The sequence below is a fragment of the Polypterus senegalus genome, chromosome 14, assembly GCF_016835505.1.
Source record: "Polypterus senegalus isolate Bchr_013 chromosome 14, ASM1683550v1, whole genome shotgun sequence".
Taxonomy (NCBI): Eukaryota; Metazoa; Chordata; class Cladistia; order Polypteriformes; family Polypteridae; genus Polypterus; species Polypterus senegalus.
The window spans coordinates 41,081,227-41,225,405 of record NC_053167.1 but is presented as its reverse complement, the minus strand read 5'-3'; positions in this window follow the sequence as shown (position 1 = coordinate 41,225,405).

The window sequence follows — 144,179 nt, the reverse complement described above, 5'->3', positions numbered from 1 at the left end:
TATAGTACCAAAAAGTGATCAAACTACAAAAGAGTTTTAGGAAGAAAAAATAAATTACGGCACTTGTATTTAACTAAATATCTCTAACATTCAATCAATTGACTGCTATTGCAACATTAGTATTTTTTGTATAATCTTGTTCATATACATTGTGAGTGCCATACTGGATGGACTGTCAGTGGTTCCTTGCCGCTAAAGGAGGCCTTAACACTAGAATTACCAGAGCCTACGCAAAAAACTCGTAAACCCAGCCCATCTTAAATTCCTTCACACCTCTCCGTCAGCGTTTTTTGTCTTGTAAATGTGTCGATAAGCCAAAGCAGCAAGCAGCCTGCTATACCGTCCCCCCCACCGCCACAGAACGGGCAAGAAGTTCTCCAGGTTTCTGCCTTGATTATCCGGGAGTGAGCTACCTAGAGTTGTAAGGGGAAATAATTTCATGTGTGTTCTTTGTCTACAACAATCTATGTAAACACATTGTTTAAACAGAAACCTGTTTCATGTTTAAGTAATAAATGACAAAATGTAGACATGAACTGTATAATGTATTAAGGCTGATGGCCAAATATCAAATAAACACTTTCATAAAAGGTGCAAGTGCAATTTGACAGCTTCTGTGGTGGAGCGGTAAGACCTGCTGACTTATAATCCAGAGGTTGTCAGTTTGAAACCAGCTCTCCCGCAAATGTACCGTCTTGAGTAGTGAGCTGCTCTTATTGTTAATATTATACAATAAAAACATCTGATTTGTGTCTGTAACAGCCGGTGTAAATTTATAGTACTTGAAACGTTTGTGTTTTTTTTTTACGTTTATTCTCTTAGTTACGGTCACGCTCTCCCTCGCCCACTCCTCCTGATCTGACTCTAACTAACAGCGCTAGTATAAATTCACATTCGATCTGACTCTGTTCATTTTCAAATAATATTGCATTAGTGCGACAATGTTTTCTGATTGGTACTATTCAGGTCATACAATGAGTTCTTCAAAATGTCACATATATTTGTCTGTTTCTTTTTTTCCCGATGCTGCGTTGACATCATGCACCAGAAGGCGTGAGCTTATTCAGTGCAAGCAGGAGCACGCTGATGGCCAGTTGCTTGTGCTACAACAAGCTTGACCAGGCAGTGATCAATGCACATGTATTGTACAATACATATACGGGGGCCACTGAGAAAAGAAGAGTGTTCAGGGCTCACCTTGCAGAGGAACTTCGTCGTCACTTCTTAAAAGAAAAGGTGATGGATAAAGCAAAACAGGATGCAACATTGAAAAGCTTCTGTTCCAAGACTGCCGCTTCCCCCAGCCCCTTCAATGTAATAGGAACCACAGCACAGAGATAAGTGTGTACATTGCAACAGGTACACATATCGTAAATGTAGGAAGGATGGTCTTGGGTGTGAGAGAACTATTAACATTTGAATCTGATGATTGCTTATAGCGTGGAGCTGATCTCTCTGTACTATTCTTTCCTCTGCATGCCCTGGGGTACAAAAAAAACACAACGATACAACAAAATGTTTAGATTGGGCAAGATCAGAAAAAAAAAAAACGCGGTCACTGATTAAAACCACAAGAAGGCATGCAAATGAATATGAATCATATGAATAATGTTGCATCTGTGCCACAATGCTTTCCGAAATGTACTATACATTTCTACTATACATAAATTCAAGCGACAATGAGATACGAAGAAGGCAGATTCACCAGCGTTTGTATGTCAGCTTTTATCCCTCCAGATCAGAGAATTTCCAGTTCCATTGTCTCAAAACACCACTCACATCTACAGTAATTCCCAGTTTCAGATAAAAACCAACCTCTTCAGATCTGGGGCAGGGTGTGGATGTTATATCGTGATTGTGATTGAGAGAACAAAGGTGAAAAATAAAAACGGTAACTTTTACAAATACTATAAATTTACACCGGCTGTTACAGACACAAATCAAATGTATGTTTTTATTGTATAATAATAACAATAGGAGTAGCTCACTACTCAAAACTGTAAATTTACAGTTCATGTCTACATTTTGTTATTTATTACTAAAACATAAAAAACGTTTCTGTTTTAATGATGTGTTTACATAGATTGTTGTAGACACAGAACACACATGAAATTATTTACTCTATATAATTCAAGGTAGCTCACTCCCAGATAATCAAGGCCGGAACTGGGAGAACTTCTTGCTTGTTCTCCAGCGGTAGCAGGGATGGTATAGCTGGTTGGTTGCTGCTTGTGCTTATCAACACATTTACAAGACAAAAGATGCTGATGGAGAGGTGTGAAGGAATTTAAGATGGGCTGGGTTTACGAGTTTTTTGCGTAGGCTCTGGTAATTCTAGTTGAAGAACATTGATGGACTGGCACCCCACCCATGAAGGAGGGTAGTTTCTTGCTAGGAAGGAAGGCCTTAATGGAGGGTCATGGTTGGATTGGAAGCCCATACAGATTGGTTGTTAGTACCTTTCCCAGATGGGAGGTCATGTTGGAATGAAAGAGGGTGTCTGCTTCCCAAGGCCATGAATTGTCCTGCTGCACACGAGAGCAACATCCCACTGGTCGAACTCCCATATGTACACCTAGAGGAAACATTAAGATTTGTAGTCCTAATGGGCAGACTTGTTGGGGTACATGGGTGCCACAAAGGGGAGCACTGTACCTTCTTTGGAGGGCTTCAGCCCTGACATGCAATGCTGTGTGGCATCAGAGAACAATGAGGAGAAGAAGAAAGGTTACTATTGATAAATATTTAGACATCTTTCTGTCAGCCAGGTAAGTTTTGTCTCCTGAAATGTTTATAGCTCAACATCGACAATAGAATAAATTAATATCTAAGGTTATGTCTTTTCTGCTGTACTTGTGTCTGCTTTCTTTACTTAGCCCACCTCTCACCCTTTATTGGCAGTAGCATATTTGTGAATTCTGCATAAAGAAACTGTGTGTCCTGTGCTCACAGGTGCTGTGAAACCTTATCAGCTTGGAGGAAATCCTCTAAGGAGATGGAAATTGGTCTTTAAAACTACATGTTATGCCCACTCCAAGAAAAATCTGATCAAGGCAGTGCTAAACATTTTGAAAAAGTCAAGTCATACTTGACCACCTCACAACAAGGTAATGTTGAAAACAGCCAGGTTTGTTAAGCTGCATTATTACAATATTGTACAACTTATCATGAATTCTGTCAGTTTTGTGCTTTTTCTTTACTCGAGATGACCAGGAAGTGCATACACTAGACAATCAGGCAGTGGGTCATACAAAAGAAAAGGGGTGAATCAAGGTACATCTATATGCCCTTATAAAGGGGGAAAAGTACTGTATGGTTCAGGATGCTGAGAGTTTCAAAGGGCTGTGAAAGACCCCTGGAATTGCAATATTATCTTTGCAGTAAGATCTTTGCTACCGCATCTGGTTTCAGTTTCTCAGTCTCAGTTTAATTTTCATGAGGACCCTGTTGACCTCTAACCCCATGCACAGGCACATTCAGTGATCCATGTCTGTATACTAGAGTATTAAATCCCTAGTCACTGTTCATTGATTTGAACTAGAAGACTAAAATAAAAATAACATCAATGGTTTCAAGAGCCAGAATATCAAATTGTGTTTTGACTCAACTTGGTAGGCAGTGGTGACAGCACAGAAAAACTGATGAAAGGCATTTTGGGCCTTTTAGATTTGCTTTCAAAGCAATATGATTTAGTATGAATACAGTGGCAGCACTTCTGCAGCAGAATGTTTTCCATGATAGTAAAAGTAGAGTAGAATACCTACACTACAGTGAAGAATTTGTGTTAAGTAATTATCAATACCATATAATTTATTTCACATAGCTTAATAATGGGGGCGGCACGGTGGTGCAGTGGTAGTGCTGCTGCCTCGCAGTTAGGAGACCTGGGTTTGCTTCCCAGGTCCTCCCTGCATGGAGTTTGCACGTTCTCCGTGGGTTTCCTCCAGGTGCTCCGGTTTCTTCCCACAGTCCAAAGACATGCAGGTTAGGTGCATTGGCGATTTTAAATTGTCCCTACTGTGTGCTTGGTGTGTGTGTGCCCTGCAGTGGGCTGGAGCCCTGCCCTGGGTTTGTTCCTGACTTGTGCCCTGTGTTGGCTGGGATTGGCTCCAGCAGTCCCCCGTGACCCTGTAATTAGGATAGAGCAGATTGGGTAATGGATGGATGGATATTTTGATATGTTGTTCTGTAACAAAATTATGATTATTATGGCCATATTTTTTAGTAACAAAAGGTTTTTGGAATTCCATGTACAGTAGCTGGGGAATATTTTGGTGCAGACATGATTGTATTAAACTTTTCTTTTACGGCCCAAGATTTATAGCCTTGAAAATCAGCTTTCCTTGGGTTCACCGTCCTGTTCCCATTCATGTTTTACCTCATGTTCTTGTAGAGTGAGCGTGTGGGTTCTGGGGGCTGGTGTCATGTTGGGCCTCCTTACCTTAAACCTGGAAAAGAAATGGTTCAGTTACCCTGCCAGTGAGGTATTGGAGCCGACAGCCCTGGGGCTGCTGCCCTTGTAGTTTGTAATGTGTTGAATTCCTTTGCACAGCCGCCATGGTTGTCCTCTGTGAGGTGGTCTTTTACTTTCCTCTTATAGGCCTCTTTGGCTTCTTTGATACCTTTACTCAGATCAGCTTTGGCTGTACTGTATAACACCCTTCCACCTGACCTGAAGACGGTGTTGTGTTTTTTGAAGAGTGTCTATACTTATTTTGTCATTTTGGATTTCTGATTTGGAAACTCCCAAATCCTCTTTGTGACAGTGACATTATCAAGCATAATTCTTGATGTAGAATAGAACTGTTTCTGCATATTCCCCAGAGTCTTGTTGTTCAAACACATGCCAATCTGTTTGAGCAAAACAGTCCTATAGCTGAATGAGAGTGCTGTCAGGCCAAGTATAGGTTAAATCCCTTTATAATGAATACCGAAGTAACAAAATTTTCAGAATAACGAAACTTTTTGTGGGCCCAGACAAACATTCATAGAACATCAAGTTAAATGAATCTTGTTTTAACAAAATTTAAATCTCAGTATAACAACTGTTTCTTGGACCAAAAATGGCCAGATAATAATGTGATGCAGAAATACTCAATGCCACTCCTAAAATTTCTGTGCCGTGTCTCGAGAACACTGCAGCAGGCTGTCTCAAAGAAAGAGACAGTCTGTTGTGAAATTTCCTGTTTCGGGCAGTCTTGGCAAAGGCTGATGAGAGTGTAGGTGCAAAATCTTACACATAACTGCATTCAGAGTCAGTATTCCACCAAGTACCATTGTGGGTAGTTGTGTTTATTGTGGATATGATACTGTTTAAGTTTCATAGCACTTGTCAAAGTTTTCTTTGAGATAAATGAAACAAGTGAGAAACAGTGTCAGTTAACATTGAAAGAAAAATTTACAATCCTGCAAAAAAAAAATGATGTCGCAAAAGCATTTTGGAATTGCACCTTCATCTTCATCTAACATCTCATTTTCATTCTGTATTTTCATACAAATATTTTTATTAAAAAAAGTTATATCTAATGTCTAATTTTCATTCTGTGTTCATACCTGTATTTCTATTTAAATAAAAATACATCTAATGTCTTATTTTCATTTTGTATTCATGCCTCTATTTCTTTTTTTTTTTAATTACATCTAACATCTCGTTTTCACTCTGTATTTTCATACTTGTATTTCTATAAAAAGAAGTTACAATTAATGTCTTGTTTTCATTCTGTATTTTCATAATTGAACTTTTATTTTAAAAAAGTTACATTTAACATCTCATTTTCAAATAAAATATGTTTTGCAGTTTAAGAAATGCTGTTTTTTATGCAAGTATTGTCAAGCTTGGGTCACAGAGTTACACAACAGACAGGAAGACGAGTCCAGATTTTCAAGTAAAATACAAGTACTTTATTGCTGTATAGAAAAGGCAGGTACAGTCTCAAGACTTCATTCAGAATAAGAGCTGTTACGAGCCACAGCCCAGGCGATCGTCCTGCTTTACCTCCCAGCTTTAGATTAGAAGAACACTAGTGGCTCAGAATTACCGCTGTGGCAGACCTGGAGAAGACACATCAGGGGAGTGTGAGGAAGAGCAGATAAAAGCCCGATGTTAAATGTTAAACATTGTGCGATAGTAACGTAGTGCGTAGTAACCCTGATCTTGCAGAGGACAACCATTTGCTTAGCCCTTGATTTAGTGTTTACCAGATGCAGCAGAGCAGCTATGGAGCTGTCCTTACACTGCTGTGATTAGACATGGCGAATCACCAGTGACCCCAGTCATAATACTATACGTATTTTCCCCATTTTCGTTATTACGAAATTTTCGTTAAATGAAATATTTTTATGGTCCTGTTTATTATAACGGGATTCCACCTGTATTTATGGTCTTCGTAAGACAGATGAGACAGACACACCATACTGTATAACACAGAAAAGGCTAGCTATTGACTGGTTATTCAGAGTTCTAATTTATCTTGGCACAAATAAGAAGTTTTATAATACTAAGCCTTCAAGGATGATGTTCAATGCTGGTTGCAGCGGAGTGTTGTTTCCCCAGGTTCAAGTTGAGGACTGCTCTTGCATTGGAGAGCACTCTTAGTGTTTGCTACAAAGTCCTTTGTCCATGGTGTGGTGTGATGCTGGTTTCTTTTTGTCAAGAGGAGTGAGGTGCCAGCTGAACTCTGATTTACACCTTTGTTATCAGATAAAGTACTTTACAGACCAAAGTCTTGGTAGTGCTGCAGCTCAGCCATTCACTCTAGAATGCAGGTGTGGGTGCAAATGGCTTTCTGCATCCCTGTTAAATCTGCTGTCTTAACAGGTATTGTGTGCACTGAAAACCTAACCAAATTGAGCAATGAAAAATTTATCCTACAGCACCAAAACAGGACACACCTGAAACAGACAGTGCAAGCTGTAAATAATGACAACAGTATCAGGCTGATAAACCACAAATACAGAAGTAGAGCTGTAAGAGCCATGTGCTAAATTTGTCAATACTATAGGCCCAGGCTGCAGTGGTTCTCTTAAACAGAAGGCAGCAGAGCCTAACAAAATGGGGGGCAGATGTCAAGGAAAAAGTAAATGAAAAGAAAGGGTTTGAAAATGACAGGTACTTGAGATACAGATGAAGGGGTAGACATAAGTCTTCTCAAATTTTATGTGAGTTCCACACTGACCCAGAAAAAGACAAAATTAAAATAGGTGGAAGAAATTGTGGAGACAGCTTTGGCAGAAATCAGTTAGAGTTGAAGAGACAGGACAATCAGCAAAAAGACTGAGTACTGGATGGTTAGGTTTTTAGTATAAAACAACCATAACAGAACTTCAGAACTGAGTTCTGGCTATGAGATCTGGCTAGAAGAAAGGGATAATCAAGTAGTGTATACTCACAGTTTCTCTGCGTCTGTCCCTGATGTGATCCATAGCCAAAGAGCACTAGTTTGAAAAAGAATGCATGGCCACTAAAATGTATGCTCTAATCTGGGACAGACCACTGAGTCACTGGATTATCCTGCCAATAGCACAAGAAGCAGGCTGGAAAACAAGTACAGAGCAGTAGAGAATTTATTGGATTAGAAATGGTGTAAATGGTAGCTTTACTTTAGAAGTACATCTTCAGTTTCTACAAGTTTCCTGTGATTAAATGTTTATTCATTTCCAAGTTTATTTATTTAATAAGTAATGGATTAAAAGCTTTATTATTAATTTTAAAGGTGTATTACTTTTGATTTCTAGTGAAAAGAATAGTGTATTTTTTGTAATACTTGATAATAACTTCCCTTCTTAGTCTTCTAGAGCTGTACAGAATGTTTCTGAATAGAAACTAATGCAATTTCAAGGAAAGCAATTAAGTACTGTTAAATACTCTAACTAATGACTTTAACAGATGCCTTTGAACCAAAATGTGTGGATAACACAAAAATACAATGAAAATGTACACTATAAGAACCTCTAACCAGATGTATAAAGACATACAGTAGTAATTTACTGCCTCAGATTATATACCTTGCAGAGTATATTTGGAATGCCTTTGGTTTTCATACATTTTATCATAATGATTTATGCAATAAAATATACAGCAATTAAAAGATAAATACTTAATAGCAAAAACAATGCTATGCTGTTTTAGTGTCAGCAGCCATCTATCTTTGTAAGCTTCACACCCAAATTTAACATGCAAAATTGGTAATCTGTTAAATGACTTTCTGCATTACAAAACCAGAACCAATGGTGAAAAATGTGAAAAAGGCACAATTATTTCAAGAAAATGTTTATTAAAGAATTTATTGATTTACTTCTCTAATGTGACAAGCTGAATTAACATTTAGACATATATCCGTGTTAAATGGAACACCAAGGGCAACCCTCAACCTCCATAGTTCATTGTAATCAATATCAAATGCTAATTCTAGTCAATACTTCAACTATTTTTTTTAGACTAACTTGTTAATTTTGTGTTTCTGCATTCCATTTTCAATTACAAAATCATACGCAATAAAGAAATTAAGTATTTTTTTTTTTGTATTGATGTACTGAAACACTAGAAAGTCATAACTAAATAACCTGATTGATGATTGATGTGCCAGGGAAAATATTTGTTACCCAACTCTTTCTTTCTACTGCATGTGAAAATAATACACTTTAATAATGTACAAGTACCATAAAAAAGTAATAAAATACAGATGCCTCCAAGCGTCAAGGTGTGGCATTGTAATTTTAAAATGCCCATGTAATGAATGATTCCTGCATGCCTGTAGTAAGATCTTATACATTTGGAGATAATTGTGCAAAGTTTTCTTTCAAGGAATTGAAAAATGGTGATAACATACAATACAGTTGAGAAATCTTGCCACTCTTAATAAAGCCTTGGCATAAGTTATATACTGTAAGGTATATGTTTGAGCATGAATTGGATATGCATTCAAATACACTGTAGAGGCTTTTATTGTCATATCTGTTAATTTCTTTTCCTCTCTATAGTACATCTAGAATGATAAATGCTTACCCGCAATAAAAAGAGATTCTTTCAATTTCCTATCAGCATCATTCACTGCAGAGCATTTCATTTTAGTAAAGCTAATATTACAATTAGATTTTCTAATCCTATTTACTATACATGAAACTGCTTGATTCACATGAAGAAAAGACTTGTTCCTCCATATTATTGTAATTTGAGCCAAAAAGAATCTCCCCAAATGTTGTGAAACACTGCCTACATTAAGGGTAAAACACGTTTTAAAAGAGATTACTACGAACTAAGCATCCATCCATCCATTATCCAACCCCCTATAACCTAACTACAGGGTCACGGGGGTCTGCTGGAGCCAGTCCCAGCCAACACAGGAAACCAGCCCACACACACTCGGGACAATTTAGAATTGCCAGTGCACCTAACCTGCATGTCTTTGGACTGTGGAAGGAAACCAGAGGAAACCCATGCAGTCATGGGGAGAACATGCAAACTCCACGAAGGGAGGACCCAGGAAGTGAACCCAGATCTCCTAACTCCAAGGCAGCAGCACTACCTACTTCGCCATCGTGCCACCTGAACTAAGCATTGACTAAGGAAAATAAAGAGAAAAAACAGTTAAAGCCCAATCAGTTAATTTTGTTGAAAAAGCAGGGGATGCTTCTCTAATGGACAAAGCAAAAAGGCATTTAAAAGAATTAAAGCCAGAGGCTCTTAAATTCAATTGCTATGACAACAAATTGGAAATAAGGTCCCCTGAATGAAACTGAATTCAAACTCTAAGTAGTAAATGATGGTATTATACCCAATTCAAAAGCAGTAATTTGGTCTATTAGTGCAAATTTAGAGATTTGTGCCTTTTGGTAGTTTTTAGGCACGGGTCTTAAGATGCTTACATAGTGTTAAGTTTGTTGTGCTAATAGCTTTTCTTTCTATTTTAAAATAAACATTGCATGGGAAAAACAAATACTTGTAATATCAAGAACATCACATGCGGGTGCAGAAACAGAATATTCCTCCATGCAGCAAAGTTCAGCTTTTACAGCATTTTATTAAGAGTTGTTAGTATAAGACATTTGGTGGTGGGTGTAACAGAGCAAGATGCAGAAGACAGGATGATATGGAAGAAGATGATCTGCTGTGGCAACCCCTAACAGGAGCAGCCGAAAGAAAAAGAAGAAGTATAAGACATTTATTGAACTATTTTTTTAAAGTACAGTATTCTGATATGTAGCTTTTCTTCTAATGTTCTAATTTGCTTCAAACATAACACTAGAGTTAGTAATAACATTTATGATCTATCCTGTGTTATATGCCAAAAGTATTTTTTCAGTATCCATTGTCAGAAATGCATGCATGGGAGGCAGTCTAAGGACTTAATGGAGGGTAAGAAGCAGAGTCAGGGGTTGATGAACTGCACTAATACCTTTTCTCCATCTTCCACAGACCGTCAGAAGAGAAGCCCAGCTAGAGCTCCACACACTTCTGTTTCCAGACCATGCCCTCCTGCAGATATTACTTCCACCTAGATCCCACCTCTTCCTGCCTAGCCTCTATAAGAACCGGTCTCTTCATTCTACAGTTAGTCACGGTCTTGATTCAGTCCTTTATAATTACTCACTTCTAGCCTTGCCTTGTGATAATATACGGGGTGGACCCCAAACCTTTTTTTATTTGTTCTTGTGTGTTTTACACAATATACATTGTTGAAGGAAAGGGAATTCTTTCATATTTTCAACTTTCAAAGCTAGCACTAGGCTAATGATATTTAATAGAAAATACCTATATTGTAAAAAAAAAAAAAAAAAAGTCCAAAGTAGAAAGTAGACAAGATAGTAGATACTTGAAAGTAGACAAGAGTACAAGGAGATAAGGCGCAAGGTGAAGAGAGAGGTGGCGAAGGCTAAAGAAAAGGCATACGATGAGTTGTATGAGAGGTTGGACACTACGGAGGGAGAAAAGGACTAGGAAAGATGTGCAGCAGGTTAGGGTAATAAAGGATAAAGATGGGAACGTACTCACAAGCAAGGAGAGTGTATTGAGAAGATGGAAAGAGTACTTTGAGAGGCTGATGAATGAAGAGAACGAGAGAGAGAAGAGGTTGGATGATGTGGGGATAATAAATCAGGAAATGCAATGAATTCGCAAGGAGGAAGTAAGGACAGCTATAAAGAGGATGAAGAATGGAAAAGCCATTGGTCCAGATGACATACCTGAGGAAGAATGGAGATGTTTAGGAGAGATGGCAGTGGAGTTTTTAACCAGATTGTTTAATAGAATCTTGAAAAGGAGAGGATGCCTGAGGAGTGGAGAAGAAGTGTACTAGTGCCGATATTTAAGAATAAGGGGGGTGTGCAGGACTGCAGTAACTACAGGGGAATAAAATTGATGAGCCACAGCATGAAGTTATGGGAAAAAGTAGTGGAAGCTATGTTAAGAAGTGAGGTGATGATTAGCTAGCAGCAGTATGGTTTCATGCCAAGAAAGAGCACCACAGATGCAATATTTGCTCTGAGGGTGTTGATGGAGTACAGAGAAGGCCAGAAGGAGTTGCATTGTGTCTTTGTGGACCTGGAGAAAGAATATGACAGGGTGCCTCGAGAGAAATGTGGTATTGTGTGAGGAATTCGGGATTGGCAGAGAAGTATGTAAGAGTTGTACAGGATATATATGAGGGAAGTGTGACCATGGTGAGGTCTGCGGTAGGAGTGATGCATTCAAGGTGGAGGTGGGATTACATCAGGGATCGGCTCTGAGCCCTTTGTTATTTGCAATGGTGATGGACAGGTTGACAAGCGAAATTAGACAGGAGTCCCCATGGACTATGATGTTTGCTGATGACATTATGATCTGTAGCGATAGTAGGGAGCAGGTTGAGTACACCCTGGAGATGTTGAGATATGCTCTAGAGAGGAGAGGAATGAAGGTCAGACAGAATACATATGTGTAAATGAGAGGGAAGTTTAGTGGAATGGTGAGGATGCAAGGAGTAGAGTTGGTGAAGGTGGATGACTTTAAATACTTGGGATCAACAGTACAGAGTAATGGGAATTGTGGAAGAAAGGTGAAAAAGAGAGTGCAGGAAGGGTGGAATTGGTAGAGAAGTGTTTCAGGACTGATTTGTGACAGACGGAGTGAAAGGGAAGGTCTACAGGACGGTAATGAGACCAGCTATGTTATATTGGTTGGAGATGGTGGCACCGACCACAAAGCAGGAGACAAAGCTGGAGGTGACAGAGTTAAAGATGCTAAGATTTGCATTGGGTGTAATAAGGATGGATAGGATTAGAAACGAGTACATCAGATGGTCAGCTCAAGTTGTACGGTTGGGAGACAAAGTCAGAGAGGAGAGATTGCGTTGGTTTGGACATGTGCAGAGAAGAGATACTGAGTATATTGGGAGAAGGATGCTAAGGATAGAGCTGCCAGGCGAGAGAAAAAGAGGAAGGCCTAAGAGAAGGTTTATGTATGTGGTGTGACAGAGCAACATGCAGAGGACAGAAAGATATGGAAGAAGATGATCTGCTGTGGCAACCCCTAAAGGGAGCAGCCAAAAGAAGAAGAAGTAAAAAAAAAAAATGCAAGTTCTGTTTAGCTTCAAGGTGAAAATACACTTCACAATTATTTAGCATTAAATATAACAGAAAAGATTACCTAAAATATTTTAAACATGATTTCTATTGTGCTACGAGGAAGAAAATAAAGTAAAAAAAATAAAGAACATACCATATTTTTATAACATGCTGTAACATTTTCAAACCCAGTTCATTCACTTTAGGACAGCTGGATGCTAGAGGTTGTCCCAGCAGCTTCATGTACAAGGTAGGAACTTAACCTGCCAGGGAACATAAAGACTGCAAATTAATGCAATCTTCTACAATCATAAAAATTTATGGGTAAGAGTAAAGCAACAATAAAATACTATTATCTAGGAGATGGCATAGTTCAGGCATCACTTTATAGACTATAGACACCTGCTGATATGTCAATGTCTGTGCTCATCTGTGTTATAGTTAGTTATTATCTCATGTAGATATTGAGAAATATAGAAAATAGTATAATATAAAAGAAAACCAATGCTATGATTTTGAAAATATGATTTACTGTTTTCTCTCTTATCACTTGATAGTACTGGTTTGTATTGGTATAAATAACATAACATAATATTCTAATAAAATAAATAAATTTTTCGGATGGATATTTTCATAATATTAGTTTTGGCCCAGACATTTAATTCTTCTGTCTTTGTTCCTTCTTAATTGTACGACATTTTTGTAATTAGTTGACTTTTGTCTTTCATATTTATATGTCCAATATGATGCAGAAATAAATCGTGGAGCTTTCTTCATACTGTGTCATTTTTGGTATGATTAACTTCCTGTCCTCTCAGTATCTTTCTTAAACACTTTTATTCATATTTTAAACTTCTGCCTTTCCTCAGGATTTATTTATTGATCCAGCCGTTTTCATACATTTTTGGAAGAATTCATCAAGCAAAAATAGCATGAAGGTATGCCTCTTTTTAGCCCTGAATTTGAGCTACTCACCAACATATTTATATTACTGAAATGAATTTGTTAGGTGAATTCAGGAGTACTTTAATGGTCACCATTCAATTTAGAACACAAGTATTTTCACAATTTAAAAATATTAAAGAACTTTTTTTATACATACACACTATAAATTTCACATACAATTGCTACTTTCCACTTCTTTTCTTAGAAAGATGAACAAAACCAAGAGTCAAATGGTGTACAATGAGACCTTGCCAGAACAGAATAAATGATTCATGGGAAGGTAATACTTTCAATCCTCCACAATGAAACAATGTAAATAATTCTATAAGCTACAAAACAGCTTTACAGAAAAATACTGCAGTACAGTTCTAATTTATTTATGTGTGTTGAATATTAATGCAAATATATTTAGTAGTGCTGTAGCTGTGTCCTTTCCCAAAATCAATTATCTACTGAGTTAGCAAGGTAGGAACCAGCATGAGTCAAATCCATAACAAAAGAAATTTCTCAGTCCAATAAAGTGGGTTTTAAAAAGGTTTAGTGAATATTTTAAACAAAACACTTTTCACACAAAAATAGAGAAAAAAGTTATTACACACGCAAGATAAAAGGCAAAAAAGGAAAAAAAAATGTTTCTTCTACAAACTTAGCTTTTTCTTGTTAAACTTCTGTTACCTTTCTATATTTAAGGGTTGTACTTGGTTTTCAGTGTCTTGTTGTATGCTGGTCATTTGTAGAAAAAATTCTTAGAGGTATGCTGGGTTGAGTCTTGAGCAACAGCAAGTGAATGGGTGTCATTACCTCCAAGTCCGGATCATCTGATATTTTTGTAAGGGGTCTGTTGTTGATGATGTATTCTGTTAGGTACTAAGTTTAGGAGTTTTGTTATACTTCTAATTATGTCTTTTCCACGCATCACTTTGATGAGAAGTTGATGATGGATTAAAAATCCATTTGCTTTCTTTCTTCATCATGGCGTTGCAAATTTTTTCATGGTCAAGGTTTTTAACTGCTTCATGTAAATCTCTTTATGTACAAAAATTTGTTCCATTATCTGAGCGCATAATTTTGACTTGTCCTCTGCAAATAAATCGACATATGGCATTGATGCAAGAATCAGTGTCCAAGCTGTGTGTGACCTCAATGTGCACAGCTCTAATTAATGAAAGTTACTCCATACCTCTTGACCAAGCTTCATCCTCTTTTTACTTGAAAAGGTTTGAAATAATTGATGATGTTCTGGCAAATCTGACATTTTTTGCTCACCAGTTTTTGCATTATAACTTCTATAAGTTGGGCACTTTGAAATGATTTTTTTAAAAGCTGAATTAGCTTAAGGGATCCAGAAAATTTGATGTAACCGTGCTAGCATATAGTTATATCCACAATGTCAATTTTCTTTATGGATGCGTTGCAAAATAAGAGAAACAACATGTGAATTCTTGTGAAAGTCTCTGTGGGATGTTTAGCTTCTTTTGGCATAGCAGCTTTGCTGAGTCTGCCTCTGACCTTTAGAATTCCACTTTGCAGCACTGGACTGGGTCCAGTTTATAGATCTGATTACTTTTCTTTACATGATGATTTCTCTCTATTATAAAAAAAATCCTGGAAAGCAAAAGCAAGGCGACGATACCTAATCTTCTTGGAAGTTCTCGGAAGAAATTTAAAAGACCCGCAAGACAAAAGAGACTTGCCACGGAGCGTCTTGCAGGGACCGTAAACATGAGACTTGGTGCCAAGAGATTGTCCCAGGGACGTCTCACGGAGACATGGAACATGAGCTTCTTGCAAGGCACACCCTACTTACAAAAGATATCATATAAGAGCACACCCTTCAAAAAACACTCAGTCGTGTAAAAGCACGTAGCACACACACATCCTGTGCTCTCAGCACATATAAAGTGTATAAGGACAATATGGAGAATAGAGACCCAAAGGTGTTGGATAGAAAAAAGGTAGATAAGAGATTATGAAAGCAATGGAGTTTGAAAGGATCAAACAAACGATGGTGCGATACACATGCAGAGAAAGGTACAGAATATGAAAGCAGTAAAATTCGAAAGTATTGTAGCGTCCCAGCCACGTTGAGGCCATTTTGGTTTTAAGTGACTGTTCAGTCCGATTGAGGGAGGGTGGAGTACAGCATGGAAGACTGATAGCGGGGTATTGATTGATGCGGTAAGGGGGTGCGAGACCCGGGGAAGGAGGGGTTGGAGAGGGCACTAGAAAGTTGTGTTTGGGGTTACGAAGTCAGCGATTGTTCAAGTAAAACTTTTGTGACACTTTATCACGTCAGTCGCTACAGTATCAAAGAAGAGATAGAAAAGATTGCATTACCGCAAACAAAAGGTAATTAATCATCAGAACCAGGTGTAATTGAAAAAGTAGCAGGACAAATTGAGGTCAGAAATAAAAGGCAAAGAGTAGACAACAAAGTCTTTTCACATTCACATCATTCAATGCACAAAACGTGGATTTACACAATAATGGACCATACGCTATGAGAATCTTTGGTCCTGCAACAGTTAAAGCAACGACAAATTGAATTTCAAAAAATACACAATTCGGTCAGGTGTATATTGATGATCACAGAGAAGCGATGCAAATTTTAACAGGCAAAAAGAAAGGTAATGTATATATTCCGGGAATAACATTACACAACAAAGGAGATCGTGATATGCCATTCGTATTAAAATGTTTACAGTTTACCATGAGAATAGCTTTTTCTATGACAATCAATAAATCACAGGGACAAACATTAGAAAAAGTTGGATTATTTATTAGAGAAACAGAAACAATTGTCACTCACGGGCAGTTATACGTTGCGTTGTCACAATGTGTCTCCAAAAAATATTGTTTTTAATGAAGCTTTAAAGTAAAAATGCAAATAATGAAATTGAAACAATTCCAAAGAAAAAAAAAATAAAATTGTATATCCAATTAACCGAACACAGGGTTTGGCGAGTGAAGCAAGCAGGGGGTGAAGCCCCCTAGTTTCTGTAAAGCTTAAATCTCTTCTGAATAAGATTGCAATTGAGGCGCGTAAGCTGTGTTTCATCTTTAGGAAGTCTTCAAAAGAAATTGCCTTTAGCTTCATTGTTGATTTATATTCTTTCATATGTTCTGTAATTAGTGTTTTTGTCTTTCTGGGTCTTTTTCAGGTTAATTGATCATAAATTGGAATGCCTTTCTCTCATCTTTCAAGTGTAATAGCATTTCTTTGAATCTAAGCAACGCGCCACTGCTTTCTTCAAACGTAGCCACTCTGAGTAGCTGTCTATAAGTTCTTTTACGGTTTCAGTTTTCTCTTCCACACTTGCTGAGTTTCTTACACAGCCTTTTATTTCTGGATTATCTTTAATGAGCAAATCATCTTTGTTGGGTCTGTTTGGCCATTCATTCTGTGGCTTTAGCAGGAAACTTGGGCTTTGAGTCCATGTCTTACTGTTAATGAAGCTTCCTATGGTCAAACCTCTTGATGCTTGGTCTGCTGGATTTAATGCAGATGTGATGTTGTTCCATTGCGAGGGCTGAGAGTGTTCCCTTATCTGTTGGCAACAAAGGTTTTGTAGCAAGCACTTTCATTTGTAATTTACCTTAATACAGTGGGTGCCAAAAGGCTGATTCTTGCAAGAGAATGTGTCTTTCTGCTTTTCCAAGAAAGATGTTGTAACCTGTCAATGTAGAAAGTCAATTATATTGGCAAGTCGTGCACCTCTGTTTTCCTTTTCCTCAGTATCGCAAGTTATATTTTCCCACTGTCCTCTCAGTCGGTAGGGAAGCTTCGACAGTATAGTATGAATGTTTGCACTGTTGTCAAGTTAATATCTGTTCTTCATGTTGAATATAACATTTATGCAACTAGAAAAGAAGGCTGCATAATCTCTCAGACCCTCTCCATTGTCCAACTTTACTTGTGGCCACTTTTCTGCTATTTTAAGATATGCATTGGCTATCTGTAGATGGCCTCGATAATGGCTCTCAAGCTGTGTCTTGGCCTTTTTGTAACCTTCCTCCAGTGGCAGGTATGTGCAGCCTTTAACAATTTCATGTGGTTAACCTTAGGTAAACTGCACTAAGAAGTCTAATATATCTTGGGGGTTCTCCATCACTTCTCCCTCAGCATGGTCAAATGCTCTAATAAAGCTTGCATAGACCATTGGGTCACCTTCAACCACTGGAACCTTTCTGTAGGATACAGATGCTTTATTTTGCTGTTCATAGTGTGAACTCTGATCTTGGCGAAATTCATTTTAGTGTCAAAGTTCATATTTAGTTTCATTAGTGTACAAAGAAATACAGCTACTTGCACCATTTGGCTCTTCATTCTTCTCATCTGGTTTTTTAGGACCATTATAAGGATTTGAATTACATGGAGATATTGGTTTTTCAGGAGGCTTATAAGGATTTGAGCTGCTTCAAATATGACCCTTTAAGAGTTCTGAATTTTCGACTGGATTCTGCAATTGCTGCCTCTGCAGCCAGCTGATCTCTATTAGCTTTTAAATGTGCTTCTTCCAAATCTAAAGCTTGCTGCCTTTCTAAAACTTCATCACAAGTTCCCTGAGTGTACTAATAGAGATGACTACTAAGCTTACTCAACTTTTTGTTTTTACAGAAACTTGAGAAATACTATTGGCAAGAATGACATCATCAGAAAATCTGTACTCTTTGAATTAATTTAAAGGTTTTTTTTCGACTGAAGGCGTCTTGGGGGAGACTTTTGTTTTGACACGTTTTCCAAACCCAGTCAATTGTATCTCCAAGAAATTTAAAGTCTTATTTAAAGTATTTAAAGTCTTCAGCTTAGGACTGAGACTTTTATGTTGTTTTGCATTGCTTTGCAAAGAATTTAACTCATCATTTAACTCCTCATTTTCTGTTTTGTCTGTATACAATTTGGCTTTGATTATTTTAACTATGCTTTCACAAGTGGATTTATCCTTCTTGAGGTTTTCTATGTACTTCATCAAGTTGGATAACTGTTCATATTTTTCCAAAATAGCTCCTTACAGCATTGTTACTTTGTATATATTTTCATCAGTTTCCAAATGGGGATTAATACACTGTTCCAAAAAGTCTGCCATTAATATACATTGTAGAAGACCAGACCCCAGGCACAGACAGACAGGCACCGTATGTCCAAAACACACACGTTTATTTACACTAATATCCTGCACACAACACAGTGCTCCAAAACAGTACTCATTTCTTCTCTTCTCTCCTCTACTGCTTTCTTCCCAAAGCTTTGTCTTCCTCCTCCCGACTCTGGCTTCCGAATGGAGTGAGATGGCCTCCTTTATAGAGCACCAGGAAGTGCTCCAGGTGTCCCTTGATTAACATCCGGCAGCACTTCTGGGTGTGACAGAAGTGCTGCACTGGAACCCCGCTCCTCTTCTGGCAGCACTTCCGGGTGTGGCTGAAGTGTTGCATGTCCAGACTCTGGAGCTGTCCAGGTGCCCCTTGGCCATGGCCACGGACCTCTAATGGGTTGAGCCTCCAAGCCCCAATTCCATGGCCCCCATGTAAACCCAGGGTGCTGCCCTCTTGTGTCCCAGGGGAGGTACTCCTGACAGTATGCCCATTCCCCCAGCCTTCTCCTGGAAAAGGCGTCCCGTCCAGGCAGGATCCCCGGCAGTCCATCACAACGTCCAGAAAATAACCTGGGTTTGTGCTGGAGTTGTGAGCTTCTTGCTGTCATCATAGAGATGTCCTCTCTCTGTTGTGTCACAGTTGTCAGTATATATAACAGCATTTCAAAAATGCACCAGGAACACTCCTTTTACGGTATTTAAATTCTTTTCTTTTACCTTATACAGTCACAAAAGAGTGCTTTCATCCCTTATGCAACCCGCTATATCCTATTTCAGGCTTTTAAAAAGTTCAGCTCTGATTAGCAAATGTGCCAAAGCATGCAGAAATTAAGGTACCTGATGAGTCTTTCAAGTTGTCCCTGTTTACCTCCGTCGAGGCTTAAACAGGCGTTTTCAAAACTTAAACTTAGCTGTGTGTTTTCCAATTTCCCAAAATCGAACAGCTACTGAGTTGGCAAGGTAGGATCCAGCATGAGTCAAACACGTAAAAAAAGAAATTTCTCAGTCCAATAAAGTTTGTTTTAAAAAGGTTTAGTGAAAATTCAAAGCAAAACATCACAAAAAATGAGAAAAAAGTTATTACACACACAGGATAAAAGGCAAACAAGGAAAAAAAAATTCTTCTACAAACTTAGCTTGTTATTATTAAACTTCAGTTACTTTATATGTCTAAAGTGTGTGCTATTTCTCTATGGTAAACTTACATATGCTTTACTTTTTACGTACATACATGTTCTATACATACGGCACATTCAATATGGTCAGCACGATACATTCAATATGATTTGAAAACTATTTCCATGCCTTACCAAGTATGAGATAGATCACAAACTGAGACTAATCTGTAGGCAGAGCTTGTGTGGGATATAATAGAATCTCCCATAGACTATGCATTAATATATAGAAAAACATTTTAACATAACTAAGAAAATACGTCTATCAGTTTAACATAACCTTACTAAATAACAAATGGCTCTTACAAGTGTTTTTAAGTAGAACTGCAAAATCTTGAATGGCCTTTTAATAGTTCTTTGAAATTCTTAATAGTAAATGTGAATATGGACAAATTCATATATGTAAGTAAATTATAGGTTATTTAAAACTTTATATGTAAGAAGAAGGATTTTGAAATAAGCCCTAAAATTATTGGGATGCACGACTTCAGGACAGGGGCTAAGTGATTGTTCTAATAATTCTTGAAGCAACATTCTGAATGAACTAAAGGCTGCTAAGTGAACAATTTGAAGAGCCTATGAAAAACACATTGTAGTAGTCAATACTATTGGAAATAAATGTATAAATTAACTTCTTAGTATCTTCTGTAGTTAGAGATGGATTTGGTAACAGTTATTGCTGTTGTTGTGTATGCAGCGACTCTAATCTAATCTGTTTTTTTATAATTGCTATAATAAGCTTTGATGACACTGCAGGCTCGTTTTTAGTTATCAAGCTTTAGTACAATTATGTTTTATAAAAAATATGAAATAATTTTGTGGATATGCAACTATTGTTCTTCCTGGGTGCCATTAACAATGGCTTCGTGGGCAACAGGCACACATACCTTAGGATACCAATCCCTGTTCTAGAATTTCTTTAGTAGCAGTTTGTGATTAACAGAATCATGTGCAGCTGACAGGTCTACAAAACCCAGACCTGTTATTAGATAGATAGATAGATAGATAGATAGATAGATAGATAGATAGATAGATAGATAGATAGATAGATAGATAGATAGATATTATTTTCTGTTCAAATTCTGTCTTCAATATATTGCATTAAATTTAGAATTTGTGACATACAGTTTTTCCAGATCTGAAGCCAGCTTGTGGTTAAATAACGGAGGGTTCTACCGCGTACGTTAACCGATTGATTCTTTACAGTATTTTATACTTGTGGCAGAGCAATGAAATTGGCCAGTAATTCTTTGGAGCTGAAAGCACTTTGCCAGGTTTCATACAGCTATAAACAAGGGATTTTCACTATATCTTTGGGATTTAACAAGAGCACATAGTTATTCTATAGCTTGAGAAATCACCAAAAATGTTTTATTTGTTTGATGCATATGCAAAATACAGTAAAAGTATACAAAAATTGCAATCAATCATTCAGAATTGTTCAGTGATTTATTAAAAGTAGGTAGTGAAAGAGAGGCAATGAATATGTGAGCAAAAGAATGATGGGAATGGAAGTACAGGAGAAGAGAAAATGAAATGGAGGTGGATGGATAAAATAAAAGGAGATCTGAAGTAAAAGGGCTTGTTTGGCATGGAGGTGCAGAACTGAGCTGTTCAGAGAAGGTTAATCAAGCACATCAAGCCCACATAGATGTGGAAGAAGATGAAGAGGAAGAAAAATGTAGTGAAATGGATAAGTGGAGCACCAACTGCATAACCTTTTACAAAAGAAATGGTTTTACTGTAAAACACACAAAATCCCTAGTTGAACTTTCAGCACCTGTCACTGTTAAGTGGCAGGTCCTCTGTCAATTTGTGTTGTTTATGCAGGAGACCAGAAGCAGTAGACCCTATGTAATTGCTGTGGAGGAAAGGGAAATGAAGTGAAAATCCTCAGTCATTTACAGAGCCAATGGCATCTGTAAATGAGGGTGGAAAATCAAATTTTTTCAGCTAAATTTACAGCATGGCAGTTAGCACTAGTGCAGTCACCCCATTGTAAAGAAGCTGCATTGATTACAGAATTCACAGGTTGTAATGTTCACATTGAGTGCAGTAATGACACAGTAAAGAGAGAAACAGACGGTGTCTTTTACAGAGTTTAACACAAAACAAAAATATGAATTTGATATTTGAATTTCCAGAGGAACATAAAAAAATAATGGAAACAATGGAAAAATGACAGGTGGGCACTATTCAGTCAGCAACATCATTTTAAACATGGTATTCAATGGAATTAGCAGCTTATGAAAAGCACTTTAAAAATAAAGGTGATGAGAAGATAGAGGACTGTAAATAAAATACAAAGACCAGCTTTAGGAATGAGACATAGTTCTGTATTGAAACTCAGAACTCCAAAAAGTGAAAAATTAGAGCAAACATGTGTCAGTGAAATTGTTTTTGGAAAAAATTAATTTCACATTTAAAAATAATTCTCAGAATTGAACATGATGCGTAAGCACTGCATATTTTATGTATTTAATTTAATTTCAAGAAAGTAACATACAATCAAGAGGGTAGAATATGCAGAACATATACAGAATAGGCAGAACATATACAACAAATTACTTCAAAATCAATCTTGAGAAAGAAAAATGTTCAGAATATTAAAAATGAAAAATGTAGTAAAAGAAAGAAACAAAAATCTTTTTGCTGTATATGACAGCTTATTTTGATTTGTTTTTCAAGTAAATCTTTCATTGTTTTACAACATTTTGGGCAAATCCTCTAAACAAAAATGTTCTAATTTCAAATGACATAGAATGTTAGTTAACCACTTAGTTATAAGAGATGGGTTGGGAATCTTCCAGTTAAGCAAGATACATCTATGTGCTAGTAGTGCAATATAAGCCATTACAGTAAATCTGTCCTTATCCACTTTAAGCCTATCTGGAAGTACAGCAAATATAGCTGTTAATGGGTTAGGTGTGGTTGTGATACCAAAGCAATCTGATAATATTTAAAGTTTATTGTCCAAAATGATATATTTTGTTTTATTCCCCAAAGCATATCACCTATTGAGTCTGAAGCTAAATGGCAATATTACGAAGCTGGATCTTGCCCTGGGTACATTTTAGACATTTCCAAATGAGATAAGTGTGATTAATAAAATATTTGAAGTTGAATTTTTAAGGGCTTGGAACATGTACAGGTAGAGTGACTTACATGTATGTCTGACTTCCACTCCTTTTCTGTAATGTTAACTGAAAGGCCCTTCCCACACTGTACCATAAGATTGTCGAGGGGTAGATTCTTTGAAATATTTTTATATATTGTTGAAATGGTGTATGAGTCTTCAAGACTGACCATTATTGCCTCTGGAATAAAAATAGGTGGAAAATTGGACAGATTTCTTTTAATAAAATTTCAAATTTGCAAATAATCAAAAAATTGTGTTCCTGGGAAGTTGAATCTGAAGCATAAATTGTTCATAAGATGCAAATGTGTTATTTATTTACAGTTCTCCTAATGTCTTAATTATGAGTATTTTCCAAACATTAAATACCGAGTAGCTTTAGAGAGAATCTTAAGACCATTATTCAGAAGTGAAATTGATCTGTTTGATGCACATTGTAGTAAGTCCTTATTTTTCTTCGGCAAAATGGTAAATAATGCTTGGTAAAAGTTTGAGGTAAACTTTTCTTTACCCTCACTTCTTTGAATGTTGTTAATAATAAAGGAGCAATCTTGTAGCTTAGTTTAAAATTTGTTTTATAAAATTGTACTGGGTAACCATCAGGGACTGCTGCTTTCCCACTGTGGAGTGAGTTTGTAGCATCCAGCAATTGTGAGAGTGTCAGGAATTTGTCAAGTTCTTTTGCATTTATTGAGCTTGTGGTATTTGTATTTTATCAAAAAACTCCTTAGGTCAGCTGCTTTAAATTGAGTGGAGTATAGGAATTTTTAGTAATCTTTAAATGTACAGTGTTATGGCCCTTGATCCTATCTCCAGTTGCACTGGTAATTTATGTTACTGCACAGTGAATATCTTGCTTATGGAGTTGTTGAGCTAAAATCTTATTTGTCTTCCCTATGTGCTCATAATAATGATTTTATGATTTAAATATAAGTTGTTCAGTTTCTTTTGTTGTCAAGAGATTAAATTCTGATTGTAGGACCTGTCTTTTTCCTGTAAAGTGCACATTTGGAGGCATGGTATATTGTGGTAGAAATCAGCATCTTAATTAAAGAAAGAAAATTATCCTCTAGCAAGACAAATCTGGTAAAAACCTTTGAGTCAGTAATAGGCAGGAGAAAAGCTTGTTATTGCTCTTCATCTAATGCTTTAATAGGAAGTATTCTTCTACAGCAAGATCAGAATGGTCAGATATTAAGGGTGCAGGTCTATTTTATGAGAACAGAATTTATGTAACAGTGTCAATCAATGCATGCATTTACTCTGGTTGGTTCATTGGTTTACAACTAAATAACTTGTATAAAATAAAAGTCATATTATATTCTGATTCTTCTTATACCTTTTGGATTGAGCCAACACCCATGAAATTTCTGTGTATATAACAACTGTCCAATCTGGTTGTTCACAAGATATCTGCTGACTTCATAGTCATCAGTGCATTTTATGTATTACATCTTTGTCTCTGTCTTTGTTCACTTGACCTTTGTGTGGTTTCCTGATATGCCTGAACAGGTTTCTGATATTTATCAACTCTTAATGCTATTTCTTTAAGATAAATGCTATGTTACCTTAAAATTTTCATAAATCATTATTTATGATCTACTTTGAAGAGCTCCTTAATTAATTCTTTTTGGTGTCCAGTTTATTTTTATGATAGAGATATGAAATAATCTGTCCTCTTAAAATGCCTTCAGGTTTTCCCAAAGCATTCCTACGGAAACCTCTGATGATGCATTATTCTCTAAAAAATAAGTTATTTGGAGTTGAACTTTGTAACTTTCACATCATCATGACAGATGGATAAGATGCAAGTCACGCGATTAATATGTACGGCACAGCAAATCGAGCTCCAAGATAAGAGAAGTGTGGTCAGAGATAACTATAGTTTTGTAATTATAAGGTTTGATAGTATGAAATAAATTATTATCAATGAAGAAGTAATCAGTTCTTGAGTAGCTGGTCAGAAGATCCTGGCTGATCCATTCCTTAGTCTGTCTCCTCAAGCTCAGCCTGTGGTAGAGCATATTGTGAACTTAAACTTGAACGTGAACCTGAGACTTCATTCTGTTTAAGGTCTTTTTTTTCTTTTCTTTCTTTTCCCATCTGCCCCTACTCATGTTCTAATATAATGTACAGCAATTCCTCTGGGGTTTAATGATGTACAGGATTTAGATACAAAAAGGAAAATAAACACTGCAGAATACAGAGCACTGTCTTAGACATTCATCTCCCACAGTGGATGAGACCACTGAATATTCTGAGTGAGGAGAAGAACCAACAATTTATGAGACTACTGAACAAAGGTAGCTAGCTATCTGCTGCCCATTGGAGACGGTCATGTGAACAGACAGACAGGTCCTACCCAAGTAATGCTATGTACTAATGTACCTGACTACAATATTAAGTGAGATCAAAAGCAGGGAATGCTCATCAGATGCCGTGCACATGGAAATTATATTAATGGGAAAAAAACATGAGAATGCAATTACTTCCTGATCTATAAAGGTTTACCCTTTATTGTGGCAATTCTGAATACTAAAACCTGTTCAACCCAGTGCAATTACTGATTTTCTTCCTTTGGTAAATATTAAACTGAAATATAAAATCAATAAGATGAAATATCAATAAAAATATTTAGGTACAGGTAATTTAAAAGAGATTTCAAAAGCTTAAACTGCCAGATTGGTTACAGCAGGTCCATTGTGCATTCTATATGATTTATAATTCACTCCTTTATTGATCATAAATCATCTAGCAGATATTTTAGAAACTTTTAAACTTTTTGTGAATATTTATAGAAACATCTTATCAAAACTCATATTACAGATAGTTATTTTAATTAGCAGGATTTTGGTCACATTATAATAAAATCACTCTAAAATTTGCTTTGGAATGAAATGCAGTTTCTTTGTGCATTATTCAGAGCTAGTTCCTGTCTTATGTCCAGCCCTGGTGATAATTTTATTAAAACAATTTAACTAATAGCAACTTTACATTTATTTTTGCACAAAACAGTCTGAATTCAAATGCAATGGTCTCAATGTATTCAATATGCACTTCAAGTGCTGGCAGAAGTGTTGAAAGCGCCAGACATGTTTTTGACAAAGTTGATTACAGTATGTCCTCTAGTGGTGGAAAATTACTAATAGCTTTGGATTTCAGCAATAAATAGTATTTCCATATTATGCCACAGGTGCAGGAGTGGATGAAGACAAGGCAAGTACCATTTTCCTGAAACAGTTTCCTACCCAATAGGTCATTATCCTGTGAAAAAGCTCATGACAGAATGGCTTCTTGGATTCACTTTTTTTCCACCAAATCTCATTCTTTCATCAATGCCAATAACCAGAAACCAGGATTTATCATACCATGGAATACTTCTGTTATCCTTTAATATCCATCCATCCATTATCCAACTCGCTATATCCTGACACAGGGTCACGGGGGTCTGTTGGAGCCAATCCCAGCCAACACAGGGCACAAGGCAGGAAACAAACCCCGGGCAGGGCACCAGCCCACCGCAGCCTTTAATATCCAGCATTAATATACAGTATCTTTCCATTGTAACCATAAATATTTTTTTGCTCACAGACATGGACCTACCTTAGTTAGGTTGTCCTCTACTTTAACATATGTGTGACAGAATAATTCAAATTTGTACGTTATGATAATTCTGTCATGGCAACAATGCAGTACCCAACTGTTAGTTCATTTACTGTGGCCTCTACACAGGTTGTGTTAGTCTTTTTCTTTCCAATCTGTTTTTGATCACACATTTACAACTGGTTGGGAGTTATTCTTTTAAGGCTTTTCATTGCTGTTTAAATTTTCAGAGGGGAAAACAAAGTATAGTGGGTAAGTAAAACATTAAATGTGGACATATATATTGTTTAAGCAATTGATTTGACCTTCAGTTTAATAGGAGTAAAAAGCTGCAAACCTTTGAAGAGAAATTTCAGAAACAATATTATTTGTTTATGTTACCTTGAGGACCATCATATTTCTTATAAATTTCTTTGCCCTTGGTTTAGTTACAAGGGAGAGGTTCCTTTGTATCCTTTGGATGAATGGTAGAAGAACAAATAATTTTAAACAACATCTATTGTTTGGTAATCTAACTGTCACTTTGATAGCAAAAAATTGTATTATGTACAATAGAAAATCAAAGCTAGTAGGTCATTCAGATTAACTTGCAAAACTATATGCATCTGAAATATTACAAATCTACAGTTTAGTGCTTACATATTGTCAGTTTTGGGATTTTTAATTTCTTTTTAAAATTTTAATTACAGAAAGAACCCACAATTGTGAAATATTAGGCAATGTACAAGTATTACGTTTACAGATTAGGGATTCTTTATGTACTTCACAAAGGACTTTCAACTTGTTGAAAACAAGCAAATATAACAGTTTTAAATGACTCCAGACAACTAGAAAAAAGGCGAAATATATTAATTAAAGTACCCAGCAAATATTTATGTGCTTTCAATTTATCTATGCTTAGTATATTCCATTTAAATAAGGTTCCACACTTAATATATTTGAAAAAAAATACTATGTATAATACTATCCTAACAAGGGCTTATTAGTTTTATACTAGTTTTACTAATATTTGGTTTATCATAACAATATAATCTTGATTATATCTACTATATATACCTATATATACAGTACTGTATATCTATGTATATATATATATATATATATATATATATATATATATATATATATATATATATACACACACACTTGCTGTGTAAGCCCGTGCTGTAAAGAGCCTGGGGTCCTAGAAATTGGATTTCCTATTGAAATCATCAGGAAAAAAATGGAAATGTAGAGATGTCTGGTAATTGAAAGGAACTACTCTGGGCAATTTGCCTCACTTGTGTATTAGCGGGGGGAGGAAAAGTAAAAGGGATACCATTTTGTCAATGTTAGTGGCTAAGCGACTTTGCCTTTCTTCTGAGGTTTCGTTTGGCTGCCTTGCTGGCCTCACTTGTGTTATTAGCGGCTAAGCAAGTTTTCTGCTTCCTCTGAGGTGGAGCACTTACCTTGTCTCCACCTCTCACTTCTGGGCTGGACAAACACACACAATTCCACACGTAAACATTTATATATAAGATATATATAGATTTAGATTAACCTATTATTGTTATATTGACCCATAAGGCCATTCATATTGCTTTTTAATAACTATACCATTTGTTTTTTATTAGTTATATTGTGTCACAAAACACTATAGTTACTGTTGTAAAACAAAGAGGTGAATAAATGGAAGAAAGCTGTTCAAAGAAGACAAAATAACAGAAACAAAGCAATTATTGCTAAAAAACACTAACTGATGAAATGTTGAAAACACACAGAAAAAATGCTTCTGAAAAAGATATAGAAAAATAGAAATGCAATAAGCATAGAAGAAATGTTGAAAGGAATTGGCTTTTTTAAGCCAATTTGTAAGTTCTTCTATTCTAACTAATATTATAGCTAAGCAGAGCAAATCCATACATACTATAGACTTTAACAGAGTAACCTAGTTACTAGTTAGTCTAAATTTCCTTTCATTGAACAGCTTTATAGACATGCATTTACATTTATATACATGCTAGCAAAATACCCACGCTTCACAGCGGCGAAGTACTGCTTTTAAATTTTTATTAAGAAGAAAAGTAAACCTTTTTAAACTGAGGGAAAATAGACCAATAATTATTTGTTAAGGATATCTTTGTATACCACGTTGTCAGTTCGGCACTCCGGTTGTAATATGACCAAGCTGTGCAAGCTTACTCTTGAGCATGCAACGTATATTTGGCCATGTGAAAAGCAATCTTGCCTCAAATCAATGGCAACCTTTTGTAGGGTCTGTCCCAGAGACTTATTAATTGTCATTGCAAAGCAGAGCCTTACTGGAAATTGGAGGCATTTGAATTGAAATGGGAGATCAGAGGGTATAACATGAATGCGAGGAATAAAAACCCTCTCCCCTGAGCAACTGCCAGTAAAAATAGTTGCCTCAATTAGGTTCTTTTGCAGACACGTGACCTGAAGTCTCGTGCTGTTACAAAGTTTCGGTGGCTGTAAGTTTTTCAGTAAAATTATTGGTGCCCCAACCTTCAAAATTAGATTATGCTCAGGAGTGCCTGGAGGATTCATAGTGTGGAGAAACTCTAGCGACAGCGTGTCTATTAAATTGTGGATTTTTCTGTGAGTATTTGGCGGCAGCGTCAAAAAGTTGTTTCCACAAGACCGCGTTAGCTGCGGAGCTCAGCTCGGAGCAAAATGAAGTGAATGAAATGAGGTGAATGGGAGGGGAGATGATGACATGACTCCCCAACCCGCCTTAACTCTCAATCCCTCCAGAAACACACAAACACAGTCTCTAGGATCTCAACTCTCCTTTATATAAATCAGTAAAGGAGAGAGGACTAAACACTAAGGAAAAAGAATGACAAGACCGCGTCAGCCGCGGAGCGAAATGAAGTGAATGAAATGAGGTGAATTGGAGGGGAGATGATGACGTGACTCCCCCACCGGCCTTAACTCCATCCCTCCACAAACACAGTCTCGGATCCCAACTCTCCTTTATATTAATCAAAGGTTCAGATAAAGGACTGGAGAACGTGTGGGGATTGTGTGTGTCCGGTTGTCTAATTTATATGTGTATATAGTTGTAATATAGGTTAAGTACATGTGAATATATTTGCGCCGTTTATAAATAAGATATTCTTTCCGTTTCTTTACCACATTGACTATTTCCACCGTGTTCTTTCTTTCTATAGTAGTTGCACTTATGAATATGCTTGTATGCGTCACTCGCTTCATATTCTTTTGCTGCCGTCTCAATTGTGTAATGCGTTTTTTGTTCAGCTCTCTTTGGAGCTGCTGCCTGTTGTCTGCGTACTGCATTCACAGTCAGTTCACGTGAGCCACTCGGAGTACATGCATCGAAAGTTCTCAGCTGTGCTTGTGCTATCTCGTGCGATCTTGCGATGTCCACGGCTTTATTTAATGTTACCTCAGCCCCGGCACTTAAAAGTTTCTCTCGCACTTTAGTCTATCTCGTTTGTATAAGCACAGTCCTTCACCTGTGAATATTTAGCGGCAGCGTGTCAATTGGATTGCTGCTGATGGACGGCAGACACTCAATTACAGAGGAGGCGTGATGATGCGGGACACAACTCCGCCTCACACGGCGACCGAGCTGCAGTCTATGGCCGTATATATGTACATAAGTAGGTTCCAGTTATGACCGTTACGTGTAGAATTTTTGGAAATGAAACCTGCTTAATTTATGTAAGTAAGCTGTAAGGAATGAGCCTGCCCAATTTCAGCCTTCTACCTACACGGGAAGTTGGCGAATTAGTGATAAGTGAGTCAGTCAGTCAGTGAGGGCTTTGCCTTTTATTAGTATAGATATATATATTTGTTTGATCTACTTTATTTTTGTTCTTTATTAGCTTGCATTTCAGTAATTAACAATACCTTATGAGTTACTCATTTTGTTTTATTTATCTTATCTTTAAATTCGCTACTCCAAACATTTCCAGTCATCATTCCGTCTCAGGGAGTAATAATTTATATACACTTATAATCTTCACATTGAAGTGGAACACATGGACTAACCAGTCTGCCCTATAAAGCAGTGGTTCTGAGACTCAGACTTTGAGACCCTATAGCGCTGTTCCAACCACTTTCACAGTCAATGAGTCATTTTACCTCTAATTTATCAAATTTAATCAGCTGGTGTTTTTCTTCTATCTTGGTCTGCATTCAGAAAAGCACAGCAGTGTGATTTGTTTACATTTAAAAGAAATTTAGAAGTATCTGGATTTTTTCTATCATTTTAGCTTTCTATTAATGTTTATTAATTTGCATTTTGTTCTGAGTATTTTGCTCTATTAATTGAATTCTTATATTGACAATTAAAAAGGTGTAGTTCAGACACCTAGACAAACGACACTGACTATTGAAAGCTTACATCTTCTTCAGCACTGGACTCACAAACAGGCTTATTAGAAAATAATTGATTAAATACCCAATAACACCTGGAGAAGCAGGATGAAAAGTCATGATTAAATTATAATTAGTTAAAAAAAAAACACTAAATTATCCCCATGTAACATATAGTAAAAAAATAATTGGTAAAGTCTAATAAATATTTACCAAACTTAGTTTTGTAACATTTACACCAAACTGGCAACTTGGCGATAATAGTTTGCTTAATTAGGTTAAGAGTTCAAGTAAAACGAGTTATTGGTTGAAATAAAAACCTGCAGCCACATGAAGTCCCCTAGATTCACTTTGAGAACTACCCCCCATATAGGAATGTTAGAAATTGATATTCATTTTCTGCATTAAATTAGCCTCTGGTGTACATTTAAGGAGGATTTTAGGTCAGTAAAAACTGAAATAAAGATGACCCATGAGCTATTTATATATTGTTATGTTATGTACAAGTACTAGATAACTGTCAAGAATATAGTTTTGCATAAACTGGGCAGATTGACAGTGACTGCTGTGGGTGGAGATCTAAATAAGACCCTTAAACAAGCAATCATAAAACAGGGAACATTGAAAAATGCAGGGACCACTTCATAGGGAATTTACAGAGGTGACTGCTTCAGTGATTCGGGCAATTAATTATTGCTATCAGTTTTCTTGCACTAATGAATACTGGTAGCTTCCTATGTGGCTGATCATTAAACGAAGAAGACTCCTTAATTAGCCATTAAACCCTTTTATGACCTGCAATTTATTCCTGGCTGTGTTTTCTTGTTTCCTTGTGAATCCAAAAATATGCAGCCTTCGAATGTATACACCTCATTATATACTGAATGTTTTGTGAGTCAGGAGCTGTCCTGACTGTTACTGCAAACTACAGGATGATGTCTGTCACACATTTTGCTGAGATTAGAATTGTGCTTGAGTGGTAATAAGAATATTAAGCAATGGTCCTGAATGAAAGTATTTAAAAAATGAGAAAGTTTACTTATATCTCTCATTAATTAATATAGACATGCATTAGTTTAAGTTATGAGGGAAATATACAATTTAATTTAAATATTATACTTTATTTTTTAGACCTTTTTAAGTAGTGTATAAACGTCTGGCAATTGGACCTCATCAACATTTTCATGAATTATATGAATTAGATGAAAATTTCTTATGTTAATTTTAATAGTACTGTTTTTGACAAATAATTTAAATGTATATGTTTAATAATTGATTATTTTAGTGTGAATTTCAATCTGTGATATAAGACAATTTTTGTGCTGCAGTCTGAGAACAATAGGAAGACGGCAGTGCTGTACCCATCCTAAGGCTCTTTACAAGTACAGATACTGCAATTAGTTACTTTAATTACATTGATTTGTAACGGGAGGTTAAGTGACTTGCTTAGAATCACTCAATGATTCAAAGAAAGAAATCGAACAAGCACGCTTGTCTGTTTTTTCTGCTAATAGTGTAAACCTCCTGCAAAATAAATACAATTAACAATATTCTGTGCTCACAGAAACATATTTCTTTAAAATTCTTCATTATGAAAGTGGAAGGTTGGGGTTGGGTTTGATTCAAAAAGTTATAATCACAGATAAATAGAACTTTACTTTTCCCTAAGGATGTTTGGCATTTTACAGAAGTTCTTTAGATAGATAGATAGATAGATAGATAGATAGATAGATAGATAGATATACCAACACACACTATGATCTGAATACACACCAACATGACAGTCCCACTCTCAGTGAGGCATTATGCAGGTGTATTGCAATTGATATAAAGAAACCCTAATAGTGTTTCTTTAAACATTTCTGCTGAATGATTCATTGGCTGAAAATCCTCAGTGTTAGTGTGTCAGAGAGAGGATGTGCAGCATTATTCATAATAACACTCAGTTGTGTTTAAATTCTGTCCTTTGCTACTACCACCAGAGGGCCCAAAGTGCATCCTATAACTGAGTGTGTCCTTTTAATGAGCTTGTTAATTCAGTGGGCCTCTCTTGAAGTGATGTTACCAGCCCAGCACATCACAGAATTGAAAATCACACTGGCCATCACATAGTTGTCAAAAATGTGAAGGGTGCAAATTCCCATATTATAGTCTCCTAAGAAAAAAGAGCATGCTCTGCCCTTCCTTATATAGTTCATCTGTGTTACAAGTTCAGCCCAACTTGTCATTGATACGGACCCCCAAGTGCTTGTCTGAGTGCACCATCTCTACATAGAGGCTGTTTGGTTTTGGTGATGTTAGGTTTCAGGCAGTTCTCTTCGCATCAAGAAACTAGATCTTCACATGATTTCTATAATCTGTCTCATCCTCCTTATAAATACACCCCATATTTATGGAATCATCAGAAACTTTTTTCAAGTGATATGACCTGTTATTATATTTGTGTATGTAAAATATATATTTATATATATTTTTTACGTTAATTTGACTTATTTATACAAATGAGTGTTTGGTAGATATTAATGACTCATGTTATCGTAAACAGTTTGGCCACAAGTTAGACTGATATGCAAGCTTCTAGATGCATATGTTTTTCAAAAACACTTACTATTCAAAATAAATAAAAAAAAGAACAACTTAATCTTGTTCAGGATTATGGGGAAACATAGCTTACCCTAACTACATTGTCACAAGGCAGGAAGCTTATCCTGGGCAAAGCATTAATCTATACTAATAAAAGGCAAAGCCCTCACTGACTGACTCACTGACTCACTCATCACTAATTCTCCAACTTCCCGTGCAGGTAGGAAGCTGAAATTTTGCAGGCTCATTCCTTACAGCTTACTTACAAAAGTTAAGCAGGTTTCACTTCGAAATTCTACGTGTAACGGTCATAACGGTCGACAACGTTCACCATGTTGAACTTTCTTATTCATGGCCCCATCTTCACGAAATTTGGTAGGTGGCTTCCCTGCGATAACCGAAACCGATATACGTACTTATTCCGGTGGTATGATGCCACTGCCGGCCGCCATATTGAACTTTCCAACATCACTAATTCTCCAACTTCCCGTGTAGGTAGAAGGCTGAAATTTTGCAGGCTCATTCCTTACAGCTTACTTACAAAAGTTAAGCAGGTTTCACTTCGAAATTCTACGTGTAACGGTCATAACGGTGGACAACATCCGCCATGTTGAACTTTCTTATTTATAGCCCCATCTTCACGAAATTTGGTAGGCGGCTTCCCTGCGTCAACCGAAACCAATGTACGTACTTATTTCGGTGGTATGATGCCACTGTCGGCCGCCATATTAAACTTTCCAACGGTCTTTGTTACTTATGGGCCCATCTTCAAGAAATTTGGTACACGGGTTCCCAACGCTAACTGAATCCTACTTACGTACATATATACGTCCATAGCCTGCAGCTCGGTCACAGTGTGAGGCGGTGTTGGGTCCCCCATCCCAACACCTCCCATGTTGTTGGCTGCCTACCTATATAAGGCCGTCTGTTGCTCTGGTCTCTACATTCTCTTCCTTGCTTCGCCACGGGATTCACGTCTCCCTGCTGATAACTACAGCCTTTTTATTTAATCCACGGCTTCTCCACTGTTTTATTGTTTGTTTATTACGATTATAGTTATTGTGTAGGTATTTTGGACTTACTTTACATTGTTCAGGTACCCATTTCCTTTATTGTTCCAACCATACCCCCATTAACATGTCTATCGAGGTGATCACCATCGATCAAAGAACTGTCACTTACTGAGTGGTTTCCATGCACGGCCATATCAAGCTCACTCTTGATATCCGGAGGAACATTGTGTCTTATGTATTGAATGACTGGGACAGGTTCAAGGTGTGGACTGATGACGGTACAGGAGATAATTATACTACACAGGAGCACTATAAGAGTGAAATGCTTAAGCCCTTCACCTATGGTTCTGCATGTAAGTTGATGGCTGCCGCTGAATTGTTCGGTTGTCGCTTTCAAGTGTACTGAAATGGCCAAATATTTTACACCTTTGGACAACCGCCAATGCCTCTTAAACATCTTAGATTCACAGGTGACGATTTTAGTAGTGGACACTTTGATGTTTATGAATGTTTAAACTCTTAACAGCTGGATGTGAAGTTATCGATGAAACCGGTTGTATACTTACAACGCTTGACAGATGCCGAATGTCTGTTCAACACAAGTCCTACAAATACTGTCGTAATTGAAACAAACCATGAAACTCAAAACGATTATGACAGCAGCAATCCAAGCTGTGAGATTTGAAACAAGATTACTTTTAATATGGCCAACTGTACGTTGCATGCTTAAGAGTAAGCTCAGCGCACAGCTTGGTCATATTACAACCGGAGGCCGAACTGACAATGTGGTATACAAAGAGATCCTTAACAAATAATTATTGGTATATTTTCCCTCAGTTTAAAAAGGTTTAATTTTCTTCTTAATAAAAATTGTAAGGCAGTACTTCACTGCTGCGAAGCGCGGGTATTTTGCTAGTCCAACATAAACAATCAATCCATGTTTCTTTTTGTCTGTGAAAGAGTCACAGATTAACCTTTTATGAAGTAGGATTAGAAATGCTTTGCTCATCTCAGATCCACTTTACTTTGCTGAGAAAGGGAGAAACCTACCGTCACCATGTAGGACGTGGGAGCTAACATTTGCACAGAAATTGGAACTTGCAGGGTAAAGTGCATTTAGGATTGAATCCAAGAAACGCTTCTTTACACAAAGAGTTGTGAGAATCTGTAACAAACTATCAAGTCACATAGGGAAGCAGAAACTAAATTGTCTCTTTTCTTTTCTTATGTTGTAAGACAGGTGACAAACTTCTGTATCCTAACAGAGGCTTCGTCCTTACAGAGTCCTCCACTAAAAGCTTTGACATGTGAATACAATGCTGAGGCATTTCTCAATTTGTTCATTTTTTTTAATCATAGGCAACTGGTTTACCTTTTTGCTTTAGATGACAATAATAGCCATGATAGCATGAACCACTTTGGATAGAGATGTTCGATAGTCATAGTATTGTAGATGGATTCCACAATGTTCTACACAGAGACTTAGTTGATCAGTGAGCTTACGCAGGGTACACATCCAACCAGATGGTTGCACTGCTTTAATGCCACATGTTGTTGGAATTTCTATTACGACTACGACCTTCTCTAGGTCTAGTTTAAGGCCACTGGTTGAGAGGACATGGCCATGAAAGTATATTACTTGAACTAAAACTTTTTAAGACAGTCTCAGATTCACCTCAGATTAGACAGAACAAGTTAGCATTATAATCACAGCTTGCGTCTTTATCTGAATTCCATCATCCTTCAATGAAAGTATCCCGTGCTCTTGCCCTTACACTGATGATGCCTGCCTTTAGCATTAAATTGTAGGAATTAAATTTTAGTTTTTGCCAAAGTAAATAATTTGGCCTTATTGATCTTGTAGAAAACATATTTCAAAGGTAGTTATAATGCTTGAAACCTTTCAGAAGTCTAGTTGAAATGTTTGGGAACAACACAAATTCACAACTTTTCACGTGTCTTGACAATAAGAAAATTGAATACCCATTCTGAATTCTCAGTCAGAGGTCCAATATGATCACCTGCTTCCTACTTATCAGGCTGCCCTTTCAACTCAGTTTTGAAGACCATTAGGACATTGTTGGTTGGAGACTGAATGACATATCCAGGGGTCAAAGTGAACAATCACTGGGACTGACTCCACTGGCCTGTTAATCACATTATATTTTCTGATGAGTCAATCTCTGTTTAATGGCACTGGTACCTCAATGAGATTCTCCACATAAAGAGTGAAAAGAATAAGCCAGTGTGTTCCCATGTGAATCTGGATAAAAAAAGATTTCTGGTCAGCTTTCAAAGTTTCAGATTCTAAAGTGTGCTTGTGGTAAAGTGGGGTCCGCAGCTGAGAAAGGTGGCTGTTTTAATAAATAAATAACTCTAATTTGGGTGGAGGCATAGTTGCATGGTGAGAGCAGTTCCTGGCTGCGATGCAGGAGCGGATGGCCAGGCACTTAGTACACAGGTACAGAATCGCCTGTGACCCAAATTGGTGTTGGGAGCTGCTGATTGCCACAGCTGTGCCACGCTTCCCATTTTAAAAGGAAAGCACAAGTGTTTGGAGGAACAAAAAGGAGGAACGAGAAGAACAGGGACTGGCCAGTGACCAAAGGAGGTCTCACAAATGAGATTAAAAGGAAGAAAGAGAGACAGAGGTAAAGATGGAAAGTGAGAACATCCAAAATCAATGGAGTGACGCAGGTGGTTGGGAGTGAGCCTCAGGGTCATGGGAGCCAGAGGCTGTGATGGGGTGCTCCTACTGAGCACATTCTTGGGAGTAGAAGTGGGCTGATTGATGGCATCTCCCCGCAAGGGCCAAAGATGAGCAACAGGAAAGGCATGTGCTTCAGCATACGCTGAAGGAAGGATGACAGGGAATGGAGCCCCGATATGAAGGTGGGTGTCTTCTCCTTCTGCAAGGTCCTGACAGGTTAACAGGAGGAGACACCAGGCTTAAAGGGAAGTATTGGGGCTCACTGTTTTTATGGACTGTCTCTGGCTTTAACCTCCTTGTTTTTAATGGATTATTTATCAAACTGTTTTTAAACCTCTACCAGCACCTTTTATTTTTGGATTATTTATTTGTTGAACATTTTTGAGCAACTGCACTTTGGGACACTGTTCATTTGATTGTTTTAAATAAAATCACAGATTATTTTGCATCTATCCCTTGCCCTCTTCTGCATTGTGGTGTGCTGGGGAGGCAGCATAAAGAAGAGGAATGCCTCACGCCTGGAAAAACTGGTGAGGAAGGCAGGCACTGTTGTAGACATGGAGCTGGACAGTTTGACATCCGTGGCAGAGCAACAGGCGCTGAGCAGGCTCCTGCCAATAATGGAGAATCCACTGCATCCACTGAACAGGATCATCTCCAGACAGAGGAGCAGCTTCAGCAAAAGACTGCTGTCACTGTCCTGCTCCACTGACAGACTGAGGAGATCGTCCCTCCCCCACACTATGCGACTCTTCAATTCCACCCGGGGGGTAAACGTTAATATTATACAAAATTATTGTCTGTCTGTTAAACCTTCATTGTTATCACTCTTTAATTTAATATTGTTCTTTATCAGTATGCTGCTGCTGGAGTATGTGAATTTCCCCTTGGGATTAATACAGTATCTATCTATCTATCTATCTATCTATCTATCTATCTATCTATCTATCTATCTATCTATCTATCTATCTATCTATCTATCTATCTATCTATCTATCTATCTATCTATCTATCAATGCATTGTGTGTTTTGTCATCATCTGCCAATCTTATCCCAATCATGACTATCAATGGTGTCAGGTTCAAGGGGCTCCCGAAGTGAGCATGGAGCTGACCCACACCATCACATTTGGTGGCAGTGGTGGGATGAGCTGCCATGCATCTAGTTTTAAAAAAGTAGTCAACAAGGAAATTAGCTGCCCTTAATACAGTTTCAGTTTAGTGCTGACTGGGAGTAAATTGTCTGTAGTCACAAGCTCATTTTATCTTTAACTTTAATGTTACATGTGGTATCAGTGTCTAATTGGCCATGCTGCATCTTAATGTTCAGAGATAAGTAAACAAAACAAAGTGAGCCAATGAATTTATTAATAATTTCAAACTGTTATGATATTTGCCCATGTTGGGGGCTGTCATATCAGTGTTATGAAGCTTTCTTTCATGCTGGTTTCTTTTGTTTTTCAGATAAACATAAGCAATGTTTCCCAGCTGTCCAATGCTCACTTCACTTTCTGCAGCTGGAGCCACAGTACCAGCATGCTGCAACACTATTGTCTATTGGTTGCACAGTGCAAGCTGGCATTTTATATTGTTTTAGAGTTATAAAATGCTTCTGAGTTTAAAATGCCTCATTTAATACATTTCAAGGTAATATAAGTGTACATACTAATCTGGAGAGTGGCAACATGCTGTATGATTATTAAAACAGTCAAGTAGGAATTTCATTGCACTCTGTACATGTGAGAATAATATCACTGTACACCTATAATGACACTATTAAACTATTTACCTGTGTGCCCTTTAGAATCCTACGTGTCTCATTTCGAACCACACTTTAGCTGCCTCCCACAAATAAAAGTTCATTTAAGAACTGAGTCTTGACCAAGGCACATGTTCATTATTAAGGATGAGTAAAAGTCACAGCATATTAGAATCAGCATTTGTGAATTTGAACTTCATTTAAAATAATAGAACAAAATTTCTGAGCAGCAATAGAGGCTGTTAAGTTTTCAAACATTCCAAACTGGCTTAATAATAATAATAATAATAATACAGGTAGTCCCCAGGTTACAGACATCCGACCTACGACATACGAACGGGGCCGCAGCTGCGACACATGTGCCTCAGTAACTGCCGCTCCATCATCTTCGGCCTGTGGACGCTGCAAGCGGTGGCTGGACGGAGGCTGGAGGGGGGCGATTTCGCTGACTGTGCAGTGTAGTGACCCTCGGCAGCTCCCGGCGGCAAGCGGTTTCACTGCCCGCCCACCACACACGGCTGCCCAGTTCGTTCTCGATGGGCAGATGGTAATGCTGCAAGCTTTGACCCGGTTGTGGCTGAATGGAGGCCATTGAGGGTGAACGAGGCAGCGGGGGGTAGCATTGTAGTGTGCATCGGATGGCTGCCTATTGAATGGGGCGATTCATTACTAGGCAGCATACTGTAGTGGAGGTGACTATTGAGGTGGGCTGGTGATGAGCTGCCTGTTGATGCCCCAATTCATTCTCAATAGCAAGCCTGCTTGTACTGTTATGCACATAGCAGGAAGTTGTCTCTTGTCAGTACATCAGATGTGCTGACGACTGGTGCCTTCCTGCTGTGATAGCTTGTACAGTACTGTGCAGAAGAGCTCATCTTAACCTTTTGTCTTCCCCCTTCAAGAATGTCTGAAGCACAAACCTGATGCAAATGCTGGTGATACAGTAAAGAAGAGAAAAAACATACCATTGAAAATAAAGTAGAAATAATAAAAAGGTCAGAGAGGGTTGAAACTCCATCGATCATTGGCAGAGCACTTGGTTACAGTCGGTCAACAATAACATTTGTTAAAATAATGTACCTGTTCCGACCTACAAACAAATTCAACTTAAGTACAAACCTACAGTCCCTATCTCGTATTTAACCCGGGGACTGCCTTAATATGGTAATAATAATATAATAATGTGATGGGCAATTTAGCCAGGACATTAGGATAAACCCTACTCTTTACAAAGAATGCCCAGGAATCTTTTATGACCACAGAGAGTCGGGACCTCAATTTTATGTCTCATCTGAAGGACAGCACCATTTTTTTTACAGCTCAGAATCCCTTGTCACTGTACTAGGACACTGCGATCCACAATCAGACCACAGGGTAAGTGCCCCATGCTAGCCTTGCCAACACCTCTTCCAGCAACAACCCAAGCTTATTACTGGTTGATCTCCCATCCAAGTACTGGCTGGGCCAGAACAGGCTTAGTTTCATATGGATTACCTATTCTGAAGTGCTTGTGGTATAGCATGCACTTATTTAAGGCCATTTATATATATAAAATAAATTGCTGTATTTTATTACACTGTGCAGAAATTTTGTTTAACTCAGGTTATTTAAAGGTGCTATAAAAATAAATTGTCATTGATGATATGTGACATTGTATGACTTTTACAGCAATTTTCATACTCAAAGCAAATCAGAAGCATCCAGTAGTTTGCTCCCATGAATTGTTGCCTACTGTGACATACCCAATGGCTCACTCCAACTAGCCTGGAACTCACTCTAATCTTTACTTGTAGGGCTGAGCTTTGTGTGCATGAGAGCTGACAACCAATGAATGCTCACGTGGAAGTACAGTATAGAGCATTTAATGTAGTAACAAGGAATAAGGAACACAAGAATTTGAGACCTCACAAACAGATTAGAAGCTTGTCTGCCTGATGTCTCATGTTTTACATACCATAAAAGAATGGAAAAAGAAAAGGGCATTCATACAAGGACAACCTGGGATGCGAACTCAAAATCTCAATATGGTAAGATAGCTGGACTACAATTGTGCCATCTGTTTGACGTGTCAACTGCTAACACACAACTCAATATCTAATGTTCTAAGTGGAGCAGATGTATATCATGTATTTTTCTTTTATGTATTCATGTCAGATTGCTTGTATTGACATGAGAGTATTATTTTTGTATTCTACTAATGAAACTAAAAAACTATAGATGTATACTATATGATGCATTTTTATGAAGAAAAATGAGTGTTGCATGAAAACGTTCCACAATTTAGCTAATCTTTTTATATATAGGGTGTAGATTATTAAGAATTCAAATTGGCAGTCAGTTTCCGCAGTTGCTTTTGAACTTAAAACATTTATGATATCAATAATTTTTTCTGCACTTCCATTTTCTGAATCCATTCTTTTCCTTTACTTGTTTGCAAGAGATAGCAGCATCTGGCACAGGACACAAACCAGCATTCACACTCATGTATGCCAAACCAGTTTAGAACCACAGATTACTTTAACATGCATGTCTTTCAAGAAAAATATGTTCATGCACGCAAATCTGAAAATATCCTTCAATTTGCTCCAGGCATAAACACTAGTTCCAGTTATGAATAATATATTATGGGAACCTTTTCTGCAATGACTGTTCAATACTTTTCAGCTGATGACTCAATATTGTTAATCATTCAGAGTTGTGTATTAGTTAATATCCAAATAAAATAGTTTAGATGGCCGGCCAGCTCTAGGAAGAGTCCTAGTGGTTTCGAACTTCTTCCACTTATGGATGATGGAGGACACTGTGCTCATTGGGACCTTCAAAGCAGCATAAATGTTTCTGTAACCTTCCCCAGATTTGTGCCTCAAGAAAATCCTGTCTCGGAGGTCTACAGACAATTCCTTTGACTTCATGCTTGGTTTGTGCTCTGACATGAACTGTCAACTGTGGGACCTTATATAGACAGGTGTGTGCTTTTTCAAATCATGTCCAATCAACTGAATTTACCATAGGTGGACTCCAATTAAGCTGCAGAAACATCTCAAAGATGATCAGGGGAAACAGGATGCACCTGAGCTCAATTTTGTACTTATGTACATGTGATTTCACAGTTTCTTTATTTTTAATAAATTTGCAAAAACCTCAAGTACATTTTTTTTACATTGTCATTATGGGGTGTTGTGTGTAGAATTCTGAGGAAAAAAAAACATTGTGTACCTTTTCTTTCCCTGAACATTCATTTGCTTAGAGTATTCCTGTCATGGTGCTGTATTGACTTTCCCTGTGTAGACTGTGCTTTGTTTTTACACTGCGATTAGCTTTTAATTACCAAAAAAATAAAAAAAACAATGCTGATTTCTGAACAGCTATGGTTGCATCTTGGTGTTAGGAGATATATAGAAATATATGGATGACTTTGTACATTGGAAAAATAAGCTTTTCTGTGCTTCAGGGGTTTTAATAAAATAACACAGGATTAAAGACGAATGGAGGTCATTATGGTCTTTGATAGGTGGAGGCTGTTAATAGATGGATCTCACCAGAAAAACAGATGTACAGACTCCTTTGGGTCAGGAGGAACAGGATTAGCACTGCCAGAGCCTGCAAAATGACCTCCAGCTGGCCACTGGTGTGAATGTCTCTGACCAAACAATTAGAATCAAGCATTAGCTGACCAGAATAATCACAATTTGTTGCTGCCTCAGAGGTAAAATTAAACAGCCACCTGAAAGCAGCTAGCCCAATTGTACAACTGTTGGATTTATGACTATTAACAAAATACAGGAGGTAGAGATAAAAACTCAGCAAATGTAACATTCATCCTCAAGAAAACTTCACCAGTTCAATTAGACATGAAAATTACCATTACAAGAGAGAGACTTAAAAGAAGAACAAGCATCAAGTCGATGAAACTTCTGGGCTATTGATCTGGTCAGTTACGTAGTAGAGGGGGTTGTTAATCCGTTTCAGCTGCTTTGGTATTAATGAAATTAACAACAGGTGCACTAGAGGGGCAACAATGAGACAATCCCCAAAACAGGAATGGTTTAACCAGTGGAGGACACTGACATTTTTACCTCATCTTTTCAGACTGTCTTTTGACTAGTTTTGCATTTGGCTATGGTCAGTGTCACTACTGGGTGGCAATATCTGGATCCTACAGAGGCTGCACAGGTAGTCCAACTTCTCCAGGATGGCACATCAATATGTGCCAATGCTTGAAGGTTTGCTGTGTCTCCCATGTCCCAGCACAGTCTCAAGGGCATGAGGAGATTCCAGGAGACATGCAATTACTGTAGTAGAGCTGGACAGGGCCGTAGAAGGTCCTTAACCCATCAGCAGGACCGGTATCTGCTCCTTTGGGTAAGGAGGAACAGGATTAGCACTGCCAGAGCCTGCAAAATGACCTCCAGCTGGCCACTGGTGTGAATGTCTCTGACCAAACAATTAGAAACAGACTTCATGAGGGTGGCCTGAGGGCCCAAAGTCCTCTAGTGGTCCCTGTTCTCACTGCCTAGCACTGTGGAGCTTGATTGGCTTTTGCCATAGAATACCAAAATTGGCAGGTCCACCACTGGCGCCCTGTGCTTTTCACAGTTGAGAGCCGGTTCACATTGAGCACATGTGATAGACATGAAAGGGTCTGGAGAAGCCAGGGAGAACTTTATGCTGCCTGTAACATCGTTCAGCATGACCGGTTTGGTGGTGGGTCAGTGATGGTATGGAGAGGCATATCCATGGAGGGACGCATAGACCTCTACAGGCTAGAAAATGGCACCTTGACTGCTATTAGGTATCGGTATGAAATCCTTGGACCCATTGTCAAACCCTATGCTAGTTCAGTGGGTCCTAGGTTCCTCCAGGTGCCTGGCCTCATGTGGGGAGAGTATATAGGCAGTTCCTGGAGGATGAAGGAACTGATACCATTGACTGGCCCCCACACTTGCCTGACCTAAATCCAATAGAACACTTCTGGGACATTATGTTTCAATCCATCCGATGCCACCAGGTTGCACCTCAGACTATCCAGGAGCTCAGTGATGCCCTGGTCCATGCATGCCTGCATATAAGCACAACGGGGCCATACAAACTACTAAGTACAATTCTGAGTTGTTGCAATGAAATTTTGGCAAAATGGACTAGCCTGCCGCATCATTTTTTCACTTTGATTTTTGGGGTGTCTTTGAATTCATCCCTCTGTAGGTTGATAATTTTGGTTTCCATCAAATGATGAGGCATCCTTTCGTTCCTAACACATTACCCAGTCCGTATCAGTATAGATATCCAGCAGGATTTTTTTTCCCATTGAGATATCATGTGTTTTGAAAGTTTCCAGTTTCCATTTTTTACAAGAATTAAAGGAACACTTTTAATCAGAGTATAGCATAAAGTCAATGAAACTTATGGGATATTAATCTGGTCAGTTAAGTAGCAGAGGGGTTGTTAATCAGTTTCAGCTGCTGTGGTGTTAATGAAATTAACAACAGATGCACTAGAGGGGCAACAATGAGATGACCCCCAAAACAGGAATGGTTTAACAGGTGGAGGCCACTGACATTTTTCTCTCCTCATCTTTTCTGACTGTTTCTTCACTAGTTTTGCATTTGGCTACAGTCAGTGTCACTACTGGTAGCACGAGGTGATACCTGGACCCTACAGAGGTTGCACAGGTAGTCCAACTTCTCCAGGATGGCACATCAATACGTGTCATTGCCAGAAGGTTTGCTGTGTCTCCCTGCACAGTCTCAAGGGCATGGAGGAGATTCTAGGAGACAAGCAGTTACTCTAGGAGAGCTGGAGAGGGCCATAGAAGGTCCATAACCCATCAGCAGGACCAGTATCTGCTCCTTTGGGCAAGGAGGAACAGGATGAGCACTGCCAGAGCCCTACAAAATGACCTCCAGTAGGCCACTGGTGTGAATGTCTCTGACCAAACAATCAGAAACAGACTTCATGAGGGTTGCCTGAGGGCCCAAATGTCTACTGCGCCTGTGCTCACTGCACAGCACCGGGAGCTCAATTGGCATTTGCCATAGAATACCAGAATTGGCAGGTCCACCACTGGCGTCCTGTGCTTTTCACAGATGAGAGCAGGTTCACCCTGAGTATATGTGAAAGACGTGAAAGGGTCAGGAGAAGCCGTGGAGAATATTATGCTGCCTGTAACATCGTTTAGCATGACTGGTTTGGTGGTGGGTCAGTGATGATCTTGGAGGCATATCCATGGAGCGAATCACAGACCTCTACAGGCTAGACAATGGCATCTTGACTGCTATTAGGTATCAGGATGAAATCCTTGGACCCATTGTCAGACCCTACGCTGGTGCAGTAGGTCCTGGTTTCCTCCTAATGCACGACAATGCCCGGCCTCATGTGGCAAGAGTATGCAGGCAGTACCTGGAGGATGAAGGAATTGAAACAATTGAATGGCCTTCACGATCCCCTGACTTAAACCCAATAGAACATCTGTGGGACATTATGTTTCGGTCCATTAGGCGCCGCCAGGTTGCTCCTCAGACTGTACAACAGCTCAGGGATGCCCTCATACAGATCTGGGAGGAAATGCCACAAGACACCATCCGTCGTCTCATTAGGAGCATGCCCCGACGTTGTCAAGCATGCATACAAGCTCGTGGGGCCACACAAGATACTGAAAAGCATTTTGAGTAGCAGAAATTAAGTTTTGAAAAATGGACTAGCCTGCCACATCTTCATTTCACTCTGATTTTAGGGTGTCTACACAATTGAGCCCTCTGTAGGCAGAAAACTTTTATTTCCATTAAAAGACTTGGCATCCTTTTGTTCCTAAGACATTGCCCTGTCGTTATTTGTATAGATATCCAACTTCATATTGAGATCTGATGTATCTAATGTGTTTCTTTAAAGTGTTCCTTTAATTTTTGTGAGCAGTGTATATATATATATATATATATATATATATATATATATATATATATATATATATATATATACTAATAAAAGGCAAAGCCCTCACTGACTGACTCACTCACTCACTCACTCACTCACTGACTCATCACTAATTCTCCAACTTCCTGTGTAGGTAGAAGGCTGAAATTTGGCAGGCTTATTCCTTACAGCTTACTTACAAAAGTTAAGCATGTTTTATTTCAAAATTCTACGCGTAACGGTCGATAACGGTCGACAACGTCCGCCATGTTGAACTTTCTTATTTATGGCCCTATCTTCACGAAATTTGGTAGGCGGCTTCCCTGCGCTAACCAAATCGATGTGCGTACTTATTTCAATGGTATGACGCCACTGTCGGCCGCCATATTGAACTTTCCAACGTCACTAATTTTCCAACTTCCGTGTAAGTAGAAGGCTGACCCCATCTTCACGAAATTTGGTAGGTGGCTTCCCTGCGCTAACCAAAACCGATGTACGTATCTTATTTCAGTGGTATGACGCCACTGTCAGCCGCCATATTGAATTTTCCAAACGTCACTAATTCTCCACCTTCTCGTGTAGGTAGAAGGCTGAAATTTTGCAGGTTCATTCCTTACAGCTCACTTACAAAAATTAAGCAGATTTAATTTCGAAATTCTACGCATAACGGTAATAACGGTCAACAACGTCCGCCATGTTGAACTTTCTTATTCATGGCCCCATCTTCACGAAATTTGGTAGGCGGCTTCCCTGCGCTAACCGAAACCAATGTACATACTTATTTCGGTGGTATGACGCCACTGTCAGCCACCATATTGAACTTTCCAACATCACTAATTCTCCAACACCCCGTGTAGGTAGAAGGCTGAAATTTGGAAGGCTCATTCCTTACGGCTTACTTACAAAAGTTAAGCAGGTTTAATTTTGAAATTCTATGCATAACGGTCAACAACGTCCGCCATGTTGAACTTTCTTATTTATGGCCCCATCCTCACAAAATTTGGTAGGCGGCTTCCCTGCACTAACCGAAACCAATGTACGTACTTATTTCGTGGTATGGACGCCACTGTCAGCCGCCATATTGAACTTTCCAACGTCACTAATTCTCCAAATTCCCGTGTAGTTAGAAGGCTGAACTTTGGTACTTATTTCGGTGGTATGATGCCACTGTCGGCCGCCATATTGAACTTTTCAAAAGTCTTTGTTATTTATGGGCCCATCTTCAAGAAATTTAGTACGCGGGTTCCCAACGCTAACTGAATCCTACTTACGTACATATATATGTCCATAGCCTGCAGCTCAGTCACCGTGTGAGGCGGCGTTGGGTCCCCCATCCCAACGCCTCCCACGCTGTTGGCTGCCTGCCTATATAAGGCCGTCCATCGCTCCAGTCTCTTCATTCCCTTCCTTGCTTCGCCACGGGATTCACGTCTCCCTGCTGATAACTACAGCCTTTTTATTTAATCCACAGCTTCTCCACTGTTTTATTGTTCGTTTATTACGATTATAGTTATTGTCTAGGTATTTTAGACTTACTTTACAGTGTTCAGGTACCAATTTCCTTTATCATTCCAACCGTACCCGCATTAACATGTCTATCGAGGTGATCACCATTGATCAAAGAACTGTCACTTACTGAGTGGTTTCCAAGTCGGAGATGGCACCTATCTTTTTCATTCTCTGTGTTACATATTGCACGGCCATATCAGGCTCACTCTTGATAGCTGGAGAAACATTGTGTCTTATGTATTGAATGACTGGGACAGGTTCAAGGTGTGGACTGATGACGGTACAGGAGATAATTATACTACACAGGAGCACTATAAGAGTGAAATGCTTAAGCCCTTCACCTATGGCTCTGCATGTGAGTTGATGGCTGGCGCTGAATTGTTCGGTTGTCGCTTTCAAGTGTACCAAAATGGCCAAATATTTTACACCTTTGGACAACTGCCAATGCCTCTTAAACACCTTAGATTCACAGGTGACGATTTCAGTAGTGGACACTTTGATGTTTATGAATGTTTAAACTCTCAAAAGCTGGATGTGAAGTTATCGATGAAACCGGTTGTATACTTGCAACGCTTGACAGATGCCGAATGTCTCTTCAACACAAGTCCTACAAATACTGTTGTAATTGAAACAAACCATGAAACTCAAACCGATTATGACAGAAGCAATCCAAGCTGTGAGATCTGAAACAAGATTACTGTTCACATGGCCAACTGTACGTTGCGTGCTCAAGAGTAAGCTCAGCGCACAGCTTGGTCATATTACAACCGGAGGGCCGAACTCACAATGTGGTATACAAAGAGATCCTTAACAAATACTTATTGGTATATTTTCCCTCAGTTTAAAAAGGTTTCATTCTCTTCTTAATAAAAATTTTAAGGCAGTACTTCGCCGTAGGTATTTTGCTATATACTGTATATATATATATATATATATATATATATATATATATATATATATACATATATATATACATATATAACTATACTAATAAAAGGCAAAGCAGGTTTCATTTCAAAATTCTACGCGTAATGGTCATAACTGGAACCTATTTTTTCATCCATATACTATAATAGACGTCTGCTTGATGTCCTTGGGAGGCGGAGTTACGCCTCCCACGTAATTTAGTGCCTGCCCATATAAGGCTGTCCGTCAGCGGCAATCCAATAGAAACAGTGCCGCCAAATATTTACGGGTGAAGGACTGTGCTTATGCAGACAAAGATGAGATTGTCAGGATAGTGTTTGGCACAAACTCAGCGAAACTGCGAAAGAAACTTTTAAGTGCCGGGTCTTAGCTAACATTAAATACAGCCGTGGACATCGCACGAGATGGCACCAGCACAGCTGGGAACCTTCGATGCATGTACACCGAAGCGGCTCACGTGAGCTGACGCAGTGCACAGACAAAAAGCAACAGTTCCAAAGAGTGCTGAACAAAAACCGAATTACACATTTGAGAAGGCAGCAAAAAAATATGAAGCGTGTGACACATACAAGCATATTCATAAGTGTAACTACTGCGGAAACAAAGCAAACGGTGGAAAAAGTCAATCCTGCCCATATAAGGCCGTCTGTCAGCGGCAATCCAATAGAAACACTGCCGCTAAATATTCACGGGTGAAGGACTGTGCTTATGCAGACGAAGATGAGATGGTCAGGGTGGTGTTTGGCACAAACTCAGCGAAACTGCGAGAGAAACTTTTAAGTGCCGGGTCTTAGCTAACATTACATACAGCAGTGGATATCACATGAGATGGCACCAGCACAGCTTGGAACCTTCGATGCATGTACACCAAGCGGCTCACGTGAGCTGACGCAGTGCACAGACACAAAGCAACAGTTCCAAAGAATGCTGAACAAAAACCAAATTACACAATTGAGAAGGCAGCAAAAAAATATGAAGCATCTGACACATACAAGCATATTCATAAGTGCAACTACTGCGGAAACAAAGTACACGGTGGAAAAAGTCAATATCCCGCTAAAGGAAGACAGTGTAAAAAAAAAACCTGTGCATGCAGTGTGTCACGTCTCAAATAAAGAGGAAGACGAGCTGTTTATTGATGCAGTAAGAAACGAATCGATGAATGAAACCTGTTATCTTTACAACGATTAACAAAAACGGAATGTAACTTGAACACAACACATCCTACAAATACGAACCTGATTGAAAGAAATAATGATAATCAAATCCTTGATGACAGAAACACTCATAACACTCACAAAACAATTACTGTATATTGACAATCTTGTTACGTTATTTTTAAAATGTTCCCTTTTCTTTTTCATAACTTCTTTAACACACTACTTCTCCGCTGCGAATGCAGGTATATATATATATATTACCACACGCCGTGGCGCAATGGAAGAGGCTTCGCCTGTAGCACCGACGTTCGATTCCCGAGAGGGGGTGCACTGAGTATGTACGTTTGATGACCCCAAAATTAGGGCGAAACACGTGTCGCGTACTCTTTGCATTATTTCACAGTAAAACTTTCAATATATATATACATACATATATATACACACACATACATATATATCAGCGCTTCCCGATTCATTTTACCCTTGCATCCCCTTGTTTTGAGACATATGAAAAAATATGTGATTAACGCAGAAAGACAAACCACCAATTGAAGCTTTCTGAATAATGGATACTTTATTCGCCATCAATGATTGTTTTGGTAAACCCATACTCAGTGTATTCATTAGATGAACGGTAAAAATGTAAGAGCGAGGGGTGGGTGACTTATTGAGGCACGCAGGCGAAACCACAATAGCACGCGGCCTTGATGTAGTGCACGTCAACTCGATCTGAATTGCGCAATCACATTCGAAAAAATATATCTTTTCAAGTTCTATTTAGTCGACACAAATATCTTTGGTTTGAATGTAAGGCAAATTTACTCTTTACATTTCTATGATGAAGAAAAATTTATGCAATGATGCCTACATTTAACTTACATTCCCTACCAAAGATATTTCTGTCGACTAAATAAAAATTCATTCTATTTAAAATTTAAATAGAACTTGAACAGATACGATAGTTCATGATATCCACGCACACTTGCACGTAAGAGCGGGAGTCATCTGTTTTAACAAGCAGCATATTGCACTGATACGAAATAGCCTGCCCATTTAATTATTTAGGAATGGGTAAATAAATTAAGATTTTGTACAAATAATGTTTTTCATTTTTCTTCCTTGATGGATTCTGGCACCCCCAACAACAGTTGCTCACACCCCAAAGAGTTTATATATATATATGTTTGTGTGTATATATGTATATATGTAGATATGTATGTATATGTATATATATGTTTATATATGTGTGTCTGTGTATGTATTTGTGTATATGTAGATATATACTGTATGTGTATATATATATGTATATATATGTGGATGTATGTGTATTTATGTATATATATATGTATGTATATGTGTGTGTGTATATATATACAGTATATATATGACAGCAACACTCATCACTCACAACAGTAACAAAACAATTACATTGACAATCATGTTACATTATTTTCAAAATGTTTTCTTTTCTTTTTCATTACTTCTTTAACACACTACTTCTCTGCTGCGAAGCACGGGTATTTTGCTAGTATATATATATATAAAGAGGTGGGTAGTTAACTCCATTACATTTACTTGAGTAACTTTTTAAAAAACTTGTGCTTCTAAGACTTATTTTACTGCACCATAATTTTTACTTTTACTTGAGTACATTTGTGAAGAAGAAACGCTATTCTTACTCCGCTACATTGGGCAATACTCGAATCATTATTTTTTTTCCATTAGATATACTATATTTTTGCCTAAGAGAAGCCGCCAATGGATCTACTTTCTTTCTGTTTCACCAATCAGACGTAGCAATAATAATCACAAGACTCCGTTTCACCAATCAGACGTAGCAACAATAATCACATGGCTTTGTTTCACAAATCAGACATAGCCATGCTGACACATGACCACACACAATCTTTGGCGGCATAGTGGCACAAACTACTTACAGACAGCGGACAGGGAAAGAAAGAATAAAAGTGGAACCTCAGTTTGCGAGAATAATTTGTTCCGGAAACATGCTTGCAATCCAAAGCACTCATATATCAAAGCGAATTTCCCCATAAGAAATAATGGAAACTCAGATAATTCATTCCACAACCCAAAACTATTCATATAAAAATGATTAATACAAAATATAAATTAAAAATACATAAAACAAATTAACCTGCACTTTACCTTTGAAAAGAATCATGGCTGGAGTGAGTTTCTAAACTCTTGTGGGATTTCACCCAACGGGACAACACGCAGAAGAGCGTCCCAAAGCAACTGCAGGCACGCAGTGCTGTAGCAGTTCGCCGTAAAAGCAAATCCGAAAAGATCGCGGTCATGCTATAAGCAACTGCCGTTGATGGGTGATATAAGGAACATTATAAATGTGCAGGATACAGTATTACTTGGCCACTAACCTGGGCATGACCCTGCCTGACTGCTGTGTCTGTGTATAGGAGAGTGGCAGATCCTGCTACAATAAATAACTGTGCTGTTCCTGTTTCAAGCTGAATAATGATGGTCTCACTAAAGTATTGAGGCTCAGCTTCGTGTTTTGGGGTGCAAGATGGGGACTCACACATCACAGCACACACACATGGTAAACAGTATACACTCGTATGGATGTTGACTATATGAGTGAGGTACGCTGACTGACGATTGCCCACAATTCTGCAGCGAGAGACAGAAGAACCATCAGCTCAATTGTACTCTGCAGACAAAGTGTATATGGACTACTCGTATTGCAAGACCTCGCTCATTTATCAAGTTAAAATTTATTAAAAATTTTAGCTTATCTTGCAAAACACTCACAAACCAAGTTACTGTACTCACAATCCAAGGTTCCATTTGTGCATGAAAAATGAGAGCCAACTCCTGCTGAAGCTTAACCATCACTTCACTTAGTGAAGAACAAGCATGTTTTAACCAATCATGAACAGACACAGACAGTCAAGGTAAAGTGAGACTTTTTGTACGTGCACAAGCTGCCTTGGTCTAATGTTATTTACTATCACCTGTGCTATTTGGAGGGCAAGTGAATATGCACTATTATACTGTCAGTATACAGTATATCTTGTCACTATAAGTAGTTTGCACTGTTCAAACATACATGTTACCTACTGTAGGTATTGGCTTCAAAAGCTTTGCTGTGAAAAACTGAGATTTGGAACTTTGTGTCATTTGTGCATCTTTATTTTGTAAAGATTTTATTTATTGTTACGCATTTTTTATTTTATTATTTGGAAATAGCAGAATTTGCATGTTATTTTATATTTGTGCCTGTCTTATTACAACATTTATAAAAAATCAATAATTTATTATGATCAAACAGTTACTCGGTACTTGAGTAGTCTTTTCACCAAATACTTTTTTACTCTTACTTGAGTAATTTTTTGGATGACTATTTTTTTATTTCTACTTGAGTAATATTATTTTGAAGTAACACTGTTCTTACTTGAGTATAATTTGTGGCTACTCTACCCACCTCTGTATATATATTGAGATATAATAAAGTTGACAACACGTTGGAAAGTTTTGGGGAATTGCCCCGTATAATGTCTTGAGGGACCTTGGTCAAAATAAAATGAAATAAATCAAACATTTGACAAGAAACAATGCTGACATGATCATTTATATAAGGTAAAATGGCTACAGGAAATGACTTGGCAGAAAGTTAGAGGGTAACAGAAGTGATGTCTTCTGGGAGGGACGAAAGTGGCGTCATAACTGCGGGCCCGGAAGTGATGTCATCAGGACTGGCCGGAAAGTTACGTCATCATCGAAGGACCGGAAGTGATTGTTGCAGAGCCATTTTCAAATATCGCAAATGTTGTTGGTGAGTGTGGATTATTATTTTTCCTCTTTGGTTCTGTAAATGTAGAAAGAGAGATATCAGTACCACAATTCAACTCCTTGTTGGACAATATATTGCTCACCTCTGGGCTTGCTGACTGCCTCCTAAGCACACGTGTGTGACAATATACATTCCCAATTCCAATGAAGTTGGGACGTTGTGTAAGACATAAATTAAAACAGAATACAATGATTTGCAAATCCTTTTCAACCTACAGTATATTCAATTGAATACACTAAAAAGACAAGATATCGAATGTTCAAACTGATAAACTTTATTGTTGTTTTGCAAATCTTTACTCATTTTGAATTTGATGCCTGCAACACGTTCCAAAAAAGCTGGGACAGGGACATGTTTATCACTGTGTTATATCACCTTTCCTTTTAACAACACTCAATAAGCATTTGGGAACTGAGGATACTACTTGTTGAAGCTGTGTAGGTGGAATTCTTTCCCATTCTTGCTTGATGTACAACTTCAGTTGCTCAACAGTCCGGGGTCTCCGTTGTTGTATTTTGCGCTTCATAATGCGCCACACATTTTTAATGGGAGGCAGGTCTGGACTGTAAGCAGGCCAGTCTAGTACCTGCACTCTTTTACTACGAAGCCACGATGTTGTAACACATGAAGAATGTGGCTTAGCATTGTCCTGCTGAAATAACAAGGGACGTCCCTGAAAAGGACGTCGATTGGATGGCAGCATTTGTTGCTCCAAAACCTGTATGTACCTTTCAGCATTAATGGTGCCTTCTCAGATGTGCAAGTTACCCAAGCAATGGGCACTAACACACCCCCATACCATCACAGATGCTGGCTTTTGAACTTTGCGCTTTTAACAATCCGGATGGTCCTTTTCCTCTTTGGCCATGGACATGACGTCCATGATTTCCAAAAATAATTTGAAATGTAGACTCGTCAGACCACAGCACATTTTTCCACTTTGCGTCAGTCCATCACAGATGAGCTCGGGCCCAGAGATGCCAGCTGTGTTATTGGGTGTTGTTGATATATGGCTTTCGCTTTGCATGGTAGAGTTTTAACTTGCACTTGTAGATGTAGCGACAAACTGTGTTAACTGACAATGGTTTTCTGAAGTATTCCTGAGCCCACTTGGTAACATCCTTTATAGAATGATGTCGGTTTTTAATACAGTGCCGCCTGAGGGATCGAAGGTCACAGGCATCCAGTGTTAGTATTCGGCCTTGCCGCTTACATGTAGAGATTTCTCCAGATTCTCTGAATCTTTTGATGATATTATGGACAGTAGAAGGTGAAATTCCTAGATTCCTTGCAATTGTACGTTGAGAAACGTTGTTCTTAAACTACTGGACTATTTGCCCACGCAGTCGTTCACAAAGTGGTGAACCTCGCCCCATCCTTGCTTGTAAACGACTGAGCCTTTTGGGGATGCTCCTTTTATACCTAATCATGACAAACACCTGTTTCCAATTAACCTTTTCACCTGTGGAATGTTCAAAACAGATGTTTTTTGAACATTCCTCAACTTTCCCAGTCTTTTGCTGCCCCTGTCCCAGCTTTTTTGGAACGTGTTGCAGGCATCAAATTAAAAATGAGTGAAGATTTGCAAAACAGCAATAAAGTTTATCAGTTTGAACATTAGATATCTTGTCTTCGTAGCGTATTCAATTGAATATAGGTTGAAAAGGATTTGCAAATCATTGTATTCTGTTTTTATTTACGTTTTACACAACGTCCCAACTTCATTGGAATTGGGGTTGTATATACTGTATAGAGGGGAGGACAAAAGTAGGTTTACAGTTTATTGTTGTTTATTATTTAACTATTAATTATTGTTTAAATGTATTTGTATTACTTGTCTTCTTTTTGTTATTATTAAAGTGTGCTTCAGTGTAGCTAACATAACCTGCATGTCTTTTTCCATACGAACAATTGTAAACCTACTTTTTCCCACCTTTGTATATATGAAAATGTTCCAGAATGTGGCCCATAATACACTTCTCCAGTCATCTTCTGTCCAATGTCTGTGTTATTTTTCCCATTTTAATCCTTTCTTTTTATTTACCAGTTTCTGGTAAGGGTTTGTCTTTGAAACTCTGCCTCTTAGGCCAGCATCCCAAAGTTGTCTTTTCACTGTTGCAGATGACACTGGTATCTGATGTGTATTTAATAAAAAAGCTAACTGAACAGCAGTAAGGTGTTTATCTCTTAAATTACAGACAATTGTACAAATTCTCATATGCAGTTCTGCATCTTCTTTTTTTCTATCCTGGTTACAGCTGGTTTTCCCTCTTCTTTTGACAGAAATAGACACCTTTGTATGAAATCTTCAGCTTCTTGGCAATGCCTCAAACACACACAAAAAAAAGACTGACAAGTTTCTTGAAAAAGTTCTGTCATTTTGGACATTTTTGAACCCAAAATTAAATTTGAGGAATGCCAGTACCTTGTATCCCGAGTGAACAAAAAAGATTTTGTCTTGGTGAAGTCTCCATACCAGGACAGTAACAGGAAGAGATATTCAAGTTGTTTTTCTGCATAGACAGTGGGCAATAACAAAAGAGTAAATAGACAACACCTTTAGAGTTACAATATGATCTATGTTTAAGGGTAATGATTGCAGGCCAAAGGGTCATCGTGTTACCTTTATGGACAAAGCTACATTGACTAAATTATAAACCTGGAATGTAGAGTTCTTTAAGAAATAGGATTGTATGTGGTTCTTTTAGTGTGGTTTGTAAAATGTTAATGGCTAAGTTTACAACTTGGGTAAAAACTTTCAAGCTCACAATTCCTCCACTTCACACTAATCACATTACAAAATGTGTTAAGTCTATTAGTTTCTAAGTATCTAAAATATATATTTCAGACTTTTTTTCCCTAAAATATTACTTAAGAGACAGATTTATTTCAGCTTTTAATCACTTTTCAGTAGGTCAAAAGTTTACTTTGTGACGGATGCCTCCACGCTGGAAGGATCAGGGGTGCCATCCTGTCCAGAATGTTACCTTCACCAGACTGCTAGATGGTTGCCCCCCTGGTTTGCAGCAGTGCTTTGGACTCCTGCAGGGGTTCAAGGGAGTTGGAGTTGGTTACAGCCCCTTGGGATCCGGGGGTGCCACCAGGGGGTGCTGCAACAGCCACTGAGCCCTCTTGGGTGGTTCTTCCACCACACCCAGAAGTGCTGCCAAGAGTAGGTCATTGAGCACGTGGAGCACTTCCGGGGTGTTATAAAAGGAGCCAGCAGTGGTTACTCCGGGACCCAGAGTTGGGAGGAGGAGGGCGAAGCTTGCCAGAGGGAGAGTGGAGGAGAAAGAAAGAGAAAGAGAAGGAAAAAGGATTTGTGTAAGACTGTGTTGTGCTTGTGGGAACGAGGAAGGCGTTGCCCACAAGTGAAGAAAACGAAAATAAAATGCTTGTGTGCTTTGAACCAGTGTCCTACACCTATCTGTGTTGAAGCTGGCCTTTGCAACATACATCAAAAGTTAGTATTTGTTGCCTTTAAATTCCATAACCTAAGGGAACATTTTAGGATAGACTTCAACAATTTTGCCAGAATTTCTTCCCATTCCTTCTGACAGGACTGGTGTAATTGAATGATGTTTTCTACAGGATTCAGGTCAGCCCTCTGTGATGGTCACTCCAGTACTGTCACATTGTTGTCTGCAAGCTGTTGTACTACAACTTTGGAAGTATGCTTGGTATCATTGTCCTGTTGGAAGATACATTTGTGACCAAGCTTTAGCCATCTATTTTATGAAGTGCAAACACCCCACAACATGATGTTGCTTCCCCAGTGTTCCACAGTTGGGATGGTGTTTTTTGAATTAAGTGTCTCACTCTTCATCCTCCATACATGTCACTAATCATTAATCCAAATCCATTAATTTAAACTTTGTTTGTTCTGACCAGATTACATTCTTCCAAAAGGCTACATCTTTGTCTTGGTGAATAACTATATTCTACCTTTTTATGTCAGTTTTGGAGTAATGACTTCTTTCTCTGGTGACACATTTTCAGGCCATGTGGGATGATGACACTTTTTATCAAGATGCCTCCAACTCCATCACCAGTTCCTTATTTGTTATCTTGAGGTTCTCTTGAACCTTTTGAAACAAACTTTGTTCAACCTTTGGAGTCAATTTGTGGCTCTTTTCTGAGTGATATAAAGTCTGTATGGTCCCAATGTTTTTACATTTTCATACAATTAACTGTACAGTTGCCTATGGTACCTTTACGTGAACTTGTTAAGATCCACAGTTTTCCTCCTGAGGTCTTGGCTGAGTTCATTTGATTTCCCGATTGTTTAAACCACAAAAAAGGCACTGACATTACAGAAAGGTCCTTATATACAGCCAAAGGTACCCCAATTAATTGCTAAGTATGACAATTAACAACTCAGCATAAAGCAATGGCATCAATTCCTGGAGTCATTTATGCTGTTTAATGAGATAGTCAGCTTGGTGTAAGTGAACTTTTGATGCACTGACAAAATAACATAGTGGTTAAAAGTCGAAATAAATCTACCTCTTTATCATTATTTTGGAGACAACTCTTATAAAAAATAACCAGATAATCTAATTGACTTAACACTTTACTTTTTTGTTTGCAAACTTTTGGTCTCAACTGTGTATCCCAAATATTCCAATTGTCAGAAACCAAAAAGTGAGGGATTACTGTACAACAGTTTGAGCATTTAATTATGACAATTTGGAAGTACAGATTTTTTAACTGCATTTGCATGCAAACTAATATGCCTGCATCATTATGTGAATTAGACAACATAATCAACCTAGTTAGAAGTAACAAAAATATATCTTAAAAATATGCAGGTTACATTTGTTGGCCTTTCTTTAGAATAACCTGGTTTAAGTGACCATACCAGTGAATGTAAATGTGCCATGTGATGGACTGGTACCTCATCCAGGGTGTGATTGTGTCTCTTCTTGGGATACGCTCATATTGGAATAACCATTTTAGGAAAACAAATAATATAAAAATAATATATAATGTATAAAATAATAGCTACTATAATTAATACACTAAACAAGCAAAAAAAGCTTGAAGAAAGAAACTTTAAAAAAAGTATTTTAAGTTAGTAAAGCTAAAAGGAAGAATTACCAACATATCAAAGAGAACTGAATTTTTTTAATATTAGGCTAGAAGCCATCATTTCTCAGGACAGGGCTTTCCAATTTGGATTGAAGCTTTAATAACATGCTAGAAGACTGCAGAAGTAAGCAAGTCCTATTATGCTATGTAAGCACTTCATTCGCCTTATGTAGCACCAACCAATTTCACCCACTGTATCAATCATTTCTCATATCGTTCAGCCTGGTGTAGGTCACAAGTTACTTTTACAATTATTGATACAAAGTAAATGCTAAGCCTGTCTGACAAAAATGTATAACTATTTAAACATAAACACATAAAAATAAGGATCATGTAGAGTATTTAAAATGTCTCATTTCTTAATAAGGCCTGTCATATACTTTAACCTATATATAACCTACAGACAAAACTGCTGCTAAGCTTTGGCACATAGAAATTATATTTATCTGTTCCAAAGGCAAAATATTTTATGCTTGTAGGGACAGGGCTATGATGAGAGTAATTAGTAGGCATGAGAAAAACGGGGTCCTCAAAGTGAGATGAAAATTGCATGATTAACTAAACCTAAAGCACTAGCCAGAAAGTAATAACTCCACACAGACAGATGAAGATTTTCAGACCTACTGTAGTGTAGTATGTGACCCCTTAGGAGCACTAGTATAAAATATACATTTTTGGCAACTATGTTTATGGCGCATTTAGTATCAAAAATAGACCTGAGAATGGTGAGATGTCTTTGGGAATACACTTGGATATATTTTATTCTTCTCCTAAAGCCATTCTTACTTTTATGTCATGTCATTTGTTGTGCAGTTCCTCTCATGATATCCCTTTCTCACTTAGGTCTCCCTTTATACAGTCCATCTATTTTCTCTTTGGCTGTCCTCATCTCCATCCTGCCACCTCCAGATCCATGATTCTTCTCCACACATTGTTGACCTCTTCTCATTACATGCCTGTACCTCTTTACCCTTTTTACCTGCGTTTTCTCAGAGATGTTCCCAACTCATTCCTGATCTGACTAAACTTTGTTATTCTACGCATTCTCAACGTCATCATTTCTCTAGCACCCAGTTTCCTTTCATGCATCTTTTTTAACTGCCCAGGTTTCTGATCCATCCAACAGTGCTGGTCTGACCATTGTTTTATATACTCTACTCTTTACTTTTGTACTACATTTTCACATAACACACTCCTGATACATTTTTCCAGTTGTTCTAACCTGATTGCATTATTTGGTTTATTTCTGAATCTCTCCATCCTCTGTTATAGTTGATTCTAGGTATTTAATAGATACATATTTTATTTAAGCCATTCTCACTGGATGTTAATCTCCATTTTGTTCTTGTTCCTAAAGCCTTAGTTTTTCTGTCTTTTTCCTACTAATCTTAAGGCATCAATTCTCCACAGCACTTCTCCACTTCTTCTGTTTCCTTTTCGTAGTATTCTTAGAAGTACCATATTGTATGATGTTTCTTGCACCATGGGGCCCGATCTACTATTCCACTATTAATAGCATCGATAACTAGAGCAAAAAGATATGGGCTTAATGATGGTCCTTGATGAAACCCAACCTTACCTGTAAATCCATCTGTTATTTCAAAACTATTTCTCACTTGGGTGTAGGCATCATCATACATACCATAAACTCTCCTTACATACTTCTCCTGTACTTCCATACTCCTCTCTTTCTCATACAGTACATCTCCGCATTCCTTGACAGGGACTCTGTCATATGCGTTCCCTAAATCTATAAATAGAATGTGAAAGTAAATTTGACTTAAATCACAAAAAAGTAATTGTAGTATATTATTTTGTTGAATCAGAAAAAAGAGTTGATTTCTTAAAATATCATAATACATTTTTCCCTATTACCCAGTACACTCTTCGTTTTCTTTAAAAATAATATAATAATAATAATATCATCCATATGCTTTGTTTGGGGCAAATATTTTACATCCAAGGACTCATGCTCTTTTAACAGAAAAAAAATGCTGTCTGCTTTGTGATGGTTTTCAATGTAATTTCTGTTAATTTGTTTCCTAATCCATGAATTTAGTTCAAGGGTGCAGGGAGCTGGTCCATATCCCGGTAGATCTGGGCACAAAATAATAGCCAACCCCACCAGGGGAACCATCTCAGGGTATGCACATGCCTACATGTATGTTCACTCACATCACACCAATTCAGTTTTGCCAATTAACCTAACACAACTTTTTACAATGTACAGTGCATCCGGAAAGTATTCACAGCGCATCACTTTTTCCACATTTTGTTATGTTACAGCCTTATTTCAAAATGGATTAAATTAATTTTTAATCCTCAGAATTCTACACAAAACACCCCATAATGACAACATGAAATAAGTTTACTTGAGGTTTTTGCAAATTTATTAAAAATAAAAAAACTGAGAAATCACATGTACATAAGTATTCACAGCCTTTGCTCAGTACTTTGCCGATGCAACTTTGGCAGCAATTACAGCCTCAAGTCTTTTTGAATATGATGCCACAATCTTGGCACACCTATCCTTGGCCAGTTTCGCCCATTCCTCTTTGCAGCACCTCTCAAGCTCCATCAGGTTGGATGGGAAGTGTCGGTGCACAGCCATTTTAGAGATGTTCAGTTGGATTCAAGTCTGGGCTCTGGCTGGGCCACTCAAGGACATTCACAGAGTTTTCCTGAAGCCACTCCTTTGATATCTTGGCTGTGTGCTTAGGGTCGTTGTCCTGCTGAAAGATGAACCGTCGCCCCAGTCTGAGGTCAAGAGCGCTCTGGTGCAGGTTTTCATCCAGGATGTCTCTGTACATTGCTGCAGTCATCTTTCCTTTTATCCTGATCAGTCTCCCAGTTTCTGCCGCTGAAAAACATCCCCACAGCATGATGCTGCCACCACCATGCTTCACTGTAGGAATGGTATTGGCCTGGTGATGAGCGGTGCCTGGTTTCCTCCAAACGTGACGCCTTGCATTCACACCAAAGAGTTCAATCTTTATCTCACCAGAATTGAGAATTTTGTTTCTCATGGTCTGAGAGTCCTTCGGGTGCCTTTTGGCAAACTCCAGGCGGGCTGCCATGTGCCTTTTACTAAGGAGTAGCTTCCGTCTGGCCACTCTACCATACAGGCCTGATTGGTGGATTGCTGCAGAGATGGTTGTCCTTCTGGAAGGTTCTTCTCTCCCGACAGAGGACCTCTGAAGCTCTGACAAAGTGACCATCAGGTTCTTGGTCACCTCCCTAACTAAGGCCCTTCTCCCCCGATCGCTCAGTTTAGATGGCAGGCCAGCTCTAGGAAGAGTCCTGGTGGTTTCGAACTTCTTCCACTTACATGGAGGCCACTGTGCTCATTGGGACCTTCAAAGCAGCAGAAATTAGCCTTCCCTAGATTTGTGCCTCGAGACAATCCTGTCTCAGAGGTTTACAGACAATTCCTTTGACTTCATGCTTGGTTTGTGCTCTGACATGAACTGTCAACTGTGGGACCTTATATAGACAGGTCTGTGCCTTTCCAAATCATGTCCAATCAACTGAATTTACCAAAGGTGGACTCCAATTAAGCAGCAGAAACATCTCAAGGATGATCAGGGGAAACAGGATGCACCTGAGCTCAATTTTGAGCTTCATGGCAAAGGCCGTGAATACTTATGTACATGTGATTTCTCAATTTTTTAAATTTTTAATAAATTTGCAAAAATCTCAAGTAAACTTTTTTCATGTTGTCATTATGGGGTGTTGTGTGTAGAATTCTGAGGAAAAAAATTAATTCAATCCATTTTGGAATAAGGCTGTAACATAACAAATGTGGAAAAAGTGATGCGCTGTGAATACTTTCCGGATGCACTGTACTTGGTGGAGATGTATTAATTATTTGATGGGAATGCCTGGGAGGGCGGCACAGTGGTGCAGTGGGTAGCGCGGCTGCCTCGCAGTTAGGAGACCCGGGTTCGCTTCCCAGGTCTTCCCTGCATGGAGTTTGCATGTTCTCCCCGTGTCTGCGTGGGTTTTCTCCCATAGTCTAAAGACATGCAGGTTAGGTGCATTGGTGATCCTAAATTGTCCCTAGTGTGTGCTTGGAGTGTGTGTTTGTGTGCCCTGCGGTGGGCTAGCGCCCTGCCCAGGATTTGTTTCCTGCCTTGCACCCTGTGTTGGCTGGGATTGGCTCCAGCAGATCCCCGTGACCCTGTAGTTAGGATATGGTGGGCTGGATAATGGATGGATGGATTGAATGACTGGGAGCATAGCAATTGGCAACACAGGAGACAGATTGATTGGAAAGGGCACCAGTTTGAGACTGATCTTAAAAAAGCTATACACAAAATATTTGGAGGCACTGATTAAGGTACTGACTGTGAACTCAGGTTGCACATGCAAACCTTGCATCAAAGGCACCTAATGTGTGTGTAGTAAACTGAGGCCAGCATGCTGTGAGGAAGGATACATTACTTAGTGTGCTATTACAGAGGCCACCACGTTGACTTATACTTGATTTTTATTTTACATAATATGATGCAACAGCTTCCTAAGCTCAGTCCTGGAGAACCACAGTAGCTCCAAGATTTATTTAAGCCCATTTGATTAATTAGAAGTCAATCCCTCCCAATAACAGAATCTGTTATCTAATTTTATGGCTTGTTAGCATTTTTATTCTCTCTTCTTTCTTGGTATATCATCCAAAGGATTTGCATCCTGGAACATATTAGTAATTTTCATACCTTCACTTTTTTCTCTTCAATTTCTTTTCGAATGTTTTATTGACATTGGCAAACACATAGGCCTACATGTTGAAGTGTCCATCAAAGAGAGAAAAGGTAAATCTAAAGGAAGTTGTTAAAAACAGAACAAATATGTTTATTATAAGAGTCTTCTAGTTAAAATAATTGGACTAGAACCTTTAGCTACTATGGCTGTACACGATTAGATCTGGGAACCTCTGATGTCATGTATTTTATCTACTGTACTTCTTCGTCATGTATCTTTCTGCTGAGAAGATGATCTTCATTAAATTTTGTAAAGTTTGTTGAACAAAAACAATGTTTTTATGTTTACTTGAACTATACCCTATTTCAATATGGATGTTACGTGAAGATTAATGTTGACAAAAAATTTGACAAAAAATGTGTAATGTGTCCAATTTACATTGTCACAAGAATGAGTCAAAGACATCATGAAGGTTTGGGGCATCCACCCGTATATTGTTCCAAGGCTGCAAAATAGGCTTAAATTGGAACAGAGATGCTCACAGATCTGAGTCCAAAACAGAGCTGAAAGTATGGTATCAAAGACGGGGTCTTTATTAGCCAGTGCAGGAAATGACGTCATTGGCTCCGGAACCGGAAGTGATGTCATCAGAGGCGCCAGAACCAGCAGTGACATCATCAATGGCATCAGAAAAACCGAAAGTGATGTCATCAGAGGTGCCGAAAGCAGAAGTGACATCATTAGAGGTGCCGGAAACAGGCATGATTTCCCGAGAATGGTCTGCAAGGAACTGAGAGAGACAGTCAGTGCACCCCGTCGCCCCCTGGTCTGGCATGGAATTATTATTACACAGGCCCTTCAGCTGCCTATTAGAATTTAATGGATCCTTTATATAAAATCTTTTTGAAAGGAAAAGATTTTAGTATGGTTATTTCATGCATATTGAAATTCTATGGTATTACTTTGTAGTTTAGTGGACATCATTCTACAGGGTGGTCCATTTATATGGATACACCTTAATAAAATGGGAATGGTTGGTGATATTAACTTCATGTTTGTGGCACATTAGTATATGTGAGGGGGAAAACTTTTCAAGATGGGTGTTGACCATGGTGGCCATTTGGAAGTCGGCCATTTTGGATCCAACTTTTGTTTTTTCAATAGGAAGAGGGTCATGTGACACATCAAACTTATTGGGAATTTCACAAGAAAAACAATGGTGTGCTTGGTTTTAACGTAACTTTATTCTTTCATGAGTTATTTACAAGTTTCTGACCACTTATAAAATGTGTTCAATGTGCTGCCCATTGTGTTGGATTGTCAATGCTACCCTCTTCTCCCACTCTTCACACACTGATAGCAACACCGCAGGAGAAATGCTAGCACAGGCTTCCAGTATCCGTAGTTTCAGGTGCTGCACATCTCGTATCTTCACAGCATAGACAATTGCCTTTAGATGACCCCAAAGATAAAAGTCTAAGGGGGTCAGATCGGGAGACCTTGGGGGCCATTCAACTGGCCACACGACCAATCCACTTTCCAGGAAACTGTTCATCTAGGAATGCTCGGACCTGACACCCATAATGTGGTGGTGCACCATCTTGCTGGAAAAACTCAGGGAACGTGCCAGTTTCATTGCATAAAGAAGGAAACACATCATCATGTAGCAATTTCACATATCCAGTGGCCTTGAGGTTTCCATTGATGAAGAATGGCCCCACTATCTTTGTACCCCATATACCACACCATACCATCAATTTTTTTGTTCCAACAGTCTTGGAGGGATCTCTCCAATGTGAGTTAGTGTCAGACCAATAGCGGTGGTTTTGTTTGTTAACTTCACCATTCACATAAAAGTTTGCCTCATTACTGAACAAAATCTTCTGCTTAAACTGAGGATCCTGTTCCAATTTTTGTTTTGCCCATTCTGCAAATTCAGTGCGCCGATCTGGGTCATCCTCGTTGAGATGCTGCAGTAGCTGGAGTTTGTAAGGGTGCCATTTGTGAGTAGCTAATATCCGACGAAGGGATGTTCGACTAATGCCACTCTCCAGTGACATGCGGCGAGTGCTATGCTGTGGGCTCTTGCTGATTGAAGCTAGGACAGCCACTGATGTTTCTTCATTAGTGACAGTTTTTATGCGTCCACATTTTGGCAAATCCAACACTGAACCAGTTTCACAAAACTTAGCAAGCAGTTTGCTAACTGTAGCATGGGAGATGGGTGGTCTCATAGGGTGTCTTGCACTGAAATCTGCTGCAATGACCCGGTTACTGCGTTCACCAGACATCAACACAATTTCTATCCGCTCCTCACGTGTTAACCTCTGCGACATGTCAATGGCTGTAAACAAAGAGAAACTTGTAAATAACTCATGAAAGAATAAAGTTACGTTAAAACCAAGCACACCATTGTTTTTCTTGTGAAATTCCCAATAAGTTTGATGTGTCACATGACCCTCTTCCTATTGAAAAAACAAAAGTTGGATCCAAAATGGCCGACTTCCAAATGGCCACCATGGTCAACACCCATCTTGAAAAGTTTCCCCCCTTACATATACTAATGTGCCACAAACAGGAAGTTAATATCACCAACCATTCCCATTTTATTAAGGTGTATCCATATAAATGGCCCACCCTGTATATTTTGGAAGAATACTTTATACAGACTAATTTTGAGTAATATAAATATGTACTTATAAAGGTAGCTCTGAAGAGAAGGAAATCTGTCAAAGAGATATAAACACTTCGACTCACACTTTAACTCATCTGTCAGTTTTCTCAATATTATGTGTCTGCTACAGCATCAAGGTATGTTAAAGCCTATTCAAGCAGAATAAGCTGAATAGCTGACAGGATGACATCTGATCACAGAGTATTCTAAAGCACATGACCACCTTCCTTATAGCCTAACTACCTACCTAACATGCACGTCTTTGGCAGGACATCAGAGTACACAGAGAAATCCAATACAGACATGAGTAGAACCTAAAAACTCTACTTAGAAAGTCAACAGAGTTGAGAATTAAATCCAGGTAATTTAGGCTGTGAATGGATGTAGAGGTGGTCCACTCCTGCAAGTACTTGGGGGTCCAAAATAATGACAGGTAGGACAGATCTTGGAACACAGAGTAACAGTATAAAAAAAGAACAGGCTCTTTCTCCTTGGGGACTGCATATCATTAATGTGGGAAGTGATATCCCACATTGCATCTTCTACAACTCTATGATGGCCAGTGAGATTTTCTACACTGTGGTGTACTGGGCTGGTAGCATCACTTCAAGAGAGGCCCACTGAATCAACAAGCTAATTAAAACAATAAGGACAATTATAGGATGCACTCTTTACTCCCAGGAGGTAGTAGCAAAGGAGCAAATTAAAACAAAAATAAATGTCATTATGAACAATACTACACGTCCTTTCTCTGACATGCTAACAATGAGGACTTTCATCTATCTGTCTATAAATATTGAGTCACCATGACTCCCAACAGAATATTTTTCAGTTATTGCATTTATTTATTTATAATATTTCAGCAAATCTTCATTGATATTGTTAAATGATTATAAGAATAATGTTTGTATTTGGAGCCTGGATAAGTTAATTGCTGTCTCATCCTGGGTCAGTTACTGCCTTGAACCTTAGCTGACCATGATAACATACTGTAGGTTCAAGAAATGGATAAACAGATAGATGAATGGAAGGGTTCAGAATATGGATGGCTGGATAAACTAATAAATAACATACTTTAGTTCCGTATATTTATTTACTTCAGACTCACTTTCTTTACCTTTAAATTAATCTGTTTCCATAAAATGATACAGGTCTAGTTTGTTTTAATCAGTGTTTTGATATTTTGGAAGGCAGTCTTTTTGATTTTTTAAACATTCTCTTTGTCACTTTGGATATAACAACACATTCTAAAAAAGTTAGGATGGAGGCAAATTAGGGCCAGTAATAAGATAAAAAAAAAAATAATGATATTACTTCACACAGGTGAAGTCAACAGGTGATTATAATCATGATTTAGTGCAAAAGCAGTATCGGCAAAAGGCTGAGTCTTTGAGGAGCGAAGATGGGCAGAGACAGGATCTCCAGTTTATCAGCAGATGCGTGAGAAAATTAGTGAAATGTTTAAAAACAATGTTTCTCAAAGTAAGATTGGAAGGGATTTGCATATTTCTCCCTCTACAGTGTATAATACCATTAAATGATTCAAGGAATCTGGAGGAATTTCAGGGCGTAACGAGCAAGGGCACAAGTCTAAGCTGAATACCCATGATCTCCAGTCCATCAGACAGCACTGTATCAAGAACCATCACTCATCAATAGTTGATATAACCAAATGGGCAAGGGATTACTTTGGCAAACCTTTGTTTAGCACTACAATGCGGAGTTATATTCACAAATGCTACTTAAAACTTTAATATGCAAAAAAGAAGCCTTATGTTAATCATGTCCAAAAGTGGCATCAACTTCTTTGGGATGGACAATCACACAGTGGAACATCTTTTTTGGAAGAAATGGACACTGTGTGCTCTGGACCAAAGATGAAAAGAACCCTCCAGGCTATTATCAGCAGCAAGTTCAAAAGCAAGGGTCTGTCATGGTATGGGTAATTTATATTCCTGTGATTGCAGCATTAATGCAGAAAAGTACATTGAGATTTAGGAGCATATGCTCTTTTAGTGCAACATATGCTGCCTTCATCTTTTCCAAGGATGTCCAGGCATTTTTCAACAAAACCACCTTCTGAACAGATTACAAAGGCATTGCTGTGAAAGAAGAAGGTACAGGTGCTGAACTGGCCTTCCTGCTGTCCGGAAATGTTCCCAACAGAGAATATGTGGAGAATTTTGAAACGAAAAATGCGACAATGACAACCCTATACTGTTGCACACCTTAAGACGTGTTTTTAGGCAAAATGAGACAAAATAACATCTGAAATGCTTTATTGGTTGGTATCTGCAGTTCTAAAATGTCTTGTTGTGAGAAAGAATGGCGACATTACAGAGTGGTAAATGACTTTATCGTCTCAGATTTGTTTTTGGAATGTGTTGCGAACTGAAATGCAGGAATGGATGCATATTAACAAACTTAATGAAGATAACAAGACAAAACATGAAATAGTAAATGTAAGAATCACTGTGTTTTTTATTTTTTTTAATTTGCATTTTAAATACTATTTCTTTTACTGATTTGGAGTTGTGTATATGTTAAATATGTTTCATTCCTATATTTAATTGGTAATGGCTTCTTTTGGTGGTGCAACCTATAACAAAGTGCAACCTATAACAAACAATATGATAAACCACAATGTTACAAAGTGAATTTGATCAAAAAAGTGAAAATATTAAATTTAATTTAGTTTGTTTTTGTGTTGTGCCCTTCACTTAGTGAAAGCTAAGAATGCCTTAACTAGTTCACAGGGCAATGCAATGGCAAATTACTAATTTGAAAAAAAGATTTGTTTAAACACAAATGAAGAAAAGTAGTTCCAAACTGATTAACATAAATTGAACCTAGGAAAATCTGTCCATTAATATAATTATTGAACCTTGGGCAGTTGACAACAGTGGAGAAGAAAACAATAATATAAAGAAAGAATCTCTCCATCATTTGATTCTAAGGCTCCCAGTATCACAGATGTCTTTCCATTGGCATGAAAAAAGCTTGGAGCTGGAGCAGTGGCACCAAATGCTATGGCAGGACACCTGAGAATAGGAACAGAATATAAGAGGGTTTGTATCTGAAATATGCTATCATGGTGGATTTAAAAGCTGCAATAAAATGTATTTGAGACTTTAAGGAATACTAATTTTATATAGACTAGGGGGGCTCGCCAAACACCGTGTTTGGTTTTCCGGATACACGCTTTTAAGATTTTTTTTTTCCTTTGAATTGTTGCCATTTCATTAGTTTCACTTTTATTTCAGAACTTCTGTAAAAACAATATTTGGAATCTTGCGAGTCCCAATTTGCTGAATCTTTTAAATGAGGTCAGTGAGACATGTTTAATGACTTTGGACCATAATTCAGGATAGGTTTCTCTGTTTGGAATTTCAGCACAGACAAAACGATCTACATCATCAGCAGTCAATATTTTTTTACAAAGTAACCAATAAATGCATGTGAGGTAAACTCTGTTTTTGAAATTCTCAAGATTCTTTATCCCATGAATAGTTATACAGGACAACACACAGTGAAATGCATTCTGATCCGCTTATCAAAAACTGTGCAAAGCTAGAAGAATATTAGTTAGATTAACAAAAAGTCGTAGATTGAAAGATAACAGTATAGTACAACATAATAAATAAGTAAAATTATGTGAATAAAGTAGAATTAAGTGTTAAGGTGCAATAGTGCAGTGATTATTGTGCAAAACCAAAGTTATCGCCAATGGTTTTTTTTTTGAGCCTTTTGAATTCCACTGCTTTCATAATCTCTAACCTGCTCTGCATGTGTTTAGCGCCGTTTGTGAACGTCTTTATGAAGTTCTACTTTGTCTTTTACTCTGTCTTTTAGTTCTGAGCCGGATTGGACGTGCTTTTTTTTCAATTCCACTTGTTCCGGGCTGATAATTACTTTCCTTATTTTATGAATTTGCACCTAGATTATTCTTTTTTGCTCTTTTTTCTCTCCAACGCTTTTGAGCCTCTTTTCTCCGTGCTGCTTTCTTCTTCGCTTAGTTGTCGATGTTTCATTTATAACATACTGAGTGCCCTGGATCTGTGTGTGCTCAAATCCTTTAGACGACTGAATGTTTTGCTGCCTCTTGGCTTATTTGATATTGATTGTAAGTAGGCCGTGTCTTGCAAGAATCTCATGTTCCACGTCATCGCGAGACGGTCTTGGGTCAATCTCTTGGCACAAAGTCTCATGTTTAAGGTCTCTGCGAGACTCTCTGTGCACAATCTCTTTCATCTTGCGGTTTCTTTTAAATGTCTTCCGTGATCTTAGTGTGAAGATCACGTCTCAAATCCCTTGTGTTTCTCTGCAGGATTTTTTTATAATAGATTAGTAGGGCCTTGTCCTTGACCATTAAGGATCTTATATGTAATAATGAGGATTTAAAAATCAGTCCTAAGATTCACTGGAATCCAGTAAAGTGACAGGAGTTATGTGATTGTACTTTATAATTTTAGTAATGATTCATTTTGAATTATCTAAAAGCTGCATATTATATGGTTTGAATGGTTTGAATAGCCTGTCAAAAACACAAATCAGTAATAGAAATGAATAAATGAATACATTTCTCAGTGTTCCAAATATAGGAAACCATTACAATATTCCAATATTTTTAAGTTGGAAAAAAGGTTTTAGATTGTTTTTTAATGTTTTAAAAGATGTGGTGTCATAGATAATGGCTACACTGTGTGCTGATTCTGTTAAACTAATGTTAAGACTGACTCTTCCCCACAGTAAATAGCATATTTGTTTTTCCGTGTTCAGAGACAAGTTGTTATCAACCATGCACTCCTTTAACTCATTGATACAATTAAGGGCATTATTAGAGAAAAGATCATTTGGTCTAAAAGAGAAGTATACCTGGGTATTATGTGCAAGCATATGTTATGTTGGTCTAGCTTTGATTTTTAACAGACATTCTGATAACTGACACTTTCAGTCCTTTAAGTACTGTGCAGTCAGTAACAAGCTATTGATAAGGCCAAGAATGGGTGCTGCCAGAGCAGCAGTTGAGCTTTTCACTGGTTTTGTTGGGGCGTCTTCTATGGTACAAGTGGTAGGTTTCATTTTAGAAGTTAATGTTATACCTTCCTTTTCTGTTATTAATTTAAAATTGCTAAAGTGGAGTGCACAAGGATGGGTAAGGTATGACTATACAATATTTAATTTGTGAGGTGATGCTAAATCGGAGACCTTATATTGTCAATTTTATCATTAAAGAAGTTCATAAAATCTGTACTGCTAATGTTTGTAGGTATTTTGCATTGCCATTCATAGTTCCATTTTTTTTTGGATTAGCTAGCATTCCAACAGTGCACAAGGATCATTTCTATTGTCATCTTCTAATCAAGAATAGCAGTTAGGGAACGTTTTTAAAACCTTCTGACACTGTCTTATGAACTTATTTATAAAAGTATGAGTTGGAAACAATTTATAATATTAAATTTGAATCTTGATGCATTTTTTTCATGAAATATTTTTTTTTTCCATTACTGAACATCACAGATTCATCTGTACATGCTATATCTATAATATAATATATAATATATAATATATATAATTTATGACTTGGCAGTTAGTACATTTACTTATTTGGCTGACACTTTTATCCAAGGCAACTTGCAACATTTATGATACAATTGGTTTCATTTCTTTTAGTTTACCGATTGGAGCACAGACAGGTCAAGTGACTTGCTAATCTCACAAAGTGGCAGTAACAGGATTTAAACCTAAAAGCTCAGGGTTTGAAGTCCAAAGTCTTAACCACCACAAAACATTGTTTGCTAGCTATAAGTTATTGTAGGACAATAAAACAATAGAACAGTTTATATTTTAAAACCGTCTCTTCTACATCAAATAAGTGAGATGATGAGAGTGAAGGGTAAAAAGACCACAAAAGATGGATTAGGGTACAAGAAATGTCATATGGGGGAGGAGGATATTGCACTGGAAGAAAATGATGGTAAAAATGAGAAAAAGAAATAAAGAAATAAGAAGGTAACATACTGAGTCAGGGCGAATGAGCAACCAGAGAACACTGAGTGGATCTAAAAAAACAACGGTATATCTGGAGAGACCTGTGAAAATATTATTTTAATTAATAAGGATTTATATTGTTAGCCTTTCTGGGAAAAATGATTTTAGGTTTAATTAAAAATGATCATTTTTAGACATGATCAAAGGTGATCCTCAGACTCATTAAGGTAAATGACTATAATATCCTTAAAACTTGTAGTAATAATTCAAGGAGAGTCACACTTCTTCTGTATGAATATGAATAGGAATAATTTCTTGTATACACTATGACTTCATAAAGAGAAAATGTGAATGTTGCAAATTGGGCAGCAGTTAGTTAGTTAGTCTTTGACCCTACTTTATTTTTTTATTCTGATTTACCCAGAGGTATTTAACTGCTCCAGTCTCTGCAATAGATCAACATGATGATCAGTAAAACAATGATACACACCAATTTCCTTTGCTGGACAACATTTTGATTGATTAAACAATCGCATTGTTGTTAGCTATCAAGAAATACATGTACCGCTGTAGGATGATTAGAAACCAATGTCCCCAGAACCTGTTACTTTCAAAAAGAAGACGGCAGTCCTTTATCACCATATTGTATATTGATAAGATACCAATCAAAGCAGTCTGATTTTCAAATCAGCTGACTCTTTTGAAAGACAGGTAAATAATTATGTCCTGTAGATAGCCATAAGCAACAACTTATAACAATTAGTCTTATTATCCCAATCTCAAACAAAGGGTGCCTATTACCCCTTCATCTCCTGGCTTTTACTGTACATTTATTATTTACATGTATTTTTTCCTAAAAGCAACACACAGAAATGTCCTTTTCTTGAAAACACCAATTTGTAGCCCATTACACTAGGTGAGCAGCAATATATACTTCTACATCAGATTAAGAGTGTTCATTACACCTGCAAAAACAGGAACAAAGTATAAAAAAAGCCCTGGTTATAACTAAAGTATTGACTTTTCTAAATTTAGAGGTAATAAGAATAGTAACCACTTTAATTAGTGATCTGTCAAACAATATACACAAAATTGTGCATGCTTCATTAAAATAATAAGCAATAGAAGATTAGAAAACTAATATATCTATTTTCCTCTTAGAAAATTTAGATCATTTCCATCAAATCTCATAGGCAAAGAAAATACAACAGAATGATATTCCTTTAAAATGGCTTGTTCTGATTAATAAAATACAATTTGTACTCTCTGTAATAATGGGAAAATATGTTTTTTATTGACATGTGATCAGCAATGCTTTTTTTTTTCAGGCTGATGCACATCGAAAATCGCTCAATCAATGAAAAGTTAAAGGTCAGTATGAACAGGTTACAGAAGTGACACTGAAGCAGTTCGATTTTGGTGTTTGTTATCAACAATATAAACTGCTCAAAAAAATTAAAGGAACACTTTGAAAACACATCAGATCTCAATGGGAAAAAGAAATCCTCCTGGATATCTATACTAATATAGACTGGGTAATGTGTTAGGAATGAAAGGATGCCACATCGTTTGATGGAAATGAAAATGATCAACCTACAGAGCCCTGAATTCAAAGACGCCCCAAAAATCAGAGTGAAAAAATTATGTGGCAGGCTAGTCCATTTTGCCAAAATTTAATTGCAGCAACTCAAAATTGTACGCAGCACTTTGTATGGCCCCTGTGTTCTTGTATACATGCCTGACAACATTGGTGCATGCTTCTAATGAGATGACAGATGGTGTTGTGGGGGATCTCCTCCCAGATCTGGACCAGGGCATCACTGAGCTCCTGGACAGTCTGAGGTGCAACCTGGTGGCATTGGATGGACCAAAACATAATGTCCCAGAGGTGTTCTATTGGATTTAGGTCAGGAAAGTGTGGTGGCCAGTCAATTGTATCAATTCCTTCATCCTCCAGGAACTGCCTGCATACTTTCACCACATGAGGCCAGGAATTGTCGTGCACCAGGAGCCACTGTACCAGCATAGGGTCTAACAATGGGTCCAAGGATTTCATCCTGATACCTAATGGCAGCCAAGGTGCCTTTGTCAAGCCTGTAGCGGTCTGTGTGACCCTCCATGGATATGCCTCCCCAGACAATCATTAACCCACCACCAAACTGCTCATGCTGAATGATGTTACAGGCAGCATAATGTTCTCCATGGCTTCTCCAGACCCTTTCACTTCTGTCACGTGCTCAGGATGAACCTGCTCTCATCTGTAAAAAGCACAGGGCACCAGTGGTGCATCTGCCAATTCTGGTATTCTATGGCGAATGCCAATCGAGTTGCATGCTGCTGGGCAGTGAGCTCAGGGCCCATTAGAGGACATGTGGCCCTTGGGTCACCCTCATGAAGTCTTTCTGGTTGCTTGGTCAGAGACATTCACACCAGTAGCCTGCTGGAGGTCATTTTGTAGGGCTCTGGCAGTGCTCATCCTGTTCCTCCTTGCCCAAAGGAGCAGATACTGGTCCTGCTGATGGGTTATGAACCTTCTATGGCCCTCTCCAGCTCTCCTAGAGTAACTGCTTGTCTCCTAGAATCTCCTCCATGCCCTTGAGACTGTGCAGGGAGACAAGGCAAACCTTCTGGCAATGACACGTATTGATGTGCCATCCTGGAGAAGTTGGACAACCTGTGCAACCTCTGTAGGGTCCAGGTATCACCTCATGCTACCAGTAGTGACACTGACTGTAGCCAAATGCAAAATTAGTGAAGAAACAGTCAGAAAAGATGAGGAGGGAAAAATGTCAGTGGCCTCCACCTGTTAAACCATTCCTGTTTTGGGGGTCATCTCATTGTTTCACCTCAGCAGCTGAAACTGATTAACAACCCCCTCTGCTACTTAACTGACCAGATTAATATCCCATAAGTTTCATTGACTTTATGCTATACTCTGATTAAAAATTGTTCCTTTAATTCTTTTGAGCAGTATATTAGGGTTATCCAGGTTTTCAGAATGTTGACTTTCAATTCTGGTAAATATTAAAAGGTGTTTTATGTACATTTGCCTTAACCAGCTAATAAATATTTTCTCAGCATACTGTATATCCTGAGGAAGAGTATCATAAACATCTGCAATATTACTACATAAAAAACTTGTGTCTTCTTTTAAAATAGAATTAAAGGAATGTCACAGCCATGCCAGTCAATGAAGCTATAAAATATTCTGTTGATGAAATTCAGATAATCCTACTATATATTTAAACTAGTATACATTATACAATTGAATAATGGTAACATATATAAAGTAATTCAATCCTATGTTTACAATTATATTTATTTCAATTTCATTTTTTTTAAATGTTAATAAACGTGGTTCATTTTTATTTCATGTCACTACATTTTCTTAGTTTCTTCTCAGTTTTTGCTTGTTCATTTAGTCACTCAAATCTTAATTCAAGGGTTTTCTTTTGTTTTCTTATTTTCTTTATTATTTCTAATCCTTAGCTTAACATCACCTATGATTATTTTAAAGTAATGTTTTTTTCTTATTGTGAACCTTGATTAAATGCTAAAATGTTATTTGACATGTTGATCACAAGTGTAGGATTGGCACTGTAATTTAACGATACAGTTATTTGAACTATTCTTTCTAAAGAGTGTCAAACAATATTATTATTGACATCAGTCGCCTTGTGCAGTCACTTTTCTTACTCCTTTTTTCTGATGAACAGTACAGGACCATTTGTATTTGCATCTATAGATTCAGGGACAGTTTTGATCCATTGAAGGTTACTGAACACCCAAATAACAAATATTGCAACTTAAAAGCACTATTTTGGAATTGTCTCACTATTGCTTTCTATTGGCTTCCTGCTTTGAATTCCCTATCTTCACTGCTCTCTGTTCAGATTACTTTCTCAACTCATATTTTTCATCTCCTGGACCTTCCCATGCTCTCTCTCAGCCCAATCCAGCAGAGGTGTTTCTCTCTGGGTATCATCGCTGCCAAACTTGCCCTGGCCTTATGTTGGACATCCCCCTGTTCTGTCTCTAGTGAGTCTTGGAGATCTACTTCTATAACTGTTCTTGAGCTCAGCAATGGATCTAGTTCCAAACTCATGGAGTGGCCTTCACTTATCAAGCTTGACGGGGAATGGCCATTTCATGGCTAGTGTTGATGGGAACTTATCCTCTTTGCTGCCTTTCTGTTTTAGTCTGGCTGTGGACTGCTGCCCTTTTTAAATAGTCACACATCTTGTTTCATTCTGGATTGTACTTATTATTTTTAATAAAAAGTTGTTCACAAAAGAAAAAAAACACTATGTTTGTGTACGTAGGTACATAATAAATACTTACCAGTATTAAAACATATTAAATGGGATAACATACTATAGAGCTTATGTGAACATAAGGTGAAAGCTTAATCAAATTAAGCAAGAACATATGATGTTTTACCATGGATTCCTAGTTGCAAAAACTGATGAATTTGATATATGAACTGAAATTGCTATACATCAAAATCTAACAGCAAATGTCTCCATAACTAGTGTAATAAAGGTGCTATATAAGCGCCCGACCCGGCACAGACTGATGCAGAGGCACGTACGAGGCGGCCTTCTGCTGCTATGCACATAAAATCTGGAATAGCCTGCCAATAGGAATTCACCAGGCTAGTACAGTAGAGCACTTTAAAACACTGCTGAAAACATATTACTTTAACATGGCATTTTTATAACTTCAATTTAACTTAATCCTGATACTCTGTATGTTCAATTCATCATAATAACTATTCATGGTGGCTCTAAAATCCGTACTGACCCCTACTCTCTCTTCTGTTTCTTTTTCCAGTTTCTTTGTGGTGGTGGCCAGCGCCACCTCCACCTACTCAAAGCATCATGATGCTCCAATAATGATGGATGGATTAAAAGGCAGAAGTCTACGTGATCATCTTTTTCAAGTCCTTCCGTGAGAACCCTAAATCCAAAGAGGACTGTTTCATTTATTTTAGGTAGAATGCCCAGAGGGGACTGGGCAGTCTAATGGTCTGGAATCCCTACAGATTTTATTTTTTTCTCCAGCTGTCTGGAGTTTTTTTTTTGTTTTTTCTGTCCACCCTGGCCATTGGACCTTACTCTTATTCTATATTAATTAATGTTGAATTATTTTATTTTCTTACTGTGTCTTTTATTTTTCTATTCTTTATTATGTAAAGCACTTTGAGCTACTGTTTGTATGAAAATGTGCTATATAAATAAATGTTGTTGTTGTACCAAATTAACACAAAGGCTTTATTAATTCTTCAGCTGTGGGACATGTCTTCCCCGTGCCACACAGCCCAACACAGTCCCAAAAGCACAATTACAGCAAATACTCTCTTCTCCTTTACCACCACTCCTCCTCAGGTTTAGTCCTCTTCCTCCCGACTCTGGCTCCTTAAATGGTGGTGGCTGGCCCTTTTAATAACCCACCCGGAAGTGTTCCAGGTGCTTGACCACCTGGTCCTAATTGCACCTCCGGGTGAGGCTGAAGATTCATCCAGCCAGGCTGCTGAGTTTATACAGCTCCCCCTAGCAGCCATCCAAGCCCCCAACCAGGCTGTGGAGGACTCCATCTCCCATGGAGCCCTGCGGGTGGCTGGGGAATCACCGTCAGCCAGGGAGGCTGCCACCAAGCGTCCCAGGGGTGGTATTGAACTGCCCATGGTGGCTCCCCCTGAACATAAGCAGCAGGGGTATACCTGCCATGCATGGGACCCGGCTGTCCTTCACACTAGTCACAATAATACAAAGACACATATACACACAAACACAAATATACATTGCATGCAACGTGTCTATATAGTATGTGTATGTATATATACTATATGTGTATTCAAACTCCATCAAACATCAATTGTATAAATATTTAACAGTTTTTGCCTTCAAAATTAAATGATCCTTTCATGTCTGACACTTCTAATAAAAATTAGAGGTCTTGTACTCAACTCTACCATCCATTTTCTGTGCTTGATAATTAAAAAAAGATAATACTCTGTGCCTATGTTGCGCTATTTTTCATTAAAATCATGTTACCACTTTTTATATTATTTTAGGAGCGTATTTGATTTAGCCAGGCCAGGTAACCTGCAATTCATATTTTTATAGGTTGCCGGTCTTTTGACTCACACATAGGACATTAGTAGTATAAATTTAACACACTAGCTCTTCTTGGCACTAACAGATTTAATTATTGTTTTTCATCTGTTCATTTTCTGTGGTTTCTTCCTCCAGAACAAGGTCTCATTTGTAAAACACACTGATCCCTTTTTGCTTAATTGGACTAATTTAAAGTGTTTGCACTCAGTTGTCTGTAAAATGCCAGAAAGGGCCTGAACAGCACCTGAAGGATCACATTTCTGCCATTTAAATATCAACATTTGTTTTAAAATTACTATTTTATATCATGTTATGCCAAAGCTACTGTTCTTTTTAACATCTCTGATGTCCATCATATGAGGAGGTAGAGTCCTTTCAGAATTGTGCCAATGAGAAAAAAATCTACAAATATGGTGAGTTTATTAAATGAATACACCGAAGACAAAGAAAATCCTGTGACCTCTATTGGCCTACCTCAATAGTAGCACAATGAAACACTCACCCCTTTCTCTTCTCCTCTCTCTTTACTATAATTCTGTTATAATTCAGGCCTCCTGTGTGTTACATAGCCACATTTGTTATTATGCATCATTCACATACTGTAGGGTTTTGGAACATAAAAAGGGGAGTCTAGGACAGTGGTATCACTTAAACATTTATAGCATTGACTTTGTAACACCCTTTATCCTAGGGCTCCACCATATTTAGATGGTATTTTCATGCTTTGGTTTTCAGTTTGTTTTTCTTCATGTTTCTTCCTGTTTTTTTATTCTGCTTTTAATAGTTTAATAGTTTAAATAATTTTGCTTTATTTCTTTCTTTTGTATTTAATCCCTGCCTATAATATCATTTCTGTCTTTGGATCATGGACTTATTTAAACAAATCTTTATAATTTACAGTAATTTACGGTAACATGTGTGCTACATACATTGTTTGCTCACTCCAACCTGCAGTACCATACTCTTTCCTTACTGTCAGGGTTTACTGCTGTTGTAGTTCAGCAATTACCCCTTACTTTTACATCGTTAACCCCAGGCAATTAGACAGGGCACCAGAATAGGCATCAGAAAAGTTACACATGTATCCCCGTATTACAGATAGTACATTTTAATTTTTAAACATCATAACTAGTGGCATAAACCAAAAGCAAATAAAATGTGAGTTTCGCAGACCATACATACTTCCTGATAGTGCTAGATGTTTACTATCAAGCTTTGCAAAAACCTGTAGTTATACACTGTTCTCTCTGGTAAGGTCAACGTCTCTGGTCTGCTGTCTTCTTAGCCAGTTCATCGTCTACATAAGGGCCAAACGGAATGGCCTATTTGCATTTGGCTGCAAAGAGAGGTGGTCTTCTCAAGATGGAAAAAGGCAGAGAGAGACAGAGAGAGTTTCTTATTTCTGACTTTATCTTCCTTGATATACCTCCCGGACCAATAGAATAAGTTAGCTCCCTACTTCATACAAATTAATTTCAGTCATGATTCAGTCCTCCAATGACAACTCCCATTCTTTCCTCCTGGAGGGGGAAAGGGCATCATAAGTTTTACCTATACCCTCCATTCCAGTCTATAGCAGTGTATTAATTGCCTTTAATCTCTATCTCCAAGCTAGAATTACATTACAAGATTTAACCTGTAATATGTTCTGCATTTACTCCTTCTGCTTTTGGACATGTGGGCCAGCACAGACCTGACAGTTAAAAAATCAGACAACATAGGATATAAAGTCAGGCCTTCCCTAAGCCCATAAACAACTCATAAATTTTTGGACTCCCTAAAATGATTTGTTAGACTCACTAAGCCAGGCTTGCCACGTCTGCATTTAAATGAGGGCCTTGATACATGACATCACGCTGAGTGCGGTGTAGAAGAACGTGCCACAAATATAACACATTTCTTTGTGCTGTCCACACATGTAGTGCAAAAGTGTAATACATTACAATCCCAGGGCACAAGGCAGGAACCAATCCTGGGCAGGGTGCCAGCCCATCGCAGGACACACACAAACACACCCACACACCAAGCATGCACTAGAGCCAATTTAGAATTGCCAATCCACCTAACCGGCATGTCTTTGGACTGTGGGAGGAAACCGGAGCGCCCGGAGGAAACCCACGCAGACACGGGAGAACATGCAAACTCCACACAGGGAGGACCCGGGAAACGAACCTAACTGTGAGGCAGCAGCGCTACCACTGCGCCACCATGCCGCCCACGGCATAAAATAATTTAATCACAATTACACGTTTAGATGAACGATGTATTAAATCTATAAAAACAGATTATACAGTAGATTAAATAAAAAATGCACACAGAGTGGCTCTAATAAAAATAACTTAGTTTCTATTCCAAATACTCATAACGCACATAGAATTGAGCTCTGATCCTCCAAAACATTAAATATGGAACTATTAAAAGTTAGAGCATTAACCAACAAGATGTTTTACATCAATGATCTTAATAGTGATAGAAAAATTCATTTAATGGCATTAAGTGAAACGTGGCTTAGCTACGATGGCACGGCTGTTTTAATTGAATCTGTGCCTTACAAAATTACAGTTTTACTCATGCGGATCGCCAGGGAAAGAAGAGTGGCGGTTTAGCAAACATTTACTCTAGCCGGTTAAAGTGTAAAGATGTCTGTTTTGTTAAATTCAAGTCCTTTGAGTATCTTGCCGTTCTTATTGTGGAAGATCAATGTTCTCTTCGTTCCCTTGTACTAATTCATGTCTGAGAAGTAAGCTTTACGAAACCATACATTATGTAAAAGAATGCTTTGCTGAGCAAAACAGAAAAATATTTGTCCAAAGGACTCAAGGTCTAAGCATTCCACACATGACTCTGCTTAACACGTTTTCCCTTAGTTTAAATCTGAACGCCATAACAAAAGGGGCCAAGAAATCAAGTTTTACAAGGGGCGTTGAAGGGGCTCAAGGATTATGTATAATAAACGTGTTGACTGTTACATTTCATAATGATATTAAATCACGCATTCTAGGGGTATAAAACTTGCTCCACCCAACAGATGGGGTTCAGAAGAGCCCAGATGCTGTCATGTATATTGATTGTCTGCTTTTCTGAAAATCTTCTCACTGTGACTCTGCAAAATAAAGCTGCTTTATAACCACACCTGCTGTCTTGTCAGAAGTCTTCGTCCACATCATTCATGGAGATTCTCACTTTCTAGTATTATCCGTGTATAGACCTCCTACATCTAATGTTAATGCTTCTTTCTTTGAGGAGTTCTTAGACTTAGTGTCAATTATAATTACAAACTATGACACACTCTTAACAGTCGGGGACTTTAATTTTCATATAGATAATCAGTGTGACCCAGAAGTAAAAGAATTCATGAACCTCCTGGACTTTTTTGATTTGAGACAGCTTGTTAATCAGCCTACACATAAAGCAGGTCATACGTTAGACTTAGTAATTACCAAAGGACTAAAAGTTGATGTAAAGCAGATCATTGATATTGGTCTATCAGACCATTTTCTTTTACTATTTAATATAGAAATACTGATAGAAAACATTCATGAAAAGCATATTGTTAAAAAAACACTTCTTTGATTCATCAGCGGGTTTAAAACTTACAAACATTCTAAGCAATCAGTCCGTTTAAAGTGCTAACTATAATAGCGAGGATAATGTAAATAGTAAGGTGGAAAAATTTAATACTAAGGTGAGAGCTGCTATTGACATAGTTGCACCTGAAAAGACAGTTAAAAAATCTTCTAGCATTGTTATACCATGGAAGACCCAAAGAGTATCTGATTTAAAGAGAACATGCCATAGAGCTGAGCGTAAATGGAGGAAAACTAAATTAACTATCCACTATGAGATATTGAAGGTTAAAATAACAATAAAATAACACAGCCCATCTTGAGAGGCGCTGCTATTTCTCTAGAATTATAAATAACAATGCTAGCAACCCCAGAGTCTTATTCTCTACGATTGATCGTCTGCTAAACCCAGGTAAAGCAAAGGAATGCCTCCAAAATGCTTCCAGTGAAACCTGTGAGGCTATTGCTGTATTTTTCAATCAAAAAAATAATGATATTAGAAATAATATAGTATATCTCCCCAACACTGTGGATCCTCCTAAGCCCCAGTACTCTGGTATAAAGAAATTAAATTCTTTCACCAGGATAGATTTACCTCATTTACATAGAATAATTTCTCAACTGAGACCCTCCACTTGCGTCCTTAACCCAATACCAACATGTTTTTTCAAAGAAGTATCGGGCATGCTAATTGATAGCATTCTTGACATAGTAAACTCGACATTAGATACAGGCGTCATCCAAGACTATCTTAAGACTACTGTAGTTAAACCCCTACTCAAGAAAAATAATCTTGACCCCTCTGCTTTTGATAATTTTAGACCCATTTCTAACCTACCTTTCTTAAGTGAAATGCTAGAGAAGGCAGTCATTATGCAGCTAAATTACCACCTCAATAAAAATGCTATTCTTGATAAGTTTCAGTCAGGTTTCAGAACAAATCACAGTACAGAAACTGCACTCATTAAAGTAGTAAATGACTTGCGGATAAATGAAGACAGAGGCCATTTATCTGTTCTCATCCTCTTAGATCGAGTGCCGCATTTGAACACCACTGATCATAACATTCTTAGAAATCACCTTAGTCAATGGGTGGTCCTTTCTGGTAGTGTCTTAAATTGGTTTGAATCCTACCTGGCAGGTAGAAAATTATTTGTTAGTTGTGGTAATTACAACCCAATGACATATGATATTCTATATGGTGTTCCACAAGGCTCTATCCTGGGTCCGCTGCTCTTTTCGATCTACATGCTCCTGTTAGGTCAGATTATCTCAGGGCATACCGTGAGTTACCATAGCTATGCTGATGACACACAGCTGTATTTATCAATAGACCCTGATGACCCCAACTCTATTGTTTCACTAACGCAATGTCTTACTTGTATTTCTAAATGGATGAATAGTAATTTTCTCAAGCTAAATAAAGAGAAAACAGAAATTTTAGTGACTGGCAATAATGGTTATAATGAGGTTATTAGAAATAAACATGATGCATTAGGATTATAAGTCAAGGCGGAGGTAAAGAACGTAGGGGTAACCGTTGACTGTAACCTGAATTTTACATCGTATATTAATCAGATCACTAGAACAGCATTTTTTCACTTAAGAGACATAGCAAACGTTAGATCTCCTATATCATTGAAAGATTCTGAGAAATTAGTTCACGTTTTTGTTTTCAGTCGACTAGACTACTGTAACGCACTCCTCTCAGGACTACCAAAAAAATACATAAATCGTTTGCAACGAGTGCAGAATGCAGCTGCTAGAATCCTAACTAGGAAAAAAAAATATGAGCACATTTCTCCAGTTTTGATGTCACTACACTGGTTACCTGTGTCATTCAGAATTGACTTTAAAATACTGCTTATGGTTTACAAAGCCTTAAATAATCTCACTTCAACTTATATATCGGAATGTCTAACACCTTACATTCCAAATCGTAACCTCAAATGAGTGTCTCCTTAGAATTCCAAGAGCTAAACTTAAAAGAAGTGGTGAGGCAGCCTTCTGCTGTTATGCACCTAAAATCTGGAATAGCCTGCCAATAGGAATTTGCCAGGCTAATACAGTGGAGCACTTTAAAAAACTGCTAAAAAATCATTACTTTAACATGACCGTCTCATAACTTCATTTTAATTTAATCCCAATACTCTGTATTTTCAATAAATTATCATAACTATTCATGGTGGCTCTAAAATCTGTACTAACCCCTACTCTCTCTTCTGTTTCTTTTCCCAGTTTTTTGTGGTGGCAACCTGCGCCACCACCACCTAATCAAAGCACTGTGATGTCCCTACATTGATGGATTAAAAGTCAGAAATCTACATGACCATCATCATCATCAAGTCCTTCAATGAGAACCCTATATACAAAGAGGACTGTTTCATTTCTGTTAGGTAGAATGCCCAGAGGGTACTGGGCGGTCCCATGGCCTGGAACCCCTGCAGATTTTATTTTTTCTCTCCAGCCGTCTGGATTTTTTTTTTTCTGTCCTCCCTGACCATCGAACTTTACTCTTATTCTATGTTAATTAATGTTATCTTATTTTAAATTCTTACTTTGTCTTTTTTTTCTTTTCATCATGTAAAGCACTTTGAGCTACATTATTTGTATTAAAATGTGCTATATAAATAAATGTTGTTATTGTTGCTGTTGCACACAACCCATTTGGTAGTAGGTGATTATTTGCACGCAGTGGGCGGCAAAATGTCCTTGTAGTGTTGTCCTGACAGTCGTGACAAGTTGAATACCTTGTAATAAAGAAATGGTTTTGGGTCAATCATCATTCAACTGATTGTGACTATCTCGACCAGTGTTTTTATCATCAACAAATCTAGTTGTCTCAAAACATCAGCAGCTTTATACCTTTTTCAGGATGACATAACTATGGACTATTTGTAACACTATTTTTAACAAGCTGTTGCCAATGAGAAAAAAAAATTCTATGGCTTACCACTATAAGGAAGCACTGTAGTAGGTAACTGAGACATGGAAACAGATATTGCCAGCATGCTGGCTATGTCTATATTGGCTGTTTTCTGAGGTATAGGTTATGTCTTATGTCACGCCTTGACACTCCCAGTGAGATTCAAGTTAACTTGTGCATTGCATTCAAAGGGTTAAGTTTTTATGCATTGGCCTACTCTCGTACACTAAGATAACATATATAGAAAGACACATACACAAACACACAGATGCATGCAAATGCACAAACGCAAACATGCACACAGACCATAATCACTTAAGTAACTGATAATCAGTTATGCATGGACATCCTAGGTTAATTAGGTAGGCTTTATTATCCCAGAGGAAAATGTGTTGCCTGTAACTCATCAGTACTTCACAGGGACTCAGTGAGTTTATGATGAATAACCTTGACGCTAAAGGCTAACACACATTGGTCTGAAAGAATAAACAAGAAACATTGGAGGCTGAGACACCCTGGTTAATGTCAGTTACCAACCAAAAAATTGTTACTCATACCATGCTGTCCTCAATAGGAGACATCCACTCTCAGTGTGGTACACCTATGACAAATAAAGTGATAATCTCCCCACAACAGAAGGTTTTTCTCTACTTTATTGCATCAATCAAGAGTCTATGTCTCTTCCCAGTCTTACTCTATACGCATAAGTCTGTAAAGATTAAATCAAAGGAAACTTTAGCTTCAGACTAAAAGTCTTATTGGGTTTTGCTTAGATTCAGCATTTGCTCTCATAGATTGACAGTGTTGTTGGAGTCCAGGTGGATAGAGTCTCTCTCTTTCTCTATGATGTATCCCTTTCACTATCAGGTAGTCTGTTCTATATGCCAAAAAGGCACATATGGAGTTCTGTTCCTCTTGATATTGTAGCAACACTATCTAAAACAGACTGAAAATTCCCAGCAGCTCCTGAAACATTGTGCAATTGGGTAGCTTCAGCTTATGCCTTTGTGGCAACTAGGAGAAAGAAAATGTGGGGCAGAATTTAAGAAGTCAGGGTAGGGTCACTGTCTTATGTTCCACATCATTTCAATATTGCAGCAATACATTTTGAATTACAGCTATCCATACGTCAAGGATTGCAGTCTTTACTGGATTTGTATTCTTGTCCTGCACCTGCCTGTTTGTGTGGTTTTATCCGAATTAGATTCATCTTCATTTTTGAAGCGTGCTCCAATTTTCTGTAGATCATATTTTTACATTCAGATGCATGGTAGAATAATCTTTACATATTTCTCAGAAAGCTGTTCACTGGAAACATTTCATTCATCCTTGCATCAGTGAATCTGGACTGTTTTTTGGAATGTGTTTTGAGTGTTTACCATTTATCATTTTGTGCATAGTGACTTGCCGGGTTTCTTTTGTAACTGCATTTTGTTAATTAACTATTGCACATTATTTACTTGTTTTTTCATTCATTATGTACTGAATACATTATCTATCTATCTATCTATCTATCTATCTATCTATCTATCTATCTATCTATCTATCTATCTATCTATTCATTTTTCAACTACTGTGTTCTGTTGTTCTTTATCTTGTCAAGGATGTTTTTATCTCTACAGTCTCTAGTTTCCTTAGTAAAGATACTCCCATCTAACATTTGAGTTATAGGCTGTCTGGTCATTTCAGTCTAAGATTACAAATTATACAGAAAAGTAATATTTAGATGGGATTTGTATTACACCAGGAGAATGGGTAAAATAATAGTTACTGGAGGTCCTATTTAACTTTTAAGTTTATTTAGATGGGATTAGATTTTACACCAGGAGGTAACGTCAGTGATTCACCAGCAGCGATTTACTCTGACAGATCATTTTCTCATTGCCTTTGGTTAATGTATGAGTAGTGTAATTTTGGACCATATTAGCAACCCACAACAGTTACTCAGCATGCACAACAAGAAGTACACCAACAGTTCTTTTTCCGACTTCAGGTACTGAGTAAAGTGATTACTATTGGAGGACCTTAGTAACTCTAATCCCATTGGAATTGTTTAAATGATTTAATTTTACTGACATGTTGATTTGCACAAGACTGGTTTAACCTGGGGGTATTTTTACGGACTTATTACACAAGGCAAAAGTCTCTGTAATTTTTACTGAGATGTGAACACTCTCCATGAAAAGTTATTGACATGAACAAATCAGATGGGACTAAAATTACCTCAGGGTGCTGCTCTGTATGGAACAGCTCTGAGTGACGTTCCATAAAGAGTTCATTTATAGGTCATCGCAGTCTGTCTGAGAAAGAAACTTGTAATCGAGGCAGACTGCAGCTTGCTTTTAATATGTTGCCTTCTGTCCCAAAATGAAGATTGTCCACTCCATATCAATCTGGTTTGATTCCTTAATGCTCTGCCAAAGCTGAGAGGGACTACAGCAGGATTGATCCGAGGACCTCAATAAACCAGGGACTTCTTTAACAAAGGCTTATTGTGAGGTCTTGCATTGAAATGTTTGGGATAGTTAGTAGCCCACTGTGTCAGGACAGAGAGAGAGACTGAAGGAATAATAAATCTCAATATCCACAAATTTTACCTAGTACATGCATTTTTTTTACCCTGATCTGCATTTCTAATATTATTAATATTGTGACACATGAGTCACTGTCCTTACAATATAGTTTAAGTCATCTGTTCATTTTTAAAATTGCAATCTCTAGACAAGCATTCATAAGAAGGAGATACCCAGACTGCATTGGGCAGCAGCATAAAAAAATCTTTAACAATATTGTGGAGTATGCAGTATGAAACATGTGTTAAACAGTCCAGTTTTCTGAAGCTTGATCAGGTTGTTGAGGTATGTACCGATAAATATAGAAATATCTGTATAAAGTTATTTGTTAATGCATACAGGCACTGTGGTGGCCAAAGGGGAGAAACTATGTAGATTTTTAAACATAAGTTCAGTTATCTCCAAATATTCTCCAGTGATTACATCTCTAGATAATTGCCAAGGTATTACAGTTTTTCTCGATTGGTTTGGCTCATTTCTTGAAACAGAAATTACATTCTTAAAACTATAAGATCATTTGGCCAAACAGTCTTACAGTTCTGCGCAACATTACAGCTCACTAGCAAAAGGTCATATCTTTCCCAAAACTGTTCATACATGCTTCAAAATAGATTCCTTTCCCATATAAAGAGTCAGTACCATCAAAATGTCAAAGATCTTTCTCAATTGCGTTGGCTCATTTGCATTCACTTAGTGCGTTTTTCCAAAATAACCTGGATGGTTTAGCACAACACCATGGATCACCTGCAAAAGCTCGTATCTCTCCCAAAATAGTTTACCCATGTGTCAAAACTAAATTCCTTTCCCATTTAAATAGTTAGTGCCCCCAAAATGCATCGTCCCTTTGGCATCGTGTAAGCACTGCAAGTCAAAATGCCTAGATGTTTTGTCACTATGGCAGAGGTCTAGCCAACAGAATACAATTATGTATAAAACTGAAAAAAAAGGATTTTACAGTAAGAGCAGCCTCCAAAGTTTGACATCAGACACACTGCACTCCTACTTCCAAGGAAATTGTAATCATTTTTATTGACACACATAAAGTAACTTCCATACATTAGAGTACATAAAAATGTATACAGTATTCTGTACATGTACGAAATATAAACACAAACAAAAAACAAGAAAAATTATATCTAGCCTACAGTAGGGCTTACAGTAAATAAAGTTTCACAACTAAGGTAACTTTCACTGGTTGTTGTCGTCACCGTCCCTCTCCTGGCCACCATCCTCATCCTCCTGGCCATCCACGCTGCTCTCTGTTTGGCCATAGATTCTCATCCACATCAGCGGATATTTTCCCTTGCGATGCAGCGAGGAAGAAACGGCGCAATGTCTCAACCATCCCCTACACTGATCCCCTGTAATGTCCTCACATGCAGCATCCATTGCATGGAGCAGGGATCTCTGGTCTTGAGCCTGATGTTCATAGACTTTCCACCTCCAAGCGGAAAAAAATTCCTCAATGGGATTAAGGAAAGGAGAGTATGGTGGTAGTAGCTCCATGAGCATCCTTGGATGGGTGGTGAACCAGGCCCTGATGAGCGCCCACGGTGGAAATTTACATTGTCCCACACGATCACATAGTGTGGTAGGTGAGGCCCTTCGAGACCTCTCTCATTTTCTGGGACCAGATGTGTATAAAGACGGTCCAAGAAAATGAGGAGCTTTTGAGTGTTATATGGGCCTAAACTGGGGATGTGTGTGGCCACACCATTCTCAGATATGGCAGGACACATTGTTAAATTGCCCCTCGCTGGCCTGGGACATCCACCGTGGCCCGCTGACCAATGATGTTACTGCCACGTCTGCCCTTGGCCAGGTTGAAACCAGCCTCATCGACAAATACAAGGATGTGAGATGTTTCATTCCCTTCCAATGCCATTATTCTCTACAATAGAGTAAAAAATCAAATCAGTCATATAGAGGAGTCATACACAACAGAAATAGAAAATTACATGGGATTGTTCTATGTTCTCCTCCACAAGTTCAATATAGCCTGCTACTGGCCACTACTCCAGTGGTTCCAAACCTGGGGTACAGGCCTATGCAGAGGCACTGCAGGGAGTATTTGACACAAAGAGGGAGAAACACTGTTGCAGTTTTTAGGCAAAATGCTGTAGTCAGATAAAGCTGGATTCTAAAGGTAAAGAGGATACTGAAAACCAAACAAATTGGGAACCACTGCTTACTGTAATGTTACTATAATAGACAACCAATAACTGACTTACATGCACATACTGGTACCGCAGCTCTTTCACTCTGTCAGAATTCCTCTCAAATGGTACCCTGTAAATCTGCTTCATGGTCATCTGATGCTTCTTCAATACCCGGTCTATTGTGGAGATGCTGATAGAGTTGACATTTTGGAATATGGCATTGTCTTGAAGGATTGCATCACGGATCTGTCTCAAAGTGAGAGCATTATTTGCAATCACCATGTTACAGATCTCTTGTTCTTGTTGTTCATTGAGAAGTTTTCTTCTGCCACCCATGTGAGGTTGTCGTCCAATCCTAGACGTAGAAGTCAAAGGACAACACTGTATGACAATTGTAATGTATGCGTATTTGTTACAGAATGAGTTACTGTACTGTAACATCATATTGCAACATCACATTGAGGTAATATATTACAGTACTGTAGGCCTACACACACACACACGGAATGAAGAGTTTATACATGTCTTGCTTTACAGTATGCACAGTACTGTATACTGTAATGACTCCATCATTGACTGAGTACATACCTGTTTTCCCTGCGAAAGGTTTGGATGATGGAGGAGACAGTAGAGCGAGGCACATTAGGCTGCACTCGGCGCCCAGCCTCTGCCATTGTCAGGCGATGGTTAACCACATGGTCTACAATTGTGGCCCGAATCTCATCCGGGACAGCATGGTGTCTTCGTGCTCCTCGGCCTCTTCCCCCTATTCCACCACCACGCATCCTCACTCCTCCTCCTCCTCTTCCTCTTCTTCCTCCTCCTCCTCCTCCTCCTCCTCCTCTTCTTCTTCCTCGAGCAGGAGGTTGCCCTTCTTGATTTACTTGGTGAGGTACCTCCATGTTCAAATGGTACTGGCCCTAGCCAAGCTCTATATATACACGTTTGGCAGCATTCACAACAATAGACAGCACCTGTCAGGTAACTAAACAAACTGTTTGGTTGGTCATCTGAGATGTGGGAAACTCCTCCTTCGTTGGTCAAGTTCTAATTTCACCTGATTGTCAATTACTGTCATGAATTTATCAAATGTTCCAAGAAATTCATATATGGTGTTCATGGTATTATGTTCTTGACTAATTTTGACAATTGAACAGACTATTGTGCATATGATGACTTACACGATGAAATCATGCTGACATGTTTTGGAGAGAACAACCATTAGACTGAGAATCAACTAATCAGTTTAGATCAGCAAGATCTATTTATTTGGAAAATGTGCTAAATGTGGGCTTATTGTGCTAACTGCAGGCTACTTGTACTTAACCATTTGCAAAGATGCACTGAGACACTTGAGACATGTACTAAGGCATTTGCAATTTGATGAAATCAATGAGAAATGCCATTCTGTTGTGAACATTTGCAAGGTGGTTTGGAGATCTGTCCATGTTATTTTGAGAATGTCATCTCGGTTTCAAGAAATGAGCCAAACCAATCGAGAAAAACTGTAATATCTCACATTTCTTTTGTTATAGAAGGTCCAATGTTTATTTTTGTTTAGGGTCACTAATCCATCCTTTACGAACAAGCTTTGAGACCAAGCACCTGGCAAATTTTGCTGGGTTTTGCTCTCCAAAGCTCATAGGACCACAGTAACTTGCAGTCCTAAACCATTGACTTTGAGTGGTGCAATAGCATTGGTGTGTACTACCCGGTTGGAAATTGAAAGTCAAAATGAAAAAAGGTTCAGGAAGTGAAGTCAGAAAATTGTTGAGGTCCAAAGGCAGGAAATCTAACAAGTGTAAAAAATAACAAAACCCAGTATGTGAGCCAACAATCAAAGTGAAGAAACAGTGAAAAGTCCTAACAATTATTATTATAAAATATATTTTTTTATATTTAATTTTATTGATTTTATTGTAATCACACAACATTCCATACAAATAGATACATCTTTACAAAAATAGGATTGAAAACAAATTAACCCCCACCCCTGAGAAAGAGAGCATGGCCAGCAGAGTAAAACTTAAAGCTAGTAAAAATAAGTAAATAGATGAATTAATAAGTAAATAAATATAAATGAAGAATAAAAAGATATGGAGAGAGAATTTGCTTCCTCAGTGCTTTAAATTCGTATTCTAAAATTTTATTGATTAGATCTTCAGTTTAGGTTGGAGTGGATTTCATCGGACACATTGGTGAAGGGAACGGAAGGGATGAGGAGGTAATGGGTAGGTATGGTGTCTTGGAGAGGAATGAAGAAGGTCAGATGATAGTGGATTTTGTGGAATGGATGGACATGGCTGTGATGAATACATATTTTAAGAAGAAGGAGAATCACAGGGTGTCGTACAAGAGTGGAGGAAGATGCACACAGGTAGATTACATCCTATGCAGAAGAGTCAATCTGAAGGAGATTGGAGACTGCAAAGTGGTGTAAGGGGAAAGCATAGATAGGCAGCATAGGCTGGTGGTCTGTAGGATGACATTGGATATCAAGAAGAAGAGAGTTAGGGCAGAGGCAAGGATGAAATGATGGAAGTTTAACAAGGAAGACTGTATGGCTAAGTTCAAGGAAGATGTGAGACAGGCACCAGGTGGCAGAAGAATTACCAGAATAGCTGGGCAACTACAGCAGAAGTGGTAAGGGAGACAGCTCGAAGGGTGCTTGGTGTGACATTTACACAGAGGAAAAAGGACAAGGAAATCTGGTAGTGAAATGGGGAAGTACAGCAGAGTATATAGAGGAAGAGGCTGGCTAAGAAGAAGTGGGATAGTCAGAGAGATGCAGAAAGTAGACAAGAGTACAAGGAGATAAGGTGTAAGGTGAAGAGAGAGGTGGCAAAGGCTAAAGAAAGGCATACGATGAGTTGTATGAGAGACTGGACACTAAGGAGGGAGAAAAGGACCTGTACAGATTGGCTAGACAGAGGGTCCAAGCTGGGAAATAGGTTGGATGATGTGGAGATGAATCAGGAAGTGCAATGGATTAGCAAGGAGGAAGTAAGGACAGCTATAAAGAGCTTGAAGAATTGAAAGGCTGTTGGTCCAGATGGTATACCTGTAGATGCATGGAAGTGTTCAGGAGAGATGGCAGTGGAGTTTTTAACCTGTCTGTTTAATGCAATCTTAGAAATTGAGCAAATGTCTAAGGAGTGGAGAATAAGTGTACTTGTACTGATTTTTAAGCATAAGGGAGATATGCAGAGCTCGAGTAACTACAGAAGGACAAAATTGATGAGCCACAGCATGAAGTTATGGGAAAGAGAAGTGGAAGCTAGGTTAAGAATGAAGTTGATCATTAGCGAGCAGATGTATGGTTTCATGCTGGAAAAGAGCACTATAGATCCGAGAAGGACAGAAGGAATTGCACTGTGTCTTTGTGAACTTAGAGAAAGCACATAGCAGAATGCCACATTGTGATCTGTAGCAAGAGTAACGAGCAGGTCGAGGAGAACCTGGAGAGGTGGAGATATGTTCTAGAGAGATGAGGAATGAATGTCAGTAGGAATAAGACAGAATACGTGTGTGTGAATTGTGGGGGGTGGGCAGAGGAATGGTAGGGATGCAGGGAGTAGAGCTGGCAAAGGTGGATGAGTTTAAATACCTGGAATCAACAGTACAGAGTAACGGGGAGTGTGAAAAAGAGGTGAAGAAGAGAGTGCAGACAGGGTGGAGTGGGTGGAGAGGAGTGTCTGGAGTAATTTGTGACAGATGGGTACTAAGAAGAGTGAAAAGGAAGGTTATATAAGATGGTAGTGAGACCAGCTATGTGATATGTCTTTTGGACGGTAGCACTGACAAAAAGAAAGGAGGCAAAGCTGGAGGTGGCAGAGTTAAAAATATTAGGATATGCTTTGGGTATGACAAGGATGGACAGGATTAGAAATGAGTAAATTAGAGGGTCAGCTCAGGTTGGATGGTTTGGAGACAATGTCAGAGAGGCAAGATTGCATTGTTTTGGACATGTGCAGAGGAGAGATGCTGGGTATACTGGGAGAAGATGATAAGGATAGAGCTGCCAGGCAAGAGGAAATGAGGAAGACATAAGAGGAGATTTATGGATGTGGTGAGAGAGGACATGCAGGTGGTGGTTGTAACGAAGCAAGGTGCAGAGGATAGGAAGATATAGAAAAAGATGATCCACTGTGGTGGGAGCAGCCAAAAGAAGACGAAGAAGAAGATAACACTTCAGTTTAGGTACTACAAACATGCATCTATTTCTTATTTCTTCATATACTGTATAACAAGATCACAACAAAGATTTCTTTTGACCTTAACTATACTTATAAGACATTTGTTAAGTGGTGGTGATCTCTGTGCATGTGGTGTAATAAGACCTTACTTATGAATATGAAGGATTCACAGGTCTTATAATGAATTATGCAATATCAAGAGAAATATGTCTTACATTAGCCACTTCTTAATGTTTCAAAGTAAATTTATTTCAGTAGGCCATACTGAAAAGACAAATAACTTCATTACTTATGCTTTGTAAGTGTTATCAACACCAAATAAGCCGTTGCTAGGGTCTTTTTACATAAGAGAAAATGATTAATAGATGCATTTTTACAGTAACTAAACTGTTACCAATTTGATTTTATCCGAGAACTTTGTAATTAGTGGCTTGCAGTCATCTTATATAGTGATCAGTCAGTGAAGTCACATTTTAAAACTTGTAGTCACAATGCAGTAGGACTTTATCTATTACTTTATTAAATAGCAAGGGCAAAAGAAGGTCTTCGCGCCTCACCCCATTTTGGATGGGGACTTTTCTTATCACAAAGAAATGTGGTATGAAGTTTATCATAATTGCCCCAACACTGCTTCAGTTTCCTGGGAGCTCCAAACTGAAGTATTAGGAGTTAGATAACTTCATGGGAAGCTGTATTAAAAGCCTTTTGAATATGGTAGACCAGTCAACATTATTGTATTAAGTTCCATTCTACAGTTGTGGTCAGAAGTTTACACACACTCATCATGGTGTTGCAGGCGGCCAGGGCCCATGCCCGGCCGGGACGCTCCTGCAGCATATCTTCCAGAGGAGCAATGATGGGAAACCCAGTATCTCCCCCTGAACGCTAGATGCCAGTCTTCCTGGGTTGCAGTGGTGCCTCGGACTCCCCCAGGGCTTCATGGGAGTTGGAGTTTTGTGCAGCTTTGTTGGGTTAAGCAGGCGCCACCAGGGGATGCTGCAGTTGGTACTCCTGAGCCCAGCTGGACTAATCTTCAGCCCCACCCGGGAGTGCAACCGGAAACAGGTGATCAAGCACCTGGAGCACTTCCAGGTGGGCCATAAAAGGAGCCAGCAACCACCACTCAGGGGCCAGAGCCAGTATGATTAGGAAGAAAGCTGGGCGGGCTCCAAGGTCGGCGGCCAGCTGCCTGCCCGCCATCAGAGAAGAAGCCACGGTCAGCATGCCTCGAAGAGAGGCCACATGGACGAGAGGTTATGCGGAAGACGAGATCCATGCAGGGGATGGTGGCCTGCCCTCCACTTCCAGGTTACAGATTAGTCTTCTCTGGGCCCAGCACTCTCGCCGGCCCCTTCGGGTACTCACCAGGAGGGGAGTGGAGATTCGCCTCCCCCATTTCTGTTATTTTGTCGTCGGGAAGATGATACACATTTCCCACTCCCGTACCTGCATCTGGGAGGTGGCGTCGCTCCTCCACTGCCCCCTCCTCACCAGGGAAATCCACGTCGTGGAGATAATCCGTGCGCTCGTTCTTCGCTCAATGTCCTGCTGAGAAAACGGGGACCGGAACTACCTCGGCACCCCCAGTCCACCAATGCAGACCTGGGCCATCAGCCCCAGCATGGATCTCAACTTCTGGACGACCTCTCATCTGTGTGGCCTCTATTCGAGGTGCGCTGACCGTGGCTCCTTCTCTGACAGCGGGCAGGCAGGAGGCCAACCTTGGAGTCTGCCCGGCTTTATCCCTTCCCATACCGGCTCTGGTGGGATATGGAGCCTGGAGTGTTGCCAGCTTCTTGCCGCGGGTGTGCGCTTCAGTGCGCTGTCTCGGGGTACGCGCTTCCTGCACTCCTGCGCCATGCTGTTCCAGGTCGTTACAGAAATTTTTATACAGGTCCCAGCCCAGAAGACGGACCGGAATCCTGCCGACTATGCCACTGGAACAATGCGCTATATTGCACCCGACCCGACACAGATCGGACACGGGAGGCACGTATACAAATAAATAAACTTTTATTTTCTTCAGCTGAAGAGCACGTCTTCCCTGTGTCCCCCTGCCACAACACACTCCCACAAATAAACTACACCAAAACACTCCTCTCTTCCACCACCACTCCTCACCAAGCTTAGTCCTCCTCCTCCCGACTCTGGCCCCTAATTGGTGGTTGCTGGCTCCTTTTATGGCCCACACAGAAGTGCTCCAGGTGCTTGAACACCTGTTTCAGGTTGCATTCCTGGGTGGGCTGAAGATTAGTCCAGCTGGGCTCAGGAGTCCCAACTGCAGCACCCCTTGGCGGCACCGGCGTAACCCAACAGAGCTGCACAAAACTCCAACCCCCATGAAGCCCTAGAGGAGTCTGAGGCACCACTGCAACCCAGGGAGTCTGGCATCTAGCATCCAGGGGGAGATACTGGGTTTCCCATCGTTGCTCCCCCAGAAGATATGCTGCAGGGGAATCTCATAGTAATTGTGGTCTTTTGATCAGTTCTTTGAACTTTTCCTTTCCTTGGGTGGAATGGTTGTACAACATACATCGTTAATGACTCTACAAAGCAAGAGTTTGGTGCAAAATTTGAATATATTTTGGATTTTATAAAATCCACACAGGGTCAAAATTATACATACAAGCTCAATATCTACTGTACATGCAACAAATTAAATTTTTAAATAAGTGGTACTAAAGATTCTACAATCACTTTTAACTTAACAGGTCAAGGCCTATTATATTCTTATTAGTGATCATGATTGACTACAGCTGGTATCTTCTCTGTGCCAGCATAAAAAGGGTTTGTTTGATAGCACTCATTGAATCGACCAACACTTTGAACAACTGAAAAGTCCGAGGAGCTCAGTGAAAGAATTGTAGATTTACCCAAATCAGGAAGGTCTCTTGGAACCATTTTTAAACAACTGCAGATTCCGAGATCATCTGTTCAAAGAACTGTACATAAGTACAAGTTATTGCAAGATGTCCCCACTTTGCCAAGGTCCGGAAGAAGACCTAAACTGTCACCAACGGCAGAGAGGAAATTGGTTAGGATGTTCAGAAACAACCAGTTTCACTGTCTACAGTCAAACAGGTTTTACGTTTCCACAGACTGACAGGGTGCTGTCCTGCTTCAAAACTGACACTTTCAAGCTCAACTGAAATTCACAGCTGTCCACATGGACAAGCAAAAAGCCTTCTGGAGAAAAAAATTTATGATCTGACAAAGATCGAGTTGTTTGGCCACAATGGTAAGAGGTATTTTTGGCTGAGTAAGGGTAAAGCTTTCAATCCCAAGAACAATGTACCAGCTGTGAAGCATGGTGATGGTAGTATCATTCTCTGGGGATGTTTTGCTGCCAGTGGAATAATGAAGAAGGAGGACTACCTCACCTCAAATCTTAAGCTAGATGGTTGCAACTTGGACATAACTAAATGTTCCAACAGGACAATGATCCCAAACACATATCAAAACTGGTTGTGGAATGGATAAAGCGGGCTAACATTAAGCTTTTGGAATGGCCTTCACAAAGTCCAGACCTCAACCCTATTGAAAATTTGTGGATCGTGCTTAAAAGCTGGGTTGAAGCTTGTTGATGGCTACTAAAAGTGTCTGGTTTAGGAACAACTTGCTCTGGGACATTCAACCTAATATTAGTTGAGGTGTATGTATGTATTTGTGCCTGTATGAGTAATTTTGGTCCTTGTGTGGATTTTAGAAAATTCAAAATCCTGGTGATTCACCTCATCCTTCATATACCATCATTAAAAATTTTCTGCATTATTAAATTTATTTCTATCATATTGCTTTCATTTCTTTTCTTTTATATTTAGCCTTGTATATAGTGCAAAGTGCAAGCAGAGCTCCAGTGGCCTCTCATAGCCAACTGGTGTTAAAATCAGTGTCAGAGTGGAAATTTCAGATGAATGTGATCTGAAATTAAAGCCATTAAAGCTTGACTACTACCTGTTGCAGAGTATCCCCGCCAGCAGCCCAATACAGCTGAAGTTCCCAGCATACATCTGTAGCCTCCTTTTCTTTATTCATGTGTAACGGGCTGTATCACATCATTGGGAGTATTGCATCGCTGGGCTTTGATTCAGCTTCAGTAGTTTGTTAGAACCTTTTTCTTTTATTCTTTTTGTTTATTGGACATAGTGCACTCTATGCTACAAAAAGCCTCATTGGGATTAATTGACTGCAAGATAACTGAAATAACTGGAAAAGAATAAAAAGTTATACAACTGCTAGCAAGTCAGTTGACTCAAGTGCCCATATCTGAAAATGGAAAAGACCCACAAGTCATTCTTTAATCGATATTTACTTCCACTTCCTTCACCAGTAGATGTAATCTGGGAGGAAGAATGATATGAATGTGCCACGGCAAAATTACCTTAGTTGTGGAGAATGCTTGTGTTGCTGTAGGCTGTGTGTACCTCCTACATTATATGAGTTACACTGTGATCGGGGCCGGCTCTACGCTGGGGCAAGGGGGGGCAATGCCCCCTTAAACAAACATCCTGCCCCCTTAAATCAAACTTTTAGAAGCTGAGAGAGAAAATAATAGATTACCCACAAACTGAATATGGACAAGATTTACTACAGTAGCTGAAAAATCCACTGGAAAAGGCACAAATGAGATGATAGGTTTCACCTCTTGTTCGCTGTTTCCCCCCGTGCACTGTTTGTCCGCAGCTCACACAGCACTCCGCAGAGATCCCCCACTCACCCTCCCCTCAGCTAAACATCCAATCACTGTTAGTATGCAAATGACCCGGTGTCAGGTTTCTCAGTAGGCAGGGCTGCGCAACAGCGGCAGGCTTTGAGGAAGCAGCAAATCTCTGTTGTCAAAGTCATAGCGACTCGTGAGATAATTAACAACAACTAAAAAATACATCTATATTTGTACAGTCAATGGGGGACTAGTCCATTGTTCTTCTCACAGTTTCAGTCTGGTAGAGAAGTGTTTCTTTCTCGATCCCACAAGCACCACTGCTGCTGCATAGAGCCGACTGGAGGACCCGTGTCTGTCCGTCAGACCCAACACAAAGCCCCTCCCCAGCTTTCAACTCTGCACTCAACAATTCTCTCGTTTCATATACTGATGAAATCCCAGCGATTTTAGTAAAGCTTAATTACTTTCCTCCCCAGCTTCCAGCAGTTCACAAGGGGAAAGTTAATGCTGTGAGATGCATCCTTTTCCCAAGCTTTTAAAAAGTGTGATGCTGCCCCTGCCTGTACCAATAGCAGTAGCAATGATCAGAGACAGCAACTAGCATGTCTACTCCTGTGGCATCAACAGGCACTGCTTCTCCTGTACCTCTGCCAACAATTGCTGCCCCAAAGCAACCCGCTCAGCTACCCAGTGACTTAAATGGTAATACACCATCCCAGCCAATACTGGGTAGTTACCCCAAACGTGTATTTGGTGGTACAACATTAAGATCATTCAATCCTGCCTGGTACCGCACACAACCATGGCTGGAGTACTCTGTTGTGTGGGACGCATGCTTCTGTTTCCCATGTCGGAAATATGGCAGCACTGTTAATGAGAGGGATGTAGTTTTTTACCTTAACTGGTTTTAACAACTGGAAAGCAGCACTTGATCGAGACAAGGGGCTACAGAGGCATGTGTCCAGCCACAACCATGTGCATGCTTCAACCATCTGGACTGAGCATAAAAGCAGAGAGGCCATGGGGGGACTGTGGATTCAATGTTGGTTGGTAAAACACAACTTGAAAAAACATTACTATGTCAAGAGTATTGGTAGTGCTATAAGGTTTCTCTGTGTAAATGAGTTGGGGCTCCGTGGGACTGCAGAAACCTTGAGACATGATGCAGCGGGTAATGATGATGACATTGCTTCAGGTATTTTTCTAAAACTGATGGAATATACCTTAGAGAAGGATGAGAAGCTAGCAAGCATTGCTAAGGGTGTCCCATAAAATGCAAAATACACATCTAAGGATATCCAAAATGAAATTATCCAAACACTGGCTGACATGGTGCTTGGAAGGTCAGGAAAAATATGAAAGTGCTGATTCTGCAGGGTTTTGCCTCAAAAGTGATGGGACCAGGGATAGGTGCAATGTGGAAAATGTGTCTGTGATAATACGGTTTGTCAGAAATTCCATGCCAGAGGAGCATCTTATTGGGTTGCTTGACTTGCAACAACTTGATGCAGAGTACATCACCTCTGAGATCCTGTTACACCTTTGTGATGCTGGCCACAGTGCTGACAGTATACTTAACCAGTGTTATGATGGGGTTAGAGGTGGTGTACAAGCTCTGCTCCAAAAGAAGCTTGACAGATATGTCCCATACATCCACTGCTACAACCACCAACTGCACTTAGTGGTTGTGCATGCCATGCAGAGTGAGCCGTGTGCAAAAAGATTTTTTAGCCTATCTAGTTCACTCTACAACTTTTTTCACCACCACTATGTGCTCAATAAACATGATGCACCTTGTCTAAAAAGGCTGCTTGAGATCAGATGGACAAGTCACTATGAGGTGAGGTGACAAGGTGCACTGTGGACAATCAAGAACAAATCCTTAGTATCCTATCTGAGATGACAGAGGATGATGATGCTGCAGTTGACCTGTGCACCGAGGCATCAGGCCTGCTATGCCAAATTAAGAGGCATCACTTCTTTGAGATTGGAAAGTTCCTAGTGCGGGTGCTTGGTGTCTTGAAACCAGCAAATGCTATTCTACAGTCTCAGTCAGTTGATCTGTGCAGTGCTTCTGAGGTTGTTAGTGCAGCACGTGACTCCTTAAAAAACATCCGTGAGGATGACTGTTGGGGAGTGTCATCTCCTGCTGAGGATGAGTCACATCCAACAAAGAGAAGGAGAACAATGAGCAAACACCTGGGTCAAAGTGTTGTGCTCTCAACTTTGGGCCATACAGACTCTGGTGACCCTACCATTTCCCCCCATCAGTCTCTGAAAAGATCCCTGCTCAAAATCCTTGACAGGGCCATTTCAGAAATGGAAACTAGATTTTCACACAAGAATATTGACCTGATGAGAGCCACATCTAGTCTTGCACCCAAATCTAGTGCATTTCTAGATCCCATCCTGTTGCACCCTCTTGCTGTGATGGCTGGCACTGTAGCAGATGTTGTAAGTCTGAAAATGAAGTTCTTGTGGCAAAACAGATGCTGCTCAAAAAATGTTCAAAGGAAACAGACCTGTCCACTGTGTGTAAACTCCTGCAGGAGTACAAGGAAGCCTTTCCTGAGTTGCATAAATTGTATGTAACAGCCCTGGTAATTGGTGTGTCTTCAGCATCGTGTGAGAGTTCCTTCTCCACTTTGTCACGGGTCCTAACCCCCTATCGTCGCACCATGTTACATAAAAGAAAGAGGAATTTGGTGATCTTGGCCCATGAGAAGTCCATAACAAATAACTTGGATATGGATGAATTTGGAAGAGTGTTTGCAAAGGGAAACAGGAGACTGTTGTTGTAGAGTGGATTGAGGAGAAAGGAGAGCGGAGCTGTTCAGTTACAAACAGAGAGTTCAGTTGCTTACAAAACAAACAAGCTTAAAACAAGACAAAAAAAGAAGAAAAAAGTTCAAATGTTCTGTTCTAAATCTGTTGTGTTCTACAAATTAGTTTGAGAATTGTAGAAAAAGACACTAATTACTATGCCAACCCTTTTTAGTTTTGTAAATATTGGCTATATTGAGAGGTCTTATTTTATTCTTACTTTATTTTGCAAATTTATTTGAGAATTAGGCCATCCAATTAAGATAATTTTTATGTTGTTGGTTGTAAAGATCTGGATGGATATTTTATTTTATTCTTTATTTTATTTTTCAAGACTTGGTGAATTGATTTTTTTTTATAACTTGGCCTACCCTTTTTAGTTTTGTTAGTATTGAGAAGTGTTATTGTTGGCTTCAAATATATTTGATATAGGCCATAAAATTAAGGCAAATGTCATATTTTTAGTTGTTATAATTTGATGAGGAATATTTTATTTTACTTTTTGTTGTTTTATTTTTCAGTTTTCCTACTGAGGGATTGCCACCTTATTGTGGTCAGGGGGTTTGCGTGCCTCAGTGACCCTAAGAGCTACACCAGCAGAAGCTTAGCCTTCAGGTGGGACACCCAAGTTGGACCAGTCTTAGGGTAGAGGCCTGACAAAGTGCAATCCAATTACATGACAAAAACAGTTATCCAGAGCACCCCCACCCCTTTCCTGCCTCCGTCGTCACCATGTGCCACCTTCACATTTCTGTCTGCCCCCTCATATATGCCTGTCTAGAACCGGCACAGACTGTGATGTATTTTTATAAAACATATTGCGGCATCCTGCTGTGCATGGTTTATTTTTGTCCAAAGCCCAAACTGAACCTTATATACAAAGTTGACTTGAATTCAAATTCACTCAGGATTTTATCGAATTTTACATGTGATCACTGTTTTTTTATATTGTTTCAGCTTGTTTTGCATACTGTATATATGTTTTTGTAATTTTGTCGTGAATTTTGCAATTTTAACATTATGCTTTTGGTAATATTTAGGTTAGTATTATTGCTTAGTAATTTTTTTGGTGCTGCAAAAACATTTTGTTTGTTGTTGACATTTCAATAAACAGCAACATGTGTATTTGGGTATTCTGGATTGAAGACAGGCTTGAAAGCCCTCTTCAAATATGGTTTAATTTTCTTGAGAAACTTTTATTTAATTCCTGTATCAATGTTTATTTCTGAATACCACAACTTTTTAACTCCATTTTTGTTTTGACAATCATGTCAAAATGAATGTGAACACACTCTCACCTTTTCCTGTTCTTTAAACATTCATTTCTTGGTCTATGTGCATCTTTTAACAGTACCAGACTGCTGCATTTCACTATAGTTGTTTCATTATCTGTGACACCTTATAGTAGAAATAACTAAAGCATCACTCTGTCTGTAAGCAATGCTACATGAGTCTGTGAGTGGCACAGTGGGTGTCATTTTATTTAGATTAATTCTGTGTGCAGAAACAGCAATATTTGCTAGTTCTTTGTTTGGAAAGTGGAGAAAAGAGAAAAGAAGAGAGTATCATTTTCTTACTGCCCATATTCATGCACACACACACAAAGTCAGTTCACAGTTGTTAGTTAACCTGAGCACCCTAAGAAGAAACCCATACATACATGGGAACAGTATGAAAACTCTTTACAAATTGTTACTTTGTTACTCAACTACAGTATACACTTAAATACTTAATATTTTCCTGTATTAATTACCTTTTGTCTTTACTACAATTATGTATATTCAAAAATTGTGTTATCTATATTAATATTAGGCAAAGCCCTCACTGACTCACTCACTGACTCACTGACTGACTGACTCACTGACTCACTCATCACTAATTCTCCAACTTCCCGTGTAGGTAGAAGGCTGAAATTTGGCAGGCTTATTCCTTACAGCTTACTTACAAACGTTAAGCAGGTTTCATTTCGAAATTCTACAAGTAACAGTCATAAAGGTCATAACAGTCGACAACGTCTGCCATGTTGAACTTTCTTATTTATAGCCCCAGCTTCATGAAATTTGGTAGGCGGCTTCCCTGCGCTAACCGAAACCAATGTACGTACTTATTTCGATGGTATGACGCCACTGTCGGCCGCTATATTGAACTTTTCAACGTCACTAATTTTCCAACTTCCCGTGTAGGTAGAAGGCTGAAATTTGGCAGGCTCATTCCTTACAGCTTACTTACAAAAGTTAAGCAGGTTTCATTTCAAAATTCTACGCGTAACGGTCATAAAGGTTGACAACGTTCGCCATGTTGAACTTTCTTATTTATGGCCCCATCTTCACGAAATTTAGTAGACGGCTTCCCTGAGCTAACCGAAACCAATGTACATACTTATTTCGGTGGTATGATGCCACTGTCAGCCGCCATATTAAACTTTCCAACGTCACTAATTCTCCAACTTCCCGTGTAGGTAGAAGGCTGAAATTTGGTATTTATTTCGGTGGTATGATGCCACTGTCGGCTGCCATATTGAACTTTTCAACGGTCTTTGTTACTTATGGGCCCATCTTCAAGAAATTTGGTACGCGGGTTCCCAACGCTAACTGAATCCTACTTACGTACATATATACGTCCATAGTATGCAGCTCGGTCACCGTGTAAGGCGGCGTTGGGTCCCCATCCCAACGCCTCCCACATTGTTCGCTGCGTGCCTATATAAGGCCGTCCGTCGCTCCAGTCTCTACATTCCCTTCCTTGCTTCGCCATGGGATTCACCTCTCCCTGTTGATAACTACAGCCTTTTTATTTAATCCACGGCTTCTCCGCTGTTTTATTGTTCATTTAGTACGATTATAGTTATTGTGTAGGTATTTTAGACTTACTTTACATTGTTCAGGTACCCATTTCCTTTATCATTCCAACCGTACCCCCCATTAACATGTCTATCGAGGTGATCACCATCGATCAAAGAACTGTCACTTACCGAATGGTTTCCATGCCCGGAGATGGCACCTACCTTTTCCATTCTCTTTGTTAAATATTGCACGGCCATATCAGGCTCATTCTTGATATCCGGAGGAACATTGTGTCTTATGTATTTAATGACTGGGACAGGTTCAAGGTGTGGACTGATGACAGTACAGAAGCTAATTATTCTACACAGGAGCACTAGAAGAGTGAAATGCTTAAGCCCTTCACCTATGCATCTGCATGTGAGTTGATGGCTGCCGGTGAGTTGTTAGGTTGTCTCTTTCAAGTGTACCGAAATGGCCAAATATTTTACACCTTTTGACAACTGCCAATGCCTCTTAAACATCTTAGATTGACAGGTGACAATTTCAGTAGTGTACACTTTGATGTTTATGAATGTTTAAACTCTCAAAAGCTGGATGTGAAGTTATCGATAAAACCGGTTGTATACTTACAATGCTTGACAGATGCCGAATGTCTCTTCAACACAAGTCCTACAAATACTGTCGTAATTGAAACAAACCATGAAACTCAAACCGATTATGACAGCAGCAATCCAAGCTGTGAGATTTTAAACAAGATTACTGTTCACATGGCCAACTGTACGTTGCATGCTCAAGAGTAAGCTCAGTGCACAGCTTGGTCAGATTACAACCGGAGGGCCGAACTCACAATGTGGTATACAAAGAGATCCTTAACAAATAATTATTGGTATATTTTCCCTCAGTTTAAAAAGGTTTAATTTTCTTCTTAATAAAAATTTTAAGGCAGTACTTCGCCGGTGCAAAGCGCGGGTATTTTGCTAGTTGTTATTATAATCCATAGCAAAAAAGCTGATTTGTATAATTAATATAATAAACATACATTACATATTTAAATATCAGATGCAGTTTAGAAGATATAAATATACATATTCATTTAAATAAAGAGCTATTAAATAATCAAGCACTTATATATTGTTGTTGAAAATGTCAAAGCACATTCTAGTAAGCATGCACAACAACAACAAATGGGGTCAGTCGCAGTGTACCTGAGATTGTACCATTCTAGCAGCAAATCAAGATGAGACTAAATAGTATGTTAGCAAAAGTGGTGATCCTCAGTACCAAGTTTAGGTAATCTGTAACTAGTCTTGTTTTGGCCTCAGTTTACTCAGCTCTCCACTTGATTTCCTGTTAATGCAGGCCTGCCAGTAATTAAGGCCTTGCCCTCTCTCAATTAACAACATACTACTACATATTCTTCTTGATTTAAAGGGACATAACCCAGGGAAAAGGTATATCCTCACGTAAACTGAATGAAAAAAAAAAATAGAATCATTAAGCTACCAAACATTTGATTAAAACAAGTATTAACAGATCTGAATGACACTTGCAAAGACACCTTTGTGACACTCTGAAGGAATACAGTACGGAAGAAACAGGAAGCATCTTTCAATCCCAGTAAACAATGTAATAATATTGCAAAGCTATCTAAAGGTTACTAGACTGTTATGATCAACATTAAAGTAATGATAAAATGGAAAGGTTTTTATCTATTCCATTACCAGCCATAGGGGATGCACAAACCAGAGTGTTCCTTCGTGCCAGTCCCAATCCCAGATAAATGGGGAGGGTTACGTCAGGAAGGGCATCTGGTGTAACATTTTACCAAATCAATATGCGGACAACCATACAAATTTCCATACCAGATCGGTCGAGCCCCAGGTTAACAACGACCGCCACCAGTACTGTTAACCAAAACGGTCCTGGTGGAAATCGGGCTACTGTTGGCTGAAGAAGAAGAAGAAGAAGGGAGAGATGTGTCAGGAGGTTGGGCAGGAGGAGAGGAGGAAGGTAAAGAGAATGGAACTGAGGGTAGGGACTTTGAATGTTGGCAGTATATACAGGAAGGAAAAGAGGAGACGAGGAGGTGATGGGTAGGTATGGTGTCAAGTAGAGGAATGAAGAAGGTCAGAGGAAAGTGGATTTTGCCAAAAGGATGGACATGGCTGTGGTGAATATGTATTTTAAGACGAGGGAGGAACATAGGGTGATGTATAAAGAGTGGAGGAAGATGCACACAGGTAGATTACATCCTATTCAGAAGAGTCAATCTGAAGGAGATTGATGACTGCAAAGTAGTGGCAGGGTAAAGTGTAGTTAAGCAGCATAGGATGGTGGTCTGTAGGATGATGTTGGAGATCAAGAAGAGGAAGAGAGTGAGGGCAGTGCCAAGGGTCAAATGGTGGAGTTGAAAAAGAAAGACTGCAAGGTTGAGATTAGGGAGAAGGTGAGACAGGCACTGGGTGGTAGTGAAAAATTACCTGACAGCTGGGAAACTACAGCAGATGTAGTTAGGGTGACAGCAAGAAGGGTGCTTGGCGTGACATCTGGACTGAGGAAGGAGGAAAAGGAAACCTGGTGGTGGAATGAGGAAATACAGGAGAGTATACAGAGGAAGAGGATGGCAAAGAAGAAGTGGGGTAGTCAGAGAGATGCAGAGTACAAGGAGATAAGGCACAAGGTGAAGAGAGAGGTGGCAAAGGCTAAAGAAAAAGTGTATGATGAGTTGTATGAGAGGTTGGACACTAAGGAGGAAGAAAAGTACCTGTACCGATTGCCTAGACAGAGGAACCAAACTGGGAAAGATGTGCAGCAGGTTAGGGTAATAAAGGATAAAGATATAAACGTACTCAAAAGCAAGGAGAGTGTGTTGAGCAGATGGAAAGAGTACTTTGACAGGCTGATGAATGAAGAGTACAAGAGAAAGAAGAGGTTGGATGATATTGAGATAGTGAATCAGGAAGTACAACGGATTAGCAAAGAGGAAGTAAGGACAGCTATGAAGAGGATGAAAAATGGAAAAGCCGTTGTTCCAGATGACATACCTGTGGAAGCCTGGAGGTGTTTAGGAGAGATGGCAGTGTAGTTTTTAACCAGATTGTTTAATGGAATCTTGGAAAGTGAGAGGATGCCTGAGGAGTGGAGAAGAAGTGTCCTGGTGCTGATATTTAAGAATAAGGGGGATGTGCAGAGCTTTAGTAACTACAGGGGGATGCAATTGATGAGCCACAGCATGAAGTAATGGGAAAGAGTAGTGGAAGCTAGGTTAAGAAGTGACGTGATGATTACTGAGCAGCAATATGGTTTCATGCCAAGAAAGAGCACCACAGATGTTATGTCTGCTCTGAGGGTGTTGATGGAGAAGTATAGAGAAGGCCAGAAGGAGTTGCTCCTGGAGAAAGCATATGACAGGGTGCCTCAAGAGGAGTTGTGGTATTGTATGAGGGAGTCGGGAGTGGTAGAGAAGTACATAAGAGTTGTACAGGATATGTACGAGGGAAGTGTAACTGTGGTAAGGTCTGCAGTAGGAGTGACGGATGCATTCAAGTTGGATGTGGGATTACATCAGGGATTCGCTCTGAGCCCTTTCTTATTTGCAATGGTGATGGGAAGGTTGACAGACGAGATTAGACAGGAGTCCCTGTGGATGATTGATGTTTGCTGATGACATCGTGATCTGTAGCGATAGTAGGGAGCAGGTTGAGGAGACCCTGGAGAGGTGGAGATATACTCTAGAGAGAAGAGGAATGAAGATCAACAGGAACAAGACAGAATACATGTGTGTAGATGAAAGGGAGGTCAGTGGAATGGTGAGGATGTAAGGAGTAGAGATGGCGAAGGTGGATGAGTTTAAATACTTGGGATCAATAGTACAGAATAATGGGGATTGTGGAAGAGAGGTGAAAAAGAGAGTGCAGGCAGAGTGGAATGTGTGGAGAAGAGTGTCAGGAGTGATTTATGACAGACGGGTATCAGCAAGAGTGAAAGGGAACGTCTACAGGATGGTAGTGAGACCAGCTATGTTATATGGGTTGGAGACGGTGGCACTGACCAGAAAGCAGGAGACAGAGCTGGAGGTGGCAGAGTTAAAGATTTATTGGGTGTGATAAGGATGGAGAAGATTAGGAACGAGTAAATTAGAGGGTCATCTCAAGTGGGACGGTTGGGAGACAAAGTCAGAGAGGCGAGATTGCCCTGGTTTGGACATGTGCAGAGGAGAGATGCTGATTATATTGGGAAAATGATGCTAAGGATAGAGCTGCCAGGGAAGATAAAAAGAGGAAGGCCTAAGTGAAGATTTATTGATGTGGTGGGAGTGGACATGCAGGTGATGATGTAACTGAGCAAGATGCATTGAACAGAAAGATATGGAAGAAGATGATCCGCTGTGGCGACCCCTAACGGGAGCAGCCGAAAGAAGTAAAAGATTACCAAATAACCATGTTGCAACCTTTAAAGAACTTGCTGTGTGCCTGTTTGGGGCTGCTGCTTTCTCTGGGGACTGCCTCTGTCATTGAAATGCTTTAATATTTTATGCAGCTTAATATTTATTTATCTTTCTCTGCATCTTTATTCACAACTGAATATCTAACCAAGATTTTTTCCATCTTTGTTGAACAAAAAAGCAAAAACTTTAATGAAATTAAAAAAGAAAATCCCACTAATTGTAAAATAAATGATAATATCTGTAGAGATGAAAAATGTATTAGTAAAAAGAAAACTGCTATGATTTAATATAGTAATTTAAATACAGTGTATGCTTTTTAAGCAGTCTGATCTCTTAAAATGCATGTTAGGTTATCCTATAACCAACCAGATATAAAAAAGATAAAGTAACTGTTATGTTAACTGTTTGCTGGGATATGCACTTTCTGAACTAGTGGCAGAGCTATTTCTTAATTAGTGACACCAATTTTTACCATTGTTTCTTAAGATTACTGGTTACATGTATTGATCTTTATTTTTAAATTTTATTATTGTGCAATATAAATATTTCCATACATCACTTATCTGTTTCTGTGGCATTGAGTTAAATGCTTTAATTTTGCGCTATTCTTCAGTCCAAATATAGATTTATAATATGGTTTCCATCTATATATATACAGTAATTCACTAAGGCAAGACAACCATGGAAAGCACGCCGGAAGGGGCGTGGATTCACTAAGCCACCAACAAGTGAGACACCTATGGCGCACACAGGAAGGAGCCACGCCCACCAACTCCAAGACCATTGGATACGATGACAACTCACAGGGCCACGCCCACCAACTTGGACGTGACAACACAGAAAAAATGGCGTCATTTATATTCGTCTGTCGTAGAGGCCACATGCAGTGAAGGTCAGGTTAATGTCATGTGCATGTCATGCACCTCCGAGCTACGTTGACTGTTCATAGAAGCATGTTTCTCACGGAGGTGAATCGCCATATGCAGTGTGTGAAACGGTTTGCGAGGGGTATCCCATGGGAACCTTAAAACAATTCTTTACAACTGAGGTTAAAGCACAATGAAGTGAGCAGTCTTTAAAAACCGACTTTTCGGTTATGACGCACAACGCGTGCACCATAGCAAACTGTTTTACACGCTACATACAGCTATTCGCATCCAAGACAAACATGCGTCTTTTTAGACGCTCCTGCAGGAACAAGGAAGACGTATTCCTGCCTACCAACACTCCTTTTTCACCGGCCGGTGTCTACCCTCGCTTTTTAGGCATTCACACTGCCTGCCCATTTGCCCGGACGCAAAAACTCACCGACCACCCAGTTACTCCCTTTCGTCTGTGGTAAGAGTCCACAAGCACGTCTGAGCCACGCGGTGTTTGTTATGCCGCGGGTTCACTATTGTGTTCTATTTTGCTCTCTCCAGAGTTCCATCTTTTCATTCACTTACTGTTGTATTCTCACACCAACCCGTTTTAGACATCCGTGTTTTTCCAGAAGTGTTTAGCATTCAATAAATAATTATGCATGAGATTGACCGTGTGTTTACTCAGCGCAGAGAGGCATGGGTAAGCCGTTGAACCCCATTCAGGCTGCAAGCCGTGGAATTCCCACTAAGTGTGACTCATACGCTCCCATTCATTACGTCCCTACCCTTTGTGCACACCCCCCTCCTACCGTGGTCGGGTATCTTGGTGGATTATATTTAGAAAAGCAGCCAAAACCGAGGGGTCTCCCATGGGGTCCTTAAAACATTCCTTTACAACTGAGGTTAAAACACAATGAAGTAAGCAGTCTTTAAAAACTAGAGTTCCATCTTTTCATTCGCTTACTGTTGTATTCTCACACCAACCCGTTTTAGACAACCGTGTCTTTCCAGAAGTGTTCAATAAATAATAATTATGCATGACATTGGCATCTGTCTACCCGGCGTGGGTAAGCCGTTGAACCCCATTCGGGCTGCAAACCATGGAATTCCCACTAAGTGCGACTCATACGCTCCCACTGGTTGCGTTCCAACCCTTTGTACACACCCCCCTACCACCTCGCTACTACCGTGGTCGGGTGTCTTCGTGGATTATATATAGAAGAGCAGCCAACGACTCAAGTGACGAGTTGGAGGTGGGCACATGAGCGAGCAGTGCATATTGAACGAGAAATCAGCAGACTAGCATGACGGACGGAACCCTTCTTCTCTCCTCCCGTTCCACACTCCGCGCCGTGCACCCCCATCCCTCCGTCTGGCAGGAGAAGGTGCAAGGACGGTCCGCCAGTTTTCAGTCACGGACGATTGTGTGTTGCTTCGTTCTGTGCATTGTTACAATGTTGCTTTTCTTGCTGATTTATTACATTACCGATTTTTCAAATGCTAATTTTCTCCCCGTGCTTAAAAATCATTAAAAAAACGGCCTGATTATGCGGCATATGGTACGCCGCAGGTTGGCTACTATTTTTTAATGCCCTCTGCCACATAACAGGAAGAAGATCTAGAGGACAACAATGAAAACGCTGGATTTATTAAATCATTGAAGACCTTGAATCACAGCACATTAGTCTGCGGCAAGCAGTTGATTTAACAGCGGACAGGTCTAGATGGTGACATTTGGTCACCACATCATCGGCTGATGGAAGGAAAAAAAAATAATGACAAATGGCTTTTTCATGTCTCCCTGATGCAGATCATTTTGTAACATTATCCATCGTATTAAGTCCATTAATAAGAAGTGTAAGAGTCAATTTTAGAAAGTAATATTAAAGTTAACCCTGATCCATGAATGAGGGGGTCTCCAAGACCCCCGTCGCAGATTTTCAAATTCTTTCCCTTTCAGGGTAATACGACGGCCATGAAATTTTCTGACTTCCCAATTTGTGTTGTCTTGAAAAATATGCCGAAATCTGCTTCTCAATAGCTTAGTGCAAATAAGTGCTACAGTAGCACAAAGTAGTTGGGGGTCTCCAACCCGATTTCATGGAAACATTACCATTTTTGTATGAGCTTTTTGCTTCGTTTTATATTTTAAATTTGCATTTTCTATTCAAATTTGTGTTTTCTTTGGTTTAGATTTTCTTAGTCCTGTCTGAGACATTGCTGGTGTATAGTTTGTTGAGGAGCAAGTCCAGTTGATGTGTTTATGCACAATGAGTCAACGATCAACAAAGAAATTCAATGCAAGTGAAGCCCTGGCTAAAATAATGAAGGAGTTGTCGGATTTTGATACATCAGACAACTCAAATGAAGAGGACAATGATGATGGAAGTGACACTGTGTCAAGTGATGAGGAAAGAAAAATTGATGATGAAACTGCCCCGTGGAGATGCAGCCAATGTAGCTAAGAAGCAACACTGTCACATGTGCCCAAGGACAAAGGAGAGAAAGGTAAAGACCGTTTGCTCCCAGTGCAAACTTCCAGTTTGCCAAGAACATTCAGAACGTTCTCTTGTGTGTCTGGCCTGCAAACAAGCTGAAGTTGAGGCAGATTGTGAGTGACTGTTCTGTATGCGAATCAGATGTGTAACTGACGTCTTGTTTTAGTGCTACTATGACTGTATTTTATATGATTTGGTGAACACTGAACACGCATTACTATTACAAAGGTAACATGTAAACCATTGAAAATTTACATTACATTTACTTCATTTCAGAGGTAATAAAATTTCTGAAGTTATTGTATTGCTTTCAGGCAGATTTAACCAGTTTAAAATGATCTGCAAGATCCCCCATTCATGGAAACGTTATAAAAATGGTAATCATGGATGAGGGTTAAACTTATTTAAGTGTTTGCTTAATCTCAATAATAGAATATCAGTTTCTTAAAACTATCTAGAATATGGTATAGTCTTCAAATCCTTAATAAATCAACATGAAATAGAACTTTCTTTGCTTTATCTGTATAACTGAGTGTTAATTAAGTCAGTTAGGAAATAGTCTTACTGCTAGCATGGTCTGTTAGATATGTTCGCAAATAGGAGATGTGACTGTGCTTAACATGCTTAACAGATCCAAAGTTTAACTCTATGACTAAACTTAGAGAAAAGAAAAAAGATAAATAATCTTTGAACATGATTTCCTTTATTTAATATCCATTTTTTCTCTATTTTTGTGTGAACTGTTTTTCTTTGTAATTTTACTAAAACTTTTAAAAAAGAAGATTTTTGGTCTGTGAAATTATTTGAACAAGCGTCACATTATTGACAGAATTGCAGAACTTTGGTAACTTGGTATAAACACAGCTATACCTAGATAGATAGATAGATAGATAGATAGATAGATAGATAGATAGATAGATAGATAGATAGATAGATAGTGTAACAAAGGCGCTATATAGGCGCCTAACCCGACACAGAAAGACACTGAGGCACGTTTAAAAACTTTATTTCTTTCTTCACCCGTGGGTGCACGTCTTCCCCGTGACCCACAGGCAATACACAGTCCCAAAGCACAAACACTAAAGCACAACACACTCTTCTTCCTCTACCACCACTCCTCCACAAGTGTAGTCCTCCTCCTCCCGACCCTGGCTCCTCGAGTGGTGGTGGCTGGCTCTTTTTATAACCCACCCGGAAGTATTCCAGGTGCTTGACCATCTGGTCCTAATTGCACCTACGGGTGGGGCTGAAGATTCGTCCAGCCAGGCTGCTGAGTCCATGCAGCTCCCCCTAGTGGCCATCCGAGCCCCCAACCAGGCTGTGGAGGACTCCATCTCCTATGGAGCCCTGCGGGTGATTGGGGATTCACCGCCAGCCATGGAGGCTGCCACCAAACGTCCCGGGGAGGTACTGGACTGCCCATGGTGGCTCCCCTGGAACATAAGCAGCAGGGGCGTCCCTGCCGGGCATGGGACCCGGCTGTCCTTCACAATAGATAGATAGATAGATAGATAGATAGATAGATAGATAGATAGATAGATAGATAGATAGATAGATAGATAGATAGATAGATACTTTATTAAACCCAAGGGGAAATTCACCTAGTCACAAGTCTAAATTATTACGCAACATTATTCCCCTTATCTGACTACAAAAAGCACACTGCAACTGCACTTAGCCTTAGTCATGGTCTGCCGCTGGTCCACAGCTCTGGGCACACTGCAACGGCACTAAACCAGAATGTTAGTCTTTTTACCGTAAATAAGTACCAAGACCATTTCAGCACAGGATCAACCCATGTAGATAGTAGGCTGTAACTGTTCCCTCAGGGCTGAAATCAGAAGCTATCTGAAAATCACATCACCGTCTCAAATGGGGCTATTTTCAACATTTCAGGCAAATATTTTTGCAGAAACTACTTCAGCTGTCAATGATAATTGTCTAACGAGATTCAACATTTAATCAGAAAGATGTTGGGAAAGTTATGTTAAACATCAATATTTATAAAAATTAATAAAGGCAGAGAATAGCATCTCTTATGAAGTTTTACATCTGTTTGTGCAAATTGGTCATGTATTGAGTTTACTGTATTTTCAGGTTGGTGATCTTACATTGTTTCTGTTATGCTTTGACCAGGACTCTGCCCCTGCCGTCTACTTCCTTTTTCATATATTTTTTTTAATAGTCTTGTTTACTTTTTCAAGTCTTTGATATTTTGCTTTTCAGTAAGTGTTTCTTGGTTTTCCAAATACTTTGTGCTGGTAAAGCATATTAAATTAGTTTGTCTACGGTAGTTATTGTCCTTGTATTTTATTTATTTAGCTAACAGAGTGGGGATGCTTGCTGCTGGGATGTTTGAATCCTAGTGCTGAGACATTAGCTCATGTTGTTCAGCTCCCAATTCTTAGACTGTGCTTTCCTTTGCATTTTGTATCTTCTAGTTTTTTGATTCTCTGGTTTCTGGACATTCTGGTCGTTAAATGTATTGGCTTGGATACTGTTTGCTTTTGCATTACCCTTTTTAGGTAACATTTTGCCCTTTGTTTACTATTGTTCAAAATAATAATAATTATTATTATAAGGACTGTTTTGTTATTCAAGTCAAGAGTTTTCACAGTTATCCCCTCCCTTTCTGACTTTTATACGATTGGATTTTCTTGAGTGCACCAGCTGCAATTTTGCTTTTAGAATATTGAGACCTCCTTTTTCATGCATGTTTTTGAGCTTTATGAACCCAGAGCATTTTAACTGTTTAATGTATCCAAGATGAATGAATAGTCTTTGGTATAGACAGCCAATTTACACTACCAATCCTTCAATCATGTAAAGATTGCTATGATTGCCTGATCTGTGCTGTAGAAGTCAGATTCAATCTTTTGACATTATTTTCTTGTATTTATTGAAAGCAATTTTGCCTCTGAGCCTATGCTTCTGCTCTTTATATTTCTTTACTTTTTTGAATACTTCAGATTTTTTAGGCACATCTGCTTTTTGAGGCAGCTTGTCTTTTCCCCTTTTTAACATTGTGGTGTATGTATTTTTGGGTGCTCATTAGCATCTGGTTACGCTTATACAGGCATCAATGTCTGTTTGTGCAGAAACAGGTGGACAAAGCAAATGCTTGCAGATATGACTAAAATACCTCCATACTTTAGCTGCTTTTTAAAGGTAGTGTTAGGGCCAGTTGAGATTATTTGTGTTGCTATGTGTTGTGTCAGTTGTAGTTTCTGCCAGAACGCTAGGAGGAGTTTTTAAAAAATGTGTTACCTGTTGAAAGAATAGAAAAGGAGTCTTGAATAAAAGAATGTTCTTCTTCACTGGAGATCAATGCATGCATGTCGTAAAATAAAGAAGTTAACGTTCTGAGTTATCCATGACTGGCTAATTACTTTACCCTACTCTGGTCACAACACTATGATTTGGTTTCATTTCTGTTTTTTTGGGATTCTTCTGGTACTTGGGTGGATTTATTTTGAAATTTCTTTTGAGGGGCAGCACGGTGGCGCAGTGGTAGTGCTGCTGCCTCGCAGTTAGGAGGTCTGGGTTTGCTTCCTGGGTCCTCCCTGTGTGGAGTTTGCATGTTCTCCCTGTATCTGCATGGGTTTCCTCCCACAGTCCAAAGACATGCAGGTTAGGTGCACTGGCGATTCTAAATTATGCTTGGTGTGATATGTGCCCTGCGGTGGGCTGGCCACTACTGCATTAGTAGATTAAAGACACAGAAATCGGAGATTAAGACACCACAAGGTGGAGAGGTATAAAGGTCACAGCAAACACATTCTGTTCATCCAAGTTTATGAAGTGAAAAGAAACAGAGTGGTCTTTTGAACTATTGATTGTGTTCTTGGCAAACAAATCCTTGTTAACAAAATCTATCCACCCATCCATTATCCAACCCACTATATCCTAATTACAGGGTCACGGGGGTCTGCTGGAGCCAATTTCAGCCAACACAGGGTGCAAGGCAGGAAACAAACCCCAGGCAGGGCGCCAGCCCACCACAGGGCACATACACCCACACACCAAGAACATACTAGGGACAATTTAGAACCGCCAATGCACCTCACCTGCATGTCTTTGGACTGTTGGAGGAAACTGGAGCACCCGGAGGAAACCCATGTAGACACGGGGAGAACATGCAAACTCCACACAGGGAGGAACCAGGAAGCGAACCCAGGCCTCCTAACTACCACTGCGCCTCTGTGCTGTAAACAAAATATTGACTACAATTTAGAATTCTAATTTTTGCTTTGGTGACTGTGTTTGACTTCCAGTTTAAAAATATTTGCCTGTTTTCTTTTCCACATCTTACTTTCTGGTTTCATTCTAAAATATTTTCTGTGTCATTCTGTCCAACAAAATACATGTACTGTATCTTGTTACTCTCTGTCTGCTAATGTTATTGTAATATCTGGTAAGGCAGACAGCCAAGAACTTGCAAAAAAGACCATAGCCCTCATGTATAAATGGTGTGCATGCACAAAAATGTTGCATACGCCCATTTCCACCCTCACATCATGATGTATAAAAACTTAACTTGGCATAAAGCCATGCACGTTTTCACACCAGCTCGATCCATTACATACGCAAGTTTTCGGCTCAGTTTTGCAAACTGTCGGTACCCAGTGTCAAAGCAGTATTACTGTTCCTACGTGTATTCCCTTTATTTATTTTACGCTGAAATTAACCACATATATTTATCAGTTTAAGGCGTCTGATTGTAATCAACCTGTAACAATATAATGGTCTACGGAATGGCCAAACTATTCCAAATACCATAGCGGTCACGTGACAGGAAGAAACGACGTGCTCCCGGGTTGAAGAAAAGGACTGTTTACCCTGACCCGGAAGGAATAAGGAACTGTGGACTGATTGGGCAGGAACACCTCCGGGTCAGGGGCTATAAAAGGACTATGGGCCAGTCCAGACACTTAGCTGAGCTGGGAGGTAGGAGGGCAAAGTGTCTGGGCGAGGAGGAGAGAATATTATTGTTGTGATTATTGGATTTATGAGTGTAGATTGCTTGGCGCACATTGTTATTTAATTAAATAATAACTGTGGACTTTTCACCTGGTGTTTGGAGTGGTACCTGAGGGTGTTAGAGGTGGATCATGCCTCTATCTGTTACAATTTATATATATATATATATATATATATATATATATATATATATATATATATATATATATATATACTAATAAAAGGCAAAGCCCTCACTGACTCACTCACTCACTCACTCACTCACTCACTCACTCACTCACTCACTCACTCACTCACTCACTCACTCACTCACTCATCACTATTTCTCCAACTTCCCGTGTAGGTAGAAGGATGAAATTTGGCAGGCTTATTCCTTACAGCTTACTTACAAAAGTTAAGCAGGTTTCATTCCAAAATTCTACACGTGATGGTCATAACGGTCAATAACGGTCGGCAACGTCCGCCATGTTGAACTTTCTTATCTTATTCTTAGACCCATCCCAACGCCTCCCACATTGTTGGCTGCCTGCCTATATAAGGCCGTCCGTTGCTCCAGTCTCTACATTCCCTTCCTTGCTTCGCCATGGGATTCACGTCTTCCTGCTGATAACTACAGTCTTTTTATTTAATCCACGGCTTCTCCGCTGTTTTATTGTTCATTTATTACGATTAAAGTTATTGTGTAGGTATTTTAGACTTACTTTACATTGTTCAGGTACCCATTTCCTTTATCATTCCAACTGTACCTGCATTAACATGTCTATCGAGGTGATTACCATTGATCAAAGAACTGTCACTTACCGAGTGGTTTCCATGCTCAGAGATGGCACCTACCTTTTCCATTCTCTTTGTTACATATTGCACGGTCATATCAGGCTCACTCTTGATATTCAGAGGAACATTGTGTCTTATGTATTGAATGACTGGGACAGGTTCAAGGTGTGGACTGATGACGGTACAGGAGATAATTATTCTACACAGGAGCACTAGAAGAGTGAAATGCTTAAGCCCTTCACCTATGCATCTGCATGTGAGTTGATGGCTGCTGCTGAATTGTTCGGTTGTTGCTTTCAAATGTACCGAAATGGCCAAATATTTTACGTCTTTTGACAACCGGCAATGCCTCTTAAACATCTTAGATTGACAGGTGACGGTTTCAGTAGTGGACACTTTGATGTTTATGAATGTTTAAACTCTCAAAAGCTGAATGTGAAGTTATCGATGAAACTGGTTGTATACTTACAACGCTTGACAGATGCCGAATGTCTCTTCAACACAAGTCCTACAAATACTGTCGTAAGTGAAACAAACCATGAAACTCAAACCGATTATGACAAGATTACTGTTCACATGGCCAACTGTACGTTGCATGCTTAAGAGTAAGCTCAGCGCACAGCTTGGTCATATTACAACCGGAGGGCCGAACTCACAATGTGGTATAGAAAGAGATCCTTAAGAAATAATTATTGGTATATTTTCCCTCAGTTTAAAAAGGTTTAATTTTCTGCGAAGCGCGGGTATTTTGCTAGTATATAGATATATATATATATATATATATATATATATATATATATATATATATATATATATATATATATATATTGTAGCGACCCGTGGTGGAGTCTTAAAGTTTTTAGAGCCTTACTCTGCCGTGCACCTCTTCCAAGCTGTAGGCTAGCGGACTGCCAGCGTTATGCACGCAGCTTCACCCAGCTCTTTAGGTAGCGAGCACTCGTGTCCCATACACCGCACGACTCCGAGTGTCTCGGTAATAATTGCTTTGATAGAAATCTTAGCAATACACAGCTCTGTCCTGTTGTATCTCTTTATTAGAGCAGATAGTCAGCAAAAACAAAGCTTAACTCATTTGCTTAGCCATTGCCAAGGTCATTAATGAAGCCATCTTTCTTATCGATGGTAACTATTTACATTCAAATGACCCCCGGACGCAACAACCCAACCCACCCCACCAGTTGAGCACAGACAAATACAATAATTACAACAGGAAACACAATTATATTACTTGGTTAATTTAACGCAACAATCAGCTTTTACATAAATTACCCACAATGCTATTTACATAAATTACCCAAAATGCAACACGCTGCCAGTGCTGCTGCCGGGTCGCTACAATATATATATATATAGCATTCAAAGTCTCAATCACAATCTGATTGAATAAGTGGTTACCTACCAGGTAACACGTGTGGTTGGTCTGCAAGTTGCCACGGGTGCCCTCTCAGTTGCGAGAAGCAGATCATAGAATGTTACATAGTTAACTGTCAAATAATGCAAAGAGTACGCTACACGTGTTTCGCCCTATTTTGGGCTCATCAGGCGTACACAATCCACTGCACCCCTCATCGGGGATCGAACATCGGACGTCAGACAAAAGCACTGCGATTGTGACATTGTGAGAAAAAAAATCCTCTTGCAGTTCCACATTCAGCCCATACCCCCCTCAAACATTTTTTTAAAATCCCTTCTTTAGTAGATATAAATTAGAAGGCTAACTAGATCACAGCACAGAGTTTTGCAGTAGCTCGTGCGTTTGATCGTGTGTGCGGGATGACCAGTGTGTTTGAAGAAAAGAGATCTCAGACTGGCCGCCCTGTATGTCAATCAAGTGGCAAATGCCATAGGGAGGATATATGATAAACTCACATTTAAAAAAAAATTTTTTTGAATGCAACGTGATCTACCTGCACGCACTTTGCGATCTACTGGTCGATCTCGATCGACGCATTGGGCACCCCTGGTCTACTGGGATGTAGAAATGGTTAAACGTGAACCAATTTGTAATCCAAAATCAAAGTGAAAAAAAGCACTACAATTTGTTGCAAAATAATCAAAGAAAACTCTCAAAAACCACTTGTAAAACTTGGACAATTGTAGATGATTGAAAACATTCTCTGATTTCTGTCCTCCCATTGTTATGTGTTAGCAATGAGCAAATCAACTACAAGCAGAATAGCTTAAAATATCCTTGCCATAATTAAAAAAAAAGGTGAGGCCAAATGTCTGACTTTTGTCATAGGAGAAAGGAATGACTTTAAAGTGTATGGTCTCCATCTTTTTACTGTTTACACTAGTAATGATATCTATTTAATTTGCTAGTTATTTTATTGTTTATTTTTTAATGCCGTACAACATATAAACTTTCAAATACTGTACAAAGTCAGCCTTGTAATATGCTAATAATCTAACATCTACTTCCTCTTTATCCCACATCCATCAGCGAGCACCTTGTCTTATGGTAACATCTGGACATCTCACACCATCCTGCATCCTGCAACGAGGATCTTCTCACTTTCTCTGTTTTTTTCTTTTTTACAGTGCCATCATTAAAAAAGATGATCTTTCTTTAAAACCTGACAGTGAAATTAACAAAAGAGTCCAACAGTGACACTTTACAGAAACTGTTTAGTTTTATCTTCAACCAGTTTATGTTGTTATTAATTAACTAAATTATTACATGAAATCACATCACACAGAAAAAACAAAAGTAATTGTAATCATACTAGTACATTTCTTGACACTCTTGAAACTGGTTAAAAACAAAAACAAAATAAATGTAAAATATGCATTGAACAGCTTATACTGTAGACAGTTATCTATACCACTTTCTTCTTTCTTCTGCCCACTTCATTTTATATCAAAAGGAAACTCCTCTCCCTGGGGTTGGGGCTTTTAAACTGTTCACTGATGCTGGTGTAATAGTCTGCTGTGTTTGTTATTGCCTGTGAGCAGTCTTGTGTGGGGGTGAGGATACATTGTCAGTAGTAGGTGTGCTTTTTTAATTGTGTTGTTTTTTTAATATGAGTCAATTGCTGCCTTATCATTATGTGTGGATTGTAAACTTGCAGGTATATTGCATGATATTTTCTTTTGTCTTTCTTTGAAATCTAAATTTTCTGTAAGTTGAATAGGCTCTTTCTACTGCATATATCAATTGCACTTGAGAAATTACAACTTTAATCATTAATAATATCAATTCATAATATCATTAATAATATCAAAATTACACTCGAAAAATCTTTCAGTTCAGTTATGTATTGTACTGTACATAAATTTATAGCAATGTAGGCACCTTACAAAATGAATGTTTCATTGTCTGCCACATCTCATCTAATCTAATCTAATCTAGTCTTGGATATGGCACAAACATTAATGGATATTTCCAAAATAATCATAAGTAATTTTTAAAGTTGAGGCATACCATATTATGTAATTCTGAGAATCTCTGAAATTTCCAAATTTATAATATTTTATGTCACAAAGCTGTCTTGTACGGTTTTGTCCTTCAGATCCACCATAGTCTGGCATTTTCCATCTTTTCATAAGGGCAATGGGAGGTAAATCTTGTTTGCAGCTTCAATGCCCCTTCCACCAAAGGCTGAAAAATATTTCATTTCTTTCCATCCCTATATAGTTACAGGGACAGTTTTTTTTATTATTAATGGTTTAAATGTATTCACCAAAACAGATTGTGTTGGTTATACATAAGTGGGGTCTGTAATGAACCAGCCACCATCCAGATTCAACACCTGCTTTGTGCCCAATGTAGCCAGTATAAGCTCAGCCATCCCCTCTAACTCAAACTTCTGATTGGATTGACTGCTTCAGGACTGTTTAATTCTGAAAGGGTGTGTGTGTGCATGCACATGTATGCATCTGTTTGTGCATTAAGGTGCTCAAGAAAAGGAGAGACAGAATGTGTACTATCATACACTGTATGGGAGAGGAGAGTTAAAGGTTGGTTTTATTTATTTCAGACTGTTGTCTTTATTTTATAACACTTCACAGATATTGAGTGGCATGGTACAATTAATTATTTAAAGAGATCTACATATATCTTAAGTCAATAAGAGAAAAAACATCAGACTGGACGATTACAGCAATACAAGAAAGCAATGCTAGCCTCTTTCAAAAGGGAAGGCATATGGAGCAACAACTAACCCATTTTAACTAATTCACATTAACTTAAACTTAACCTAACTTTCACACAAAGACACTTGAAATCTGCCATTGTGTTTCCAGTCATGTCATGCTCTGTAGTCTTTATTTGTGCGTAGATCATGGATGTTTAAAGAGTCATTATTGTTTTTACTTTGTTTCAAGTGTTGTTCCTTTTTCGTTTTGGTGTACTAATTTGCTTTGTTAGTAACCTTTGTTAGTAACAATTTTTAAGTAGTTTCAATAGTGCTCTACACATGTGTAAACTGATATTAGTCACTAATATTTAAAATGCTATGCAATAAGATACACTCCTTTCTAAAATTTAAAATGTCTCATTTTAAATATCTAAAGTAAACAATAAACTTATAGTTAAAGAAGTGTCGTATTCGACACTGAACATCTAAATGCAAGCTTTTTAATTGTGCTTTACAAATTCATGCAAGTAAAAAGTAAAGCCTAAAAGGCCTTGTGGTGGTTAAATAGCTTTAATAGAAATCCTATTTAAATTATGAAAAAATGGTACCAATTGATATCCAATTGTCAGTTGATGACTGCGTATGGTGTGTGACTAGTTTTAGTTCAGATTTATTAAATATCATTAGAAGAAGTATCCAAAGAAGAGGTTAAATATCTCTTGAAATTTCAAGGTGAAATTGTTGGCTCTTTCAGACCACAATGCAGTGCAATTCTGAAGCTTTAACAATAAATTATAATATCAAAGAAATACTGACTCGTTATAATTTTTAGATAGTGCGGCCATGAGATTTCTTTTAGTCTAACAAAAATTACTAAGTAGATATTTGTTCACTCTATGTTTACAGAGTGATACTTACATCATTTCTTTCCTCTTACATTTTTTTCTTTTATGGTTAACTTACCTTAAGCAGCAGGAGAAGTACAAGCGGCTTGTGTGTGACTCTGGTGGTGCTTGACTAACTTGTATTGGGAATACCTTTCTGTCATCAAAAACCATTGCCTAAATTAAATAGGAAAATATACAAAATATTTCATTTGGATGGGCCTCTCTCAAGTTAAATTTTACACAGTAAAGTAATCCATAATGAAAGTTAAACAGATTGTTTTTCTGTGTTAAGAAAGAAAAGTCAGCAAATTTGCCAATGCTTTTCAATTTCAGGTTCAGAAATTTTAAAACTGTGTAAACTCTATTTGAGATATCAAAATGAAAATTGAAATTTATTTGAAGAATAAGTGTGCCAAATTTCAACATAACCAGTCCACTGGGAGCGGAGATGTTTCATGCCACGGACAGATAAACAGACAGACATGGTGATCGCAGGTAGGTGTTATTCCCATCATCTGCTAACGCAATCAAAATGGGCACAAAACACTAATGCTTTTCTCTGTTTGAAGTAATATGTTACACAGAACAACCTTTTGTCTGTGAAAGTGGTTAAAATCATAACTGGTTTAAAGCTGAGCCATATTGATAAAAAGTCTTAACTTACAATAAGCAATGTGAGCATTTATTGTGTTTATCGTATGTCATTTCTTACTTTCCTAGTTCTGTACCCATTTGCATTTGAGCTCTGTTTTTTTCTAATTATCTTCTAACATGTGAGGAAGTTATATTAGCACAAGCACTCACGTGACACCTGATTCACTCCTCCAGGGTACTAAACTGCTCAAATTTATTTTTCTATCATTTATTTTCAAGTTGTTTTGTAGGCTGGCAATCTCTATCAGGGATCCATGATGGCTGTGGCTTTATGATATCATGGGGGTGGTACAGTTGTTGTGACCATCTAACTTACAGTGTGACGTCATGGCAGCCATTTTCTTCAGTATAAAAGCAATTCTGAAAGAATGTTTTCATTGTCACCTTTCATAAAAATTGCTGTAAAAAATAGACTTTTAACATTCTGGAGCTTTTTCTATTTTTTTCTGTGTTTCTGCATGCTGAGTACCCTTCAGTGGTCCTGACTGTTTTTTTTATTCATATAAGTCTTTGTCTTTGTTTGACTTTAGCACCACATCTTGTTTTTTTTTGCTGTGCTCCCTGTTGCTAGTTAAATTCACCAAATGACTCAGTGGCATGTTTATGTGCCACAATAAAATTCACAAGGCAACAAAACATTTTTTGGTAGTCATCAGAGACCACAACACACTTTTCTAAACCGGTTTTTCAAGCTGATTTCAGATCTGGTTTCAGTCTTTTCCAGTCACGTCAACTTTTTGAGTTATTAGTAATGCTAGTTTACAGTGTACTTGTATGCAGTTTTTACTAAGACGTAAGCACAAATGAAGTAAATGTTTCAATACATTCAGGGCAAAGTCAAATAAGCACACATTGTGGCATAGATATACTAAACAATGTCAGTCAGTTTACCACCATTTCTTCAGAAACGCTTAGAGTAGGATTAGGATTAGGAGAGTAGGATTTTCTTGTGTACCCTGTCTTTTCGATTGTTGCAGTACAACATCCAGCAGTAGTCAGCCTTCATACTCTCATTCCAGAAACTTTGGTAGTGACACTCATTTAACTGAATGTCCTGGTGAAAATGTTCTCCTTGCTCGTCACTCACCATACCAAGATTTCCTGGAAAGAACTCTAGATGTAAGTGCAAGAAGTGTATTTTCAATGACATGTGACAGCTTAGTTTCTGGTATGAAACAAGCAGATTCTGAACTCCTTCCCTGTAAGGAGACTTACAGATAAGTTTTCACAGAGCCACTTGAATGCCTCCCAAGCTACTAGCTCAGCTGCTGAGAGAGAAAACCAACATCTTGCAAAATTGACTTGATCTGTGGACCTATAAATATCGCTTCCTTCATTTTTGCAGTGCTTATATTTGGAAACTTTTCAACAAGGTATGGAAAACCCAATGAGTTTGTTTTACCCATGGTCTTTACAAGGTTCTTCATCAGGCCTAGTTTGATATGGAGAATCCTGATTGCAGAATCCAGGCTGGGATATACAATTTTGTGCTTAATTTTAGCTTAGAATCCACTTGTGCAGCAATCGTTGAGATGGTGTCGCAGTTCCCTCCACACCATTAGGATTGCAGGTGGCATTGCTGCCTTTCACTGATTTAGCCAGTCACGCAGTCTACTGGAACAACTAGTACAGATGTTATTTACAGCCCAAGATTTTTCTTTGTCACCAAGTGGACAGTCAAAGTGCAATTTGCATATCTTAAGATCTACAGTAATTGGACGATGTTGTGCTTTCGTCGTGAATGAACCACACACATAAAAGAAACTGTCTGGATTACGAAAACAATTTTTAGGCATGATAAGAACTGAAATCAATAGCAGTTAATACTGTCTGTAATATAAAAAAACAGACAACTGTCGTTAAATTTTGTAATATGCTTAGGCTGATTATAACAAATATCATGCAATATATAATTAGCTGCATTACAAAAACTAGACATGTTAGAGTAAAAGTAAACACAGACTTGAAATCAGCAGAAAAAAACACTAAAAACCCATTAAAATGATCTCTGATAGAAATGATCCATTGAGCGGTGTTATTTTTTTGGTAACACTTTGGTTTAGGTACTGCAAAAATGCATCAATTACTCTTTCACTTTTATATAACAAGACCTTACTATTCACTTCTTTGGGGCTTCATTACACTTATGAATCATCAGTAAAGTGGTTATTCATCTCTTCAATGTGACCAACTAACAAAACTTCACTTTGGAGATATCTGAGGTGGCTTACCTGAGACACATTGCTCTAGATATTACATATTTAATATAAGGCCTGTGAATACTTCATATTAATATGTGATTTTACCATTATCTCAATATGTCACATTGCACAGAGATGAATAACCTATCTACTGATGTTTTATAAGTGTCATGAAGAACAAAAGAAACCTTTGATAACGTATTGTTACATAAGAGTAAAGGACCAATAGATGTGTTTTGCAGAACCTAAACTAAAGTGTTAATTTGTTTTTAATTTCATGTGCCTTCTGGTTCTGATACTGCTCCAGACAGCTTGCAATATGAGAAAACAAATGGATGGACATCTTCAAAAATACAAAAGAAAATAACAAAATATTTATTTTGTTCATTAACCTTTATTAGATTTTTAATAACCAAAACAAGTTTTGCAGCCTTTTGTGAAGTATGTTTGGCAAAAGGATAAATTGGTGTTTTAACATTATCGAATTTTGTGATCATACTGGAAGCCTGTTTATAAAAAAAAGAAATAAAAGAAAGGAAAAAAAGAACAAAGACTTCTGTACCTTTGACTTTGACATCTTTTGATGGTTTATATTATTTCATTTTTGAAATGTATTTTGGTTTTCATGAGGCACTGAAATATATATTGGCATCTCTATCAGATTTTAACAGCTACAATTTAACCTCATATATACTATAAAACCTTAAGAGTACATGAGACAGCATGAGCAAAATATCCATCGAATTACTTTTCTAAGAAGAACGTCTGAAGAGACATTAAAAAGATCACAGATCCAGTCAGTGAAAATTAAATGCGTCTCTAGGCTGGAGATAAAGCTACACCAAATTATAGCTTTAAAATGCACTGTTGTCCCCTGAGGTAAAATTCAGAACATATTGTTATTTTTTTCTTTTTTTTTTGGATATTATGTATAGGATATACCTTAAACACAGAACCCTTATATCTACAATTTGTAAGCATGGGTGAGTTTGCTGATTTGTGTGAATATGTTTCTCTAAATAAATGTTTAATACATGACTACAAATAACCGGGAAATTAATTTAACCAAAAATGTTTAAATAACATACATTGTTTGAAAAGGTCCCTTTGCCTTTGTATGTCCTCTTAATTCTTATCAGACTGGTCAATCATTTTGCAGCAGCAATTAAATTTAATACATGATGAAGTGGTCAGTTGCAATTGTCTAAAACTATACATCCCACAGAATTCTTAGGCCATGAATCAATCTTGTATTTCCATTTCAAAAAGGTACTACAACTTCATCACTGTCTCTGAGTAATAACGTGTTCTTCAGGACATATCTTTAGTAAGGTTCTTGATTTTCTCAAGTATTTCTTGGTGTTTCAGCATCATACACTCTTGTCCAAGTGACACAGCTGAAATTAATCCGGCCTCAGATTGTGACCAGATAGCAAACAGGCTACTTTAGCCACTTGATTCTCCAGACTTAAACCAAAGCAATACAGAGGCTTTCTTAGCTGCTTCAGTGTTATTGCTAATGCCTCCTCTCCTCTCCTCTCAAGTGATCCAAGGGCTCTGGCTAAGGACTGACCTGCAAAGTCCCTGCGTTCTACCTCTACTGATAGGCACTTTGTTTTCCAAATGACTTGTTTGCATGTGCTGATCAGCACCTCCTATTTGGTGCGCTTTTTCTTGAAAGCCTCATCCATACAGTAAAATCTTCCCCAGGACCATCAGCTCCAGAAGAGATGGTGGCTTCTGAGGCGAGGACAATATCTGGCATTAAGGAAGTAACTGCTACATGCTGGGGGAACCTCAGCCACCTCCTACAGGCTCAACATCTGCTGCCTTCCCTTGTAAATGACTGTAAATCTCTTGTTGGGGATTTTGTCTGCTTACCAACTTTAATTAAGGCAATATCCTGTTTTTGAAGTACAGACCTTTTTGCTCCACTTAATCTCTTTAATGACAAGCTTCTGTAACAAACTTGATTGTGATATCACCAGTACCTTCTCCCTCCTAGAGCCTTGGGGCAACTACTCAAAATATGCTCCAATGTTCTATGTTTTGAGCATATTGACAAAGCTGGTGTCTCTACTTTGCTCCATATATGGAGGTTAAATAGCCTGAGGAGCACATTGTACAATGCCTGTATGAGCAATTGAAGCCATCAAGGCTTATCCCACCAACTCTCTGCTCAGGTTAACTTCCTCTCCAGATCACTGTCCCATCTTTTCAAAGCACGTTTGCATTTCATTGCCATTGTTATGCTGGAAGTGTCTTCTTCCACTGCTGCTCTAACTTCTTCTTGAACTAGACTTCCCTTACTAGCTGTCAATGTGGGAGTTTGTGAAACATCTCAGACCAGCACTATCTCTGGAAAACACACACATCAGCCTGCTGTAACACAAATTTGTTTCACCCTGCTGGACTGCTTCTTCTGCACCCAACTTTTTCCCAGTCCTTACCTCGACTCTGGCTTTGGCTACTTTTGAATCATATGATTCCCAATACTGTAACACTTCCCTGGTTTTTGACATCTTAAATTCCTCTTTTAAGGATTAAGTGTACACTGCAGCTTAATGCTGCATCCAGAAAGTTTGACGGCATTCAGACTTCTTGACAGATCCAGTCATCTTCATTCCTCTTCAAAGTCTGAACTGTTGAGAAAGGCAGATTCCGGGGAAGATTCCATTTTGGAGCAGCCACACTTTAAACTTACCTGGTAGTCCTGACTGGACCACTGGTTTAAACCAGCATCTAGCTCATTACAAGTTGACTTAAATAAATTCAGTTATCATTTAAATATCCTTTGAACTTTAAATAAACCAAAACCAAATTTATCCAAACTTACCCGTCATATTTTCTTTTTTTGTGAAAGCATAAGTCTCCTTATTCATAAAATGCAATTGCTTTTCATGATGTTGTAAAATTATTAATCTATGCTGGCAATTCCTGAAATGGGAGAAATCAGACTCCATTCTGTTTAGTACTCTGAATGATTGGGTTTATTAACCTTGTGAGAAAAGACAGTTTCCTCAACAGATCAGAGGCTCTTCTGAAAAGTAGAACTGCTTTCTCTCTTACCTTACATTAGAAGCATGTACTCAAGGACAACTTGCTGTAAAACATAAAACTTCAAAACTTCATTATTTTTCTAGTTAGCAAAACTCTAATTATCATGAAATGTGCAGTTTGAGTTTGAGCATAAATGCAGTTTTTGCAGAAGAGGATTTCCACTTAGACACAGGCAGGTAGTTTTAGTGTATTAACCATAAAAATTCAGGAGAAAGATGAAAACTTTATTGAATCTTTATTTCTTCCCACACAACATAAAAAACTGCCCAAAATTAGGTAAAGTATTCATGCTTTTATATGTTAAACATAGGATCGCATAACTATTGTACAATTCAATTTAATTTGTCTTTGTGTAGCTCTCTTCACTAAGTATAAGATTTGGAGTGCTTGTACAAGTGCCCAGCTTTAATGGCAAATGTATAACATAGTCAGTGTACTTTTCACTCCCATATTACAGTTCAAATGCATTCAATTAATCTGTTCTCCCAAACTTAACTGCTGAGTCATTTTATTCACACATGATTGAAACCTTTATGAAAAATCCCAAACCTACTGGCCTATTGCAACGTTGTGGCACTGAATATCAACACATTTTAAAAAGCATCTTTGTGGTTATTAAAGTTAGAAAGTCCAATTTTATTTTATTCTGCCACACATTTGTATATCTTACAGGTAACCATAATCATTCATTAATTCTATTCTACCTTTTTTGCTTTTCATTTGTTTTCTTCAATGTTGTAACAATAGAGACAGAATAAGTCTGTGGGTGCACTGTTCTTCTTTATAAATTATTTTTGCAATTCAAAATAGAGTTGATCAGATATAAAAGATTTTCTCTTTAATTTTATTTTTCCATATTAAACTATTAAAGAGGGATGATTGTGAGTGACAGACACGGCCATTTTATACCAGACAATGAGATGACGTCAAGCCTGTTTTGAAACTGTTAACATAGTGGCCTACTGGAAAGTACGTCTTGACCATCACTTATAGAAATGGGGATGCGTAATGGCACTGAGAAGAACATAGACTGATAATCATTAAGCAAATGAAAACAAAAGAAAGGTAAAACTTAAGACTACATGTTTCAAAGCCTAAAAAAATACTAAATCTCCAATACAAAATTTTGCAAATAAAAGAAACGCATAACAGTGTGAAAATGTAAGCACTATTTCTGGGGTATTAAGCACTATGTGAGGAACGCAAGTGGCTACCAGTTACAAGTGTAGAGTAAACCTTACTGCAAGCCATCAGACACAAGAAGGTGGCACATCCTGCATGTGAGCTGTGTATACAAGAAGTTGCATTGGGCGTATGGGATGACACTAAAAGGCAAAACACCAAGCCAATGTCAGGGATATCCATTTCCTCAGGATGAGGGCATCCAATGTGCCTTCCGGCAAACTCTATGTGTGTTTATTAACAATGGCTTTCTCTTTGCTGCTCTCTCATAAAGCTCTAACTGATGAATCATCCCAGCAAAAGCTATTGAATGACCAGTCTCCAGTCTCATTGTAGCTTGTAACTCCTTCTGAGTTGTCATATGTCTCTTGGTGGCCTCCTTCGCTTCTTACACAATCACTCACTTTTTTTGTGGTGGATAGCCTGCTCTAGACAGATTTACAGCTCTGTCATTCTCTTTCCATTTCTATTGTTAATAAGGAGATCGGAAAACTCAAAAAGGTTTGGGGATGGCCACCCCAAATACTGAAAAATGTAACAAAAAACATATGGTTACAGCTCAGCTCAAAACAGAACCAAACACAGAAGGGAAGAACAAAGGCATTTATATGTCGGAGACAGGAAAGGGATGGTCCAGGGCGGCTGGAAGAGGAAGTGATGCCTTTGGTAGGTTGGTACTGAGAGGGAAGATGTCATCAGGAAAGGCTGGAAGTGACACCATCAGAGGGAGGGTTGATGGTTATGTCACTGTTTGGTTGGTCAGCAGAGGGGCAAAAGGAGATATGGTCAGATGACAGCACCAACCCTTGGTCCACCTGAAAGAGAACATTATTTGAGCCTAACAACCTTCTCCTAAGGGCACATGTATGACACTACATAATCGATGTAACTGGACTCAGTGACTTTGAATATTTTGTTACATCTTGTATAGTTGCTAGGAGAGTTATTTTTGTCTTCATGGTGTAGGTTAGGCCACCATATTGACTTCTCCCAGATGACGTGCATTTATACTACAGTCAATCGAATCCCCTTGACTACAGACAGGTAATATTCAATGAACTAATTATGTGACTTCTAAAACCAACTGACTGTACCAGTGATGATTTAAATGTGTCATATTAATGGGAGCAAATAATTATGCAATAAATATTATGTATATTTTATATTAGTAACTAATTTAGATCACTTTGTAGAGCTCTACTTTCAGTTTGACCTTAAAAGGTACATTTTTTGTTGATCAGTGTCAAAAAAGCCTAATTAAATCCACTATGACTCGAATGTTGTATAACAATAAAATGTGAAAACCTCCAAGGGGGTGAATAATTTTTATAGGCAGTGTACTTAGGTGAAAATAGAAAAGTAATTTATAAACCTTCTAACTCTGAGACCAGAACAAAGATATACATTTGTACTAAATATCAAAATGTAAATGCAAGCTAAAATCTTGAAAGTTAACAGGACTAAACTGAAGTTAAAAAGCACTCACTGCCATTTAGAGGAAATACAGTACTGTACTTTAGCTTAACTTGTAAAGTTTTTTTTTTCATTCTCGTCACCAGGATGCACTGGTTCACATCTCAGTCTAAAGGTGGAGGCATCAGGTTGCAGAGTGTGATAAAGGCATAATAAACAGTAGCCATTTATGGGTGTCATGACTCAGGTTGGTCAGTGGTCATTGGTCTAACACATTTGGTCTAACTCTGTCACTCAGCATGTAAGAATGTGACCAGTATGAAGTGAAGTAAGCCTGTTAAAGGATACATACTTGCAGTCAAAATTCAAAATAGTTACTAAGCTAAACTGACTTCTCCTTTGGCTTGATTTGCAAAGACATTTTTTATGCTGTTTCCATTGGAGTGACCCTGAATTTATATCTTGGATTTTCAGAGACAAACAGATAACAATGAGAAAGTGAGAAACAGTGGATATACAGCGTGATCTTTGCCACGCAGTACAATAAAACAGATTATTTTTTTTTTTTGTATCACCGACTACAACACAAAGATGCATAGTATAAATAGCAATGAAAGAAAGGTAATGTGGTCTGATGCCAAAATGCCTGCTATCAATAATATTTCAACATGGTGTAGTTCTCTTGTTTCAGACTTTACAGGCCAATTTAGAATATCAGAATATCATACAACTAACAAGATGCTCCCAAATGCTCCCATACAGCTAAGAGATATGGTCTCCCTAGCATGTCCTAAAACTGCTGATGGTCCACTGATTCATAAGCACTCATCAACTTAATGATCACCTTTCCCTCACTCATGAATAATTACACCAAGGTAAACTTCTCCACTTTGGGCAGCTGCTATTCTTTACCCAAAAAGAACAAGCCATCCTTTTCCATGGGTGCTGTTGTTTTCTGCTTATAATGCCGGGTTAACAGACTGTTCTTAAGCAGTATGTGTACAACACACAATGCCTTTGCTAACTGTTCAAGTTTGTGGATAACTCAAAACATATTATTGGGTGGCACAGTGGCGCAGTGAGTAGTGCTGCTGCCTCACAGTTAGGAGACACGGGTTCACTTCCCAGGTCCTCCCTGTGTGTAGTTTGCATGTTCTGCCCATGTGTGTGGGTTTCCTCCAGGTACTCTGGTTTCTGTCCAAAGACATGCAGGTTAGTTACATTGGTGATTCTAAATTGTTCTTGGTGCGTGGGCTGGCGCCCTGCCTGAGGTTTGTTCCTGCCCTGGGATTGGCTCCAGCAGATCCCCATGACCCTGTAGTTAGGATATAGCAGGTTGGATGATGGATACATTACTATTGTTAACAATATCTCTGGTTATGAATTCCTTTCTGTTCTTTGACTTTGATTTATGTCTTGTGCTTTGGCATAGGCTACATGAAATATTCTAGTTATTAAATCACACTTGCTTCATTTCTTGATCTACTGGCCTTTGTTTATTTCATTCCTGCATTCTCGGCTATACCCTTGTTATTGCAATTACAATGTATCTTCTGATTCCATTTTATTTTAAACTGGTGCCAACCTTGTCAGTCAGTAAACAAACTCTCTGTATGTAACTTGTTTTATAGATGCCTGATGGTTATTTGTTTTAATGTTGTTTTTTATTGTATTTGATCTTTTAGTTTTGAGGACTGCTTTTTTAAACTAAGTCATTCCAGTGGTTTACAAGGTTTTTCTTAACTTCTTAATTTCTTGTGTGCTAGATAGATTATGTGATTCTGATCACAGAAGTTAACTTTAACATTTTTCCATTACACAAGGTTTTTGAGTAATGGCTATTTTTGTAATATAAATTTTGAATTTTTCAAATTGGGGTGTATCACATAGTCATGGGTGCTCAGGTTTAGCTGCCTGGCAGCAGCTTATGATCTTCTTAGGTCAAAATCATTATATTTTATAGCCATAACCAATGCAATTTATACTAGAGACTCGCTTAGGTAAAATACTGCAAGAAAATCTGTCTGACTGTCTGATCATGTGTGACCGAGCCCATTCAGGCATGCCGAAGCGCTTCTTCAAGACTATGGCTTTTTTCCATGGTAACGCAACCCTATATATACCTAGCAGCAGGAGTGAGTAGCAGCTGCAGTCTTTCTAACTGATGTCATTGTTAATGAGTATTACATTAGAAATAAAACTGCTGAGTTTAAAGGCTGTGAATTTAATTTCATATAATTTCTGAAATGTTGCGCCAATGTCGCAATAGCCCTGTCACCTTTTGTTACATCTGTGGCGACTTCACTTTGAAAGGATAGAAACGGAGAATGACAGTACTCATAAAGAAAGGCATATGAATTATACTTCGGGTGAAAAATTGGCGACCAGGACAAAGTATGGACACCTCGCATATGTTGTTCATCTTGCGCTACCAGTCTGCAAGCTTGACTGAAGACTGTGCATCCATCCATGGTTTTGCCATCCCAATGATATGGAGAAAAAAGAAGGATTGTGTAACTGATTGCTACTTCTGCATGACGAATGTCTCAGGATTTTCTTCCAAGAACAGGAAGTTTACTGAGTACCAAAACTTTGTCTCTGTAATGAGACCAGTGCCACACGATGAAACTCTTCCTGTTCCAAAACCACCAGAGAGGTGTGGATGCTGGAGGACGAGAACAAGGAGGCAGAGGTGGATGAGTCGATGCAGATGGAAGTTGCTGCAAATTGCAAGCCTTAAACATCCAGAGATCTTCATTTAAATTTTCATGCAGAGCTCAATGATCTTGTTAGAGATTTGGATTTATCAAAAAGTCAGGTAGAACTGCTTGGATCAAGGTTACAAGGATGGAACCTGTTGTCACCAGGTACAAACATTTCAGTATTTCGCAGTCGTCATGAAGATTTGACAAAATTATTCAGACAAGTCGACAGTCTGACCTTTTGCAGTGACATCGATGGATTGCTTTCTGCTCTTGGATGTGAACATGATCCAACAGAATGGAGACTGTTCACTGGCTTATCATTGCTACGTTTGAAGGCCATTTTTCTGCATAATGGCAGTATCTGCCCTTCCATAGCTGTCAGACATTCCATTAATATGTAGGAAACGTATGAGAACATGCAGCTGCTGCTGAAACACATGCAGTACTAGAGATACAACTGGAATATATGCAGCGATCTGAAGGTAGTTGCAATTTTACTCAGTCTGCAGCTTGGATACACTAAGTACTGTTGTTTTCTTTGTGAGTGGGACAGTCCAGCAAGAGATTCACATTATGTGATAAAGGACTGGCCACCTTGCAGGAAATTGGTTGCAGTGCAGAAGAATATTGCACATGACCCACTGGTTGATCTTCCATCTTAGCACATTAAACTTGAGCTAATGAAAAAACTTTGAGCACAAAGCCTTTGCACATGTGTATGACAGATGTTTCCATGTATCAGTAAAGCCTTCTGCAGAGTGCCAAATGTGTCGCATGGACCTCCTTCAAGAATGTCATTTCTAACTTTCTTGGCATCTAGAAAGCACCAAACTACGTCAAACAGGTTGAAAGTCTGCTCCAGGGAAACAAGTCAATGAACTGCAACATGTCACTAAAGATACATTTTCTTCGTTCCTACTTGGACTACTTCCCAGCCAACCTCGGCACCGTCAATGGCAAACATGGTGAAAGGTTTCACCAAGACATTGCCAACACTGAGAAATGCTACCAGGGAAAGTGGAGTCCATCTATGTTGGGAGATTATTGGTGGATACTGACATGCAAAGTATCGGACAGTGACTACAAACAAATATCTGTGGCAAAACATTTATAGTTTTCTCACGTTATGCTTACATTGCAGTATCATAGTGTAGGCTGCTGGTGACATTACAATGTTAAATATTTAATTACAGTTTTATTGAAATCCTACATGATGCAGAAATTACAAATACATATTTGTGTTCAGCGTGTAAAAATCTGTTGGTTTCACCACAAATTACAGAGGAAACAAAATTTTCCATAACATTTGTTGGCCAGTGAGAACATAGTGCTTAAGGCTGGTCTCCCTTTTACCCATCATGCCTATTAATAACCCCATGCAAAGACCAGTGAAAAAAGGGACATGTTACACTAAGAACAAGTATAAAGTAATCATGTAAATTTAAATAAAGTATAATAAATGTAAGTATCAAACTAAAGTACAGAGTGTTGCATCTTAAGTTAATATTGCACATTCTAAGAACAAATAAGGTTATTCTTATGTGAAGAGCAGACAATTTATTGCACAAGAACAGATAGTATGTTGCACATTTCAAGTACTTGGAAAAATGTACCTGGAAATCCAATAAAGAAAAAGGGTAATAACTTAAAGTGTGGGTGAGTGACTGGAAAAGGAGTTATAGAGTTTGATGGCTGTGGGGAGGAAGGATTTTCTGTGACGTTCAGTGGAGTACTTGATGCTAGTCAGTCTACTGCTGAAAACGCTCCTCTGTCCAACCACAACACTACGAAGTGGGTGATTAGCATTTTCAATAATAGACCAAAGCCTAGACAACATTCTCTGATCTACCACAGTTTCTAAGCTGTCCAGTTTCTCTCCTACCACAGAGGCAGCCCATGTTTAGTCTCCTGATGTCTGCCACTTTCATGCTGCTCCCCCAGCATGCCACAGTGAAGAAAATGGCACTGGTAACCACGCTGTTATAAAACATCCGCAACATTGTGTTGCTGACACTAAAAGATCTGAGCTTGCGTAGGAAATACAGCCTACTTTGACCCTTCTTGTATATGGCCAGTGAGTTCCTGGACCAGTCTAGCTTATTGCTCATATGCACCCCTAGATACTTGTACTCCTCAACGATCTCCACCTCCACACCCCTAATAGACAGGAGAGTGGCTGGAGATTGTGATCTTCTTAAATCTGCTACCAGTTCTTTCATTTTACTGCCATTGATCTGCACCTGATTCAGCTCACACCAGTCAACAAAACTGTCCACTACCTTCCTGTATTCCGCCTCGTCTCCATGTCTGATACTACCAACTATTGCAGAGTCATCAGAGAATTTCTGCAGATGGCAGCCCTCTGTGTTGTAACTAAAATCTGTAGTGTACAGGGTGAAGAGGAATTGTGACAGAACTGTCCCTTGTGGAGCACCAGTGCCACACAGCATGGTGTCAGACACAGAGCCCTGTAGCCGCACAAACTGTGGCCTTCCCGTCAGATAGTCCATAATCCACGAAACTAAGGAAGCATCCACCTGCATTACCAATAGCTTACACCCGAGTCTGGCTGGCTGGAAGGTGTTAAAGGCACATGAGAAATCGAAGAACATAATCCTGAGAGTTCCTCCTAGCTTGTCTAGGTGACTGTAGGCATGATGCAGCAGGTAGGCGATTGTATCTTCAACTCCAATCCTCACCTGGTAGGCAAACTTGAGAGGGTCCAGTGCTGACTTAACCTGGGGGCGAATTATTTCCAGGACTAGGACTTTCATGATGTGTGCGGTGAGCACCAATTGGTCTGTAGTAAGAAGGGGCCCTAGGATGTACCTTCTTTGGAATAGGAAACAGACAAGATGTTTTCCATAGCACTGGCACTTTTTTTATACTCAGGCTTAAGATGAAAATCCTAAGTAGTACACCTCAGAGTTGTGGACCCTTGGGTTGATGCCATCAGGGCCTGCCACTTTGTTACAATGATGTTTGCGTAATTCTCTCACGATTTGGTCTTCTGTAAAGGTGGTAGATGGTCTGGTTGTATCAGTGTTGTGGTTAGAACAGGGGGTGGAGTAGGGTTCAGCTGGTAAGGAAGGGGTAGGAGATAATAATACACCGCACTCTTTCCCCTGTAATGAGTGGTGGGAGAGGGAAAAGTTAGCAGGTGAGGTATTGATTGTGGTGTCCAGAGATACATTGTCAGCCACAGAGGTGGAGCTGCAGGGCAGGTGGGGCTGAGGCATGCTGTCAAACCTACTAAAAAACTGGTTAAATTAATTTGCCTTTTCTCTGTCACCCTCAAACCTCGAAGGTTAATTAATGCAATAATTGGAATTCTATGACTGCTAAAAGCTGATTAACATTCGAAATATTTTATAAGTCTTATTCAGAATCATGAATTGTGTGTGTGTTTTTATATATATATACCTTAATGCATTAATCATCCATCCATTATCCAACCCGCTACATCCTAACTACAGGGTCACGGGGGTCTGCTGGAGCCAATCCTAGCCAACACAGGGTGCAAGGCAGGAATCAAACCCCGGGCAGGGCACCAGCCTACTGCAGATGCATTAATCAGTATTTTTCTATTGTACAAGTGACAGTTATGTTGTCCGCTTTATTTTCAAATTAGAGTGAAGAGTGTCTTTATTGCTGCAAGTACTATTTTTTAAGCTGGAACTATTAAGCTTCAGCTCTATTGTGACTCCATAATAAATGTGTTTGTGTTGTATTTCACAAACACAGTTTTGTCAGATTTATTCAAGACAAGGACTGTGGTACAGTGCAAAGGGTCAGAAAAAAGACAAGGACATACATCTACTTGATTAAAAATAGAGGAATGCAATCAGTCAATGTGGTAAAAGTATTTCACTCAACAAGACTTGTCTGAATTATAATGTGTTGGAATACAGTATAGTATTTGGCCTACCCAGTAATGTGTTGTGTAAAAATTTTAGTTTTTAAATTAACCCAAAACTAAAATTAAGTAAATAGTTTAATTCATGTGGCATAAAAATTAAATGATAAATAAATGTATATGTTTTTTTCTAATCCTGAACAGTAATTATACATCAATATCACCAATCTTTTTTATTAAGATATGTTCATAGGCAGTAAATGTCATTAAACTGCTTACACAGTAATATTAATAGCCACAAGGCTATTATAAATGCAACAACGTACTAGTGAGACCATATTTAAAATAGGGTGTGGTATTCTTGCAAGTGTTTATTATTTGTCTATTCACTTTATCCATCCATCCATCCATCCATTATCCAACCCGCTATATCCTAACTACAGGGTCACGGGGGTCTGCTGGAGCCAATCCCAGCTAACACAGGGCACAAGGCAGGAAACAAACCTTGGGCAGGGCTCCAGCCCACCGCACTATTTACATTATAGTATATATGTTTTCAATAATTACTGTACAATTTAACTTTACTGCCATACAGATACAACACTGAGTTTGTTGTTTTTCATCTAGCTGTCTGATGCCAGTGAAACATCAAAAATGAATACAGTTAAATTATATAACCTATTCTCAAATGTTTGTACAATCTAGAACTTGTGGTAGGAAGGTGACAATGCAAAAATGGAAAATTGTTGTGTGGGTACAGTGAGTTTTTTGCCTTGCATGTCTAATTAGCATTCATCATGTCACCACACTTCCGGACATTGATCAACAAGTAATAACAGTCAAAATGTTGGCCTTACTTTCATATTTATTTATTTCATATCTACCTTAAAGAAATATTTTAATGCCTAAGACATCCAATACCAGTACTTGAAGTGGGCCGGTACTTACTGGTATACACCTCTTCCAATTTCCGCATAGAGTACCAGAAAATCTTCAGAAATCGGGGCAAATGTTTGATTGAATGTTACTGTATTGCCATAAATAGAGTGCCATCATTAATTCAGTTCCACTTCAAGCACCGCTCATAAGATATTGTGAGTTGTGATCCATTAGAATCATTGCCAAAAGTTAGCTACAAGTATTGATGAGCTAAATCTGATGAAGGTGCTTTATGGAATTTATCTAATACAAAAGACACACAGATTTAGGCAAACTTGAAGTGTGGATGCTTCTCAAACAACAGAGACCTGTCAGCCCCAAAGCGGCTTTATAAAGCAGTATTCTAAATGGCACCTTAGAGGCCCTGAGACGAAAGTTAGCTGTAAGATGCAGATCCTGAATATTTAAGACATTCTGAAAAATTAAAATGGATATAAACTAGTGATTGGATTTATTAATTCTCTTTATTACTGAAATACGTAATCTTGAGTCTATATAAGAATCTTGGGAAAGTTGTTTATTTCTGTACATTGTTTTCTTCTTTTGTGGGGTTAAGACTTCTGATTGATTTGTATCCTTGGTTTTGTTTATGTATTGGCATTTGCAGCATTGCACATTGAAGACATCATTAGTCTCAGAGTCAGCATTGTATATGTGAGACTTCTTTGGTGCCATTATGATTTATGATATGTTGCAGAAGACATTAAACATTTTTTCTGTTATAATGTATTTTTGAGGTATGTTTTAGTACTTTTAGAGATCTGGAATATGTGTGATTTTTTTCTGAAAGCAGCACTATGTGACGTCACTGGCATGACACTGGCACTGAAAAATGATTACAGATGAACAACTAGGCTAATTTCAGTATAACTTCCAAGCCTAATCTCAGGCACACAATATACTGTACACATGGCCAAGACAAGACACAATGAAAGAAAAATCAAAAAATTGAAAGAATACTTTTGGTGGAAAAAATATTTAGTTTTTTTCTTTTCTTAGCACATTTAATAGGGACCATGGGTTGGGCTGGTGTCCTAGAATTGGTTCAGTTTTAATTATTTCCTATTCATCCACCCATTTCCTTGTGCAGCCCCTTTAAGTTTGACTGTTCAAAGTGGCTGCAAGTTGTGTTACTTTTTAGCTGGTCAAATCTTTCTGTTTTTCTGCTGTCTGTCACTTTAAGTGTGTCATGCCCCTCAGTTTTATACTAAAGTGAGAAACGACATTTCCTGTTTTTGCATATGTTGAATATTTTGTGCCGTTTGATCATTTTAATCCTATTTCAGTGATCTCAGCTGGAAACCTACAATTTTAAGGGTAATTCAAAACACACTTCAGCTGCCTATTTCTTTCTTGCCTCTGTCTAATTCATGTAGCTTCCCAGCCCACAACAAGGACAGACACAAAGCTGCTCACTGAATTGCTGGTGTTGTTTTCTTTAGTAGCAGAAGTTAATTAGATAAGTGTTAGACAAAACAGTATTTGAAAACAACTGCAACTGAAAAAACACAATCTCATTATTGAAAGGAAAGGGAGAATGCAGTCTCAGTAGCTTAGAACAATTAAAGCCAGGAAAATATAAATGTAAAATCAAATGGCCCCAAATCAGAAAAAAACCTCATCTAATAGAATAGCCATTGCTAGACCAATCTGATGGACAATGCAACTCAAATTTCTGGTTCCATGAAAATGAGTAAGAAGCTAAGACTCCTTAGGTAGTTGACCAGGTATGTTGTGCAGACGAATGGAATAAGGCCACTATTCGAACAAAAGAAAACTAATCTGCCAAGGGTGGGGATTAGGTAGCTGCACAGACGAATAAAATGCAGGAGCTGGTGGTTTGTTGTGTTGCTCAGATGCACTGATACATTGAGAGAAGAAAAGGTCACTAAGGATGTTGAATAGGCTTGAAGTCAACCACCCAATAATTCGATAAAGATGAACCTCTACGATAAAGATGAACCTCTACTATATAAAGAAGTGGACCTTCTCTGGGAACACAGACACAAAGAAGGTTGCACAAAATGGCCTACATGGCCAAAGCCAGAAAGGAACAGGAACAGATGATCAGCCGAGTAAAAGTAAATATAAAAAAATCCTATCTTTTATTGTGGAACCTCACCTCAGTCCATGACTTCAGTCACTATACTACTAAAACAAAATGTAAAACAGTTTTTGTCATTGCTTTTGTTTTTCAAACCACCAGAAACTGTAGTGTAGTTATAGCCTGGTTTGTCCAGCATAATAATCAGGTATTGCATGATGAGAGCACATTGATGCTGCAGATCTCATCATACCAACAGAGACAGAAACCCAACCTCATCACAAAAGACGGCACAGTAACATTGCCAAAAGCAAGACAAATTTGAGGGTCTGATTTAGTATGACAAAAAGATGATTACTGTCTTGTATGTCACCATACCACTGTCTTAATAGGCTGCTATTGGCATTTTTTATTCCTGGGTTAGACTGATCATCATGAGTCTAAAGTCTGTTTGCACCACCTAAAATAAGTGAAAAGATTCATGTTTATCAAACTTTTTTTGTTCTTGATGATGCTTTTTGTTTAAAGCTTAGTTGCTTAATCTTTGATGCTGTCAAAAGCATCAATGATACAGTGGTCTTAAGAAAATCTTCATTTTTAAAATGTTTGATTATCCAACTGAATCATGATGATCCAGAATTTTGTTGGGCAAAGGTTTGCAACATGGAAAAAAGTGGATATGGTCTATAGTTTAGAAAGAAGAAAAACAGATAGAGAAGGTGATGATGGAGGTTTATTTGCAATATATGGGAGGTTAATTAGTAAACCATCTCCCAAATCAGTCAGAGCAAAAGCCTGCTTAGGGTGGAGAAGTAAAATAATTTCTCCGCAATTTCTTCATTAACTGAGGTTCTCCCTGTGATCATTCATCCTTTTTTAAAGAACTGGAGAGGTGCAAGGTATGTTCTACTGTTACTCAATTCCTTGAAGAATAGTTTAGTGAGCGTAAGAGCTGCTGGTGTTAAGTGGGCTCAGAAAACAGTTGCTAAGCAACTGAGAAGACCAGTTGCTGAAAATGAATGTAAAAGGCCACTGCTAGTGAAACTGACTATTACACCATGTCTGTAAAAGGCTGTAAACCTTTTGCAGGCATATTTTGACCCCCAGTTTGTAAAAGAAGTGAAGTAGAGATGGAGTTAAAGACTGATTGCCTTTGGAATTTGGTACAAAAATAGAGAATTTGGCTTTATTTTATTCTTTAATGTCAGAATGCAACCTAGAAGATATGCAAATCTGTGATGGTTTCAAGGTCAAGTTCATAACCAGTACATTCTTCAACTTATGCCACACAAATTCCAAAGGCAGAAGATTTTCCTGAGTTAACAGTCAGACAGAACTAAAACACTAAAGTGAAAAGTCAAAAATGTTTCTCTGCCCTGTGAAATATTACTGCACTATTCCCCATTTTTCATGTTATGTTATTACTCTCAGTCTGGTTTATTACTTGTAATGACATTTTAAATGTGCTGCCATTCTGTACACTTTGTGGGTGGAGCCCAGGAGGTCAGGAGGTGGAGCCAACCAAATGTCACTGCTGCTGGTCCCTCCCTCTGCTCAATGAACCACTGCTGAAGTTATTTGAAATGATTTGGCTGGAGTCTGTTTCACAAATATTGGTATTTCTTTGGATTTTTTTAAATTATTTGTTCAGTTATCTGGATTGGCTATTGGTTTTTTATATTGTGACATATTTGCTGTGCCTTTTTTAACAAGTCATTTTTGCTCATTTTTCAATATTTGATCTTTCCTTTCTTTAGTTAAATAAAGCATCGATTTATAAAGATTCATCACTTGGTATGTTTTTATGAGTCAAGAGTTTTTTCATAGCTTAGGACAGGCTTAAGACAAAGCTTCAGCTAGTAGTTGGGAACTATCTGATTTGGGCAGCCAGTTAAGGTCCTTAACAAAATTACTAAATCAAACATCAAAAAACATTCATATCATAATGCTAGGTTCAGCATTCAGGAATGGCAAAAACCATCCAATAACCTGTTTGTTTTCTTTTATTTATTAGGCTGCAAATCTAAGCAAAATGAAACCAAAATTCATTATTTCCATTTGATTCTAGACTGTATTTTTTCCTACCAATATTTCTGTTTCTGTAACTACTTATTTCTCATTTTCCTTATAAGAAAATTACTAAGATAAAAAAAAATAAAAACAATATTAACATATAAAAATCAAGAGATAATGCCTGAATTTTCAGATGGTGATTGTATGCTGTACAAATTCCACGTAAGTGGCTCTTCCTTTTTCCCCTTTTCTGTTAAATTATCTGCACAGTCCCACCTTTCAATTAATTTTAAGGAAGATATGCATTCTATTTACTTCCTAGACTTCATATTCTAGAATTCTGACTAAAAGTCAAATGACATACAAGTCGTAAAACTTTTTGGGACCCAGACCCTCTATGATCTGTAAATTTCAGAATATTTTATCCATGAGATTATCACTCTACAAAGAAATTAATCTTTAGCAATACACTTCTAGAGAAGTGGCCTTTCTTTCATTGCAATAGTGTGTTATTTGTCATTTTAGTAAGGGGTTTACTACAGACTTGCTACAGATTAATTGCTTTATTGTCTTACATGTACACTCATATACAGCTATTGATGCAGTTTTATCATAGCTAAAATTTGCTCTAGCACCAAGCTCATATATCCAAGTTGTTCATCCTTGACACTAGAATTACCAGAGCCTACGCACATTGTTAAAACAGAAACTTTTTCATATTTTAGTAATAAATGTTACAAAATGTAGGCATAAACTATATAATGTGTGAAGCCTGAAGTCCAAAGATCAAATAAACACTTTCACAAAAGGTTCAAGAGTGATACAACAGCTTCCATGGTGTAGCGGTAAGATTTGCTGACTTGTAATCAAGGTGCCACCAGTTTGATCCCCATTTCCTCCTATATTTGCCATTTTCAGTAGTGAGTTGCTTTTATTGTTAATATTATACAGTACACACATACATTTGGTTTGTGCCTGTAACAGTCCGTGTACATTTATAGTACTGTACTTGTAAAAGTTACCTTTTTTTCACTTTTATTCTCTCACTCACGATCACGATGCATACTACTGCCCTGGGGATCTGACGCTGTTAGTTTTTATTTGAAACTGGGAATAACTGTGGATGTGAATGGTGTTTTGAGGCAATGGAACTGGACAAGAGAGAGCCAGAAAGAGACAAATATATGGGACATTGGGTATAAACTTATGGTACTTGTAAAAGTTAGCTTTTTTCAGTTTTATTTTCTCAATGAAAACCACGCTCTAACACCCCCTAACCCCCACCAGATCTGACTCTAAGTAACAGCGTCGGCATAAATTCACACTCGATCTGATGCTGTTCGTTTTCAAATAATATTGCATTAGTGCAATGATGTTTTGTGATTGGTACTATTCATGAGATAAAATGATTTCTTCAAAATATCATATATACCTACGTCTGTGTTGTTTTTTTGACATCAGACACCATAAGATGCATACTAATTCTGCGTGATCAGGAACACTCAATAAAACTGAATAAAAAAAAAATAAAGTGACGGTGAGATACGAAGAAGGCAGATTCACCAGCATTTGTGTGTCAGCTTTTATCCTTCCAGATCACAGAATGTCTAGTTCCATTGCCTCAAAACACCACTCGCATCTACAGTTATTCCCAGTTTCAAATAAAAACTAACAGCGTCAGATCCCTAGGGCGGTAGTATTTATCGTGGTTCTGAGTGAGAGAATAAAAGTGAAAACAAAAGGTAACTTTTACAAGTACAGTACTAGAGAAAAGCCAAGCAAAATGACACATTTTATTGGCTAACTAAAAAGATTACAACATGCAAGCTTTCGAGGCAACTCAGGCCCCTTCTTCAGCCAAGATGTCCAGTACTATAAATGCACATGGTCTGTTACAGACACAAACCAAATGTATGTGTGTACTGTATAATATTAACAATAAGAGCAGCTCACTACTGAAAATGGCAACTATAGGAGGCAATGGGGATCGAACCAGTGGCCCCTTGATTACAAGTCAGCAACACCATGGAAGCTGTTGTATCACCCTTGAACCTTTTGTGAAAGTGT